Source organism: Cryptomeria japonica, chromosome 6 (assembly GCF_030272615.1).
Source record: "Cryptomeria japonica chromosome 6, Sugi_1.0, whole genome shotgun sequence".
Taxonomy (NCBI): Eukaryota; Viridiplantae; Streptophyta; class Pinopsida; order Cupressales; family Cupressaceae; genus Cryptomeria; species Cryptomeria japonica.
The window spans coordinates 602,139,771-602,283,949 of NC_081410.1; positions in this window are offsets into that span (position 1 = coordinate 602,139,771).

The following is a 144,179-nucleotide window of genomic DNA, read 5'->3' on the forward strand; positions in this document are numbered from 1 at the left end:
TGTTGCCTTTATCATTCACACCAGAAACAGAGATAGTATTATTATCAATCAAATCTTGAATTTTACCCTTTAAAGCAAAACATTTTTCAGTATCATGCCCAGGATGACGATGAAATTGACAAAAAGATTTGTTATCAAAATAGGGTGAGTTAATCTTTGCAAGATCTATTTGCCTTATAGGAGGAAGAGTAAGCACATTTTGTTCCAATAACTTATTCATAATACTATGCAATGATTCATTCAAAGGAGTAAACTTTCTTTCTTTCTTGAAAAACTTAGAAATAGGAGGCACACCTGATGCCGCATTCACATTGTTGTTGATGATGATTTCATTGAATTTAATGGACTCTCTGTTCGGTTTAAACTTCCCAAATGGTTTTTGACTACTATCACCCTTATCACTCGGAGCCATAGGATTTGCTTGTTCCATTTGACTCACAGTCAGTTGATAATTGTGAAGAGTTGCACACAACTGTTGGAAAGAAGTAAACTCAGAAAATAGAAGTTTTTCTCTAATATCTTTTTGTAAATTAGAAATAAAGATTCTTTGAATATCGTTGTCAGGCACTGGAAAAGAAATTTGAGCATACAAATGCTTATATCTACCAATGAAATCAGTCACTTTTTCTTTATCACCTTGTTTACAATGCATTAAATCAATCAAAGTAACTTTAGGACTTATATTGTTTTGAAATTGTTGAATAAAAGCATTTGCAAGTTGTTCGAAAGAAGTAATAGAATAAGAAGGCAACGAGCAGTACCATTGTAGGGCTTTATCTCTTAATGTTCTAGTAAACGGTTTTGCAAGCAACCTTTGGTCATAAGAAAAATCAGTACATATTGTTTGAAAGGTCTTAACATGTGTTAGAGGATCACCCTTACCATTATAAAGCTCCAAATGCGGAATTTCAACATGTTTAGGGGGGATAGCTTGAACAATGTCAAGAGAAAGTGGGCTCGCAACATCAAATGTGGGCACACTAAACTTAGATTGATTCATAGAGGCAATTTGTTGCTGTAAAGAAGAGACAGTTTGTGCAAGATTGTTAATGGTTGCTTCAGTCGAAGAGTTCATATTAGACGTGTTAGATTGTGATGGAGGTGTTATGTTATTGAAAGAAGGTAGAGAGTAAGGTGGTGGGACACTATGATAGTTAGTCATAGGAGATGATTGGAAAGGAGGAACACTACAAGGAGGAATGGAAGGGTTAAATGAATTGCCCCCTTGCGTCATGTTCATTTGTGGAGATATAAGAGGAACACTCATTGAAGGAATGAATGAAGAAGTCGGATTGAATGAAGGAAGAGGGTTGATTGAAGAAGAAGGATTGCTCCCATGACTAGTGGTCATAGGAGGAATGTCTTGTATTGAAGTAGTCATTATGTTTGATGTAAAAGTAGGCATACTAGCAATAGGAGTTGTCAAAGGAATAGAATGATTAACTTGAGTAGGAGGTTGTGTATAACCTAAGGTTTCGGCACAACTTTTCATCGGCATCACATTCGAATCCAGAATGTGTGCAATACCACACAAAATATCAATTCCATTCTTATCACTTTGAACCATACGCTTTAGAACCTTAATTAATGAAAGAGCTTGACTATCGGGGTATTCTTGAGACATCCATTGTCGAAAATCATCAAATTGGTTATCCAATTTTGAAAGTTGTTCTACAAAAACCTCATGGAGAGCTTCTTCATCATTAAGAGGATTAGAGGAATTACCCATGTCCTCATTAAAAAGGCCATTCAAATTAGGTTCCATCTCCTTGGTAATTACACTTTGGAAAGACTTAATTCTAAAGCTTCGTCTAACGGGAATAGTGTAAGTAGGACTTATTGTTGTAAAACTCATGCACTAAAGAGAGAGAGAGAGATTTTGAATTTTAGAGGTAGCAAATTTCAATAAAATCTGCCAATCTCCTAGATTTAAGCTATTAAATACAATCAAAACAATCTCCTGAAATTTCGAAAAAAATGTTCGGGACCGTGGCGAACGGAGTGCACATGGTCCTCGTAACTTTTTTCAAAATTTTCAGGGATGAAAGTTATGATGATTTTAAAGCTACTCTGAAAAAATTGAGTGATTTTACGATCTGTAGATAGGCCAAATTAAAGTTGCAATCTCAAAATTGAACCCTACCGAGATTGTTGAAAAATGTAAAATTTGAATTTTGAAAAAGAGGGGGAAACTGAAATTTTGAATTTTATGATTTTAGAGGGAATACTGAAAGCAATGCAAGTTTTGAAATTTAAAAGTTACTCGATTTCATGCAAAATTCGGATTTGAAAGTGGAAATCAAAGTTGTTGCAATTAAACACTTAATTTCAAAAGTCACAAACTGCAAAAATTTGAATAAAGCACTGAAATTTCGAATGAATGCCAACACACTTTTCAGATTTAGGACTGTAAGAAACACAATTTTGATATGAATTTTAATTTCAACAATTTTTGAATGATTATAAGCCTTTATCCTAGCAATCACTAGACCAACTTTGACTTTAATTTTGAAAGTGTTAAAATTGATAAAATCAGCCAAAATTCTGAATTTTAGCAGAAAAATACAGTAAGTTCTAGCTCCCGAAATTTCAGAAAAAATGTCAGGGACGATGGCACTCGGGGTGCACACAGTCCTCGCAACTTTTTTCCAAATTTTCAGGGATGAAAGATATTTTGATTTTATTGCGGAATCCAAAGTTACAGCTGATTTGGAGGTGTTTTGATTAGTGAAATTATCAGTCAAAGGTTGAATCAAGAAGGTCTTAAAAATTAGGGTTTTGACATTTAACCACTTAATTTTCAGAATTAAAGCACAAATATGAATTGACAATTTGCAATGGAAGGGTAGATCTGAAACAAGCATTAACAATTAAACATTTCACAAGTTCAATTACTAAAAAGAAAATTTTAGGGTTTTTATGCAATCAACCTCTAAAATTTGCAAAACATCAAACATGGAAATTTAGGAAGGCAAAATTTTCAGATCTAATCATGAATAATCAGAATGAAGATGTTCATGTCGGGTTCACCAAAATGTAAAGCGGAAAAATCGAACCCTAGTTGTTCTCCCCTGCCCAACTCCAAGGAGAGAGAAGGGAGAGTCACTAGGGTTGATGGTTTTCACTTAGGGGAGACTTTACATTCAAAAGAGGGGTTGAAACCCACAAGATCCAATCCCACACAATGCAAGATTGGATTCTAAATGAGTTTCAAGGGTTAAGACATCAAGGATACCCTCTTTTGTAAAGAATGTAGATAGAAAGATTGAACTAGGAATGCATGTAAAGTAGGAAAGATTCACTTATAAACAGAGATAGGGATATGGGATGAAGCTGCGGACCTAGAATTAGCAATAAAATGTCGAGATGGTGCTGTTCTGCAAATTTGAGCGAAAGTTGATGGGACGATGGCACCCGACGTGCACATGGTCCTCCGAAAAATCCACGAAACAAAGGGGGATCTGTTTGTCTTTGCACAAGGATTCCAGATCTTCAATTATAGCCGCGTACCTACAACCTACACACAGAAAAGAGAGGACAATTGGGGGGTTAGGGATGAGGGGTTTGCCTTTAGGTCAAACCCCGGTTTTGGAATTAACCAAGAAATGAGAATGCTGTAAATGTAAATGTTTGTAATGTAAACAAGTGCTGATACCTTATTGTAAGAATGTTTGTATTCTTACATGCGAAGGTGTAATGTATGTAGTATGTTGTATGTTGTATGTGATCTCCTCTTCAATGGTTGAATCCTTGTCTTGAATGCAACACTTAGCCTTGAATGGAGACTTAGAATGCTCAATTGCTTGAAGGAATGCTTGAATGCTTGAATGTTTGAATGTTTGAATATCGCTTTCGCCTCTTGCTCTTGCTTATTTCCTTTTTTTTACCTCCTCAAATGGGAGAGGAAATGTAGTTTATATGCTTGTCAATTAGGGTTGATAGACTGATTTTCTCGACCTTAGGCCGACCAGGAAACATTATTTTCCAATTTGCAAACTTAAAGACTCGAAGCCCCATAAGAGACCGGGCCCAAAATAGGGCCAGGGACCAGGGCGCTAGGCGCCATGGTCCCACCTCCCGGGATAGCAGGGTGCAAGGAGGATCAGGCCAGGGTGTTGAAAAATGCAGTTTTTGATGTCATGAACAAGTTTCGGGGTCTCCATTCAGGTTCCATGGTGCATCGCCATTGTGAAGACCCAAATGCAGTTGAAATTGCAAGTGTCGCAATTTTAGGATGCTACAGTACCGTATCAAAAGATGAAGACTAAGACAAAACACAAGATGAGAGAAGAGGAGAAGAAAGAAGAGAAACAAGTTTGTATAGAGAAGGAGAAGAACAAGAGAGAGTCAAGCTTGATTGTGCAAACTACTCTACATGTTGAAAGGAAGAATTTATGGGTAGTTGATAGTGGCTGCTCAAAACACATGATCGGAGATAAGAAAAAGTTTATCAAGCTTGATGATTGGAATGGTGGTTCTGTCTATTTTGGTGAGAACTCCTCCATCAATATTAAAGGTCGTGGTACATTAAATATTGATGGCAATATTAAAGCTCATGATGTGTACTGCGTGGAAGGACTGAAGCATAATATGCTAAGTGTAAGTCAGATGTGTGACAAAGGGTACAAGTTCACATTTCACTCTACCGGTTGTCAAATAAGAAAGAAGAGTAATGGTCAGGTTGTGGCAGAAGGAAAGAGAACATATGGTAATGTATACAATCTGAAGGAATTCTATGAGTCCCAATGCATTATGGGATAGGTTGATGAAATCTAGTTGTGGCACCAAAGATTAGGTCATGTGAACTTTGACAATCTTGTGAAGATAAGCAAGAACCGGTATGTAAGAAATATTCCATAAATAACAAAATCGGCAAGTACTTTTTGTGATGAATGTATCAAAGGAAAGGAAATCAAATTATGTTACAAAATAAAAGAGTACAATACCTGAAGACCTCTAGAATTAGTGCATACATATTTGTGTGGTCCATCAAGGACAAGGGGTCTGACCGGTGAGAGATACTTCATCGTGTTCATTGATGACTACTCAAGGATGACTGGCAGATGAGAATGTCATAGGTACTAATTGGGTCTACCAGAATAAGATGAATGAAGAAGGACAGATAATCCGACATAAAGAAAGATTAGTTTGCAAAGGGTATGCTCAAGTGAAAGGTATTGACTTCAAAGAAACCTTTGCATGAGTTGCTAGGTTAGAGGTGATAAGAATATTTTTATCTTTCTTTGCCTATAAAGGCTACAAAGTCTACCAAATGGATGTCAAATCTACCTTTTTGAATGGTAACCTTGAAGAAGAGGTCATATGGAACAACTGAAGGGTTATGTTTTAAATGATGATGAGAGTTTTGTATGCCAGTTGAAGAAAGATTTGTATGGTTTGAAGTAGGCCCCTAGTGCACGGTATTCCCAGCTGGATAAATACTTGAAGGAGCAAGGCTTCCACAAAGGGAATACAGATAGTAATTTGTATGTCAAGGTAAATGGAGATCACATGATTATAGTGGTTGTATATGTGGATGATATTATCTTTGGTGGAGACAAGGACATCATGTGCAAAGAATTTGCAGATCAGATGAAGACAAAATTTGAGATGTCCATGCTGGGTGAGTTGTCCTATTTTCTTGGTTTGTAGATCTCACAGTAAGAGAAAGGAATTTTCATCTCCCAAACCAAGTATGAGAAAGACATGCTAAAGAAATTTGAAATGGAGGACAACTAATTGATAAGTACTCCCATGGTTATCGGTTGTAAGTTGAGAAAAATAGATGAGTCACTGGAAGTTGAGAAAACACTATATAGGTCTATGATTGGTAGTCTGTTATATTTAACAACATCTATACTGGATATTGTGCAAGTTGTTTGCATGGTATAAATATTCCAAGATGCTCCTAAACATTCACACCTAAATTCACTCAAAAGAATCTTCAGATATCTGCACGGAACTATCAGTGATGGTCTATGGTATCCAAAGAAAGGAGACTTCTCTTTACAGGCTTATACTAATGCAGATTGGGTAGGAAGTATTGATGACCAAAAAAGTACAAGTGGAGGTTCTTTCTACTTAGGTGACCACTTAGTATCATGGCACAGTAAGAAGCAAGACTCGATGTCATTATCCACTGCTGAGGACAAATATATAGTTGTTTCTACATGTTGCTCACAAGTGCTATGGATGAAGCAGACATTTAAGGACATATAGGTGGAGATACTAAATCCTATTCCAATATGGTGTGATAACTCAAGTGCAATCAACATCTCCAAGAATCCAGTAATGCACTCGAGAACAAAACACATTGAAATCAAGTATCACTTCTTGAGGGAGAAGGTAGCTAACAAGCAGGTCTTTGTTGAATATGTTCCCACTAGTGAGCAGATTGATGACATATTTACCAAGCCAATTCCTTTGGGCCCATTTGAGTACTTATGACAAAATATGGGAGTAGTCCCACCATCCGACAATAGTTAAATGTGTAGGAGGATGTATGGTTCAGGGGGAGTCAACAACTGTTACTATCTTATGACTCTTGAATCATGAAGCATGGGCATAGGGGGAGTATGTGTCCTAACCGGATGTAGACAAGGGAGAGATTATTGGTGTTAGACTAAGATTCCCTTTACCATTGTTGTCAAAGGGGGAGAGAAACCAGAACAAATATTGTTGACATCAATGCCAAAGGGGGAGATTGTTGGTATTGAGTTGTCATTGATGTCAACTGGTATTGTAGGATGATACCGGTAGGGTTTGTCAACCCAGTATGAAGAAGATTGAACTTACATAAGGAATATTGACATGAAGGATTGTCACCTGATATGGTGGAAGACAAGTAGGTATTGGGACTGTCAGTAACATCATCGATAAAAGGTGATATGAAGTTGTGTGTTAGCATGACCAGTTGTACCCGGTATAAAGGCTAGTTGTTTGCTTGTGATAATGTTTGTGATAAAGAGGTAGAATGAAAAGAGATCACAAACCACCAGAGGTGAAGCTCTACTACTGGTGTAGTGTGCACTACTAATTAGTAGAAGGAGAAGGTCTCACCGATAAGGGCTTGTGTGGGTATGATTTTGTTGTATGTTTGAGTTTAAACCAACCTTTTCTCAGTGAGATGAGTGTATACTGATGTGATGCCACATGGATTTGTTGTGGCAAGTATGTAGAATTTGGTGAAGTGTCTATCAATATGGTTGTTAGAGTGGTTAGTCGACATTAAATAAAATAGCCACAAATCATAGGTTGATAACAGATCAATGCGGCTCAAGGAAGAAGGAACAATAGAGAAAGGTTAGGGAGTTGTTGGTGCCTAGATCAAAGCAAGGAAATTGGATTGCAAGAGGACCTCAAGAAGGAAACAACTGGGTCATAAATGAGTCAACAAATTTGAAGGCCAGAAATCATGGTCGGGTTTGCTATTTTTGGTAAACACACTTTGGACAAGATGGAAAATGTGTGATGGCTTATTCCTCCAATGCAGGTGTGCGATCCAAGGCGGATCAGATCAGATTGGATGTAGATTTGGTTGGTAGAAGGAAACCCTAGCCACCCTCTGTTAGAATTGGTTTTTGGTGGGAACTCTTGAGTTTAAATATTGCGACCTAAGACAGATAGTGTTTCTATTGAAGAGTGAAGGAGAGTAAGAAATTGTTGTTTGAGAGCCGAAGAGATAAACACTTCAAGTGTTTATGAGTGAAGATTGTATTGGTAAGGAGAAGCAGGGTAAATCGGTGTAAGGATTAAATCGACAAAGTGAGCATAGAATGCAGAGGTGAAAAACTGAAGGAAGCAATATCTGATAGAGAGTAACCAAGTATGATTTCAATTTAGCAGAATAGAGGGAGGGAAGATTAAGCAGAGTTAGAACCAACAAAAAGGCTAAGTTGTAGTGTGTATTGAGGTGATACAAATTGATAAGTTGAAACCAGTAGTGCACAACTTTGAAGGGTTGCAAAACTTCATTTGCAGCAAGGATCTCATTTGTATATATGAGTTTTCATATTATTTAACTGAGTAGGTTCCTAGTGCAGGGTTTGTAGGTCCTTTAGGTTGTAGCCTATAAATTGTGTAGGGGTTCGTGCTCCTTTGAGTTGGTGCTCATAAATCAGGGGTTGGTGCTCCTTGGGTTGGTGACCTAAAATTTATAATCAGGTCTTTTCATTGTGAGGCTGGATTGGAATAGAAGATATCCAGTAGCTATTCTCACTGAGGTTTTTCCCACATTGGGGTTTCCTCGTACATATGGTTTTATGTGTTCCATATTTATGTGTGTGATATACTAATCCTTTAACTATTTCTCCTACACATGTTGTTTACATTGCTTTGGTAACCGGTATGCATCTTATGTATCTCACATTGAACTAGTATAGCTCTGATTAAGTAAAAACTGTTTAAATCACTTATTCACCCCCCTCTCAATGATCCATTGTGTCCAACATATATATATGTATACTTATATAAATATATATACATATATATATACATACACACACACATATATATATACATATACATACATATACACACATATATATATGTATGTATATATACATACATACATACCTATATACATACATATATATACATATATATACATACATATATACATATATATATACATATACATATGTATACATATCTATATGTATACATATGTATATGTATATATATGTATGTATATATATATGTGTGTCATATATATATATATGTATATACATATATATATATGTATATACATATATATATATGTATATACATACATATATATGTGTATATATATACATATATACATGCATGCATGCATGCATACATACATACATATGTATGTTTGTATGTATGTATGCATGTATGTATGTATGTATGCATGCGTATGTATATGTATGTGTATGTGTATGTTTATGTATACATACATATATATACATATATATATGTATATATATGTATGTATACATATACATACATACGTACACATACACATACACATACACATACACATACATATACATATATATACATGTATACACACCTATACATATGTGTGTATATATACATATACATTAGTTATATCTAATGTGTGATATAGTATATGGTATACTAGTTTTTTTGTTTATGTTTCATTTTGATAACTTGTCCATTCATAGTATATGATAACTCCTTATTCCACTTGTACTATTGAATTTGGGGATAAATACAATACATATAAATTACTTAGTTCTTAGTACTTAAGAAGGTGTTTCCCCTTTTTATTTTAAAAAATTATTTCATTTTTGACCTTGGTTAGGCAATTTAAAGGAGAATAAGGAGTAAGTCTAATTTTTTATCCAAATAGGAGAACTAGAGAAAAAGATGAAATTTTTACAATAAATTGTTAAATTATCTCTTGGATTTTAGCCTCATGAATTAGGATATGCATAAAGGGGGTGGATAAAGGAAAGGGGGGATCTTTGAAAGGAATCCTTTAAAAGATGTGGCACATAAGAGGAAGTTACAAAGTAGCTACCATTGGATAAGATAAAAGAGTAATGTAAAACCTACCCAAAAGAACCCATGGAAAAATTAGAAAATAATAAATCAGGATATTATAGAAGAAACTAAAGTGGTAAATAGTCTTTACATGACAAGGCCATATGACAAAAAAAAGGTAGAATATTAAAAGAGATTGACATTGCAGAAGATTAGAGAATGCAAAATAGACAAGGAATGAGCATGTGATGGGTGCTACCAAAAAAGAAAAAGGAAAGAAATAAGAAAGGAAACGTGGAAAATTTGAGAATAATTGAATTCACACTCATAGAAGGAATGTGAAATTTTAACAACATTGGATAAGAGAATGTTCAAGAATATGGAGATTCAAAAAAGAAATTTATAAAGGACTATAGAAGAAAGAAGCCTCCAACCATACAAAATACCTTTAAAATCCTAGTAATCAGGCCAAATCTATCAACATTAAAATGAAGTTGAATGATAGGTGTAGACACCTAAAATTATCCTAACCTAATTAAATAAATATTTTATTTATTTAATTAATTTATCCTAAGATTTCTATTAATTGAATAGTTATTTATTTATTTAATTATTTTGTTATCTTTTTTCCTCCATGACACTTGTCATTCATCTCTTAATTCACCTTTAACCACCTCCCTAATATTTTCTTATTTTCTTATACCTACCCTCTAATCCGAGCTAGCCATTTATCTCTCCACCTCTTAATCCTAGCCCTCCATTTTTAAGGTTTCCCCATAAAAGAGGAACATTTCCTTGTCCCTCCATAATGCTATCTCAATCATTCAAATGAAACAACTACATTCTAGCGAATTGTAGCCACAATCCATTTTGTATTGAGCTTTTTTCCAAAATATAAAATTTGAGAGCAATGATAATGAATATCAAGAAATATTAATGGAGATATAAAATAATGGAGATCAAAACCTATGATCATGTGAAGGTATAATCATTTCATATTTTAATATTTACATGTTTTTAGGTTCTTCATTGGTGTATGGTGGATTTCATTGTAGAACTAGGGTTTTATGTGATTGAATCTTATTTGGTTATACAATAATTGAGTTTCCAATTCTATCATATACATTTTGGCACACCTTGTGGGAATTGGATTTCTATTAGATCTATATTTTGGTATGTTTTTCTAACCCTAGAGTGCTATTTTGTGCAAAAACATTGGAGACTAACCTTGTGCAACTAGGGTTTTGGACACAAGATTAGGGTTTTGGAAAGAATTGATCATATTTCACAAGAATATATGAATTCTTGCACAAAATATTTTCTGCAAGTTGGAAATGGTATCAAGAGCTTTTAGTTCAAAAATCAAATTTTTCGGATTAGTTTCGAATTATTTATAATCTTGTTATTAATTTTCATAAAAAAATAAATTCTGGGCATAAATCAACGAATTTTTGGATTTTCTTATATGTATGGAAATATCTCAAAATTATAAAGGGGGTCTATTCTTTTTTCTTTTAGTTTTGATGAAAAATAATCTGTGAAGAATCAAATCTTTAAAAATTAAGGTTTTGTAATGATTTGATAATATCTCAAAAATGACTATGAATTTGTGTACAAAAATTGTTCTATAGGTTTGGTAGTTTGTCAGGTGATTTTAAAATGAAAAACCAATTCTTTTGAGCATTTTTGAATTTTTTATGAATTGTTTATGATTTTTAATAAAAAATAATTTGGGATGTAAATCAATGAATTTATCAATTTTCTTATGTTTCTTGAAAGATCTCAAAATTATAGAGGGGGTATGTTCTTTGTGCTTTTAGTTTTGATAAAAAATAATTCATGAAAAATTAGAGCTTTTCAATAAATATGCTTTCTAGGGCTCAAATCAAGGTATTTTTCTAAAAAATTTAGATTTTCAGAAATCTCTCATAATTTTAGTAGGGGTTTGTTCTTTGAATTATTTTTTTGGTTAAAAATCATTGCAAAAAAAACAAATCTTGTTGACTAGGTCAAAAAGCAATTTTTTTAAAATTTATGTTCTAATCCTTTTGATTGAAGGTTGGGGTAATTTAGGAGAGTGCTTATTTTAATTAGATTAAAAAATAAACTTCCACTGATGCTTTAAAAAGAAAAAATTATTTGAAGTGTTTGAAGCACTTGCCCAATCTATTGTAGAACCCTAGGTTTTTAATGAAAGTATCATCTCCCCTCACCTTCATAGATCTTCGGCGTAAGAGAAATCATTGGGCATCTCTTTTTTTTAGAAGGTCCACCTCTTAATGCATTACACCTATGAGAGGGAATGACCTAAGTAGTACTTTTCTCCGGCCCACTATATAAAAAACGGTGAGATGAAAGTCATAACCCAACTAGTATTAGCTTTTGTCATACTCTTCAATCTAAAAGGGGTTTATACTCTAAGTAAGGCTGATTTGGATGCTCGTAGGATGTCGGTGACCCTGGATTGTGACTAGAAACCTTAGTAGTTTCCCACTCTATTTTTGATCAAACATCGTGGTAATTTCAGTGCAAGGGGATAATGGGTTTTTCCCCAAAGATACTTACCATAAGGCTCCCTTGAGATAAGACAAAAATCCTTGCCTTAACATAAGCTACTTGTACCTTTCCAAGGAGAGGGTGATTGGATTGTCCTTCAAGTCTTGGGGGCCCCTACCCCTCTTTTCTCAAAAAGACAAAATAGTGTGCACACCCATTAAGGTGTCCCTACATTTGAGTTGACAAATATTCCCAGATGTGGGCTAAAGTTATTAGCATGAGACCTTGATCTTAGGGATAGGAAGTGTTTATAGGTTTATTCATTTGTGTTAAAGGCCCATGAAAATTGGGTTGTTTTAGGCTATAGAACATACACACTGTGCTCATATTTTGATAGAAACACTTTTAGACATCATGTCTTGTTTGTTGTGTCTTCTTAGCATAAAACACTCACATTTATATATGGTCACATATTGAAACATTGGAAAACTTGGATAGAATTGAGAAAAAAACTATTTTTTCCATAAACACATTTGTAAATTCATACCGCATCTGTGGTTTTGAGACTCAAAGAGCTTTTAAGGCTAATTCCATAGGATTCCATTTAGTCAACCGTTATGTATTCATGGCTTTTCATTCATTTTTAGACATAATCATTAAAACTCTCACCTATACGTTCCAACTAGAATAAAAAGGTTGTTTAGTAGTCCTTATATTATCTTGCAAACACATCATTAACTTCTCTAAGTGGTTCTCACATCAAATTTATCATCTTGGGAGCCATTTGGACATCTTGAGTCAAGGTCAACTTACCCATAGGAATTTGTAATCTCCTATGAAGCCACAACTTGCATAGATCATCATATCAACTTAGGAAAAACATTTTGGGACTGTACACTGGAAATTGAGTATAAAATTCATAACCCATGAGTTAGCTAACCACAAAAACTAACAAGTTATGAAAATAAATCCCAATACATTCAATAGAGGAAGGAAAGACACAATTTCAAAACAAAAAAACAAACCACATGTAGAAATCTCCTTCCTTGGCCTTCATTGTTATCCTTTCTCCTCCAATTTATGTGGGTGTCACCTACAAATGCAAAAGATTAGCAAGCAAGATGATTGCAAGTGGTGGATTTGAAAGCAACAACATGAGGGTACTAGAATTGTGGCTAAAAAATCAATGATGAGAGAGACCAATTTATAGACAAATTGAAGGAAGGATGAAATTAGCATGATTGATTTGAAAAAGGAAAATTGATTTGAACATGACATAATTGAATGACAAAATTTATTGACAATTTGATTGATAAATTATGACAAATTGCTATGCAAATTGAGAGAAAGTCATGTTCATCAATTATGCACAAAATTTGGTCCATGACATATGAAAAATTGGCCTAAAAACTCGCTCATTGATTTATGACAAAATGAGATCAAAAAGGGGGCTAATTGGGAGGAGAAATTACTGAGAAAAGTTAGGAGGGAAAATTAGAAGAAATTTGAAATTAAAAATTAGCAAATTAGGTGGAAGAGAGGAATTAGAAAATTAAAAAAATAGAAATGAATAAATTAGGAAATTAGGTGACATAAATTAATAAATTATCATTTATTAATTAATGCACAAAGACTAATTAGCCAATTAAATGAAATACTTAATTATGACAAGGGGGACCTAGGATAAATAAATAAATTTATTAAACCTAGAGGGAAAGGTTAATAGGATTAGATAATTATCATAAAAACCTAGAAGAAAAATTAGAAGTGAAAGGATGCCAATTAGGTAATGAAAAAACTAAAGAAACTGATATAGGGTAAATCATGACTAAATGATACAGACTTGATGATTGATAAAGAGTCAATATTGATTAACAAAGATCAATGACAAATTGATCATTAATTGACAAGGGGAACCAAATTGATAAGGATCAATGACTAATCTATCCAAAATTGATGACAAATGATGATTGATTGAGAGTGATGACAAATAGATCAAAGATTGATAAAAGGTCAACTTGATGAAGGTTGAATGACAAAAGACCAGTGAAAAACTGGTCGCAAATTGATAAGAGATCAACAATTGACAATTGAAAGTGATGAATAATGATGAATAACTAATACCTTGATTGGTACTGAGAGGGGGTTGAATCAGTACAAACAAATAGTTTCTCAACACTTTATCATATTAAAACAATGCTAACTATTGTCTTCACCACTGAACTTAACCATGGGTATACCGGTTAAACATGGAAATACTTCAGACAACATTTGACAGATCTTAAATCTTGATGACTACTTCATGATATAATCAAGCATGAGTTGTATCAACAATACCACAATCATTTAGCACTGCATGCACAACTAGCTTAATCAACAACTACTCAATCATCACATCAAAACTTACAACCCATAACACACAGATTTTTCACGTGGAAACCCAAATGGGAAAATCCACGATGGGGATGAATACCCACAAGATCGTTTTGAACTCTTTTGAAGTCCTCTTTGTTAGGAGCCTAGTCTGGTTAAAGAATTTACAATAAGGTTCTGTTAGGAACTGATCTTGTTAGGGATCACCTAGTTAGGGGATGGCTATAAATGCTGTTAAAGGTTACCTCACTAGAGGATTTAAAGAACTCAATTAACTTGAGTCACCTGGTTAGAGGATTTGCATCAAGCTTGTTAAAGCTACTTGGTCAAGGGATTTTCCTTCTGTTGAAAGGTTAGAAGTCATAGGTAAAGCTCTAATCTGATAACAACACTACTTGCTAATATAGATCCTTTTCAGCTCCTCTCCTCTACAATCACACTCTGCAAGTTCCACACTCTGGTTTGGCAAGTATCTCAACACACAAACACATCATTTGCCAACACTAATAATAACAGACATCATCGACCTTATAGACAACAATCAGGTCAGTAGCATAAACCCTAAACAATTTAGGTTTACAATTACAAGCGGTCCAATCCTGACCGTTAGATTCATTACATATAATGAAGTGATCTAAAAGAGATCTCAAGTCATTTTGCATCATTAGATCTTCACTACATCAAGAAATTAGTAACCCATCATGTGCACTTCATACACCACTTAGAACATCGCGTATTCCCAAGGTAGACATTCAATGCATTCAATCTTCATGCGTAAGATCCTCAAAGAAATCCTTCATATGCCCATAACTAACATGGCACCATGATCTCATCCTTATCTCTTAACTAACTCATCACAAAATGTCATCGGTTGCACCACAAAAGCCAAATCAGAAACCCGAGAGCTAAACAGAGACTTCTAACTGGTAGTCACACTTAATGAAGCCTGACACCGGTCCACTTCATCCCGGTTGACTATAACCACTTCCAATCTTCATACCAATTCATACCGATTCACCAATTGAAATCAATGACAACATACATTGTCACTGCTTCATCATATGCCAACAATCTCCCCCTTTGGCATTGATGGCAATACTCAGTGTGTCATTGCTCAATATCTGCACCATGCTCAATAACATATACCAGTTCAAAGATCACAACCATCACCATCTGGACTGGTCAGTGTGTACTCTCTCATATATCTTCATCATCAGATATCTTCTCCCCCGTATATCAGATATCTTCTCCCCCTTTGACAACAATGCCAAAGTGGAGGCACAAGCTTCCAAGCTCCACTATGCTACTCCCCCTATGGAGTAGCATCCTTCAACACATCAACCTTGTAAGATTTCTCACTGTAGTACCTGACTGATTTGGAGCACACGTTTTTAATTCACTTCATGAAGGGGTAGAACCCCTAATTCACCTCTCAAATAGATAAATGTAGTCTTGGGTAAGGGCTTAATGAATATGTCTGCTAACTACTCCTTACTAGAAACATGTTCTAATACAACCTCTTTATTCTGAACCTTTTCTCTCAAGAAATGATACTTGAGTTCAATGTGCTTTGTCCTAGCATGCAATACTAGATTTTTTGAAATATTTATTGCACTAGTAATATCACAGAAAATAGTCACCGATTTAGATATAGGCACTTTGAATCCATTCAGTACATGCTTCATCCAGATTTCCTGAGTGCAGTTCATAAATGCTGCCACATACTCTGCTTTAGCTATAGACTAGGAAATACAACTCTGCTTCTTGCTTGTCCATGAGACTAGTCTTCCACCAAGGAAGAATGCTCCACTGGTTGTGCTCTTCTGGTCATCCACATTACCTGCCCAATCTACATCGGTAAACACTTTGACACCAAAGTCGCCATTGTATGGATACAAAAATCCATAATCAATTATCCCTTTCTGGTATCTAAGAGTCCTCTTTACCGCTACCAAGTAGGGTTCTCTTGGACTCTTCTGAAAATGAGATACTATGCCCACTACATGAGCAATATCTAGCTTGTTGTGCACCACATAGTGCAACTTACTGATCATCGACTGGTACTCCATCTCATCCACCAATGTTGTATCATCTGCCTTTGTCAGTTTGCAGCTGGTCACCATCGGTGATCCAACCAGTTTCCTCTCCTCCATGCCAAAAGTCTTCAATACCTCTTTGATATACTTGGACTAGGTAATGAAGATACCCTCCTTCATCCACTACATTTGTAGACCAATGGAGAACTTTATCTCTCCAATCAGAGACATCTCAAACTCTTTCTTCATTTCATCTACGAATGCATGGCTCATTTCATCATCTCCTCCAAATATTATGTCATCTACAAATACTTCACAGATTAGAATCTGATCACCTTCAAATTTTAGGTAGATGTTGATGTCCTCACTTGTTCTCTAAAATCCCATCTTCACAAGATGAGAGTGTAACCATTTATACCATTCCCTTAGTGCTTGTTTCAATCCATACAAGGCCTTGTGTAATCTACACACCATATTACTATCTTCTAACAAAGCAAACCAATCTGATTGCTCAATATACACTTCTTCTTTTAGGATTCCATTCAGGAATGCAGAGTTTACATCCATTATGTATACTTTGAATCCCTTGAATGCTGCAAATGTAAGTAGCATTCGAACACCTTCCATTCTAGTTACTGGGGCAAAGGTTTCTCCATAGTATTCTCCCTCTTCCTAAGCATATCCCTTGCATACAAGTCTTGCCTTGTTCCTTACTACTGTGCCTTCTTCATTCAGCTTATTCCTAAAGATCCATTTGGTACCAATTACATCCTTGCGTTCTGGTTTGGGTACTAAGGACCATGTTGTATTCTTTTCTATCTGGTCCAACTCCTCTTCCATTTCCTTTATCTAGTCTTCATCGGTAAGTGCCTCTCTAGTGGTCTTAGGCTCAAATTCTTAAATCATGCAAGATTTCTCTTTCACCTTTCTCCTTGTGAGTATCTCTGCATCTTTGTCTCCTATGATCTACTTCAGATCATGATGTAGTTACACATACCTAGGAATGACCCTAGCTAGTTTTGTTTTCTTTTCCTCTTCTTCTTCCACTTCATTTTCTTTTTCACCTATTGGCGCAACTTCTACCGGTATAGGAACACTAAGGTCTTTCTGGTGTCTAAAACTTGTTTCCTTCTTAACTAGTTCCCAGAAGGCTACACTCGGTTCATCTTCTACTTGCTTGCTATAGGTTTCCTCAGGATCCTTAGGGGATTCATCAACCCTAACATTGATACTCTCAACAATTTTCTGGTTCCTGTTGTTGTAGCATTTGAGAGCTTTTCTTTTAGTGGAATACCCCAAAAATATTCCTTCATCACATTTATAAAAAAACTTACTTAGATGCTCACCTCTCTTGATATAGTACTTACTACCAAATACTTTAAAATAACTCACATTAGGAGTTCTCCCATTCCAGTACTCATAGAGGATTGTGTCTTTACCTTTCTTGATAAGTACCCAGTTCATAGTATAGACTGTAGTGCTCACCACTTCTCTGCAAAAATTTTGAGCAACCTTTCCTTGGATCAGCATAGTTTCGGCTGCTTCAACTACATTCTTGTTATTCCTTTCTACTATACCATTCTATTGTGGTATCCTTGCGGTAGACAACTACCTCTTGATGTTGTTCTCTTCACAGTACTTGTTGAATTCATCAAAAGTGAATTCACCTCCCCGATCAGTTCCTAGGCATTTTATTCTTCTTCCACTCTCCTTCTCCACCAATTCTCTAAAGGCTTTGAACTTTCCAAACACCTTAGACTTGTCTTTCAAAAATGTGACCCACATCACTCTTGAGCAATCATTGATAAGAATCATGAAATATTGATCTCCTTGAATACTTCTTGTTTTCATCAAACCACATAGATTGGTGTGCACAAGATCAAGTAAGTTCTTTGCTAAAAAAGACTTACCTTTCAATGTTGAGGAAGACATCTTCCCAAGTTGACATTCTCTACATAAAGCATTCTCTGGTTTGTTCAGCAAAGGCAATCCTCTTACTACCTTGATCTTACTCACCTTTACAATATTATCAAAATTCATATGACCAAGTCTCCTATGCCATATCCAACTTTCATCAAACTTCACCATAAAGCACTTGCTAATCTTGGCATTTAGCTAAAACAGGTTTCCTCTAGTCTACTTACTAGAGGCAATAAGTTCACCACTCTTTCCAATTATTCTGCAGACTCCACCTTTGAACTCCAGAATGAGTCCTTTGTCATTTAGCTAAGCAACACTCAAAAGGTTGTGCTTAAGGCCTTCCACCCACAAGACATCATCCGCACTTCTCTTTCCATTTAGTGAGATGGATCCTTTTACTTTTACCATGTAGAGTGCATCATTTCCAAACCTGACAACACCTCCATCATATTCTTCTAGAGATAAAAACTTTCTCCGGTCATCGATCATGTGGTGGGAACACACGCTATCAATGATCCACTCATTAGAGTTGTAAATGTGAGAGACAAGGGCTTTCTAATCAAACACCTCTTCCTTTACATCTACAAAAACTATGTCCTCATTCTCTTCATCCTTAGATTCTTCATCGGTACACCTTCATCCACTGCAACAAGACAATTTCTCCTACCTCCTCCTTTATACTTTCTAAACCTTTTTGGTTTATCCTTATTGTCATTGTTAGGATAGTTAACAGCTATATGTCCTATCTTATTGTAGGAAAAACATTTTAGAGGAAGCTTACCTCTATACTTTCCGGTGCCTTTTGGATGTCTCTTGGAAAGAAGAGCTTCAAACTCCACCAGAATCTCCTCATCATCCATGTCTTTGCTTGGCCTAGATTCATAAATATTGCTGACTTCTTTTCCTTTCCTAGTTGGTGAGGAGGAAAGAGATGCTCTAAAGGTTGACTCTATCTTCTAAACACTACCATCATAGCTATTCAGTTCATATGTAGTCAACTTTACAATGATAGAGTCTAGAGATACCTTTGTCTTGTCGATAGACCTTAACTCTTGAATAGTAGCAACCTTGATTGCACAAACTGGTAACAATGATATCAGAACTTTAGTGACAATGGTGGCATCATCAATTGTTCCACTAGTGCTCTTGATATCTCCAACCACAGTCTTGATCCTTATGCTATATTGCTGAATGGTCTCATCTTCAACCATCCTCATGTCTTCAAATTTTCCTCTAAGGATTTCTTCCTTGGCCTTCTTGACCTACTCATCACCACCATAAATGGTTTCCAGTGTGTCCCATACATCCTTAGTATTGTCCTTATCTTGCACATCAATGAACTCAATATTTGACAGGCTGCTAATAAGGGCTTCCATGACTTGCCCATTTTCTTGAATCTCTCTTTTTTGATCATCCGTTAGAGTGCCAGTGGGGATTGCATAGACATTATCAACATAGCTCCAGTGTTGAGCACCCAAATTCTTGATATAAATCTTTATTCTATCCTTCCATATTTTTAAGTTATCCCTATTGAACTTAGGACCTTCCCTCTTCATCTTTGAAGAAGGATCTTTTTCCTCAAGCGATTAAGCTTATATCATCAAGGACCTGGAGTTGCTCTGATACCAATTGATGAATAATGATGAACAACTAATACCCTAACTAATACTAAGAGGGGGGTGAATCAGTACAGACAAATACTTTCTCAACACTTTATCATATTAAAATAATGCTGACCGGTTGTCTTCACCACTAAACTTAACCATGGGTATACCAGTTAAACATAGAAATGCTTCAGACAATATTTGATAGATCTTAAATCTTGATAACTAATTATTGATATAATCAAGCATGAGTTGTATCAACAATACCACAATCATTTAGCACTACATGCATAACTATCTTAATCAACAACTACTCAATCATCACATGAAAACAACTCTTTTTAATTCCGCTTTGTTAGGATCTTAGTCCAGTTAAATAGTTTACAATATGGTTTTGTTAGGAATCGATCTTGTTAGGGATCACCCAGCTAAGGGATGGCTATAAACCCTGTTAAAGGTTACCTGACTAGAGGATTTAAAGAACTCAATGAACTTGAGTCACCTGTTTAGAGGATTTGAAACAAGCTTGTTAAAGCTACTCGATCAAGGGATTTTCCTTCTGTTGAAATGGTTAGAAGTCAACAGGTAAAGCTTTAATATGATAATAGCACTACTTGCTAAGGCAGATCCTTTTCAGCTCCTCTCCTATGCAATCACACTCTTCAGGTTCCACACTTTGGTTTGGCAAGTATCTCAACACACAAACACATCATTTTCCAACACTAACAATAACAAACATCATCAACCTTATAGACAACAATCAGGTTGGTAGCATAAAACCTAAACCCTAAACAATTTGGGTTTACATTTAAAGATGGTCCAATCCTGACCATTAGATCCATTACATAGAATGAAGTGATCTAAAAGAGATCACAAGTCATTTTGCATCGTTTGATCTTCACGACATCTAGAAATCAGTAACCCATCACGCACACTTCGTACATCACTTAGAACATCGCGCATTCCCGAGTTAGACATTCAATGCATTCGATCTTCATGGGTAAGATCCTCAAAGAAGTCCTTCATATGCCCATAACTAACATCGCACCATGATCTCATCCTTATCTCTTAACTAACTCATCATAGAATATCATCGGTTACACCACATATGCCAAACTGGAAACCCTAGAGCTGAACAGAGACTACCAACCGGTAGTCACACGTAGTGAAGCCCGACACCGGTCCACTTCATCCTGGTTGACTATAACCACTTCCAATCTTCATACCAGTTCATACTGATTCACCTATTGACATTAATGATAACATACATTGTCATCACTTCATCATATGCCAACAGAAAGTGATGGGCATTTGGAGGTATTGATTATGTGTTGCATTGATGTTTTATCATTGATGTCAACACTAGTTGTTTTGGATGGTTTACCGGCACCCTTCTAGTCCCGGTAGGATGTTTGTTTTCTAGTTAGATTGGATGCGACATGATCCAGTATGCTCCGATATATTTGGGTTATGGAATTGGCTTATTCATGCTCATATCCAGTGATTGGATGTTATCCTACTTTCTAGCAATCTTGGTTTGTGGTTCCGACGAGGGTTTCACTGACAGAGCCTTGATGAAGATCCTTGATGATATGCATAAGTGGTGTTGATGTGGCTTCTGGTGGAGATTCAAGATGCTGATGGTGATTATGTTTGAGATTTGGTAGATTGAGATCATTGCTTTAGCGTGTGGACCTAAATTGGGTCTCGGTGTATCTAGGTTATGGACCGGCTTAGTGTAACATGTGTATTGGACCTCTCGATGGGTTTTTGGGATGTCTTATGGGTTGCATATTATTTTTTTGGTCTTAGGCTGACATGTTTTGTAATTATGTAATTGGTTTATTGTCTGGTAGCCGACCTGATTGTTTATGGTCAAGGGTTTGTATATATATGATGTAATATCTCATTTTAGATCATATCAAGATATGGGAATGGGATATGTAATGACTGAATAATGTAATAATCATTCAGGTAGAGGATTTGGTCGATCATTGGAGATTGATTTGGGTTTATGTAAGAGGATTTAGTCATCCGATATTGAGCTTAAGTAGAACTATATTTAGGTATAGGAGATGCTATATTTGCAATTCATTCATTCTTTTGAATTGTGCTTTGGATTTCTATGTAATCAATGAGACTCCTTTTATAATGAGCAGTGCACTCTAGGCTGTTGGTCTTCCTACAAGTGTAGGCCCCTCAATTGTAATTCACATACTTACTACAGAAGTATTATCTGACTGTGGGTAGGCTTCCCACCGTGGTTTTTCCCTTTATTGGGTTTTCCATGTATAAATCTTGGTTCTATGTGGATGGTATTTATTCTTTGATTATTGTTTATACTTAATTGGTTCTTCTTCTATTCTGGTATTTGGTTTATGCATTCCAGTATTGATCTTTTGGGTTCTAGTATTAAAGTTTTAATTGCTTAAGGTTTCAGTAATCTATGACAACTGATTCACCCCACCTCTTAGTTGTCTTTTGTTTATTTGAATTGTCTAACAATTGGTATTAGAGCATTGGTCCTCTCTACAAAAAGCTTTATTGCTTGAGGTAGATCCTATGGTGACTAATAGTTCTAGTTCATCTGGAGCTATATTTCGGAGAGATATTCCTAGGCTTGATGGAACAAATTATAGAGTATGGAAGATTCAGATGGAGACTCATCTGAGATGTCTTGGCAAGGAGATTTGGGAGTTCATAGAGAATGGTGCTACACCTCATAATTTGGCATCTATAAACCCTCCTCAAACAAACTTGGATAAGGAGATTGAGAATGATTGTAGAGAAAGAGAATCCCTCTTGTGGGCACTTATTGATCAACAAATAATGTGATTAACTGACAAATCATCTACAAAGGCTATATAGGATATGTTGGAGACTCTTAATGAAGGTGACCCTATTGTGAAGATTGCTAAACTTGATGGTTACTGAGTGAGATATGAAAACTTTAAGATGGAAGAACATGAAAGGATTATTGCATTCATGGAAAGGGTAAATGAGATTGTTATGGTGGAACTCTGAGTGAAGATGAAATAGTATCTAAAGTTCTACAAGCTTTACCACCGGCTTACAAGATGAAGGCGACTACAATTAATGAATTGAGAACAATGGCTAATACTTCTATCAATAGAGATACCTTGGTTGGGAAATTATCTTCTTTTGAGCTTGAAGAATTTGGACCTTTTGGAGCTATGAAGTCTGAACCTTCTTTTCATGCATCTGCATCATCAATCAGTAAAAAAGATTGGAAAGCTTTATATGCAAGGGAATTGGATGATATGAAGAGAGAAGACAAAGAATTTGAGCAACTTGAAGCACTATTTTCTATAAGAGTACCTAAAGGACTTGTAGGAAGTGAGTATCAATGAAAAACACCTTTTAAATGTTTTGCACGTAATAAGATAGGTCATTTTACATCTAGATGTCCTAAAAGGAACTCAAGATTTTAAGAGAGAGATAGAAGATATTTTAAGCCTAACCTTGGATATCAGAACAAGTATAAGCATAGGAAAAATAGAGATAAATTATGCTACAAAAGATGAGGAAGGTGTGACTGATTCTGATGATGAATCAACAAAAGACTCTACTAGTGGTTCCGGCAATGGAAAGGAATGGGTGTTCCTGGCTATCAAGGAATATGTTCCGACACTAGAAGAGACTATACCTAAAGAGAGGGCACTTGCTACTAAAATTGAAGACAAGGATGAATGGGTAATTGACAATGGATGTTCACATAATATGACTGGAAATAAAAGGAAGTTTCTATCTTTACAAGAATTTGATGGTGGTCTAGTTAGATTTGGAGATTACAAAGCATGTATGATCAAAGAAAAAGGAACTGTAGCATTGGATGGTAAGAGGAATACTAATAATGTTTATTTTAAGTGTAGCACAATTGGTGGATAAGGTATTTCAATTACAGTACAAGGATGGAAAATGCAAAATCATTAATAGATCTAGTTTGGAAATTTCAACCAATACACAAACAAAAGGCAACATATTTCATTTGAATTCTGGTGAGAAGACATGTTTTATTGCATAGATTGATGAGAGTTGGCCATGGCATAAACGGCTATGTCATGTGAATTTTGATTACATTGTTAATATCAGTATAACTAAGGTAGTTAGAGATATACCTAAGCTTGTGAAGCCCTATAATCCAGTATGTAAAAAATGTCAAATGGGAAAATAGGTTAGAACCTCTTTTAAGAGTATACAAGATAAATCTAATGATGCTCTTAATCTTATTCATACTAATTTGTGTGGCCTTGCTAGAGTTAAAAGTATTCAAGGTGATAGATATTTTATGCTAATCATTAATGATTATTCTAGAATGGTGTGGCTTACTTTTTTAAAGGAGAAATCTAAGGCTTTTGAAAAGTTTAAAATATTTAACACTAAAGTGGAAACTAAGATAGGATTGAAGATTAAATGTTTAAGGTCAGATCATGGTGGAGAATTCACATCCGGTGAGTTTAATAACTTTTGTGAGAAGCTTATAAGGAGACAATTTTCTACTCCCTTAACACCTAAGCAAAATGGAGTTGTGGAAAGGAAGAACATAATTATCTTGGATGCTTCTAGAAAAATGATGATGAAAGATAGTCTACCTCATATCTACTAGAGAGAAGAAGTGAGCAAAATGGTGTATACATTCAACAGAGTACATATCAAAGAAGAAACTAATAAGACACCTTATGAATTATGGTTTGGCAATACACCTATAGTTAAGTATTTCAGAATCTTTGGTAGTAAATGTTATATCAGGAGAGATGATATCATCCGAAAATTTGTTCCTAGATGTGATGAAGGAATTTTTTTTTTTATTGTTATGAAAGAAAGGCATATAGATGTTATAACAAGAGATTACAGAGAATAGTGGAGAGTGCTAATGTCAAGGTGGATGAGCTAAATAAATGTCAAATCAGAGTTTATGAGCAAGAACCAGTAGTGGAAATAATCATAAATGAACTGGTAACACTTATACTAGAACAAAATGTTGAGCCAGTTACTCTGGCAATATCAAAAAATTCAATAGTAACTGAAGAATCAAGAAGAGGAATAGAGAGTCAGAAGACTCCTAGGTATTTGAGATTGAATCATTCAGAAGATCAAATCATTGGGTGTAAGAACAATGGAGTGATGACAAGAAGAAGACATGCATCTAATGAGGTATGTTTAATTTCTCAAGTTTAACCAGTATTAGTAGTTGAAGCATCTAAAGATGAATGTTGGTTGAAAGCAATGGAAGAAGAATTAGATCAGATTGAGAAGAATAACACATGGAATTTAGTTCCCCGACCTAAAAATAAGAATATTATTGGAACTAAATAGGGTTTTAGGAATAAATTGAATGAGGTGTTGGCATTACGGATGAATTGATTATGTGTTGCATTAATGTTATGTCATTGATTTCAACACTAGTTGTTATGGTTGGTTACCGACAGACAAGTTTTGGATACTGGTAGAAGTTCTAGTGTTACCGGTAGAAGAGACTATCTATTGGACACTTTCAGCATGATTGGATCAGTAAAGATGCTCTACAAGCATGTTTTGGTCAGTTGGTATTGGCTTGGTAATTGGATGCTATCATCCACTCTAGTAAAACCTTACTAGCACTGGTTAAAGGCTTTACTGATAGAGCTTTCATTGAGGAATTGTGATAAGATGCATAATTGGTGTTGGTGCAACTTCTTCATGGATTTCAGGATGTTGAAGATGTTCTTTGATCATGCTTCAACTTCTTGAAGACATTGCTTTAGCATGGTGGACCTAGAATAGGTCTGGTACCTATCTAGGTTATGGACCGGTATCATGCTAACATGTACTCTACATGTTATTGGGATGTCTCGAGATGATTTATGGATTTGTTATTACTGTTTTGGTCTTAAGCTGACATGGCATATCATTGTAAATAAAATTATGTAGTGATATTATTGTAATATCTTTAGGTGGCTGACCTAATCGGTTTAGGCCATAGGGTTTGTATAAATAAGAGGTAGAAACTCTTTTGTAAATTATCATGGTTATTGGAAAGGTCATGGTCAAGGAATGTAATGTGTGAATATTGTAATATATGTTGGCATATGTGTAGAGTTTGATGACATGATGGTGTATGTTGTCATTGATGTCAATATGCTGAAGTGAACCAGTATATTGAAGTAAGCAAACTAGAAAGAGAACTGGTATGATGGTATGAAGTGAACCGGTATGATGGTATGAATTGGTATATGCAAAAAGGTGAACCAGTATGTGCAAAGTTTGTATCGAGGTTTCTGGTTGATGCATTCCAAGTCTATGTGATTTGACAGACGACATCTTGTGATGAGTTAGAATTGAAATGAAGATCAGATCACATTGCCACGTCAGCCTTGTGCATGTGAAGAATCTTCTTGAGGATCTTGCATGAAGAAGATGGATTCTATCCACCTTGAGAATGTGCAAAATCTTAGTAACTGGTGGAGAGTGCGTGATGGGTTATCAGCTTCCAGAAGTGGTGAAGAACAAATGATGGAGAACGTCTTGAGATTTATTCAAGATTGTTTTACTCTATGCAATGTGATTAAATGGTTAGGATTGGACCAACTATATTGATAACCTAGATGCTTAGGGTTTTAGGTTTTGGCTACCGACCTAATTGTTGTCTACAAGGTTGATGATGGTTTTCATTTGAAGTTGATGGCCAATGTTATGTGTGTATCCAAGTGAAGAGATACTTGATTCTTGCCAAACCAGAGAAGTGAGTAGAGATCTGTAGAGTGTGATTGCAGATGTAAAGGAACTGAAGTGGATCTACCTTGGCATTAAGTGTTGTTATCAGATTAGTGCATTACCTCTTGACTTCTAATCATTTCAATAGTTGGAAAATCCCTTTACTGGGTACCTTTAATAGGAGTTTTGTAAATCCTTTAACAGGGTGACTCAAAATCATTGAGTTCTTCAAATCCTCTTGTGAGGTTACCTTTAATAGGGTTTTAACCTTTAACTGGGTATTTAGCCTTCCGTTAACTGCGTGATCCATAGCAGGATCGGTTCCTAGCAGAACCTATTGCAAAGTCTTTAACCAGACTAGGATCCTAACATAGCGAACTTTAGAAGAGTTCAGGAACAACTTGTAGGTATTCATCCCCATCGTGTTTTTTCCCCATTGGGTTTCCACATGAAAAATAAGTGTCTCATGTGTGATTCTTTTTCATGTGATGTTTTAGTGTTTTCTGTTAAGCGGTAATGCATGTTGATCTAGTGGTCATTATATTTCTGATGTATTACTTGTAAGCATATGGGTGAAGTGGAAATGAGATATTAATTTTTAAGCATATGGGTGAAGTGGAAATGAGATATCAGGTTTTGTGAAGATCTAAGTGTTACTGGTTTATGACTTTTACAGTCATTGTAATTTACTAGTATTTTCTTGAGTTAGATCGGTGATGTTGTTTACCAGTTAGTGCAGTCTTTGTAGTTTAGGTTGTCAGGAAAGTTTTTGTCTATACTAATTCACCCCTCCTATTAGTATCTGTTGAGTATTTACTATTCATCATTATTCATCAATTGGTATCAAAGTGGTCCTCTAGGTCCTCTGTGTTATAAGCTTAACTGCTTGAGGAAAAGATCCTATTCTAATGATGAAGAGGGGAGGTCCTAAGTTAAACAGAGATAACTTTAAGATATGGAAGGTCAAAATGAAGATATACATTAAAAGCATGGGTGCTCAACACTGGAACTATGTTGTCCCTACCGGTACTCTCACCAATGATCAAAGAAGAGAAATTCAAGAGAATGGGCAAGTCATGTAAGCTCTTATCACCAGTCTATCTGATATTGAGTTTATAGATTTTTCAGGATAAAGACAATCCCAAAGATGTATGGGATACTCTGGAGTCTATCTATGGTGGTGATGAGAATGTGAAGCAAGCTAAGGAAGAAAGCCTTAGGGGAAAATTTGAAGACATGCGGATGGTTGAAGTAGAGACTATTCAACAATATGGTATAAAAATTAAAACTGTTGTTGGAGACATCAAGAGTGCAGGAGGTATAATGGATGATTCCACCATTGTTAGCAAATTTTTGAGAACCTTATTACCAGTCTATGCAATAAGGGTTGCCACTATTCAGGAATTGAGATCTATTGACAAGACAAAGGTATCCCTTGATTCTATTATTGCTAAGTTGACCGCATATGACCTAAACAATTATGATGGTAGTGTTTAGAAGATTGATTCAGCCTTTAGAGCATCTGTTGCACTATCTAGAAAGGGAAAAGAAGCTAGTACCAGCTATGAACCTAGACAAAGTAGGGATATGGATGATGAGTAGATGCTGATGGAATTTGAAGATCTTCTTGCCAAGAGACTTCCTAAGGGAATTGGAAAATACAGAGGTAAGCTCCCTTTGAAATTTTTTTCTTGTAATAGGATAGGGCACATTGCTGTAAATTGTCCCAATAGTGATAATAAGGACAAACCAGAGAAGTTCAAAAAGTTCAAAGGAGGAAATAGTAGAAACTCTCTTGTTGCAGTTGATGAAGCTGTCACTGATGATGAATTAGAATATGAAGAAAGTGCAGACATAGTGTTTGTAGCCACTAAGGAAGATGTGTAAGACAAGAAGGCTCTTGTCTCATGCTTTGATAATTCTAATGAGTGCATTATTGTTAGTGGTTGTTCTCACCACATGACTGGGGACCGAAGAAAGTTTCTGTCTCTGGAAGAGTATGATGGAGGTGTAGTCCGATTTGGTAATGATGCACCATGTACGGTAAAAGGCAAAGGGTCCATCTCTCTAAATGGAAAAAGAAGTGTTGATAATGTGTATTGAGTAGAAGGTCTCAGGCATAACCTTCTGAGTGTTGCCCAGCTGAATGATAAACGACTCACTCTAGAATTCAAAGATGGAGTGTGCAAAATAAAAGGAAAGAGTGGTGAACTGATGGCCACCGGTATGCAGACCAAAGGTAACTTATTTCAGTTAAATATAAATATCAGTCAATGTCTAATGGCTAAGTTTGATGACAGTTGGATATTCCATAGGAGACTTTGCCATGTAAATTTTGATAATATTTTGAAGGCTAGTAAGATCAAGGCAGTTAGAGGATTTTCCGTGCTGAAAAAATTGGAGAATTCTTTATGCAGAGAATGTCAACTGGGGAAAATGTCTTCCTCAACCTTCAAAGGTAAATCTTTCATAGCAGATAATTTACTTAATCTTGTGCATACTGATTTGTGTTGTCCTATGAAAACTAGGAGTGTTCAGGGAGATAGGTACTTTATGATTCTTACTGATGACTTCTCATGAATGATGTGGGTCACATTCTTGAAAGACAAATCTGAAGCTTTTGGAAAGTTTAAAGCCTTCAAAGCACTAGTTGAAATGGAAAGCGGTAAGAGGATTAAATGCCCTAGAACCAACCAAGGAGGAGAGTTCACTTCTGGAGAATTCAATAAGTATTGTGAAGAGAACGACATCAAGAGGAAACTATCTGCCCCCCGGACTCCACAATAGGGTGGCCTAGCAGAAAGGAACAACCAGACTGTAGTTGAAGCTGCTAGAATGATGTTGATTCAAGGGAAGGTTTCTCACACTTTTTGGAGAGAAACGGTGAGCACCGTAGTTTACACTATGAACTGGGTACTCATCAAGAGAGGTAAGGATAAAACTCCTTATGAGTATTGGACTGGTAAGACTCCTATAGTAAGCTAATTTAGAGTGTTTGGTAGCAAGTGTTATATCAAGAGAAGTGAATACCATGGCAAGTTTGATGTAAAATGTGATGAGGGAATATTCCTAGGGTATTCGACCAAGAGAAAATCTCTCAAGTGTTTTAATAATAGGACTCAAAGAATTGTTGAAAGTATCAATGTTAGAGTCGATGAAACCTCTGAGAAACCTAAGGAAATCAGTCATGAGCGAGTGGTAGATGAACCAGTTGCAAAATAACCAAGTACAAGTAACAATGCTCCTACACTAGTAGATGTTGATGTAGATGAAGATGAAGATGAGGATGAAGAGGAAAAGCAAGAGGAATCAACCAAGATAATTCCTAGGTATGTAAAGTTGCATCATGATCCAAAGCAAATCATAGGAGATAAGGATGAAGGAATTCTTACAAGAAGAAAGGTCAGAGAAAATTCTTGCATGATTTCTGAATTTGAGCCCAAACCATTTAAAGAGGCACACAAAGATGAAGATTGGATTAAGGCTATGGAAGAGGAACTTGACCAGATAGAAAAGAATGGTACATGGTATTTGGTACCCAGACCTAAGCACAAATATGTTATTGGCACCAAATAGGTTTTTAGAAACAAGCTGAATGAAGATGGCACAGTGGTAAGAAACAAAGCAAGACTGGTATGTAAGGGATATGCTCAAGAAGAAGGAGAAGACTATGGAGAAACATTTACTCCAGTAGCTAGATTGGAAGGAGTTTGAATTCTTCTTGCATATGCATCCTTCAAGGGATTCAAAGTGTATTAGATGGATGTAAAATCTGTATTCTTGAATGGAATACTTGAAGAGGAAGTGTATATAGAGCAACCAGATGGGTTTTCCCTATCAGAAGACAGTGATATGGTATGTAGGCTACATAAAGCCTTGTATGGATTGAAACAAGCACCTAGATCATGGTATGAACATTTACGCTCCCATATTGTGAAGATTGGATTTAAAAGAACAAGTGAAGACAAAAATATCCATCTGAAGTCAAAAGGAGATCAGATTTTGATATGTGAAGTATTTGTTGATGACATAATTTTTGGTGGAAATGACAAGATGAGCCATGCATTTGCAGATGAGATGAAGAAGGAATTTGAGATGTCACTACAGAGAGATTAAGTTCTTCATTGGAATACAGATTCAATAAATGAAAGATGGTATCTTTATCACTTAGTCCAAGTATGTCAAAGAGGTGTTGATGACCTTTGGCATGGAAGACAGTAAACTAGTTGGTACATCAATGATGACCAGTTGTAAATTGTCAAAAGAAGATGACTCAGCTTTGGTGAATGAGAAGGAATACTAGTCAATGATTGGTAAGTTGCACTATGTAGTACACAACAGACTAGACATTGCACATGCAATGGGCATTGTTGCACATTTTCATAAAAGTCTAAGAGAATCCCACTTGGTAGAAGTCAAGAAGATTCTTAGATATCTGAAGGGAACTATAGATTATGGATTGTGGTATCCATACAGTAATGATTTCAATCTCTAAGTGTTTACTGATGCTGATTGGGCCAGTAATGTGGATGACTGGAAGAGCACAATAGGTGGTGCATTCTTTCTTGGTGGTAAACTAGTCTCATGGATGAGTAAGAAGCAGAGTTGTATCTCTTAGTCCACAACAGAAGCAGAATATGTAGCAGCATTTATGAACTGCACTAAGACAATTTGGATGAAGCATGTATTAAGTGGTTTCAAAGTCCCTAAATCTGAACCAGTGAGTATATTTTGTGACAACACAAGTGCAATTAATATTTCCAAGAATCTAGTATTGCATGCTAGAACCAAGCACTTCGAGCTCAAGTATCATTTCTTAAGGGAGAAAGTTCAGAACAAAGAGGTTATATTGGAACATGTTTCTAGTAAAGAGCAGTTAGCAGACATATTCACTAAGCCAATACCGAAGGTTACATTTACCTATTTAAGAGGTGAACTAAAGGTATGTGCTCCACATAAGTCACGTATTGCATTGTCAAATCTTTTCAGGATTGATGTGTTGAAGGATGCTACTCCTTAGGGGGAGCAGCATAGTAGATCATGGATGTTTATACCTCCACTTTGGCATTGTTGTCAAAGGGGGAGAAGATGTGATGCAGAAAAGATATCTGTTGTATTGAAGACATATAGTATGGAAGATATTGGGGAGCAGATGCAAAGATGTAGAGATATCTTTGTATATTGCCATCAATGCCAAAGGGGGAGATTGTTGGCATATGTGCAAAGTTTGATGACATGATGGTGCATGTTGTCACTGATGTCAATATGCTGAAGTGAACTAGTATATTGAAGTAAGAAAACTGGCAAGAGAACCAATATGATGGTATGAAGTGAATGGGTATGATGGTATGTACCGGTATATGCAAAAAAGTGAACCGGTATGTTGGAATGTGAACCGGTATATGCAAAGTTTGTATCAGGGCTTTTGGTTGATGCATTCCAAGTCTGTGTGGTTTGACCGATGACATATTGTGATGAGTTAGCATTGAAATGAAGATGAGATCATGTTGCCACATCAGCCTTGTGTGTGTGAAGAATCTTCTTGAGGATCTTGCATGAAGAAGATTTATTGTATCCACCTCAGGAATGTGCAAAAACTCAGTAAATGGTGGAGAGCGCATGATGGGTTATCAACTTCTAGAAGTGGTGAAGAATGAATGATGGAGAACGTCTTGAGATTTGTTCAAGATTGTTTTACTCTATGCAATATGATTAAACAGTTAGGATTGGACTAACTATATTGATCACCTAGATGCTTAGGGTTTTAGGTTTTGGCTACCAACCTAATTGTTGTCTATAAGGTCGATGATGGTTTTCATTTGAAGTTGTTGGCAAATGTTATGTGTGTATCAAAGTGAAGAGATACTTGATTCTTGCCAGACCAGAGAAGTGAGTAGAGATCTGTATAGTGTGATTATAGATGTAAAGGAACTGAAGTGGATCTACCTTGGCATTAAGTGTTGTTATCATATCAATGTATTACTTGTTGACTTCTAATCAATTCAACAGTTGAAAAATCCCTTTACCGGGTAGCTTTAACAGGCTTTTTGTAAATCCTTTAACAGGGTGACTCAAAATCATTGAGTTCTTCAAATCCTCTTGTGAGGTAACCTTTAACATGGTTTTAACCTTTAACTGGGTATTTAGCCATCCCTTAACCAGGTGATCCCTAGTAGGATCGGTTCCTAGCAGAACCTGTTGTAAAGTCTTTAATCAGACTAGGCTCCTAACAAAGTGAACTTTAGACGAGTTCAAGAACAACTTGTGGGTATTCATCCCCATCGTGGTTTTTCCCAATTGGGTTTCCACATGAAAAATAAGTGTGTCATGTGTGATCCTTTTTCATGTGATGTTTTAGTGTTTTCTGTTAAGTGGTAATACATGCTAATCTAGTGGTCATTATATTTCTGATGTATTACTTGTTTAAGAATATGGGTGAAGTGGAAATGAGATATTAGGTTTTGTGAAGATCTAGGTGTTACTGGTTTATGACTTTATAGTCACTATGTTTTATTGGTATTGTCTTGATTTAGATCGGTGATGTTGTTTACCAGTTAGTGCAGTCTTTGAGTTTAAGTTGTCGAGAAAGTTTTTGTCTATACCAATTCACCCCCCCCTTCTCAGTATGTGTTGAGTATCTACTGCTCATCATTATTCATCAATATCATGTAGGCAGAGGAGTTGGTCGATCATTGGTGATCAAATTGGATTCATATGAGGATTTAGTCCTTTGACACTGAGCTTAACCAGGACTATAATCAGGCATGGTTGATGTTATTTCTAGCAGTTCACTCTATTGGATTGTTTTCCATTTATCTTGAGATGGTTGTAGTCTCTCTGTAGTGAGTGAGACTCTTTTGTAATGAGAAGTGTGTTCTAGGTAGTGTGCCTTCCTGCAAGTGCAGACCTCTCTTATAACACATACTTTCTATAGAAGTATCATCTGACTGTGGGTAGGCTTCCCACTGTGTTTTTTTCCTTTTCGTCTTTTCCACATACAAATCATGGTGTTATGTGGTATGGTTTCTTTTCATTGATTACCTGCTTAATTGTTAAGCTATATTGTTTGTTGGTATATGTTCCTACAGGCATCTGTATATGTTTTACTAGTAATTGATTTGTTTAAGGTTGTATTGTGGATTAAAAGTTATAATCTATTAACAACTGATTCACCCCCCCCTCTCAATTGTTCACCAGTTATCCTAATAATTGGTACCAGAGCTTTGGTCCTCTTTTGCAGAAGCTTAACCATTTGAGGTAGATCCTATGGCAACTAACACTTCTAATCCACCGACAACTATTTCTAGAAGAGAAATCCCTAAGCTTGATGGAAAAAAATATGGGATATGAAAAATTTGAATGGAGACACATCTTAGCTATCTTGGTAAGGATATTTGGGAGATCATTGAGAAAGAATACACACCTTATGATCCAACACCTGACAATCCTTCTCCTGCATACGTGGATAAGAATATTGAAAATTATTGTAGACCTAGAGAACCCCACTTGTGTGCACTTACTAATCAATAGATTATGGGATTGACTGACAAATCATCGGTTAAGGTTATGTGGAACAAATTGCAAACTCTAAATGAAGGTGATCCTACTGTCAAAATTGCTAAACTTGTTGGTTACTGAGTAAGCTATGAAAACTTTAAAATGGAAGATAATGAAAGAATTGTTGTGTTTATGGAAAGAGTAAATGAGATTGTTATGGGAATTCAATATTGTGGAGGATTTCTAAGTGAAGATGAAATAGTTTCCAAAGTGTTGAGATCCCTTCCACTGACTTACAAGATGAAGGCAACTATTGTTAATGAGGTAATAACAATGGAAAACACCTCAGTTAATAGAGACATTCTGATTGGGAAATTATCTGCTTTTGAGCTTGAAGAATTTGGATCTTTTGGAGCTGTAAAATCTAACCTTGCTTTTCATGCATCATCATCAACATCTACCGACAAAAGTGACTGGAAAGCCCTATATGCAAAATAACTGGAAGACATGAGGAAAGAAGATGAATAATTTGAGAAACTTGAAGCCCTATTTGCTAGAAGAGTACCTAAAGGACCAACTGGAAGTAAGTATGAAGGAAAAAAACCTTTTAAATGTTTTTCATGTAATAAGATTGGTCATTTTGCATCTAGATATCTTGAAAGGAATAAAAGGTTTGATGGAAGAGTTAAGAAATATTTTAAGCCTAACCCAAATAGATATAGATTAAAGAAAAGTAAACAATGCTACATAGCAAATGAGGAAGGAGTAATTGATGACTCTGGAGATGAACCAGTAGAAGACTCTGCTAGTGGATCTAGAAATGGAAAGGAATGGGTGTTCTATTCTTTGAAGGAAGATGAACCAGAACTGGCTATCAAGAATGAAGAAAAGGCCCTGGTAGCAAAAGTTGAAGATAAGGATGAATGGGTAATTGATAGTGGATACTCACATCATATCACTGGAGATAAAGGGAAATTTTGGTCCCTGCAAGAATACAATGGTGGTCAAGTCATACTAGGAGATGACAAGGCATGTATGATCAAAGGTAGAGGTATTATTTCTTTGGATGGCAAGCATAACGCTGATAATGTATATTATGTAGAAGGTTGAAGGCATAATCTTTTGAGTGTTGGTCAATTAGTCGATAAGGGTTTTCAACTTCAGTTTAAAGATAGAAAATGCAAAATCATTAACAAGACTGGTTTGGAGATTGGAACTGGTATTCAGACTTGAAGTAATATCTTTCACTTGAACACTGGTAATAAGACATGTTTGATTTCTCATATTGATGAGAGTTGGCTATGGCATAAGAGGTTGTGTCATGTTAATTTTGATTGTATTGTTAAGATCAATTCAACTAAGGTAGTTAGAGATATACCTAAGATTATGAAGCCTCATAATTCGGTATGTAAGGAATGTCAATTGGGTAAGCAAGTCATAAATTCTTTTAAGAGCATATATGATAAATATGATGATGTGCTTGATTTGATTTACACTGACTTATGTGGTCTAACAAGGACTAGAAGCTTTCAAGGTGATAGGTATTTAATGTTGATTAGTGATGACTATTCTAGAATGATGTAGGTGACTTTTCTGAAGCTTTTGAGAAATTGAAGATCTTTAAAGAAAAGGTTGAAACAAAAATTAGATTGAAAATTAAATGTCTAAGATCAGATCATGGTAGTGAATCCACTTCTCATGAATTTAACAGTTATTGTGAGACAAATGGATTCAAAAGACAACTATCTACACCTAGGACTCCTCAGCAAAATTGAGTAGTTGAAAGAAAGAACATAACCATTTTGGATGCAACTAGATCTATATTGATGGAAGCTAAATTTCCTCATATCTATTGGAGAGAAGTAGTGAGTACAATAGTCTACACATTTAACAGAGTTCACATCAAAGGTGAAACCAGTAAGACCCCTTATGAACTATGGTTTGGACATACACCTACTGTTAAGTATTTCAGAATTTTTGGAAGTAAATGCTATATCAGAAGAGATGATTCAATTGGAAAGTTTGATCCTAGATGTGATGAAGGGATATTTCTTGGTTATTCAATTCAAAGCAAAGCATATTAATGTTATAACAAAAGATTGCAAAAAATTGTGGAGAGCGCTAATGTGAAAGTGGATGAACAGTACATAAATCATTCTATATCATATGACAGGGAACCGATAGTGGAAATAATCATAACTGAACTAGCAATTCCTCAACTGGTACATGAAGCTGAGACACTTACAACGGTACAATCAGAAAATTCAACTGTGACTGATGATCAGAGTAGTGAACCTGAAGTTCAAAAGACACCAAGGTATGTAAGATTAAATCATTCTGAAGATAAAATTATTGGAGATAGAAACAAAGGAGTTATGACAAGAAGAAAAATAGCAAATGAAGAGGTATGTCTTATTTCTCAAATTGAACCAAAAACTGTTATTGAAGCTTGTAAGGATAAACATTGGTTAAAGGCTATGGAAGATGAATTAGATCAAATAGAGAAGAATGAAACTTGGTCTTTAGTTTCTCAACCTAAAAATAAGAATGTTATTGAAACTAAATGGGTTTTTAGAAATAAAATGAATGAGGATGGTCATGCAAGGCTAGATTGGTTTGTAAAGGATATTCTCAAATGGAAGGAATTGATTATGGTGAGACATTTGCACCTGTAGCTATAATTGAAGTTGTTAGACTATTTCTTGCCTATGTAGCTTATAAGAACTATAAGGTTTATCAAATGGATGTCAAATGTGCATTTTTGAATGGTGAGCTTGAGGAAGAAGTTTGCATTGAGAAATCTGATAAATTTTCACTGACAGATGACAAAGATATGGTTTGCAGATTGAAGAAAGCTTTATATGGATTGAAACAGACTCCTAGAGCTTGGTATGCAAGGTTGGATAAATATCTTTTGAAGCTTGGTTTTACTAAAGGCAGTGTTGATAGTAATATATATTAGAAGATTACTGATAATGATATTCTAATTATTGAAGTTTTTGTTGATGATATCATTTTTGGAGGAGAAGATAAATTATGCATGGAATTTACTAACAACATGAAGAACGAATTTGAAATGTCCATGATTGGTGACATGAAACTTTTCTTAGGTTTGCACTCAAACTGACAAAGGCATTTTTATCTATCAAACAAAGTATCTGAGGGAATTGTTGAAAAAGTTTGGTATGGAAAATTCCAAACTGGTAAGTACTCCTATGGCTACAAGTGAGTAATTATCTATCAAGGATACTTCTACACCGGTAAATCCGACAAGGTATAAGTCTATGATTGGTGGTCTGTTATATCTAACTCAGACTAGACCTGATATTATGAATATAGTAAGTATTATTTAAAGATATCAAATTAATCCCAAAGAAAATCATGAATGTGCAGTAAAGAGGATATTCTGGTATTTGCAAGGAACAACAAAATATGGTTTATGGTATTCCACAAATGATGAATTCACCTCATGTGCATATAGTGACTCAAACTAGGCAAGTGACACTAATGACAGGAAAAGCACTTCTGATGGAGCATTCCTTCTTGTGAAGAAACTGGTTTCATGGATCAACAAAAAATAGTCATGCATTTCTTTATCTACTGTAGAAGCTGAGTATGTTGTAGCAGCAACTAATTGCACTCAAGTCTTGTGGATGAAGAAAATGTTGAAGGATATCAAGGTAAATTGTAGTGAACTAATAGTTATATACTGTGATAACTCTATAGCTATTGACATGTCTAAAAATCCAGTATTTCACTCTAAGACTAAGAATATTTCAATAAAGTATAACTTTCGAAAGGATAAGGTTGAAGCAAAGGAAGTCAAATTGGTTTATGTGAACACTAAAGAACAGATTGCAGACATATTCACTAAATTATTGTCTAAGGAATCATTTGAGTTTTTGATAGATAGGTTAGGGGTTTCTACACCTCTGATAGAGACTTGATTAATGAAGGTTGTCATCAGTCCAACATGTATTATCAGAGATTATTCATTCCGACACTGATGAGTGGTGATACTACTCAGGGGGAGTAGTCAGCTTTGAGATTCAGAGATTTACATCATTTACTTGATATTTTTATCATATTTCTAGCATTGATGTCAAAGGGGGAGTGATAGTAATGTGAAAAATTATTCAGTACCTTACAGAGATATCATTCATAGGGGGAGAGCTATTGGTTGCTGGTTGTCTTCCATAGGGGGGGACTTGGTTGGCATTTCTTGGTACTTAGATGTTTTTCACATCTAGTGTTGCCATCAATACCAAAGGGGGAGATTGTTGGCATTATGGATGAATTAATTATGTGTTGCATTAATATTTTGTCATTGATGTCAACACTAGCTATTATGGTTGGTTACCGGTAGACAAGTTTTGGTTACCAGTAGAAGTTCTAGTGTTACTAGCAGAAGAGACTATCTGTTGGACACTTCTGGCATGATTGGATTTGTAAAGATGCTCTATGAGCATTTTTTGGTCAGTTGGTATTGGCTTGGTAATTGGATGCTATCATACACTCTGGTAAACCCTTACCAACATTGGTTTAAGGCTTTATCAGTAGAGATTTCATTGAGGAATTGTGACAAGATGCATAATTGGTGTTGGTGTAGCTTTTTCATGGATTTCAAGATGTTGAAGATGCTCTTTGATCATGCTTCAACTGCTTGAAGACATTGCTTGGTGGATCTAGAATAGGTCTAGTACCTATCTAGGTTATGGACTAGTATCATGATAATGTGTACTCCACACGTTAACAGGATGTCTTGAGATGATTTATGGATTTGTTATTATTGTTTTGGTCTTAAGCCAACATGACATATCATTGTAAATGGAATTATGTAATGATATTATTGTAATATCTTTAGGTGGCTGACCTAATCGGTTTAGGCCTTAGGGTTTGTATAAATAAGAGGTAGAAACTCTTTGTAAAATATCATGGTTATTGGAAAGGTCATGATCAAGTAATTTAATGTGCGAATATTGTAATATCATTTAGACAGAGGAGTTGATCGATCATTGGTGATCGAATTGGATTCAAACGAGGATTTAGTCCTTCGACACTGAGCTTAACCGAGACTATAATCAAGCATGGTATATGTTATTTCTAGCAATTCACTCTATTGGATTGTTGTCCATTTATCTTGAGATGGTTGTAGCCTCTTTGTAGTCAGCGAGAATATTTTGTAATGAGCAGTATGCCATAGGCAGTGTGCCTTCCTATAAGTGCAGGCCCCTCTTGTGACACATACTTTCTGTAGAAGTACCATCTGACTATGGGTAGGCTTCCCACCATGGTTTTTCCCTTTCCAAGTTTTCTAGGTACAAATCATGGTGTTATTTGGTAAGGTTGCTTTGCATTGATTATCTGGTTAATTGTTAGTTTGTATTGTTTACCGGTATATGTTTTATCGATACTTGATTTGTTTAAGGTTGTATTGTGGATTAAAAGTTATAATCTGTTAACAATTGATTCACCCCCCTGTCTTAGTTGTTCACCGGTTATTCTAACATGAGGATGGTCAAGTGATAGGGAATAGAGCTAGATTGGTTTGTAAAGGATATTCTCAGAAGGAAGGATTTGATTATGGAGAGACTTTTGCACCTGTAGCTAGGATTGAAGCTGTAAGATTATTTCTTGCCTATGTTGCCCATAAGAACTACAAGGTTTATCAGATGGATGTTAAGTGTGCATTTTTTGAATGGGGATCTTGATGAAGAAGTTTATATTGAGCAACCTGATGGTTTTTCACTTTTAGATGATAAAAACATGGTTCGGGGGTTAAGGAAAGATTTATATGGATTGAAACATGCACCTAGAGCTTGGTATGCAAGGTTGGATAAATATCTTTTGAAGCTTGGTTTTACTAAGGTTAATGTTGATAGTAATCTATATTGTAAGGTCATTGATGATGATATACTGATTATTGAAGTATTTATTGATGACATTATTTTTGGAGGTGAAAATAAGTTATGCATGGAGTTTTCTTAGAATATAGAGAAATAATTTGAAATGTCTATGATTGGGGAACTGAAATTTTTCTTAGGTTTTCAGATTACTCAGACTGATAAAGGTATTTTCATTTGTCAAACTAAGTATGCTAGGGAATTGTTGAAGAAATTTGGTATGCGAGATTTAACTCAGTAAGTACTCCTATGGTTACAAGTGAGAAATTGACAAGGAAAGATGTTTCTGCACCAGTAAATCCTACAAGATACAAATCTATGATTGGAGGTCTACTTTATTTGACTAAGACTAGGCCTGACATAATGAATGTTTATTGTATTGCATCTAGATATCAGAGTGATCCTAGAGAAAATCATGAGAGTGCGGTGAAAATAATTTTCAGATACTTGCAAGGTACATCTGAATATGGTTTGTGGTACCCTAAGGATGATGACTTTAATTTATGTGCATATATAGATGTTGATTGGGTTGGAGATGTTGATGACCAAAAAAGTACTTCTGGTGGAGCTTTCTTTCTTGGAAAGAATTTGGTTTCATAGATCGGCAAGAAACAATCATGCACTTCTTTATCTACTATTGAAGCTGAGTATGTTTCTGCTACTACTAATTGTACACAGGTTCTATGGATGAAGCAAGTGTTGAAGGATATTAAAGTGCATTTCATTTGACTGATAGTTATTCACTATGATAACTCTGTTGCTATTGACATATTAAAGAATCTGGTATTTCACTCTAAAACAAAGCACATATCTATCAAGTATAAATTTTTGAAGGAAAAGGTGGAAGAAAATAAATTTAGAATGGTTTGTGTGTGCTAACATTTGCATGAAGATTGCATTAATGATATGTTATATTGTCATTGAAGTCAATTAACAGATAATGATATTGTTGATATTATTGTATTATTGTTTTGTAACCCGTAGGATGAACAAGTGAAGGAAACTGTAACTAGTATAGAAGAATTTATGGAGTGAACTAGTAACGAGTGTAAATCCTATCTATTGATGTAACTGGTGTAAACCCTACCTGTTGTTTTCTATAAACCCTAACTGATTAAGTTAAGTGAATTTGTTATATTGGTTTTGTTGATTTTTTGGGCTGTGCTTGTTCACCATAGGAAAACATCAGATTATTGCCTTCCCAACCATAGACGATAAGGTCTTATTGTCACCCCCAAGCACAAGTTCATTTACTATGAATTGTATATCTTCATTATGTTTGAAATATTACAAGACAATTGAATATATATGAGGTAAGGCTACCTACAAGACCTCAGGCCAAGAATAGGGCCAGACCTATTTAATTTCAAGTTACTTATTTAGGGCCAGACCAATACCTTTATATTAAACATATAAGTTGTGCATTTTATGGATAATTTCTAAGGCCAAAAGGCCAATAAGCAATTCCAAGACTAGGTCGGCCCTTGCTAGGTATCCGACCTAGCTACATGTCAACACTCCCTCTTAGCTAAGGAGGATACTTCCAAATAAGCAAGTCACATCATGGTTGCTCCCATGAAAAATAAATGACATTCTATGATATTCATCAAGCATACTTGAATCAGAAAAATAATTCATGGACTTCTTCCATGCTATCCATCTTGCATTGTCCGTAGAGGATGGATCCAAAATCTTACTATGCACACATGGAAAAGTGAGTACACATATAAGTATATAAATACATGTCATGGATGATATCCATCTTGCATTGCCTATAGAGGATGGATCCACCTTGCATTGCCCGCAGATGATAGATCCACCTTGCATTTCCCACAGGGTGGAAGAGGATTTTCACCTCAATATTCTCTTTAGAGAAAAATACAACACCACCTTGCATTGCCCTCCGAGGGTGGAAGATACAACTAAATGTATCACTGGGGTTGATACTCCCTCTCAACCAATTTAGACATCATTATTACTATGTACATGAATTGAATATTTGAAAGTAATATATTAACTTAATTCAAGTTGTAATACAAAATGCTAATTATTTGTAAACATTAATAAGTCATTAGAAACATGCCAATCTTATTATCACTCCAGTCTGAGAGAAGATACAAGTTGAAGACAGGTTGTTTTTACACCAAACTCAATGGCCTCCCTCAAGTTGTCGGATCCAAGACCTTAATCCTTTCTTGGGCTCTTCCCACAAGGTGCTCAGGGTCGCTGATCCCTACACTTTCTTGGGACAGCCCATTGGATGGATTTACATAGGCCTTTCCCTAATCACACCCCTTCTCTTCTCCTCAGAATTGATAATAATAAGGTTGGTGTATATTTATATATAAATTTTATTATACAAATAGTCTGTTCATAGTGTTGTTTAAAGTTAAGAAGGTATTATTCACATACCAAGTCTGACTTTTGTTCTATGTCTTCCTTTCACAATACCTCTATGGGTGTATGACTAAAGTGTTTCAGTAGATTGCTGGGATTAATAATCCTTGAATATAAATCTCTGATTATTCCTGTAGATATTCTCACGACTATATTTCCTTGGGTAAATTCGCCAAGTTTACTAATTATATTCGCACACCAAGAGGCAGATGAATTTTGCTAAGAGAATCAATGAATGATTGTTTTTAAACTTGCCAAATAGCCTTTATTTATATGGTGCATATACCCTTTTAAGTTGGTTTATTTAAATATATATTTTGGCACCAATGTGATTTACATCTTTATGTGTGAGGCATGTTCATTATAGAGTTGGCCCTATTTAGGAACATGATATCTTCTTTGGCATGAAGGGTCTATCTCTACATGTTACCCTTTGGAAAAAGGGCACAACCCTTTAGGGATTCAGATGTTGCCTTAGGTAATCTGAATCTGCCCTTTTCTTAGCCTAGTTACAAACAACACTCCCTCTTAGCTAGGGAAGAAAATGAATATATAAACAGAACCTTTAGAGTTCCATCTAGCACACAAGCATATGATGGTTCTAGAACACAAGAATAGAAAGTGTAATACACAAGTGGGTCTTTACATAATTACAATTTTCCATCTAGCACACAAGCATAGAATGGAACCTTCCATTCTTGCACACAAACGAATAATGGACAAACCCTACAATACAAAATTAGAGTTTGTAGCAAACATACTCAACCTTTCAAGCTAGTTTCCATAGGAGTGGACATAGGTTTGCAATCCATTATTCTAAATCTTTTCAAAACATTAGTTAGATCTTTGTCATACTTCTAATCCTAGAAGGAAATGCATTAGTTCCTTCATTTCAAATTCTCATGCTAATTCTTACAAAATCCTAAGCTTACCGAATATTGCCAATTCTTCCATCTAGAATTCACTGCGGATTGTAGGGAATGTAGGAATCCCTCTTAATCCTTGATATGAGATACATAATATAAGAATCCTATTAAGAAAAACAATCATAGGATTTTCATAAATCAGAAGAATGCTAAATTTCCTTTTCCTTTACTTTTACTTTTTAATAAGCGATCCATAGCACAATGACATATCATCAGTCATCTCTTTAAGGAAATGAGCTAAAAACTTGTATAGGTTCTCATGCCTATTCAAATCTCCCTCTGAAGCATAATAGTTTATTGACATCAATATTAGAATCAAACATGATTAATAATAGCATGAATATGATACAATCATATATTAAACTTTTATCTTTTACCCACATCCTTAAGTTATTTCATGAATCTCTAGTGGTTGAGTGGCCTTTGGCTCTTGCCATCTAACTTCAACTTAGTGACGATGCTCAGAATGTTGGCATAACAACCAAGGTTGTTGATTGTCAAACAATGTGAATGATGGTGAACTTTCTGAATAGCCTACACCCCATGACCCTTAGAATTACCTCAAAACATGAAGCTGAAATGCCAATACTGAAATCATACATGATTTAATGACAACAAAAATTTTTCAACTATATGAATACTTATCTCTTTCTAGGTTGGTCTTCTACCAACATTCTGGCTCAATATCAGAGCTTCCATCCATACTAAAGTATCTAGCGAAGATGGTTGTGTGGCCTTCGACCCTTGTTATTGCTCATCGTCTATCTCCATCTTGGTGGCGACAACCTACCAAGCCACCAAACGCTTTCACTGTAATCGACAAATGATCAAGAATTTCAACCACACACTATGATCATATTCTGCAATTGCCAATTTCTTATATTGAGATCCATTCAAATGCAAATATAATGAACTCCTTTCAAGGCTCTTGCACATACAAACACTGAATATTTCTCTGGGCGAGCACTACAGCAGCAACCATCTTTCCAATTCTGAATGACTATGATGAGGCAAATGCAGTATACGTACCCCTATGATCATACATGGATACACCCTACAATCAATGAGATTACCCACAAATGCTCTCTTTGATGGTCATAGGTAATGCGAATAAGAATGCCTCATGCCACAGCATGACCAATCAATTTGTGAAGATGATATGATTAAGCCAATGACATGCCAACACCCAAGGACACAATGCAATGCAAATGAGACCATAGTCAGTAACCTATGATCACCACCTTCTGCAATCTCCATGTATCGAGATGAGTCTCCATACGCCCCTTGATGCACTGATCATGTTCGTGAATACCTCCCTGTTGCACGACTATAACCATCCATGGCTCACACTATGAGCACAACACCCTACGAATATCTTGAGCATCATGATTGTGCAAAACAAGGCAAATATACCAAGCGATGAGGGATAGCGGCTTCCTCCCTGCATTTACGCCTCTAGGTGAAAATTGTGACTGCAATGTCTGGCAGTCACCTTGTGAATGTGACTGTCAATGGTCACAAATAATGCATACACTTCTGCAATTCATTTTGAACATGACGAATACAAAACTTGAAATGCAATCATGATTATTTGATTATGTGAATACACCATGAACATCACTAGCACAGTCACTTAACAAAATTACCCAAAGTCTTAGTTGAACCCCATGAAGAAGTAAAGACATCATGAATCCTAGCAGAGTGTAGGGCTTTCTTAGGCACACGAGCAGCCACGATTCCACCCCTTGGGGGGCAGGAACCATCTTGACAGTAATGGATCCACACTTGCCCATGACCTTACATGACATAGTGTGCACCTTCCTGATATTGTTCCCCTAGTAACCACGCCTCATAGGGATGACTGAAAGCTTGGCATATGTGCATACTATGAGGCTATTATCAATTCTTTGTTTGATGCAGAGTATGTAGATGTTCATGGTATTGAGACTACATATGAGGTATGGAAAAAACTTGAAGATATTTATAGTGGTGATGAACATGTTAAGATTGCTATGTTGGCATATGTGCAGAGCATGATGACATGATGATATTGTATGTTGTCATTGATGTCAATATGTTGAAGTATGAAGTGGTATATTGTAGAAAGCAAACTGGCAAGAGAACCGATATGATGATGTAAACTAGTATATGTGAAAAAGTGAAGAGGTATGTTTGTTCAAGGTGAACCAGTATGTTGGTATGAGAACTGGTAAATGAAAGTTTTGTATTGAGGTTTCATTTGGCATGACTACCGGTTGGTAGTCTCAGCTTCAGGGTTTTCGGTTGATGCATTCCAAGCTTGTGTGATTCAAACGATGACATCTTGTGATGAGTTAGCATTGTAATGAAGACTAGATAATATCCCCACATCAGCCTTGTGCATGTGAAGGATTTCCTTGAGGATCTTGCATGGAGATTGATCCTATCTACCTTGGGAATTTGCAAAGTCTCTATAAACAGTGGAGAACTCACGATGGGTTATCAACTTCCTGAAGCGACAAAGAATGAATGTTGGAGAATGTCTTGGGATTTGTTCAAGACTATTGTATTTGATGCAGTGTGATTAATGATCAGGATTGAACCGACTAGATTGTTAAACCTAAATGTTTAGGGTTTAGGGTTTATGCTACTGACCTATCTGTCTCCTATAAGGTTGTTGGAAAAAGTTTTGTGTGTACCCCAATGAGTGATACTTGATTCTTGCTAGACTGAAGAAGTGTGTTGATACCTGTAGAGTGTGATTGCAGAAGAAAAGGAGCTAAAGTGGATCTGCCTTGGCATTGAGTGTTGTTATCAGATCAATGTATTACCTTTTGACTTCTAACCATTTCAGCGGTTGGAAAATCCCTTAATCGAGTAGCTTTAATAGGGTGACTCAATTCAATGAGTTCTTCAAATCCTCTTGCGAGGTAACCTTTAACAGGATTCTAACCTTTAACCAGGTATTTAGCCATCCCTTAATCGGGTGATCCCTAGCAAGATCGGTTCCTAGCAGAACCTATTTTAATAATATTTAACTGGACTAGGCTCCTAACAGAGTGGACTTGAAAAGAGTTCAAAGAGAAGCTTGTGGGTATTCATCCCCAACGTGGTTTTTCCTAGCTGGGTTTCCACGTGAAAAAAATCAGTGTGTCATGTGTGATGCCCTTCATGTGATGGTTTAGTGTTTTATGTCAAACTGGTAAAATATGTTGAACTAGCAGTTATTATATTTTTGATGATAGATTACTTGTTTATGCATTAGGGTGAATTGGAAATGAGGTATTAGATTGTATGGAAATATAAGGGTTACCATTTTATGTCTTTCACATTCTCACTGTGTTTTACCAATAGTAAACTGATTTAGACCGGTGTTATTGCTTTCCAGTCAAAGTTCAGTGTGTGCAGTAAAACCAGTTTAGGGAAAGTGTTTTTGTCTATATTGATTCACCCCCCCCTCTTAGTACCGGTTTGGTACTAACTGTTCATCATTTAATCATCAATTGGTATCAGAGCATCCTCCACATCCTCTATGTTCTAAGCTTAACCGATTGAGGAAAAGATCCTACTCTAATGATGAAGAGGGAAGGTCCAAAGTTCAACAACAGAATGAAAATATACATCAGAAGCATGGGTGCTCAACACTGGAGCTATGTTGAGAATGCTTACATTATCCCTACCGGTACTCTCACTGATGATCAAAAGAGAGAGATTCAGGAGAATGGGCAAGTCATGGAAGCCCTAATTAGCAGTTTATCTGACATTGAGTTTATTGATGTTCAGGATAAAGACAATCCCAAAGAAGTATGGGATACTCTTGACAATATCTATGGTGGTGATGAGCATGTGAAACAAGCTAAGGAAGAGAGCCTTAGGGGAAAGTTTGAAGACATGTGAATGGTTGAAGGAGAGACCATTCAACAATATGGAATAAGAATCAAAACTGTTGTTGGAGACATCAAGAGTGCAGGAGGTAAAATAGATGATTCCACTATTAGAAAAGTATGGAGATCCTTATTATTGGTCTATGCAATAAGGGTTTCTACTATTCAGGAGTTGAGGTATATAGACAAGACAAAGGTATCCTTAGACTCCATTATTGCAAAGTTGACTGCATATGAGCTTGTAGACACCTAAAAATGGTCAACGCTTGCGGAGTCATACTTTAACATTTGCGCATTGCCTCATCTTAGGTTTTTGCATCGCATTAACATTTTCTCCTATGTCACACACTTGGTCTTTATCATTTGTGAGCATCGAGTCTTTCTTCTACATTCTTCATTTGTCTCGCTTTCGAATTTGGTCTTGCTGATAACAATCTTTAATCATGATTTTGGTCGATCTTGTCAATCTCTTATCAACTTGTCAATCTCATCATTTTACGATCGATTTGTCATCGATCCTTGTCCTCTTCAGTCATGTCAATTTGGATCAATTTGTCATTGTTCCTCGGTGCATTTATCAATCAAATCATTTATCAATTCAAAATCATGATCGAATCGATATCAATTATCTTTTGTCAAGACCTAATTATCGTCTTTGCATTTCTAATTCATCTTCCAAGGTTTTATGATTTATTCATTTAATCTTGTTTGGCATTTTCCCTCTAGGTTAAATAATTTATTTATTTATCCTAAGTCTTCTTGTCACAATTAAATGTTTATTTAATTGGCTAATTAATTCCTCCTATTTTTGTAAATTAATTAATGAATGAGAAATTACTAATTAATTTACCTAATTTGCATCAATTCCTAATTTCCAAGTCATCATTTCTAACCTAATTTTCTAATTTCTCCTAAATTCCTAAATGTCTATTTCTATTTCAAATTCATGTCATAAATCCTTACATAGCAATTTGTCATAAATTGTCATAAATTGTCATAAAATCCTTGCATAGCAATTTGTCATACACATGTCATAATTTTGCTATTCTTGATTTGAATTTCCATTCAAATCATTATCATGCTAATTTGATCATTTCTCCAATTTATCTATAAATTGGATGAATTTCTTCACTCAAACCCTTAATTCTTGACCTTTAATCAGATTATCGAATTTCTAATCACTTTGTCAAATCATGCTTCTAGTATTCTTGTGTCAATGTCAATCTTGCTTTCTCAATTAGGTTTATGCACTTGAAGGTGAGATCTACAACAAAACTATTTGGAGAAGAAAGAAGAACAATGGAGCCGCATGAAGGAGCATTCAAATCATACCTTTGGTTTGCTTAATTTTTAGTTTTGAATGCTTTACTTTTTCATGTCTTTATTGAGTGTGTTAGGATTGATCATTGCAATTTGCTTTTGTGATTGAGCTATTATTGATATTTGCTTTGATGATTTCTGATTTCCTAATGTACAGAGATAAATAATTATGATGGCAATATTCAGAAGACTGAATCAACCTTTAGAATATTTGTTGCACCATCTAGAAAGGGAAAAGAAGCAAGTACCAGTTGTGAACCAAGACAAAATAGAGAAATGGATGATGAGGAGATCTTGATGGAATTTGAAGCTCTTCTTGCCAAGAGACTTCCTAAGGGAACTGGTAAATACAGAGGTAAGCTCCCTTTGAAATGCTTTTCTTGCAATAGGATAGGACACATTTTTGTAAACTATCCTAATGGTGATAATAAGGACAAACCAAAGAAGTTCAAGAAGTTCAAAGGAGGAAACATGAGAAACTATTTTGTAGTAGTTGATGGAGGTGTCACTGATGAGGAATCAGAAGATGAAGAAAGTGAAGACATTATGTTTGTAGCAGTTAAGGAAGATGTGTCAGATAAGAAGGCTCTTGTCTCCCACTTTGATAATTCCAATGAGTCGATTATTGATAGTGGTTGTTCTCACCACATGACTGGTGACTAGAGTAAGTTCCTGTCTATGGAAGAGTATGATGGTGGTGTGTTCCGATTTGGTAATGATGCACCATGTATGGTAAAAGCCAGAGGGTCCATCTCTCTGAATGGAAAAAGAAATGCTGATAATGTGTATTGGGTAGAAGGTTTTAGACACAACCTTTTAAGTGTTGCCCAGCTAAATCACAATGGACTCAATCTAGAATTCAAAGATGGAGTGTGCAAAATAAAAGGAAAGTGTGGCAAACTGATGGCCACCGGTATACAGACTACAAGTAACCTATTTCAGCTGACTACAAATATTAGTACATGTCTAATGGCTAAGTTTGATGATAGCTAGATATGGCATAGGAGACTCTACCATGTAAACTTTGAAAATATTGTGAAGGCCAGTAAGATCAAGGCAGTTAGAGGATTGCCTACGTTGAGAAAACCAGAGAATCCTTTGTGCAGAGAGTGTCAACTAGAGAAAATGTCTTCCTCAACTTTCAAAGGTAAATCTTTCACTGCAGACAGTTTACTTGATCTTGTGCATACTAATTTGTGTGGTCCTATGAAAACTAGGAGTGTGTAGGGAGATAGGTATTTTATGATTCTTACTGATGATTTCTCAAGAATGATGTGGGTCACATTATTGAAAGACAAGTCTAAAGCTTTTGGAAAATTCAAAGCCTTCAGAGAACTGGTTGAAAAAGAAAGTGGTAAGAGGATTAAGTGCCTAAGAACTGATCAAGGAGGAGAATTCACTTTTGGTGAGTTCAACAAGTAATGTGAAGAGAACAACATCAATAGGCAATTGTCTACCCCCCAGACTCTACAACAAAATGGCCTAGCAGAGAGGAACAACTAGACTGTAGTTGAAGCAACTAGAACTATGTTGATCCAAGGGAAGGTTGCTCACACTTTCTGGAGAAGTGGAGAGCACTACAGCCTACACAATGACCCAGGTACTCACTAGAAAGGTAAGGATAAAACTCCTTATGAGTATTGGACCAGTAAAACACTAGTGGTAAGCTACTTTAGAGTATTTGGTAGCAAATTTTATATCAAGAGGAGTGAACATCAGAGCAAGTTTGATGCAAAATGTGATGAAGGAATATTCTTAGGATATTCCACCAAGAGTAAAGCTCTTAAATTTTTCAACAATAGGACTCAGAGAATTGTTGAAAGTATCAATGTTAGATTTGATGAAACCTCTGAGAAATTTGAGGAAACCGGTAGTGAGCAAGTGGTAGATGAACCAGTAGTAACCTTCTGGGAACAGGTTGTAAAACAACCTAGTACCAGTAACAGTGCTCCTACACTGGTAGATGTTGATGCTGATGAAGAAGAAAAGAAAGAGGAAATAGATAAGATCATTCCTGGGTATGTAAAGCTGAATCATGATCCAAAACAAATCATAGGAGACAAGGATGCAAGAATTCTTACAAGAAGAAAGGTCAGAGAAAATTCTTGCATGTTGTCTAAATTTGAGCCTAAAACATTTAAAGAGGCACATAAAGATGAAGACTAGATCAAGGAAATGGAAGAGGAACTTGACCAAATAGAAAAGAATAGTACATGGTCTTTGGTACCTAGACCTGAGCATAAAAATTTCATAGGCACCAAATGGGTTTTTAGTAATAAGCTGAATGAAGATGGCTCAGTGCTTAGAAACAAAGCCAAACTGGTGTGTAAAGGATATGCTCAAGAAGAAGGAGAAGACTATGGAGAAACCTTTGCTCTAGTAGCCAGATTGGAAGGAGTTCATATGCTTCTTGCATATGCTCTTTCAAGGGATTCAAAGTATATCAAATGGATGTTAAATCTATATTCCTAAATGGAATTCTAAAAGAGGAGGTGTATATAGAGCAACTAGATGGGTTTGCCCTATCAGAAGATAATGACATGGTGTGTAGGCTACATAAAGCCTGGTATGGACTAAAGCTGGCACCAAGAGCATGGTATGAATGCTTGAACTCCCATCTTGTGAAGATTGGATTTGAAAGAATGAGTGAAGATAGAAATATCTACTTGAAATCAGAAGGAGATCAGATTTTGACCTGTGAAGTATTTGTTGATGACATAATTTTTGGTGGAGATGGCAAGATGAGTCATGATTTTGTATATGAGATGAAAAAGGAATTTGAGATGTCACTTATAAGGGATATTAAGTTCTTCATTGGACTACAGATTCAACAAATAAAAGATGGAATATTTATCACTCAATCCAAGTATGTCAAAGAGGTGTTGAAGACCTTTGGCATGGAAGACAGCAAATCGGTTGGTACACTGATGGTGACCGGTTGTAAACTATCAAAGGAAGATGACTCAACATTGGTGAATGAGAAGGAATATTGATCAATGATTGGTAAGTTGCACTATGTAGTACATAGAAAAATGAACATTGCACATGCAGTAGGCATTACTGCATGGTTCCAAAATAGTCCAAGAGAATCCCACTTGGTAGCAGTCAAGCAGATTCTTAGATATTTGAAGGGAACTGTTGACTATGGATTATGGTATCCACACAATAATGATTTCAACCTAAAAGTGTTTACAGATGCTGATTGGGCTAGTAATGTGGATGACCGGAAAAGCACAACCGGTGGTGCATTCTTTCTTGGTGGTAGACTGGTCTCATGGATGAGTAAGAAGCAAAGTTGTTTCTCTCAGTCTATAGCAGAAGCGGAATATGTTGCAGCATTTATGAACTACACCCAGACAATCTGGATGAAGCATGTATTAAGTGGCTTCAAAGTTCTTGTATCTGACCCAGTAAGTATATTTTGTGACAACACAAGTGCAATTAACATGTCCAAGAATCCGGTTTTACATGCTAGAACCAAGCACTTCAAGCTCAAGTATCATTTCTTAAGGGAGAAGGTCCAAAACAAAGAGGTTGTACTGGAACATGTTTCTAGTAAGGAGAAGTTAGCAGACATATTCACCAAGCCTCTATCAAAGGCTACATTTACCTATTTAAGAGGTGAATTAGGGGTGCTTCCCCTGCAAGAGGTGAACTAAAGGTGTGTGCTCCACATCACTCAGGTATTGCAATTGATAAATCTTTTTCAGGATTGGTGTGTTGAAGGATGCTACTCCTTAGGGGGAGCAACATAGTGGAACATAGTTGTTTGTGCCTCCACTTTGGCATTGTTGTCAAAGGGGGAGAAGATATGAAGTGAAGAAGATATCAGCAGTATTGGGAAGAAGATGTGAAGTAGAAGTAGAAAGGCAGAAATATATCTTTTTGTATATTGCCATCAATGCCAAAGGGGGAGATTGTTGGCATATGTGTAGAGCATGATGGCATGATGATATTGTATGTTGTCATTGATGTCAATATGCTGAAGTATGAATCGATATATTGTAGAAAGCAAATTGGCAAGAGAACCGGTATGATCATGTAAAAAGGTATATGTGAAAAAATGAAGTGGTATGTTGGTATGAGAACTGGTAAATGAAAGTTTTGTATCAAGGTTTCATTTGGCATGACTACCGGTTGGTAGTCTCAGCTTTAGGGTTTTCGATTGATGTGTTCCAAGCTTGTGTGATTCAACTGATGACATCTTGTGATGAGTTAGCATTGTAATGAAGACTAGATAGTGTTTCCACATCAGCCTTGTGCGCGTGAAGGATTTCCTTGAGGATCTTGCATGGATATTGACCCTATCTACCTTGAGAATGTGTGAAGTCTCTATAAATGGTGGAGAATGCATGATGGGTTATCATCTTCCTGAAGCGGAAAAGAATGAACATTGGAGAACATCTTGAGATCTGTTCAAGACTATTGTATTTGATGCAGTATGATTAACGGTCAGGATTCAACCAACTGGATTGTTAAACCTAAATGTTTAGGGTTTAGGGTTTATTCTACCGACCTATCTGTTTCCTATAAGGTCAATGGTGTTTTTCATTTTGAGGTTGTTGGCAAAATTTATGTGTGTATCCCAATGAGTGATATTTGATTCTTGCCAGACCAGAGAAGTGTGTTGATACCCGCAGAGTGTGATTGCAGAAGAAAAGGAGCTAAAGTGGATCTACCTTGGCATTGAGTGCTATTATCAGATCAGTGTATTACTTGTTGACTTCTAACCATTTTAACAATTGGGAATCCCTTAACCGGGTACCTTTAATAGGCTTTTGTGTAAATCCTTTAATAGGGTGACTCAATTCAATGAGTTCTTCAAATCCTGTTGCGAGGTAACCTTTAACCGAGTATTTAGCCATCCCTTAATCGGGTGATCCCTAGTAGGATCAGTTCCTAGCAGAACCTATTGTAATAGTCTTTAACTAGACTAGGCTCCTAAGAGAGTGGACTTCAAGAAAGTTCAAAGAGCAGCTTGTGGGTATTCATCCCCACCGTAGTTTTTATGATAGATTACTTATTTATGCATAAGGGTGAAGTGGAAATGAGGTATTAGATTGTATGGAAAGCTAAGAGTTACCGGTTTATGTCTTTCACATTCTCACTATTTTTTATCGGTAGTAATCTGATTTAGACTGGTGTTATTACTTGCCAGCTAAAGTTCAGTGTGTGCAGTCAAACCGGATCAGGGAAAGTGTTTTTGCCTATACTGATTCACCCCCCCCCTATCAGTACCAGTTTGGTACTAATAGTTCATCATTTATTCATCATGCTAAAGAAGAGAGTCTAAGAGGAAATTTTGATGACATGTGGATGGCTGAAGGTGAGAATATCTAGCAGTATGGTCAAAGGATAAAGGAGATAGTTGGGGAAAATTATTGGCATATGCACACTCCAATGAGACATTGTATGTGATTGAAGGTTTTGTCATTGATGGCAACCTTGCAATCCTATGGCACCAACATCAGTAGATCACACTCTACACCAGCACTCAGGACACCGACACTGGCACCAACACAAAGAAAGGAAGTATACCAGCACAGAGGCCGACAAGATTTTGTTATATTATATTTTGTTTATTATTGTTAAAACTTTGTAAGCTGACTTGGAAAATTGTAAAATGACTCTTATATATAAAAGAGATCATTGTAGACATTTGAAAAGGGATATGAAAGAAATAAGGAAAAATATTACGCAGACCTATTATGCGAAATATAGGCTAAAGGGTTTATGTAAGAAGCAGAGCAGCAACCAGTACTGGATCAGGCATTCTAGATGCTATTATAAAGAAGTACAAGATATTGGATTTTTATAATCCTCAATGTAAGTCAGTGAGACTTCCCATTGAGCAGTGAGCTCTAGGCAGTTGGCCTTCCTGCATGTGTAGGCCCCTATTGTAAGTAATATTCTCTTATTGGCTAGTGAGTGAATATTGTGGGTCACAAATCCCACTGAGGTTTTTCCCACATCGGGTTTCCTCATTAAAACCTTGTGTTATTGTGTGCTTTTCATGTGGATGTTCTTAATTTTGTTTGTTGCATTATTTTTTGCATACCGTTACACTGTTATAATATGTTCTGCATATTTTAAGTCAAGAAATTCTAGTCATCGGTTAGATACTAATTCACCCCCCCCCTCTCAGTATCTGTGGGATTCCTAACAATTGGTATCAGAGCTTGGTCCTCTATTTATAGAAGCCTAATAGCTTGAGGAAGATCTTGACACCGGTAAAGATGGAAAATCTGATGAAGCAACTGGAAGGAGGTCTTTCAGACTATGATGTAGAGAAATTGAAAAATATCAAACTAGAAGATGATTTAAGAGCAGCTTAGGATATCATTCATGCACTTCTAGAGAATCTTACTATTGCAAGAAATAAGAGGAGAACTTTGTGAAAAATTACAAAATGAGAATGATGAAAAGGAATCAATTAATGATATGATAAGCAAGTTGAAACAAGAGAACATGACAACAAAGAATGAGATGCAAGAAATGACTATGAGATTTTGCAAAGAGATTGAGGATAGGAAGAAGAATGAAGAAGAATTGACCAGAAGACCAAGTGATGCAGCAAATGAGAACACAAGACTTAGCTATACAAATGGCATGTTGAAGACAGATCTTATGCATACTCAGAATGACTCAAATGAACTGATGAGACAAAAAGAAGTCTTAGAAAGAGAACTAGAAACTGCAAATCAACATAAAGAAAAATTCAAGAAAATCTCAGAGGAACTTGGTACCTTGCTGAAGAATCAAAAACCTAAATGTGACACTTCTCGAATTGGCTTTGAAGTTGGTGAAAGCTCTGGTACTGCAAATACTCAAGATCACAGCAAACTGGTAAGACAACCTAATGCTTATAAACTCAATGGAAAATGCTTTAACTGTAATAAGTATGGTCATAGAGCAAATGAATGTAGATCTAGAAATTATCAGAATATCAACACACCCACCGGTCAATGTTCAAAATGCAACAAAGTTGGTCACAACTCTGAAAACTGCAGAATGAATGTGAGATGTTATGTTTGTGGAAGATTTGGACATTTATCTAATCAATGTAGAACACAAACTTGCGTAGGTTATGGGAAAGCTATTCAAAAAAATAATGTAACTTGTTATGCATGTAACAAGATTGGGCATATTGCTAAATTCTGTAGAAGTAAAGGAACACCGGTAGACAACAAAATTTCTAGCTTGAAAGGTAAAGAAAAAGTTGAAGAGGTTAAGCAAGAATTCTCAAAACAATGGATTATAAAAGTTGATCTAAATATTGGGAATACTCCTCCACCGGCAGAACAAATCAATGTTTCACTGGCAGGGCAAAGCAGTGCTCCATCGGCAGGAAGTTCTTCATCTAATTGAAGAAAGTTTCCTTGAGGGTTTGGCAATCTAATGACACATGTGCTATTATTCGCTCGGTTACAGATAAGAAGTTGGAAATTACTTTTTACCAACAGACAATGTTAAGTGAATACTTAACCGACATGCATTTAATGTGGTAGATGGCAAAAAGACACTATAAAATTGAGGTTTTGGCTCCATTCCATTTCACCAAGATTTCAAACTTACGAAGAGCATAAATATTCTGAGCTAAGGCATTTCGAGCAAGAGGCAAGAACACTCCAAGCAATCATCCATCCTAAAGACAGTAAAAGGTATTTTATCATGGCATCCACCTTTGCAATTGAATATATAGCAAACCCTACTGTTGTTGAAGTTATAAAAAGACCTAGGCCCATATTTCTGTTAGTTCCCGAGGTAGCAAAGAAAGATGATACCTTAGGTGCTTTTTCTCAAATTCCTAAGGGAGTTGTTTATGTTGAAGACCCTAGAATTTACATCCACTGCAACATTGAGGAACTAGGAGATGAAGAGATTAAACCATGTTTAAAACTATGATATGTGATGAATCCAGCAATATAACAGATGAACACAAGATCATTGAGACCCTAGGATTTACAGAGATCATTAGCATTCCTGAATTCCCCAAGGATGTGATTAGGATAGTCTTAAGTAGGGTACATGGTGAATTTTTTGTGGTTAGATGCAATCCACAAAATCACTAAGGAAGTTGTGAAAGTTGTCACAAGGTTACTGACCAGCAGTAAAAGGTCAGATAAAACTAAGAAGGTATCTAATGACCTAGTTACAAACCTAACTGGTGCAACATTCGACAAAAGGTCCCTAAGAGTTAATGATGTAACAAACATTAATGTGAGATTTATCAGCATGATATTAGGATATAAAGCTACTCATGCAAATAGACTCAATTCAGTTTCAAGTTTATGCATTAAGAGTGCTTATGATATGGTCAAAGATAATGCAAAGATTGATATATGTGAGTGGTTAAAGGATGAATTAATTCACAACCTTGGAAAAATTAAGAAGGACAAGAAAGGAACTTTCAGGTTTGGAAATCTATTAGTATGTCTGATGCTACATATAACCAAACAGGTTCCCGGTATAGGCTACAAAGAACTTGGATATGATATACCGGTAGGTAAACAGTTAACAGAACTATTCAATAACATGGGAGAAGACAAGGAAAACAATATTCATGATTTCTTTCAAGCACTAAAGGCCAAAATGAAGAAAAGAATCAGGTTATCATGAAAGATTGTCGACAAATACAAAGATGAAATATGCTTTCTAATCAAGAAGGATGAAATATGGATGGAAGTAGTCATCCCTAGGACAGTTTGGGTAACCAAGATGGGCTATGAAATAGATGATCATATAATTGAAACATATGCTAAAGCACTTCTGGAAGCCCCCAGAGAACCTAAGAAAGAAATATTTGGTAAAGCAGAAACTATTGAAATCCAATACAATCAAAGAAAATAGTGAAAAAGGTTGAGGCAGTTGTAAGGAAAGGTTCCAGACAAGGAAAGGCCATCAAAGAAGATGTGTTGAAGAAAACTGGTATAACAGAGGATGAGTTTGTAGCTCCACAACCTGAAACTCACCTATCACCGATAGGTATCTCTTCAGAGAGTGATATGCCTGCAAATTTCAAAAGAGTTGTAAGGAAAAGAGATCCCTCACCGACAACCACACCCTCACCTAGGAGGACAAGACAAAAACAACAAGTAGTGAGATCTCCGGTAAGAAAGGCTACACCAAAGAAGAAGAAACTGACACCCAAAAAGAAGAAGAAGACAAACAAAGACTTGGCCCCTCTTGATATACTACTCAATGAAATTACAAAGGAAGGTAAATTGAAGAATATAGAGAAAATATATAACACTTTAACAGCTGATGAAAAAGAACAAGTTGAAAATAGTGTTATATTGCATATGGATATGTATAAGAATTTTTTGATGGAAGTAGTAAATGAAATTCCAGATGAACTATTTAAGAGACTGGAAGCAAGAAGACAAGCAGTAATAGAACTAGAGAAGAAAATAAAGATTGAAAAGCTACTTGTTGTATATCCGGTAAATTCACCCAAAGAAATTGATGACCTAATTGCTCAAGCCAACCAGTCAGTATTTTCTACTGCACACTGGCACATTGCTTTAATGGTTGGAAGAGTTAATGAGGTGACTGAGGAGACAGAAAATGGATGGGATATATTCCTAGTTGAAAAAGAAAAGAAAGAAGAATATAGGAACCGCAAACCTATAAAAGTTTATTAGAAAGATAGAGACAAGGGTAAAGGTAAAGTTGGTGGACCACCTAGTATCAAGGTTAAAGACATCTTACCCCCACCTCCTTTGATTACTCCACTAGTAAAAACAACAGCTACAAAAGATCAAGCGATAGCTAAGAGTATGGATATAGAGGATGGTAATCCTAATCCTAAAGTCTTATATATTGTGGATGTTGATACTCAAAAGATCAACATTGTGGTAGACAAAGATATAGCTGATAAAAATGAAAACACACAGGAGAAACCGGTAGATAACAAAGAGCAAAAGGTAGAGACTCAAACTTAGACTGAGACAATGCAACAAATAGAAAAACAAATAGAGCAAAAGGCTCCGAAATAGGAACAACAACAACAGAAACAAGAACCACAACAACAACAGGAATAGGAACATAAGGAAACAATGCCACCGACAACTGGAGAAGTAGAAAAACCATTGCTTAAGGAAATGCAAACACAAACAGACCTACCAAAGGTCAATACAAGCTTGGTTACTTCCACAAGCGGTACTTAGAATGTTGGTTCATCATCAGGCTATGAATCAACTAATGTGACTGAGGTACTATTAAATTCAATCAAAAAGATAACAGACTGCAGCTCAAAAGCTTATAATGCAATTGGTGATACCATACCAATTTTGAAGGTAATTGCTCCTAACTGTAATATAGACAATAAAGATTCTTTAGGACAACTTGATATACTATGTAAATATATCACATAAAACATTGAGAAAATAAAGGAAGAGACATTGAAGGATAAAATAGAAATTGAAAAGTAGAAATTCTTTGATGAGAAAATAAAGAAGTGTAATAGAGATTTTGACACACTTCTACCGAAATTGTGTAATTTATTGAAAGAGTACAAAACTCTGTACAAAGACACCTGGAAGACAAACTTTTTGATTGTAGATATAGACAAGAAGATGAGAAAGGTACATAATGAGATCAATAAACTTGCAGATAATTTTGTTAACTCACCTGATACACTATTAGTTTTTGAGGAGAAGATAACAAATTTTGAAGAAGATTTACTTAAATTGGAAAGAGAGAAAGAAAGAATAGTGAATAAAGCAAAGAATTTGAGATTAAAACTAAGTCCAAGATTGGACTATCTAGCATCACTATGAAAGGAAGTATCTGAGGCACTAATACAAGGACAGAAAACACCGGCAGAGCATTTGCAGCATCTCACCGGTACACTTAAGAGAATAGAGACAATAGTAAGAGATAGTAAAAAGTTTATGGAGAGTATAAACTTTATTTTGCCGGATCTATTTCAAATTGTAACTTACCAGTTACAAGGTTGAAACTACAAACTCTACTAACATCTTGACAACCTTTGTCATTGATGCCAAAGGGGGAGTAGTGGGATGAGAAAATTCAATATCACAGGAATCATATGCTCAGGGGGAGCACGCACATTTTTGGTAACTTTCTTTTGGACTTCACATTTTTGATATTTTTTAAATTTCTCATGAGTGTTTCCATCAAAGCCAAAGGGGGAGATTGTTGGCATATGCACACTCCAATGAGATATTGTATGTGATTGAAGGTTTTGTCATTGATGGCAACCTTGCAATCCTATGGCACCAGCATTAGCAAATCACACTCTACACCGGCACTCGGGACACCGACATTGACACCGGCACAAAGAAAGGAAGTATACCGACACAGAGGCCGACATGATTTTGTTATATTATATTTTGTTTATTATTGTTAAAACATTGTAAGCTGACTTGGTAAATTGTAAAATGACTCTTATATATAAAAGAGATCATTGTAGACATTTGAAAAGGGATATGAAAGAAATAAGGAAAAATATTAGGAAGACCTATTATGCAAAATATAGGCTAAAGGGTTTATGTAAGAAGCAGAGCAGCAACCGGTACTGGATCAGGCATTCTAGATGCTATTGTAAAGTAGTACAAGATATTGGATTTGTATAATCCTCATTGTAAGACAGTGAGACTTCCCATTGAGCAGTGAGCTCTAGGTAGTTGGCCTTCCTGCATGTGCAAGCCCCTATTGTAAGTAATATTCTCTTATTCGCTAGTGAGTGAATATTGTGGGTCACAAATCCCACTGAGGTTTTTCCCACACCGGGTTTCCTCATTAAAACCCTGTGTTATGATGTGCTTTTCATGTGGATGTTCTTAATTTTGTTTATTGCATTATTTTTTGCATACCGGTACACTATTAAAATATGTTCTGCATGTTTTAAGTCAAGAAATTCTAATCACCGGTTGGATACTGATTCACCTCCCCCTCTTAGTATCTATGGGATTCCTAACAAAATTAAGAGTGCAGGAGGTAAACTGGAAGATTTTGTAGTGATCAGTAAGGTACTTAGAACCCTACTACCAGTCTACGCTATCCGAGTTGCAGCTATTTAGGAGCTAAAGTCCATTGACAAAACTATGGTAACTCTTGACTCCATCATTGGCAAACTTACTGCTTTTGAATTAAATGGTTATGATGGTAGTGTATAGAAATCTGAGTCTGCATTTAGAGCTTGTGTTTCTAACCCATCTATGAGGAAAAGTAGACATGCTAGTCACATTTATGAATCCATCTCCAATAGAGAAGATGATGATGAAGACAATTTAGTTGAGCTTGAAGCATTGTTTGCCAAGTGGTTGCCTAGAGGTACAGGTAAATATAGAGGTAAATTAACTTTGAAATTTTTTGCATGCAACAAGATTGGACACATTGTTGCTAACTGTCCTAATGGTGATAATGAGTAGAAATGAGAGAAATTAAAGAAGTACAAGGGTAAAGGAAAAAGAGATTGTCTTATTATTATTGATGATGGTATCACTGATGAGGAATCTGATGGTGATGCTAATGAAGACATTGTGTTCATAGCTATTAAAGAAGAGATACCAAACCAGAAGGCATTAGTATCTAGGATGGATAACTCTGATGATTGGATCATTGATAGTGGTTGTTCACCTCACATTACCGATAATCAGAGAAAATTTCCTTCTATTGTTCTCAAAATATGATTCCCCTTCAAACTTATTATAATAAAAGAATAACTATGTGTGTGAGAGAGAAGACAAGGAGAAGGAAATTCTAGAACAACATATGACAAGGTTTGATTAACCTTATACACTTCGAACTTGTCCAAAGTTTAGGTGGGTATACCTTTTGTGAACTGAGTTCACACTTTTAAAAGACAAATCCATAGTAAACCAGTCTGAAAACCAGTGGATTTTATCACCTTAAAACCAACTGAAACAAAGAAATAAAACTTGTACTCATGTTCAGTATTGACCTACAAGATGTGAAAAAGGACAACCCCAATAGATACTATAGCTAGGAAATCAAAAATCATCAAAGCAAATAGGAAATTGGTCTAGTTCAATCATGAAAACTCAATTGCAATGATAAAAATCCTAATTACACTCAATAAAGACATGAAAACAAGACATCAATTCAAATGCAAACCTTTGCAAACTTGAATGTCTCCTTCATGTGGCTACATTGTCCTTCTTTCTCCTTCAAATAGATTTGTTGTGGATCTCACCTACTAGTGCATGAGCATGATGTGAAAGCAAGTAGACAAGATAGTAGTGCAAGAATACTCGAAGTGTGATTGATTCGACCAGGGATCAGGGATCAGGGATAACAATTGATTCGACCAGGGATCAGGGGTCAGGGGCCTTGATTGAAGAAATTCATCCAATTTATAGACAAATTGGAGAAAAGACAAGATTTGCATGAATTTGATTCAAATGGAAATTGCAAATTAAAAATGACAATTATGACAAATTATGACAAATTTGCACTTTCTATGCAAAATTGATTGATTGATCATTATGACAAAATTATGACAAATTTCTATGTCAAAATTGATTGATTTTCAATTATGACAAATTATGACAAATTGAAATGTCATTCCCATGAAATTAGGAGAAATATAGGAGAAATTTGAAATTAGATGAATTAGAAATTAGGAAATTAGAAAATTGATGAAATTAGGAATTAAGTGAATTAATTAACAATTTTTCATTTATTAATTAATTCACAAAGAGGGATGAATTAGTTAGCCAATTAAATAAACATTTAATTATGACAAGAAGACTTAGGATAAATAAATAAATTATTTAACCTAGAGGGAGAAATGACAAACAAGGTTAAATGAATAAATCATGAAACCCTAGAAAATGAATTAGAAATGCAAGGATGACAATTAGGTCTTGATTGAAGGATCGATTTGATCATGATTCTGACTTGATAAAAGACCAATATTGACAAATGATTTGGTTGATAAAAGCACCAATTGATGAGGAACATTGACTAATTGATCCAAATTGACATGATTGAGAAAAATGATGATTGATGACAAATCGTTCGCAAAATGACAAAATTGACAAGAAGACAAGGATCGATGACAAAATAGATTGCAAAACGACAAGATTGAAAATGCCCACGATCGATGACAAATCAATCACAAGATAACAAGATGAAAAATGAAAATGATCGATGTCAAGTCAATCGCAAGATGACAAGATTGAAAATGACAAGGATCGATGTCAAATCAATCGCAAGATGACAAGATTGAAAACGACAACGATCGATGTCAAATAGATCGCAAGATGACAAGATCGAAAACGAAAACGATCGATGTCAAATTGATTGCAAGATGACAAGATTGGTAAGAGGACAAAACCCTAATTAGGATTGATGATGTCCAAAATGAAATCGAATTGACGATGTCAAAATATGACAAATGAGAACGCACATTGATGCGACAGGATAAGATCGACCAAAATCATGACAAATATTGTTATTGACAAGACCAAATTCGAAAGCGAGACATATGAAGAAAGCAGAAGAAAGACTTGATGCTCACAAATGATAAAGACCAAGTGCGTGACATAGGAGAAATGTTAATGCGACGCAAAAACTCTAAAATGAGGCAATGCGCAAATGTTAAAGTACGATTCCGCAAGCGTTGACCATTTTTAGACGTCTACATTTTGCCCCTCTTTGAGACAATGCGATATTAAGCATTGTTTCAAAGAACAATAATGAAAATGCCCCAGACAATAATAATGACATATGCATGCCCCCTCAAGGAATTGGTCGGAAACATCCAGAAAAGAGGCCAATTGATCGATAAGAATGATAAAACATGATAGGAGCAAACAAACTGAAAATCGGCGATCGGATATACGAATGACAAGCAATTGAAGGTGCAAAAGACCGTGACCAACATGAGATGGAGAGAGTGCACGTTCATCTATGCACTGACAAAGATCTATAAATGAGACAAAGAGAGTGAAAATTGCTCATTTGCACTAGCCCAAGAAGAGGATTTGTTGCTCTGGAAAAGGACACTTGCAGAGAGATGGAAAACATTCCAATGGAAGATCACCTCGGAGAATGTGTACACACCTACAGATGACTGGATGATGCAGGAGCAGCGGTATGTATCTCAAAAACCCATATTGTCAATTTGATGAATTTTGAGCACTTGCAGGACATTGCAGGGCCCACAGGGAATGCAAAAACTGACTTTTGCACCTGTTTGAGCGCATCCTACGCTTGTGTAGGGTACACAGGCGTAGGTTATGCTACATAGGCACAAGACTTATCACACAGGCACAGTTGTGCATTGGGAAGTCAATTTTGGTAAAAAAAGCATGCGAACAATCCCGAAAAGGGGGATAAGAATAAGATAGGTCAAAATAGATTGGAAACACCCTAATTTGGACATGAAACAAGGAAATGCAACTCATAGGAGAAAACCCTAAAACTGACAAAATGTGCCTCAATTGTGATGCAGAGTCGATAGTATCCATTGATCACGCGAGAGAACTGACCAGACTACTTCATGTTATGACATAGACTCAGGAGCATGGACAAAGATACATTAGCAAGACTTGGAATATACTATATCACATTCATGCCCAAGATTAAGGCAAACATAGGACTACTGACCGCATTGGCAGAGCAATGGCATTCAGAGACCTCCTCATTCCATCAGGCGACTAGAGAGGCGACTGTGACACTAGAGGATGTATGGTGTATCCTCCGCATTCCGATTCATGGAGAGATGATAGAGTATGACCTAGTGATAGGGAGAGACATGTTGTACAGATTATTTGAGTGTGATGTAGATGATTTGGATATCGTAGAGAGGGAGATTGGCTGGGAGACCATGGCATCAGAGTATGATCGACGATATGTGGTGATATCCGTGGTTATAGCATGCCTACTAGCAGGAGATAGACGAGGACATGGATTCCCTATTGGATGGGGAAGAGTGCTAGAGCAGATGGAGACAGAGGGGACTGTGTACACATGGGGACCATGCATGCTCGCGATGCTATATTTTCAGTTGCATCAGATAGCATATCAGGGAGTTCAGACCTTGAGTTGTGGAGTCACACTATTACAGGTATGGGCATTTGAGCACATAGCCATATGTTGACCGATTGTAGAGAGATAGGTATTACCACACCGACCATATGTGTACTGCTATGGGGGAGCACTGAGACAGGGTCCTTTTGGATACATATTGTATTGGTGACATGAGCTAGATAGATTGAGAGAGTTCACATGGAGGCCATATCTTGATTGCCCTGGATGGTCAGATGATAGTGATAAGATACCGTATTGTAGATAGGAGAGATACCTAATTGGGTGACCAGTGAGTCACCAGAGAGTGATTGAGATGTACCTACCAAAGAGAGTCAGACGATAGTTTGGAGAGTTGCAGGATGTACCTAGAGGGACTACACACTTTGCCTGATCTCACAGAGAGACGAGTCAGTGGGGGAGAATGATTTAGCCACACATAGCATATGCTGACTTCACACAGCTACAACAGAGATAGTGGGATTGGAGATCTGATGAGGTGGACGTCAGGATGACAGAGGAGTATGAGTGATGGTTTGCATGACGATGGCCAGTGCCATTGACAGATCCTGATATTCCAGTACCGAGGAGACAGGAGGACTTCCCACTCACTGGAGAGGAGGGAGATGATGAGGATGAGGGTGGGGATGAGGATGAGGGGGATGACAAGGATAGAGGGGATGATGGGGATGACGATTATGAGCTAGATTCAGTCGATTAGGAGTCATTACAGGATATACCCATAGAGCCGGAGACAGATAGGATAGAGGAGATGGAGATGTGCAGGGCTACCATAGCGAGTCAACATGATCACATTACAACATTAGAGAGACAGAATGCCATCTTGAGGATAGAGTAGGATTAGTTCAGAGAAGAGATAGCCAGACTTATAGTGGCTCAAGATACAACAATAGCTCAGGCACAACGAGAAGAATAGAGAGTCACTAAGTATATTGGGTCGATCAGGGATGCCAGTGCACATGAGATGGCACAGATGTTGGTAGAGACCAGAGAGGAGATATGCCATTAGAGGACACTATATGAGAGTGCAGTCCCACCAGAGCAAAGAGCAGCTTCATATTAGGCATGATCGAGGACAGAGAGCAGGGCACACTCTCAGAGGTCAATGAGCAGCATGGGGGTGAGTGGACCTATGAGACCACCATAGCCAGGACCAGGAGGGATATCATCCATGAGACATGGCAGGGATGAGGAGGACAGAGGGAGCACCCAGTGATAGAGGCACATGCTCCTTAGGACAGAGACAAATGTAGTTTGACATTATGTAGTCAGCCTGGGGGCCATACTTAGGATAGACAGTCCAATTTTGTACTCCGATATTATGTGGATATATGATATGATATGCATCGATATGATGGGATGCAATGTGTTATGACTTATGTTATTTTCCATGTATGGATGGCTTATGTACTATTTAAGTACCATTGTGGAACATGTATGGATAAATTTTGATGTGTTTTTGATGCATTTGAAATGGATAAAAATGCTTGACGTGATGCTTGATGTAATGCAAATGTACTAACCAAATGGATGCAAGATGCAGCATATCTTTTTGGAGATCAGAGAACTAGACTGAACTGACTATCCAAACTGACAGAAGAAACGTTAGTAAGAAGAAATGAAACAGAGGATAGTTAGAGATGAAGAAAAACTTGCTTTTAGTAATGCACTTTGTAGGTGAGAACCTTTATTTTAATGTAGCAAAACGGATGCAGAGCATCATGGCATTGAAGGCCAGAGCCGAAATGCAACCCTTTTTGCAAAAGGTAGACACATCGCAGACAAACAACAATCACAACAAAAAAGAAAGGGACCATGAACCATCCCAGTCACTCTAAATCACTCAGTGAAATCATCGAGCAACATAGGAACATGATCGGAAATAAATCAATAAATGATAAGACTCGCTAATTCCAACAAGTCAAACAAACATCTTGATCTTCATTGTCAAAAGTTGAAAGTGTTGATAGGACGATCATGTTGTCTGGTTTCAGGGAATGTGGCACCCCATCTAAGATAGGACACAGTCTGGTTTTGAGTATACCACACCCTGTATAAGACTCATGATAATGTGCCAAGGACAAATGATAGTGATGCTGATGTTTGATTGATATGACAATTGTGATTAGTTTGAATGTGTGGTTTGATTGAAAAAGTTTATCTATTAAGGCATGATTCCATTAAAGCACAGTGTGTGATTGCATGTCATTGGATGTATACTCAGTGATCTATCTATGCACAAAGGGGATATTATGTTGTTTTGTTTTTCAAGTTTTTACAATTTTTTTTGTGTTCATTTTTTCAAGACTTTATTTGACTTTTTAGGGATTTGTCAGGACATTATTTGATTTTTTTTTGGATTATTTCAAGGCATTTTTCAATTTTTATGATTTTTTTTCAGGACATTTTTCAATTTTTATGATTTTTTTCAAGACATTTTTCAATTTTTATGATTTTTTTAGGACATTTTTCAATTTTTATGATTTTTTTCAGGACATTATTTGATTTTTATGATTTTTCCCCCAGTGTCTAGCAAGGCAAGGAATATGATAGGTGAATAAATAGGCTTTTTGAAATGTTGGTGGATAGAGGGAAGACAAAGGCCTTTTAGTATGGAGACAATACGGATGCAATTTTCAAGGGCCATTGCGTGATGGGACAAGAGACTGGATATGACAATGTAAAGTAGTGACACGGCATGAGGGACATGTCAAGAGGTTTTTGAAACCATGTTTAAATTTTGCGTCCTTATGTCAGATCAAGATCAAGGAATGAAAAAGAGTGTATGGATAGTGATAAGATATGGATAGGATAAGCAAGACCAAGAATGGATAAGGGACATGGACTGAAGGTCAGGGTAGGCTAAGGGATAGTGGCAGAAAGTTGAAATAAGCTAGGGAATATGGATGAAAGTTTGTAATAAGCAAATGGATAAATGACCAAAAGCTATGATAGACTAAAAGCTGCAAACAAGATGCATGATGCTCATGATGCTCGTTAGCCTTGTCAAGATCAAAGGTGGAAAGAGAAACTAGACATGAGGGACAATAGGATATGAAGGGGTATGACATGGTATGATAGGATAATGAAGGGCAATAGGATATGAAGGAGGAAACCTGCCCCCAAGTGTGGTATGCAATAAGTTCATAGATTACGCATGATGCCTATTTGCCAAGTTTTCATCATGGTACTTTCCCAAGGTGCCTGTTTTCTAGGTTTTCACCAGTGGACAAATCATTTTTGCTTTACTTTTTTTCTCTTTTTCTTTTTCTTTTTTTTCACTTTTTTGTTTTTTTTGTATTTTGATTTTTTAAAGAGAAGATGGACACATGATAGGGGATGGAAGAAGGACTCAAGCATCTTTTTGTTTGGATAGTAGCCTTGAAAAAAATGGACCATGACCTTTAAAAGTATGCTCAAAGACGTTTGTAGGATAAGGACATGGAAAATAAGATGAAACTAAGGCAAGGATTTATGTAAAGGATTGGATCAAAGGGATGGAAGGATGAAAAATATGCATTGGATAATGAATAGGGTATTGGAAGAATTGGGATTCAGTGGATGGAAATGTTGGCAAGATCAACATTGGCACACACCTTGAGGGGTGATGGACTGATGGAGAAAAAATGTATTTTGGATATTGAGATTTTGAGGAAGGAAAGGCTATGGATTTTGGGACATAAGGGCCCAAAATGGATGAAGAAGGTGATGGAGGAATAGATTTGAGAGGTTTGGATGGAGGAATAGCAATTTTGGATGCCAAGTTGGATGTTTCTTTAGGCTTTTGTGCTTCAAGGAACTGCTTAGGGATCCACATGGTTTTTAATTTTTCATGCTTTTGTGGTTCCTTGGAGTGCATTGCTTGCACAAGGGATTTAGGAACCCATATAGATTTTGACTTTCCTTTATTTTTCTCAATGGGCCTTTGTGGCCTTTTGGATATTTCTTTTTCTTTATAGATCAATTTGTTCTTTGTTTTGACATGTCGATTATATTGAACATGTTGATCCTTGAATACATGTGGATTGCTAGACTTATGATGTTTATACTTGGCATCCAAATTGTTTGGAGGGGGAAAGGAATGCATGGATGGATATGAATGAAATGGACTTCTTTTGGATGGATGAAATTTACTCAAGGATGTGTGCCTTTGCTGACCTTGCATAGAGGAGGAAGGAATATAAGGACCTAAGATGGATGGAAAGTATGATGGGGAAGGTGTATGTTTTGATTTTGATGGAGGGATACCAACGTCTTGAGAGTGAGTTGTGTAGACAAGACCCTTAATATTTTTTTTAACATGAAGGGATTCTTGCTTATGAAGATCTACTCCTTTGCCTTTATGAATATCTTGACTTTTAGGATACTCTTTTCTTTGGGAAGAAGACGTGAGTCCATTATGAGGTGGATATGATATGAGAGAAATAATGAGATCTTGAAGTGGATCGGATTTCACCAAAGTGGAAGAACCCATTGTTAATGTCAAAGGTTCATGAACATCTTGCACTGACACATTAGAATCATGAGGGGATTAGGATCATGAGGGGATCTAAGATTAAGTAGTGGACATGGTTCAATGATAGGCTCTTCAAGAGATGGAATGGGAGAAATAATGGGATCATCAAAAGAAATGCGATCTTGGAGTGGATATGCTGGATTAGGACATGGAGATGGAGGAACAAGTGGATCTTGTCGAGGATTTAAAGGAATAATTTGATCTTGACAAGGAGGAATATCATTGGAATCCTCTTTAAATGTGCTTTGCTCTTGACTTTCAATGGGATCATCGGAAAGGATGGAAAGGATATCTTGATCTTTCTTAGGAAGTGGAATGCCAATGGGATTTGAAAGGACATTTTTTTTATGAAATGGAAGGGGATCGTTTGGGATTGGATGGACTCGGATATCTTGATCTTTCTCAGGGAATGGAGTGTCAATAGGACTTTGGATAGGATGGACAAGAATAGGGGAATCATCATGCATGTCTGGGAACATGGAGTCCTGGTCAACAATTGGATGGGATGATAAGGTTTCAAGATCTTGATCTTGATATGTTTTAAGACATGTTTCTTCATGCTCTAAATTATCCTCTTGACATGAGGTTGGACTTTGGATATGCATGGGGGATTCTGGCAAGGAATCAATGTTTTGGCATGAAGGAAATGCACTTTGAACATTTGTGATGGATTCTAGCAAGGAATCAATGCTTGAACATGAGGAAGATGGACTTTGAATGGGGTCCTCTAAAATAGGTAATGGCAATAAAGTGCATGGTGGCATTGGGTCTAGCATTTTTGAAACATGACAAGGATGTGCATCATGAATTGGATTATCTTGGCGATCAATTATGGATAACCCTTGGATAATTTCATCCTTGGGTGTATTGTTTGATGAGGACAATATGGAAGGTTCTTGTGAAACTTCTAATGGTATAGGGATAGATGCCACTGGAGAGTCCATTTGCTTGTGGGGGGATGAGGCATTGCTAGACATAGTTGTATTATATTGATCTTCCTCAAAGAACTCACTTGGTAGGTTCCTTAAGAGCCTTGCAATAAAGCCACCTTTCTTTCGAGGTTTTGACATAGTTGTAACTAGAATTTGAACTTGTTTGGCAAGGAGTTTGTTCTGATCTGATGTCATGTTTTGATATTGGACTTGGTTCAATTATTGTGACATGTTTGAAACTTGGGTTGGTGTGTGCTGCAACCTTTGTTTTTGAATGTTTGGTTGTAGTTGTTGACATTGATATTCCACCATTGGTTGAACTATTTGTGGACATTGTATAGTTGGTTGGACATATTGTTGAAATTGAACCATTGGTTGTATTGGTTGAAAATCTGATTGATAGTAAACACCTTCTTGTTCTTGTTGTGGAGGCACATAATGTTGAAATTGATGTTGTCTCTTTTCTTGAAATTGTTTCATCATCTCTATTTGGGAGAGGAGAGCTGGTATGTCTGATCGTTCAAGAAGAGATCTTACATCAATTGGCTCAATCTTTGGATTTCGACTTGGAAATTTTTGAAACATTTTGGACATTTGTGATCTATTCTTCTCAATGTTTTTCACTCTTTGTTCCAAAATCTCATTTTCTTGAGTTAGTTTCTCCTCTAGTTTTTGTATTTGGACATTTACATCATCATGATAACTTTGATCCAAGTTCTGAGACATGTAGAGATTGGATTGACATGATTGATTGCTCAATTGTGATGACATGGCTTTGTAAGAAGGTTGAGACCTCATTTCAACAAACATGTCACTATGCAATGCAACTAATGGGATTGACAAATGAAACCTAATGGATGACAATGCAACTTAATGTTTTTGTTGTTTTTCAAGATTTTGACAAAATCATGAATGCAATTCTAAAAATGAGACCCTTAGGAAATTGAAATGATGTCTAGACCTCAAAGGACAAAAGGACCAAGTGATAATAGGACATATTGACAATGTCTCACCTATATGCTTGGATACTAAGCTAGGTTTGACCAAATGACATTGATGACAAAAAGACAAAAGTTTGATAAGGTCTAGACTTCCTAACAATGACTTTAGGGTTTATCAAAGATTTGCATTACTCAAGTATGACAAAACCTAGTTTTGACACTATATGCAAAGGGACAATTACTATGCAAATGACCTTAATATGATATGATAATGACCTAAGCTTACTGAAGAGACCTAGGGTATGAAAATGTGACCTAATGTTATGAGGACAAGGATGCAAATGCAAATGTATGACAATGTCAACCTAAGACAAAACCTAAGGTTGAATTATGAAATGGTATTACTCTAATGCAAGAAGACACATGCAAATGGATGACCCTTATTGATATGCGAAAGGAGTATGAATTAGGTGAAAACCTAACCTTGGTACTTGACAATGACTTTGCAAAATGCAAACCTAGGATGAACCTAAATCTAAGTGACATGAATGTTGAGACAAGATTTTGAAAAATGTTTGACAACCATGTTTGAAGGTGTTTGGACTTTGTTGAATGAAATATTCTTGTGTTTAACCTTGTTTTGAATCAATTTGTCTTGGTTTTGAAATGAGACACAACTCAACTTTTGACAAGTAAAGAAGACAAGATATTTTAACTTAGACTCAAGACAATCATGCTCATTCACACATTTCTTATGGATGGCAAGGGCAGTAGGTACTTGAGAGGTAGAATCATTATGAGATTCAAGGAGAATACATAGATGCTTGACCCCACGGGCTCCCCTCCATGGCACTCACTTCTTAGGGCAGCCAAGCATCAGTCCCCATGGAAATCTCCCCATGGCAAACTTAGTATCTCTTCCAAGTATCCAAACTTGTCCTTCTCAAGCAACTAGAAGGATTTTTGGCCTCTAAATACAAGGTGTTTAGTAAGGATTTCTGTTAAGTGTTACTCCTTGGTGTCACGCAAGCACGATTGAGACATTAAGCCCACCAAGATACCAAACAAATGTAGTCATGCGAGCATGATTTAGACCATGAGGCCCTACTTAGATGTTGATATGAGAAAGAGTTCAAGGGTCATCACTTCCCAAGTAACTACAATTCCCATGTAACCCTTCCTTCAAAGCTTTCACTCATCAGGTATTTATTTATAGTGAGTTAGAATGCCAAGGTATTCTAGCCATACTCACTTTGGGTCATTCCCTTCTCATGATTGTCACTTGCTTGCAAAAGAAAGCAAATGATTGGGAAGGCAGGCCCTCTAAAGGTAACAAACAATTCGAGCCATGAGAATGGTATCGAAGATCTAGATTTCTAATCACCCTAAGAAGGATGAGAGCATACTCTCCTACTCCAATGTCAAACTCGACAATCAAAGAAAACACACATTCATTCCATCCTACTTAGCAATAATACTAGGTGCCTAAATATGAATTACAAACACAAAGTTTAGTTGTAATCCAAGGCAACCTGCAAAACCACCAAGTGAGAAGTTTGATTTTCTTAGTCTTTGACTAGCGAACCTGCATACAATGTGTTAGTAGTTTCATTTGTTGTCTTTGTCATGCATATGCCAAGGTGCTGCACAAAGAATCAGTACCAAAAAACTAAAAAGCAGAAACAGAATGCAAAACAAATCAATTTGCAAGTAAAAAACACTTCTTTTTTACCTCTGTTTATGGCCTTACATAGGCGCAGAAGTCTTGACATAGGAGCAGAATGATGCAACACAGGCAAAAAATGATGCAACACAGGCACAGATCCCTTTGACACAGGTGCAAAAGTCTTTGACACAGGCACAAAATTCTTGACACAGGCGCAGATTGCTCCTACACAGGCGCAAAAGTGCCCAGAAAGGCCTGCATTACCCTATTTCTTAACATTTTCACTTGCAAATCATCTCAAAAGAACTCAAAAGCATGGTTAGGGGGTTAGTTCATGTCGGGTTCACCAATTAATGAGGCTAGGAAATCAGAAATCATCAAAGAAAATAGGAAATTGGTCTAGTTCAATCACGAAAACTCAATTGCAATGATAACAATCCTAATTACACTCAATAAAAACATGAAAACAAGACATCAATTCAAACACAAACCATTGCAAACTTGAATGTCTCCTTCATGTGGCTCCATTTTCCTTCTTTCTCCTTCAAATAGCTTTGTTGTGGATCTCACCTACTAGTGCATGAGCATGATGTGAAAGCAAGTAGACAAGATAGTAGCGCAAGAATACTCAAAGCATGATTGATTTGACCAGGGATCAGGGACCAGGGATCAAGGATTAGGGATCAGGGATAACAATTGATTCAACCAAGGATCAGGGGTCAGGGGCCTTGATTGAAGAAATTCATCCAATTTATAGACAAATTGGAGAAAAGACAAGATTAGCATGAATTTGATTTGAATGGAACTTGCAAATCAAAAATGACAATTATGACAAATTATGACAAATTTGCACTTTCTATGCAAAATTGATTGATTGATCATTATGACAAAATTATGACAAATTTCTATGTCAAAATTGATTGATTGTCAATTATGACAAATTATGACAAATTGAAATGTCATTCCCATGAAATTAGGAGAAATATAGGAGAAAATTGAAATTAGATGAATTAGAATTTAGGAAATTAGAAAATTGATGAAATTAGGAATTAAGTGAATTAATTAACAATTTTTCATTTATTAATTAATTCACAAAGAGGGATGAATTAGTTAGCCAATTAAATAAACATTTAATTATGACAAGAAGACTTAGGATAAATAAATAAATTATTTAACCTAGAGGGAGAAATGACAAACAAGGTTAAATGAATAAATCATGAAACCCTAGAAAATGAATTAGAAATGCAAGGATGACAATTAGGTCTTGATTGAAGGATCGATTTGATCATGATTCTGACTCGATAAAAGACCAATGCTGACAAATGATTTGGTTGATAAAAGTGCCAATTGACAAGGAACAATGACTAATTGATCCAAATTGACATGATTGAGAAAAACGATGATCGATGACAAATCGATCACAAAATGACAAAATTGACAAGAAGACAAGGATCGATGACAAAATAGATTGCAAAACGACAAGATTGAAAATGACCACGATCGATGACAAATCAATCACAAGACAACAAGATGAAAAATGACAATGATTGATGTCAAATTGATCGCAAGATGACAAGATTGAAAACGACAACGATTGATGTCAAATTGATCGCAAGATGACAAGATTGAAAATGACAACGATCGATGTCAAATCGATCGCAAGATGACAAGATCAAAAATGACAATGATCGATGTCAAATCGATCACAAGATGACAAGATTGATAAGAGGACAAAACCCTAATTAGGATTGGCGATGTCCAAAATGAAATCGAATCGGCGATGTCAAAATATGACAAATGAGCATGCACATTGATGCGACACAATAAGATCGACCAAAATCATGACAAATATTGTTATTGACAAGACCAAATTCAAAAGCGAGACAAATGAAGAAAGAAGAAGAAAGACTCGATGCTCACAAATGATAAAGACCAAGTACGTGACATAGGAGAAATGTTAATGCGACGCAAAAACTCTAAAATGAGGCAATGCGCAAATGTTAAAGTACGATTCCGCAAGCATTGACCATTTTTAGACGTCTACAGATACCAGTACCTTATCCAAGCCATAGAGTCATCTAAGTTTAAACAATACTCCCATAATCAAATATCTCCACACATCCTATCAACTTGGCTTCTATAGATCCCCACATATGCCTGACATACATAAGAATTTTACTCGTACCAAATTAAACTGCATTTATCAAATTCAAAGTATCCCACAAAGAATTTACTGATAGAAATTATTCCCACATATTTAATTCCCCTCCTGAAGAGAAAAGCTAAGAAGCACATCTACTTGAAGTTGCCTTACAACCCATATTCAAAAGGAATAACCCTAGATTACTCAGAATGAAACAGTAAATATTTGCAAACATACTTGAAGACAACACAAAGTCTAAGCTCAAAACCGATGGTCTGTGTATTGATATTATTTCAAAAAGTATTACAAAAACATTTGAATGTTCTCCATTAAGACTTAGAAAAAAGCTCAGATAAATTTCTACAGTGTTTCCTTACAATTCCTTGCGATCCTGTTTTTACTAGTCCTGGTATACATTTATAATAACAGATGCATACATAGCTTTGGAATTCCCTAGGGAAATTGTTACAATCATTAATTCTCTCAAGAAGTAGTTACAAACCTTTTCCAAATGCGGTTACAAGTCCTTTTCAACATCTGTGGCTTCTTCTACTTGTTTTTCTGTTGCAACCTCTTTTAACTACTCTACATCTAGTACTACATATTTTCTTGTCCACTCCTAGTATACATCATCAGTAGGCCATGAGAAGTTAATCACTTTTCCCTTTGTCTTGGCTAATCTTTTCCAAGAATTCCTCATTTTGTTACCCTCTAAATTTAGAAAACCATAATGAGATTTGATTTTCTCAATCTCCTCAATTATTTTGATAAATATGGAGGCATCCTCTGAAATAATAATTCCTTTTATTCTTAATGACAATTTGGCTTCTAATTCCTTAAGCCATATTTATTTGTCCTTTAATTGAGTTGGACTGGCAAAACCCCCTGGGAGTAATTCAAAATCTTGATCAGTGTACTCTTTCTTATACAAGTTGATCTTTATATCTGCATTATCTACTCCTTTTGCTAACTTTACTAAATCCTTTGTCATATTATAAGTAGATTTAATAATGGGGTCAGCCCTTACCTCATCATAGGATACACAAATAAGTTCTATATCCTGTTCTCTGGGTTTCCACTTGTCAAAAATAGGCATTAGAACAACCTTGTCTCCATTTAGCTCATTCCACATGTCCAAAATCTTACTCATGTTGTTGTACATTAGTGAGGACCCTATGGTGTCAGCAAAACTCAAAATTGTAGCCCTTACTCTCTTCATATTTCTTTGCATACAGGGCCTTAGCCTATTTTAGCTTCTCCAATTCATGGGGAGTGATCTCAATCAACTAGGAACTAGAAGGTGCTGAAGATGGTGTGAATTCAATAATGGGGCTGGTAGGTGGAGGCCTTGTAGGAGAAGAGGAGATCATCAATGTTGAGGACTCACCTTGATGGTATTGTCTTGCCAACTGGCTTTGTAGCTTGGCAATGATGCTATCTTTACCCCTTACCTCCTCCTTGGTACTGTTATAAGATTTTAAAACTATCTCCAACTTAGCTTGGAGATCTTCTTTTTCCTTTGCCTCTCTTTTTGCTACTGCAACACTAAACTTTGCAGTCTCTAGAATAGTGCTAGCAGCTTCCACCACCCCAGTGCTTTGTACTCTTTTCACTATCATACCTCCAAGGTAACTTGACCTTGGAGTATCCCTTTTCTTTTTATTCTCATCTCTTTTCAGGGACCACATGACCAAAGCGGCATCATCCTTACATGGGCTTAGTCTCTTTCCTTACTGCCTCTAAAACCAAGGCATTTGCTATGTCCCATTCAGGGAGAATAAGTACACCAGCCTTTGCTACCATGTCTCTTCCTTGCTCAGGAGTGATGGTCTTGAACTCAATAATCATCTCTTGCTTTATTTCTTCCTCCACCATAGCCAGATCCTTGTGGGTCTGCTCACTCTTCCTCTTCTCACATCTAGCATTGAAATGATTAATATTCTACTTCCACATGAATTGCATGAAAGCTCCTGATTTGACAAAGTTGCTATCAGCCAAGAAATCTTCACTGGTTTGTTTAACATTAGGATCCATCTCCTAGCCTTTGAACTCATTAATAGTTATATTCATTTCAGCATTAAGGGGCTCTTCTGGCATTCCCTGTTCTACTTCATCATAGGTGTAGGCTATCTCCCCAAGGCTACCTAATTGTAGCAGTTGTTCAGCTGTTGCTTGTTCATCTCCTATATGAATAGGGGATTGAGATGGTGAATATAAGGGATGATCAGATTGCACTTCCTTTCCCACCCTTTGATTCTTTGGGCTCTCCTAAATATCAATGATTTCTTGTATTTTTCTCTTACCTTTTGAAGTTGAAGGCTCCCCTATTGTTGGTACTAACACACTGTATTTGGACCTTTTATGTAACACATAATCACTTGGAGGGATTGTTTTGGTAGATGTAGACCTAGTTAAAACTACTTTTTCCTTCTCAATATTATTTTTAATCACATCCTCCCTTTTTTCTTTCAATGTCTGCATCACATCTTCAAAACAAAGAATTAAGAATTTTTCCTTTTCTTCAAAGGGGTGGAAACTGGACAAAGGATCATAGCTAGTGTCAAATTGGTGCACAAAATCTAAGGCCTTCTTATAGGCCACCCATTTCTCTTTCCTCAACTCTTTCTCATCCAAATCGAACTCATTCCTGATTAGGTCCTCAAGGAATTGAAATTGATGAGGTTAGCCTCTGCATACTGCCCTTTTCTTGAACATGTCATTGAAGAAATCTTTAGGGTCAGCACACCTTGATACTGCAGTTGATAAATGATAGGGTTGAAGGAAATCTTCAAAACACATCCAACCCCCTTTAGTTATCACAAACTTATGTGCTATAGTTATTGTAGGGAAAATGGTCCCTTTACCTCTACCTGTTAGCTCTACCTCTTGCACACTTCCAATATGCCTGAGGACTTCTATAATTCCTATTTTTAATGGGACCTGGTAGGGCAACAAAAATGGAGTACCTCTGAAACCATACACTCTAAAAACTATGGAATCAGGGTACAAGTACATATCACCCCAATTATGGACAACTTTTATATCCTCAGCAAATTCCTTTGGCCTAAGGAATTCTAAAAGAGCTTTAGGGACTCTTGGATTTCCTAAGCATAAAAGAGTCCTAATCTTGGATGCAAAGCACTTATCAAACCTTAAGTAGCTAGCATCTTCTCTGTCCCATGATAGCACTGTGCTCCATAACTGAACTAACATCTTCTCTCCATCCTTTTCTTTTACTAGATCCATTCCATTTGCAAAGTAATCTCCACCCTTAAATAAAAATAGGTGCATGAGGAGGGAGTACCATCCAAAAGGCCTGTCCACTTTTCCATTTTTTATCCCTATCAAACCTTCATGGATGGCATCAGTGATATAGGGTGCATAATCAAATGTCACTACTAGAGAAGGATTTAAAATTTGAGCAATCATTAGAATCTAATGAGTTGGCATGTTTGCTTTAGCATCCTCTCCAAAAATTTGGTAGAGTGACCAGTATAATCCCTTGGCTCTTAGAGTGAATAGATTTAAGGAGAAAGGCTCCATAGTATTGGGTCCTACAATAGATAATCCACCTGTAGACATCTAAAAATGGTCAATGCTTGCGGAGTCATACTTTAACATTTATGCATTGCCATATTTTAGGGTTTTTGGATCGCATTAACATTTCTTCTATGATGCGTACTTGGTCTTTATCATTTGCGAGCATCGAGTCCTTCTTCTGCATTCTTCATTTGTCTCACTTTCGAATTTGGTCTTGTCGATAACAATCTTCAATCATGATTCTGATCGATCTTATCCTGTCACATCAATGTGCGTGTTCATTTGTCATCATTTTGGACATCGTCAATCCTAATTAGGGTTTTGTCCTCTTTTCAATCTTGTCATCGATCCTTGTCCTCTGGTCAATCTTGTCATTTTGTGATCAATTTGTCATCAATCATAGTCCTTCTCAATCATGTCAATTTGGATCAATTATTCATTGTTCCTCGTCAATTGGCACATTTATCAATCAAATCACTTATCAGCATTGGTCCTTTGTCAGTCAGAATCATGATCAAATCGAATCGATATCAATTATCTTTTGTCAAGACCTAATTGTCGTCCTTGCATTTTCTAGGGTTTCATGATTTATTCATTTAACCTTGTTTGTCATTTCTCCCTCTAGGTTAAATAGTTTATTTATCCTAAGTCTTCTTGTCACAATTAAATGTTTATTTAATTGGCTAACTAATTCCTCCCTCTTTGTGAATTAATTAATTAATGAAAAATTATTAATTAATTTACCTAATTTTCCAATTTACTTATTTCTCCTAATTCCTAATTTTCTAATTTTCATCAATTTTCTAATTTCTAATTCATCTAATTTTCTATTTTCTCTAATATTTCTCCTAATTCAATGGGAATGACATAGCAAATTTGCCATAATTTGTCATAATTGTCAATCAATCAATTTTGACATAGCAATTTCTCATAATTTGTCATAATTATCAATCAATCAATTTCACATAGAAAGTGTCAATTTGTCATAATTTGTCATATTTGTCATTCTTCATTTGAAATTTCCATTTGAATCAAATTCATGCTAATCTTGTCTTTTCTCCAATTTGTCTATAAATTGGATGAATTTCTTCAATCAAAAGGTCGAATCAATCACGCTTCTAGTATCCTTATGTTGTCGTCTTGTCTTGTCAATCTTGCTTTCACATTATACTTATGCACTTGAAGGTGAGATCCACAGAACAAAGCTATTTGAAGGAGAAAGAAGGAAAATGGAGAATCATGGAGGAGACATTCACATTTGTGATGGTTTACATTTCGTTCGAATGCTTTATTTCCCTATCTCTATTGAGTGTTTTTAGGATTCTTGTCACTGCATTTTAGTTTTCGTGATGAGCTAGACCAATTTCCTATTTGCTTTGATGATTTCTAGATTCCTATCTACACCACCTATTTAACAAAGAATTCTTTAAGAGGCCCATTCCTAAGGTGATTCCTTTGTGCATTGTAAACATGAGCCAATGATTTGAAATTGATGGGTTCCAAATAGCTAGACACTTCACTAAGCCCGAATGCATTTCTAAACTCCTCATCATTAATATTAATGAGGGTTTTTCCATTTATGTCCCTAATACTCTTTGTAATTGGGTCATAATTGTGTGCAACCTGAGTTAGAAGGTCCACATCCATGAACACTCCACGAACTACCAATTTGCCTACATCCAACTCCCAAATTCTATTCATTGGGGCTGAGGAGTGTCTCATACCAAATCCAACTTTAAACAAACCCAACCCAGACAACCCTATCTATGGGTCTCTCAGCCAATTTCCTTTGTCATACAATCCATCTCCTATTCTTAAATGAGGAGCTTTTGGCACCAACTCTTTAGTCTTGGCTACCATGTTAGTTGACATGGTTAACTGCTCCAGCAAATCGTCACAAATAGCCCTCTCATGGTAATTGAATTTCCCTGAGAACTCCCTTTTAGGTGCCATCTCAATAATACTATGCAAGTAGATTAATTACTAGCCACAATAGTTCTATAATAGATCAAAACCCCAATTCAAACAAACTGTCAAGTAATTGCTAAGAAAAAGTATGAGAGAACCTGTTCTTGGCTTGAAGAAATCTACTCTGCACCCACTTCTTTGCAACAACTCTTTGAAATGATGCCTACATTCAATTGATGTGAGACCATATATGGCAATCAGGCTCTTAACTACAACATTGATACCGCATGCTTCAGCCATCCTTTTAGAATTGAATTCATAGAAGAATTCAAAAAAAATTCTCCAATGGGTCATAACACACCTATGTATTTTCTTTTTCGCTCTTTCACTATTTCATAGAGCATAACATCCTTGCACATTCATCTAGCAAAACTATGCTAGCCACTAGATCATATCAAACTTGCACTGCCTTTGCCCTTTTACCTTTCCTCATTCGGCAACGAGCTAAATTTCCTTTCGCTACTTCGTAGACAATAGCCAATGTGCACTTTAACCCAGCAAAGCCACACCAGCTGTCCGATCAGATGGAACTTGATCGGTCTTTATCTCCGTTTGACCTCTTTACCTTAATGCCGAGCCCTACCTTCTTTTTACCACTTCCTAGGCCTTAACCCTCGATGATTTTCCTTTCATGAAGCCATGCTAATCATTAGATGGAACTCTAATCACTCGGCCTTTAACTCTGACCGGGACCCTCAACCTTTTTAACTAACCACGTCTCATCTTGACAGCTAACGATTTTTGCTATTTTGTAGAGGTTAATCCACTTCCATCTTTGGGCCATGAAACAACAAGAAGCATTGGATCAATCTTGAGATGAATGCCTTTTAAGTGGGCCCTTTATTCAAGTACTACTTACCCCACTTGTTCACCGGTTAACAAATGCCATGTGGCACTCGGCCATTAGCCTTGGAAGCCCCTTTGGGTTTAGTTCTGAGTCAACCATGTGTCTTACTTTACTATTCCCATATAACCGTCGGTTACACATAGGTGGGCCCTTAGTCACCTTTTAAAACCATGTGTCACTCGACACATCATTATCGAGCCCCACAAAAAGTAGCAACTGTCATGCCATGTCATGCCTTCATGTGACTTGCACCTATCTTTCATGACTTCATGAACATTAATCTCTGGTTGGTTTGCAGCCACAAAGTCACGAGAACTATTGGATCAAAATAGAGTTGATCGGCCTTTACCTTTATGCCTTGCCTATATTGTGGGGCCACCAGCCTTTAATCCTCAAATTTAACTCGCTGAACACTTTGATTTTCGGCCACATGTCACTTTCTTACTTGCCACTTAAACCAGCTGGACTACTCACTTGGAATGCCATGTCATTTTTGCCACTTTGCGAAAGCTATTTTCCGAGCATCTTCATCTTGCGAAACTACACTGGCCATTAGATCTTGGGGACTTGTGCATCTGTTACGCCTCTTATAAACCTCCTTGCCTGGTGATGTAGAGATCTTGTGCCTAGCTCTCCAATTCACCCTTACTCACCCCAACTCCTCAACTCACCCTTCTACTCAAACTCCTCCAAGGTAACTTGTTAGGGTAAACTCCTTAGACCTACAAGGCCTAAAATCTATTGGCTTGCCTCCTAGGTATAGCCTCTTGAGGTTTCTTGTTGGTTTTGACCCAAATCTCTGATTTTGAGATGGTCTCCTACTAGTTTCCCAAAACTCCAGCTAGGCTCTAACATAGGAAACCCTTGGCAAATGAATTGAATGCAAACCAAAAGTTGATTAACATCATATTGGAGATGTTTATAAGGTTTTATACACAATTTCAAGTTGGTTTCAACCAACTTCCAATTCCATTTCCTTCATGGACAACTTTTGCCTAAAAATGCAAAAGTTGTCATGACAATTTTGACAACTTTTACCTATGAGTGCAAAAACACACTCCAAGGCTCTCAAGGCCTTAAAAATCACTCAAATGGCATCATACAATGGATTTAAACCATTTCCAAACATTCTAGCAAGTTTCCAGGAGTCTACCTGTTACAAACCAAAAATTGACATTTTGATAATATTTCAGGATAATGACAATTTTGGGTCCTGAGCACAACATAAGTGTGGACAACCAAACTATGGCTTCAAAAAGCATCATAGGACTTATTCCACCTTATTTCAACATAAAATAACTTGAAATCACACTAAAACTCTAAAATGCAAGAAAAGACAACTTGAGCTAGGTGCCCTGCACCATACTCCCCTAGGGAAAGGAACTCAAGTCCCTTGAGTTATCAGGTCTGCTAGTTGCACTCCATGATAAATTATGTCAGCTTCTGACATCCACGTAGCCTCTGAATTAGGTAGACCTGCCCACTTCACACGGTAATGTTTGTAGATGCCCTTTCTTGTCTTCTTGATCACCTTGGTATCCAAGATGCTTTCCAACTCAACTGGTTGACTAACTAGTAAATCCTTCACCCAATCCTCTTCAGATTGCAATGTGGCATCCACCTAAGAGGTCTAAGATTCTCCTTTATAGGGATACAAGTGACAAACATTGAAAATAGGAGATATGGCCAAACAAGGAGGTAGTTCAACTTCATAGGCATTTTAGCCAAACTTATGCACAATCTTGAGTGGCCCAATCTTCTTTATCATCAACTTGGTTGCCTATCCTTTTGGAAGTCTTTCCTTTTTGAGATAAGCCAAAACTAAGTCTCCAACCTTAAATTGCAAGTTCCTCCTTGATTGATCAACTTGTTCCTTATATTTTTCTAATTTTTATTGTAAGGACTGCCGTACTTTGTCATGAATTTCCTTAATACCTTCAGCAAAACTCTCTCCTTGAGAACTCTTGTAGGTCATTGTACTGATATCACTAAGTTCTAAGACACCTCTAGGATGCATTCCATAAACAATTTCAAAAGGACTTCTACCTGTGCTTCGGTTGACTGAATCATTGTATGCATACTCTGCTTGGCTGATCACCAAGTCCCAAGTCTGACCATGCTGCTTAGTGAGACACCTTAGGAGAGTACCCAAGGACCTATTGACCACCTCAATCTAACCATTTGATTATGGATGTTAGGTAGATGAAAATGAGAGTCTAGTACCCAACTTCTTCCATAAGGTTCTCCAGAAGTGACTCAAAAACTTAACATCCCTATCACTCACAATGCTAACTGGAAGTCCATGGATTCTTACTATTTCTTTGAAGAAAAGACTTGTAATATAGGTGGCATCATTGGTACTCTTACAACGGATGAAGTGAGCCATTTTGCTGAACCTTCTACCACCACATAAACACTATCAAATCCTCTTGGTGTTCTTGGTAAACCCAACACAAAATCCATGCTCAAACATTCCCAAGGCCTTTGGGGTATGACTAAGGGCTGATATAAATTTGCATTACTTGCTGATCCTTTTGCTCTCTAAAATATGGCACATTGTTCAACAAATATCCTTACTTCTGATTGCAACTTGGGCCAATAGTATAACTGACTAACCTGCTCCATTGTTTTATCATTGCCAAAATGACCTCCTAGATGCCCTTGATGTTTCTCTTGAATGATGTTTTGTCTCATAGAGCATTGGGGTATACAAAGGAGATGTCCTTTAAACAAAAAACCTTCCTATATCATAAAATTTGAGTAGGAAACATGAGAAGTGTTAGAAAAATTAGAACATGTAGCATATATATCAGCAAAATCTTTGTCTTCTTTGTAGAGGTCTCTCAACTCCTCCAACCCCACACTGTGCAATTTAATCTCTTGTATGGTCATGAATCTCCTACTGAGTGTATTAGAAACTTTATTTGAGGTGCCCTTCTTATGCTTGATAGTGAATGTGTAAGATTGTAGGTATTCTACCCACTTGAGGTGCTTCTGATTCAACTTCTCTTGTCCATTGAGAAAACTAAGGGCATGGTTGTTGGTGCAGGAGCACCTAGGCCTCATTTTCAACACAGGTTTGAGAGTAAGTTTGATTTTCATTAAATTTGAGTGGGAATGGTTGTTTAAGTTTTTTTTGTGTTTCTTTAAGTTGTTTGGATGAGTTTTGAACTCATTATGTGGTTTTGATTTCCTGTTTTCATTTTTTGCTCAAAATTGCCAGTTTTGGAGTTGCCTAGCAAAATGTTGTAAAAGTGAGTTTTTAATGTGTTTTTGTTTTGAAAAGGTCTAGGCATGTTTTGTGTTTTGTTTGTAGGTGTGAGAAGTTTTCTTAGGTGTTTTGTGGGTTTTGAGATCAACCCTACACCTTCTAGGCATTAAAAGTTGTCATTTAGGCATCCAAAATGTCAAATTTAGTGTTCTTGGACATGTACTTGTCTATACAGGAGGTTAACCAACTTGTAATGGTATTTATTCAATTGTTGGAACTATTGTAAGGGTTGTTCAATCTGAGTTATCAATCATTTTGAAAGTTTGCACTCATTTTACCTTGTTTTTCCCTAGTTTCTAACTTGATGTGAGCAGCAGTTCGTACATCTGTTGTACTTTTCCGTATTGTTCTTGAATTTTTAGTTTCCACTATGTTTTCTTAAACTTCTCCCTTTGGTGGCATTAAATTTGATTAAGTTTTGAGGTTATAGCAAAATTGGTTTGATTTGACAGTTTCACTGCCTTGTCTAGGAATTTGGGCAAGGATGCTTGACCAACTTGGCTTCTTGAAGTCCTAAAATGTTCATGGCTTCTCAAGAACCAGTTGGTCAATTTGTAATTTATGTAAATATGTGTTTTGGTTTCAAGAGTGCAGGTGCAAGGAGTTTTGTGGCCATGGAGCCCTAGGCAAGTATGCCATTTGGCTAGGGTCTTGCATAAGTTTGATGCTTTGCTCTCCCATAGCAATTGCATTCTTTTGGTGAACAGACTTGTTTTGATGACCAAGTGTTATATGCAAGCAAAGAGGCTGCCTAAGCCTAGAAAAGGAGGGTTATATGTTTCAGTTTGGTGAATTGTAAACCAAAATAGTGAGTCACTGTTTGGTAGTAGTTTTCCTTCCTTGTTTGCTCTCCACCATTCATTGGTGTGTGAAAACCTTTTTCAATACTTTGTTTGTTTGAAGACAAGAACAAAGAGAAGTGTAAGCCATGCCCATGGGTATTGTAAATGCCAAGATCAAACAATGATCTCTTCAGGCAAAATGAAAAACACCCAGCAGGCTGTCACAGTCATCTAGGACTGATTCTTACAATGTTTTGAAGATTGTACATGTAATCTCCCTTCTAAATTTGTAGGTATGAAGGATATTAATCATAAAGGGGTAGAGTAATGTCGATAAATCCCAAAGTAGTCCTTTGAAAAGGAGTTTTAACAGTGTGAAATGCAGGTCCAATGTGAAAAAGGCAGTGAGAGGGCAAAATGTAGTCCTATTTAGCTTGAAAGTGAACTATTTGTTATTTTGTAATTGCCTAATGCGTTTTGTGTAGGGAATATTGGATTCCTTCTTGTCTCTAATGTTGGCCATGTTCATATGCTTCAATTTGTAATTGGAATTCTTGCAAAGTTGTGTTTGTAGAAGGCAAAAAGTGAAAAGTTGTCAAATGTTGCATTTCCCTTTTGTGCATTTTATGAAAATCTTTTTCTTCACTTTGTGAGGTTTAAACCTTCTTGTTTATGGCCTAGTTAGTCAACAGTAAGGTAGAATTACGTGTCCTTGAGTCATTTGGAGGATCTCAAGTTTGAAATTTGGTTTTTGCCAACAAGCCCTACCAAAACCCTCTTTTTATGCCCATTTTTGGGACAGTCACAGAGAAGGCTTTAGGGACCCCTAAACTTGGTAAATCTTCAATAACCCCCAAAAGGGTATCCAAATATGTGATTCTTTTAGTCAGGAAGTCTATTGCTTGAGCAGGGTGAGCACAAAACCCCAAAAGGAGGGCTAATTGCTTGTAGCCTTTTTAGGCCTCAAAATTGAGTTTTTATCAAATTGGGTACACAAATGGTGGATGTAAAACACAAAAGTCATCAATTCCAGTTGAAACAAGTTGTCTTCACCTGATTTTAACACTTTTTGTGTGGTAGACTCCAAAAACTTAGTTTTAGCACTTGAGGAGGACTTCTACATCTCAAAACGTAGAAGGCAAAAGACACCATTGGGAGTAAAACTTGGTATCAATGTGTAAACCAATAAAAGGAGACCTTTTCTAGTCAGGGAGAAGGTCAGGGATAAAGAAATGAAAGCCAAGAGGGTGAATAAGGAGTTAGTTTACCAAGCCAGAGTGATTATGGGGTTGAAGCTCTTGAGCAACCAAAAAGTCTTGTGTTAGGTAGGTGGAACAAGAGGAAGTTACAAGTTGTCTATGAACCTTTTTGCACTTTGATTACGGCAACAATACCTTGAAATTAGTAAGGATCTATACTTAGTGAACATACAAGTCACTTGAGCATTCCACTTGCACTACCTCCCTATCAGTTGTCAGTATAGACCACAAACTCTTTGGGCAGCAAGTAATGATGCCACTTCTTCAAGGCTTGCACCATGGCATACAACTCCAAGTCATACACAAAGTTCTTTTGTTTTGCTTCATTCAACTTTTCAGAGAAAAAGGCTATGTGAAGACCCTCTTGACTCAAAACAACCCCTATTTTCCTTTGACTAGCATCACACTCAACTATAAATAATTGATTGAAATCAGGTAACCTAAGGGTCAGTAACTCAGCGATCTTCTTTTTCAACAACTCAAATCCCTTTTGCGCATCCTCTATCCACCTAAACTAACACTTGACTCCCCCTTTGATAGTATTGAGCACAGGAGCACACACATGACTAAATTTTCTTACAAACTTCCTATAAAAGGATGCTTACCCATGAAAACTCCTAACATCACTGATATTCTTAGGTGTAGGCCAACTAAGGATTGCCTCAACCTTACTAGGATCCATTTTTAGACAACTTTGTGAAATGACAAAACCAAGATATACAAGTTCAGTCTTGAGAAACTCACACTTTTCAAGGTTGATTTTGAGTTGTGCCTTTTCCAGCTTCTTCAAGACCATTTCCACATCCTTTAGATGTTCTTTTTTGGACCTGCTAAATACTAGAAAATCATCAAGATATACAATCACAAATTTACCTATGAACTCAGCCAAAACTTTATTCATGAGCCTTGAAAGGTGCTAGGTGCATTGGTAAGGCCAAATGGCATGACCAACCACTCATAGAGGCCAGCATTAGTCCTAAAGGATGTCTTCCATTCATCCCCTGGTCTGATTCTTATTTGATGATAACCTAATTTTAAATCCACCTTTGTGAAGTAGCTTGCACCCCCAAGATTGTCCAATAGGTCTTCTATCCTTGGCATAGGGAACTGGTACCTTATAGTGATCTTATTGATTGCTCTGGAATCTATACACATTCTCCACTTTCCCCCTTTCTTGGGTGCTAAGATAGTAGGGACAACACATGGACTCAAACTCTTTTTGATGAATCCTTTGCCCAAGAGCTCCTGCACTTGTTTGGCAATTTCTTCATTTTGACTAGGTGTCATTTTGTAGGCAAACTTGCCCCTGGAATCAGATCTATTTGGTTATTTACGTTCCTCATTGGTGGTAAATAATTAGGTAGATCTTCTCCTATTACTTCTGCATATTGTTTGAGTAGACCCTTCACCTCTTATGGCACTTCTTTCATTGGATCTGCCTTACCTTCTTCACTAGGTTTGAGCACAATAGCATATCCTTGATCTCCTTCTTGTTTCATCACCTTAAGAAACTCTTTCCCACTCATCATCATCACACTTGATCCCAATTTTGTTTCCTCTTTTGGATTAGGTAATGGATCCATTTGATACCTCTTACCATTCTTGATAATGATATAGCTATTATTTTCTCCATCATGTTGAGCCTTTACATCAAATTGCCATGGACGTCCCAATAGAAAATGGCAAGCATCCATAGGCAATATATCACATAAAATCTTGTCCTTATACTTACCAATCTCATAGTCTACCCATGCTTGGTCATCAACTAAGACATGTTGGCCCCGGTTGAGCCATGACACCTTGTAGGGAGTGAGATGTGGCAGCCTCTTTAACTTGAGTTTATCCACCATTTCAGTTGAAACTATATTCTCAGTTGAACCTGAGTCTACAATCAATTTGCAAATCTTGTCAAATCTTGCCTTGAGACTTACAAGTTGTTCTAAACAAACTCTTCCTTTGTGGTGGCTCTTGAGCTTGAGGAATCTTCAACAAAGACCTTCTTAGCATTAAACTTTCACCATCTGTCACTGGGCCTACCTTGCTGAGAGGGGAAGACACACTTTGATTGTCTTCTTCCTACACTAATTGTGTTCTTCTCTCACCCATGTACAAGTGTGAAGAGTTGGTTTCTTTCTCTAGACACCTTCCCATTTTGTGGCCAACTTGATTACAATTGTAACATCTACCAGTGAAAATTGAATTTCCTCTTCCCGAGCTTCCAAATCTGCCCCTAGAATTGTTTCTTCCTCTAAAGGATCCTCTAAATGGTCCCCTTGAAGAGTCTCCACCACCTCCTTGCCTTGAGTTTTCTTCATTCCTTGATGTTTTCTATCCTCTATTAAAAGTGCCCCTTCCTCTAAAGGATCTGCCACCTCTAAACTTTTGATTTTGTTCACTCCTCCTCTTGATTTTGTCTTCTGCCCTTAATGCTAACTTAAAAAACTTATGAACAATATCAGGAGTAAGGATACTGATTTCATATTGTATATTTTGTCTCAATCCATTCATGTATCTAGCCAATTTCTCCACCTCATTCTCATGCTTCTTAGGTCTAAGGCTTAGTTTATGGAATTCCTCTGTGTAAGCATTGACATCTAGCTCCCTTTGTTTCAGATTTTGTAGTCTCTTATGAATTTGAACCTCATAATCTCCTAGAAGGAATTGTGCCTTAAGTCTGATCTTCATACGCTCCCATGAAGTTATCTTCTTTTTTGCCTTCTTGTATCCTTTCTTCTTGCATCATATTCCACCAAACCAATGCTGATCCTCTCATTCTTGATTTGGCTACATTAACTCTTTTCTCTTTTGCTACCTCTTTGTAATCAAAGTGATTATTGAGAGCTTCTATCCAATCTATCAACTCTTCTCCATTGAAGTTTCCTCCATATGTGGGTAATCCATCCATATTGTCCTTAGAAATAGATTTGACTACATCTAGGAATAATTTTTGGTCTTGAGGCATAGCTACTGTTGTTGGTTCCTCTCCATCTTCCACTTCTTTATCAGTCTCATCACCCCATTCTCTCTTAACCTTTCCCTTCTCCTTCTTTGCCTCTCTGGTTCCTTTGCTTCCTTCTGTATCCTTCAATCCTTCTATCATCTCTGCCACCATCTGTCGGATGGCTTCTGGAGTCATTTCCTTTGGAGGCATTGAACTTGCTTCTAATTCTTTACAATCTGACATACACCAAATCTTTCAAAGAATGTCTCTAATACCACTCTGATGCATAGATCTTGTGCCTAGCTCTCCAATTCACCCTTACTCACCCCAACTCCTCAACTCACCCTTCTACTCAAGCTCCTCCAAGGTAACTTGTTAGGGTACACTCCTTAGACCTCCAAGGCCTAAAATCTATTGTCTTGCCTCCTAGGTATATCCTCTTGAGGTTTCTTGTTGGTTTTGACCCAAATCTTTGATTTTGAGATGGTCTCCTACCAATTTCCCAAAACTCTAGCTAGGCTCCAGCTAGGCTCCAAAGACCTCTGCCAAGGATCTTCACTCTAACCATTTTTAAAGTTTGTGGTTATGTTTTTTAGGTATTTTCAAGCTCATTTTATTCATCATAAAGGTCTTCCCCTTCCTCCCAATCCATAGGCTTTCAACTTGCTTCTACCGGCTGCTATTAGGCCTAAATGACTAGCCCTTCTAGGACTGTTTTTTGGTCTTTTCCCCAAAAATTAACTAACAACCCCTAGATACTCTTAAATATTCAGATACCCATTTGGAAGTTAAACAAGATCACAAATTTTCCCATCTGGGTTTGTTGTCCAACTAGGGTAACTCAAAACAAGCTAATTTTAAGGGGTTTAGGGCTTCCAAGCAGTTTTGGAAGATGTTCTCCAAACTCTTCACCAGTCAAAATCTACAACTAGAAAAATCTTGGATTATTTTAGTACACCCATAGAAATTTCCAAAACACTATGGGTTTCTGGGGTATCACTTCTCCATGGCACTGAAAATGAGCAATCTCTGTTGCCCCTACACACTAGCTACAAGCTTGTGTGTTATTCATCTCACCCATTCTCCTCCTTGTGGCCTGCAAAAACACAAAATGCCTACTCTAAAACTATTTAAAGATCCTACCCAAGCCATCCAATGGATTTCAACTTGTGCCATTCATGGATGCTTAGGTAAAATACATTTTTACAATCAAAACCCCAAATTTCAAGGGTTTGTGAGCAACTTTCACAAAAATAGTGATAACTTTTGATTCAAAGCACTTCAGACCTTCATATTATACTTATTGGAAAGGTAAAAAAAATTTCTAGCTTCCTATGCTACTATGAGCACCGTACCAAACCATACAAGTTGTACAAAATCAGAAATTCAAAGCAAAAACTGTCCAAATGTGAGAAAAAGCATAGGAAACCCTTGGCAAATGAATTGAATGCAAACCAAAAGTTGATTAACCTTGTATTGGAGATGTTTAGAAGTTTTTATATACAATTTCAAGTTGGTTCCAACCAACTTGCAATGCCATTTCCTTCATGGACAACTTTTGCCTAAAAATGCAAAAGTTGTCATGACAATTTTGACAACTTTTACCTATGAGTGCAAAAACACACTCCAAGGCTCTCAAGGCCTTACAAATAACTCAAATGGCATCATAAAATGGATTTAAACCATTTCCAAACATTCTAGCAAGTTTCCAAGCATCCACCTAGTACAAACAAAAAATTGACATTTTAACAATATTTCAGGATAATGACAATTTTGGGTCCTGAGCACAACAAAAGTGTGGACAACCAAACTATGGCTTCAAAAAGCATCATAGGACTTATTCCACCTTATTACAACATAAAATAACTTGAAATGACACAAAAACTCTAAAATGCAAGAAAAGACAACTTGAGCTAGGTGCCCTGCACCACTTAGGCCCATCAATCTTTCTCCATTTCGCGAAGAGTAAACTACAAGCATCTCTCGGTCGTGAAACAACGCGAGCCATTGATCTCTTCAAAACTGACCACCTTTTAGACAAAGGAGAAGTCTTCACCACTGGGTCTTGCCAAACCTTTTCACCATTTTGTGAAAGGTAACTTACTTGCTTATTTCGGCCGCGAATCAACGCGAGCCGTTGGATTCAAAATGAGATGGAGTCTCGTTAAGCTGGCCGCCAATGCACGCGGTCAAGCCTTCTATTGCCTTTCGCTATTTCACATAGCTTAACACACCAACAACTTTTCCTAACGAAACAATGAAGTCATAGATTTATCTGAGAGTTGCACGATACTTATGGGACCTGACAACATTCAGGAAAAGGCATATGATATAGGTGCAAATTTTTACAATTATTTAATGACCACCTAGACAAGTAACAAGGGGGGGACACTTTACACAACGTAAAGACCCATTACTTAAGTGAATAAAGTAATGTAGAAATAGAAGCCAGAGGGTTTTTTATCAAACATTTGAGCGATTAAAAACTAAACCCTTAACTCTTAAAGACCTAGAATAGATTTGAAGCAACTAATAGCATACCTGACTCAAAATTTTCAAAACTAAGCCAATCATGGTAAAAGAAAACCCATTTCTTAAACAATGATAACACTTTCTTTGAAAGAATTTGATGGCAGAGTTGTAAGATTTGGTAATGACTCACCCTATATGGTTAAAGGTAAGGAAACTATTTCTCTTAATGGAAAGAGTAGTGTAGATGATGTCTACTAGGTTGAAGGTCTAAAGCACATTTTGAGTGTGGCACAACTCAATGATAGAGGATACCCATTGGATTTTAAAGATGGTATGTGCAAAATCTATGATAGTAAAGGTGAAATGATTGCAACCGAGAAGCAAACTAAAGGTAACTTGTTTCACCTTAATCCTAAAGTCAGCAACTGTTAAATTACAAAGATAGATAATAGTTGGATTTGGCATAGGATATTTTGTCATATAAACTTTGATAACATTGTTAAAGTGAGCAAGTCCAAGACAGTGAGAGGTTTGCCTCAGTTGGACAAACTAGTTAATGCTCTATGCAAAGAATGCCAGTTGGGAAAGATGACATCCTCAACTTTCAAGGGCAAATCTTTTTCAACAGAAACATTTGTTAGATACAGATCTTTGTGGACCAATAAAGACAAAAAGTATTCAAGGTGACAAATATTTTATGATCTTTATTGATGATTTCTCAAGGATGATGTGGGTCACATTCTTGAAGGATAAGACTGAATATTTTGGTAAGTTCAAGGCATTCAGGGCCTTAGCTGAGAAGGAGAGCGGCAATAAGATAAAGTGTTTGAGGACAGATGAAGGCAATGAATTTACTTCTAAGGAATTCACTAGGTATTGTGAAGAAAATGGTATGAAACAAAAGCTTTCTGCATCGAGGACACCTCAACAAAATGGTATTGCAGAGAGAAACAACCGGTTAGTTGTTGAAGCTTCTAGGACGATGTTGATACAAGGAGGTGTAGAAAAAAAATTTGGAGAGAAGTTGTCAGCACAACTGTCTACACTATGAACCGGATTTTGGTAAAGAGAGGTAAGGACAAGACTCCTTATGAATATTGGTATGGTAGACCACCTAATGTTAGTTATTTCAAAATATTTGGAAGCAAATTTTTTATTAAGAGAGGTGACTATATTAGCAAATTTGAGGCTAAAAGTGATGAAGGTATATTTCTTGGCTATTCCACCAAGAGTAAGGGATACAAATGTTTTAACAACCGAACACAAAGAATTATTGAGAGTGCTAATGTTCGAGTGGATGAATATTCTAAAGTCTCAGAGGAAAAAAATTTGGAGAAAAAGGATTAAGATCCTTGCATTTTGTTTTTGGAACCAGAGACTGTGAAATCTAAAACCGTCAAACAAAATATTGATGTACCAATTCAACTGGATCAGATAAATTCAAAACAAGAAGATGATAATGAAGAAGCTGAACCTGAAGATAATGATCATATTATTCCAAGATATGTGAGACTGAATCACAACCCTGAATAGATTATTGGGGATAAGGATGCTGGAGTACTAACTAGAAGAAGAATCAGAGAGAATTTTGCATGATCTCCACTATTGAACCAAGAACTGCTAAGGAAGCATTTGGTGATGATCATTGGGTTAAAGCTATGGAGGAGGAATTAAATCAAATTGAGAAGAACAACACATGGACCCTAGTACCTAGACTAGTAAATAAAAATGTGATAGGTACTAAGTGGGTATTCAGGAACAAGTTAAATGAAGATGGTGTTGTAGTTCACAACAAAGCTAGGTTGTTTTGCAAAGGTTATGTATAAGAGGAAGGAGAATACTATGGTGATAATTTTGCACTAGTGGCAAGACTGGAAGGTGTCAGAAATTTACTTGCATTTGTAGCACATAAGAAATTCAAGGTATACTAGATGGATGTTAAGTCAACATTTTTGAATGTGATACTAGAAGAAGTATACATTGAGCAACCAGATGGTTATGATTTGACTAATAAGAAAGAAATGGTATGCAGATTGCATAAGGCTTTATATGGATTAAAGAAGGCACCAAGAGCATGGTATGAAAGGCTTCATTCACATCTGATGAAGATAGGATTTCTGAGAACCAGTGATGATAGTAACATATATCTCAAATTTGAAGGAGATAAAATACTAGTCCGAGAAGTATTTGTTGATGATATCATATTTGGAGGTAATGATGACATGAGCAACAATTTTGTAGATGAAATAAAAAATGAGTTTGAAATGTCTATAGTGGTAGAAATAAAATTTTTCATAGGCTTGCAGATACAACAAATGAAGAATGTTATTTTCATCACACAGTCTAAGTATGTGAAAGAGGTCTTGAAGACATTTGGCATGTGTGACTGTAAACCAGTTGGGACACCAATGGTTACAGGTTGTAAGTTGTCTAAGGAAGATGAGTTCAAATCTGTTGATGAGAAGGAATACAAGTCAATGATTGGAAAATCGCACCATGTTGTTCACAACAGACCGGACATAGCTCATGTAGTTAGCATAGTTTCTAGATTCCAGAAGAATCCTAAGGAAACACATCTGATAGCAACCAAAAGAATTATTAGATATCTGAAAGGTACTATTGATTATGGATTATGGTATCCATATGGAGGAAATTTTGACTTGAAGGTGTACACAGATGCAGATTGGGTAGGAAATGTTGATGACCAAAAAATCACAACCGGTGGAGCATTGTTTCTTGGAGGAAGACTTGTTTCATGGAGTAGTAAAAAGCAAAGTTGCACTTCACAATCTACTACTGAAGCTGAGTATGTTGTAGCTTACATGAATTGTACTCAGGCTATATGGATGAGGCACATTTTGGAAGGTTTTAAGATAAAGATTTCAGAACCTATTAAGATTTTATGTGATAATACAAGTGCCATAAATATTTACAAGAACCCTTTTTTGCACGCACAAACCAAACATATTAAATTAAAGTATCATTTCTTGATGGAAAAAGTATAGAGTAAAGATGTGATCTTAGAGCATGTTTCTACCAAGGAGCAGCTTGTAGATATTTTTACTAAACCTCTTCCTAAGACTACTTTTGAGTATCTTAGAAGTCAGCTAGGGGTTGTCCCTCTTCGTGAAGTCAGTTAAGTATGATGTAGATTATATCAATTCTAGAGCTACTTGTAGAATTTTACACAAGGATTGGTGTAGAAGTGGATTTATTCCATAGGGGGAGCTTCAAGTTGCAGATTGTTGATGATGCATAGTGAAATTTGACATTACATGTTTTACTTTCAATTTGGCATTATTGTCAAAGTGGAGAAGAATTATGTGATTATGGTAAGAAGAACTAGCGACAAGATGAAGACATGGAGAGCATGTCAATACTTGGTAATGTAAATCAAGATTCCTATTCACAATCACTGCAACAATCAATGGTATTGATATTTGTATTGCCATCAATGCCAAAGTGGAAGATTGTTGACATTTGCATGAAGATTGCATTAATGATATGTTATGTTGTCATTGATGTCAATTAACCGATAATGATATTGTTGATATTGTTGTATTATTGTTTTGTAACCGATAGGATGAACAAGTGAAGGAAACTGTAACTGGTATAAGAAAGATTTGTGGAGTGAGCCGGTAACTGGTGTAAACCCTATCTATTGATGTAACCAGTGTAAACCCTACCTGTTGTTTTTGATAAACCATAACCGATTAAGTTTGGTGAATTGGTTATATTGGTTTATGATCTGATGATGAGCGGTAATGATTATGACATGTATGATTCTTGTATGAAGACAATTTCAAGATATTTTGGCAAGTTGTTGTATAAGTTTTTGTCTAGGGAATGAGCAAATGTATTGCATCGAATGTGAAGCATGTGATGAGTCACTAAGTTCGATGAAGTGGTGATCAAGGAGCGTTCAAGGTTTTCTTGATTGATGTGTAGAGATTGCTATGTAATCCAACAGTCATACTTGAACCAATTTGTTTGTAATCTCTATGAGAATTATCTTTTTGTTGTGTTACCAACCTAATTGATTTGTGATAAGGTCGATGAAGTTGTTTAGTCTAATTCATTGGCAAAGTGTTAGCACAGATCAGTTGAGTGTGTGGTTGTCGAATTGGATGATGTATCTGCAGTTTGAGTAAAGGCATATATGAGCATAAAATGGATCTGATCAAGAAAGTGTAGTGCTATTCAAACAGAACAACAAACTCCTATTGTTTTCTAACAATTAAAACAGAATTGAAATCCCCTAACTGGGTAAGCTCTAACAAGCTTGGTGTTATTCAAATCCTCTAACAAGGTGATCCATTAGCTTGGATTTTCAAATCCTCTACTGAGGTTACTCCTTACAGTTGGTATTGCTTCTAACAAGGCATTGTAGTCAATCCCTTAATCGGGTGATTCCTAATAGGATCAGTTCTTAACATGACTTTTGTAAAGCTTTAACAGGCTAGGCTCCTAACAGGGTGAACTTTAGAAGAGTTCAGATAGATATCTTGTGATTCTCATCTCACTGTGGTTTTTACCTATTTGGGTTTCCATGTCAAAAATGTTTGTGTCAAGTGGTGAATTATTTTGTTTATGTTTTTATGGTTGATTTACTTAATAGCTTAACTACTTTGATAAGTCGTGATAACTGGAAGTATTGTGAAATGAAGAAGTTGTTTACTGTTAATTTGTTGTAATAGTCAACCAATTTATCTTATGATTTTTTATCTTGATAGTGGTATTACATTGATAGTTCTAAGTTTACTTTGAGAGATTGTTTTTTGAGATTAGTGAACTTATTATCATTTTTTCTATCTAGTGATTTCCGCCCCCCTCTCACTAGTTGACCGGATGCTTATTCTTTCATCATACCATCAATGTGAACACTAAAGAGAATATTTTAGACATTTTCACTAAAGCTTTTTCTAAAGAATCAATTGAGTACCTGAGAGACAAGTTAGGGGTTTCTGCCCCTCCTCCAGAGCACTGATTGATGTGATTTGGCATTAGTATGATATGCATTATCAGAGATATTATTCCTTCTGACACTAATGTGGGGATGCTACTACTTGGGGGAAGTAGTTAGCCTTGTGATTCAGTGGTTTTTGTTTTTTCTTTGATATTTTTGTCAGATTTCTGGCATTGATGTCAAAGGGAGGAGGATATATGTGAAAAAGAGACTTTTACAGAGATATCTGTCACAAGGGGAAATTGGTCTTTGTTTTAGAACTTCATTGCTATATCTTTTATGTGGGAGATTGTTGGTTGTCTTCCATTAGGGGAGACTTGTTTGGTATTTCTTGGTACTTAGATGTTTTTCACATCTAGTATTGCCATCAATGCCAAAGGGGGAGATTGTTGGCCATTTGGAGGAATTGATTATGTGTTGCATTGATGTTTTGTCATTGATGTCAACACTAGCTATTTTGGATTCTTTACTGACACCCTTCTGGTCTCGGTAGGATTTTTGGTTTCTGGTTGGATTAGATCCAGCATGATCTGGTATGCTCCAGTATATTTGGGTTATGGAATTGGCTTATTCATGTTCATATTCAGTTGGTTGGTTTTGATCTGGTGATCAGATGTTATCATTCTTTCTAGAAAGCTTGGTTTGTGGTTCCGGAGAGGTTTTCACTAGTAGAGCCTTGATGATATACATAAGTGGTGTTGATGCAGCTTCTGGTGGAGATTCAATATTTTGATGGTGATCATGTTCGAGGCTTGGCAGATTGAGATCATTGCTTTATCTTGTGGACCTAAATTGGGTCCCAGTGTATCTAGGCTATGGACCGACTTAATGTAATGTGTTGATTGGACCTCTCGATGTGTTTCTGGGATGTCTTATGGGTTGGATATTATTTGTTTGGTTTTAGGCCGACATGTTTTATAATTATGTAATTGGTTTATTATTTTGTGTCCGACTGGATTGTTTATGCTCAAGGGTTTGTATATATATGATGTAAGATTTAATTGTATATCATATCAGGATATGGGAATGGGATATGTAATGACCGAATAATGTAATAATCATTTAGGCAGAGGATTTGGTTGATAATTGGAGATCAAGTTGTGTTTATGTAAGAGGATTTAGTCCTCCGATATTGAGCTAAATCAGAACTGTATTTAGGCATAGGAGATGTTATCTTTGCAGTTCATTCATTCTTCTGGATTCTAGTCTGGATTTCTATATAATCAGTGAGAATACTTTTGTGATGAGTAGTGTGCTCTAGGATATTGGCCTTCCTACAAGTGTAGGCCCCTCAATTGTAATTCACATACTTACTGCAAATGTATTATATGATCTTGGTGTCATGTGGATGGTATTTATTCTCTGATTATTATTTATTCTTAATTGGTTTATTTTCTATTTTGGTATTTGGTTTATGCATTTCGGTATTGATATTTTGGGTTCTAGTATTAAAGTTTTAAATGCTTAAGGTTCTGATAATTTGTGACAACTAATTCACCCCCTGCTCTCAGTTGTCTTCCAATTATTTGAACTGTCTAACGGAAAGAGATCCAAAATGATGATAATTAATCAAAGATGATTGAAAATGATAAATATCAAGGACAAAAAGACCTAATTTGACATCAATTAGGATTCACAATGTCCAATTGATATGATAAGATGATTACGACAAAAGATTGGAATTTGAACATGATATTGACAAGACCTAATTGCAAATGCAAAAAAACACAATAGAAGGGGAAAAAAGTGCAGAAGAGTGACAAGATGTCGACAAATGATAAATATCAAGTGTGAAACATAGAAGAAGTGTTAATAAGGTAACAAAGACATGTGAAAGTACGACATCACAAGCATCAACCATGTTTAGATGCCTACATTTTGCCCCTCTTTGAGACAATGTGATTTTGAGCATTGTTTCAAAGAACAATCATAAAATATTCCCCAAACAACATATAGGATATATGTATTCCCCTTGAGGAATTGGCCGAAAAAATCTAGAAAAGAGGCCAATTTATCGACAACGACGACAGGAAACCAATGGTTCAAACGGACTAAAAATCAAAGATAGGATGTAGAAGATACAAGCATTACAAGGCACAAAAGACTGCGACCAATATAATATGGGAAAGGGGCACACCCATCTAAATAGTCAAAAAGGATATAAAAGGAGAGGGGAGGGGTGGAAATGGATCATTTTCACTCTCTAATGAGGCAAATTTGAGCTCTAGACTAAGAAGATTGTAGAAGGATACAAGCATGACATAACCAAGGATAGAAAGGGTTGCACCCTCAAGACATGACAGTGTTAGACAACTCAGATAACTGGTGAACAACTAAGAGGGGGTGGGATGAATCAGTTGTTAATAGATTATATAAGTTGAAGCATTAAAACCTCATTGCTGGAATACATAAACCAAATATTGGAAAACCACAAAACAGTTAAGCACAAATATAATCCACAAAACATTTACCAACCATCCACAAAAGATAACACCAATATTTGTATGTGGAAAACCCGGTAAAGGGAAAAACCATGGCGGGAAGCCTAGCCACAGTTAGATAATACTTCTATAGTAAGTATGTGATTACATAAAGAGGGGCCTACACATGCAGGAAGGCTAACAACCTAGAGTGAACTTCTCATCAAAAAGGAGCCTCACTGACTACAAAATAAATCCAGACTACCATCCAAAAAAGAAGAGTGAACTGCAAGAATAACATCTCCTATGCCTGAATATAGTTACTATTAAGCTCAGTACTAGAGGTCTTAAACCTCTTTCACCAACCCAATTCGATCACCTATGATCAACCAAAACCTTTGCATATGATTACAACCTTATTCACACACAGATAAACCTATATCTCAAAAACCCACAATCTACAAAGAGATCTTACATCATATTTATACCAATCCGGAACCTAAACATTTAGGTCAGCCACCTAAAAGATAATACAATAAATTCATAACATAAATCCACAATCCAATGATCACCCAAGTTGGCCTAAGACCGAAATAACATAATCCAATCAATAGATCCAACCGGAAATGCATTAGGATCATCCACCAACATGTTACATAAATAAATCCATAACCTAACCGAATAAGATAGCATTAGGTCCGAACCCAAATCCAACACCACCAATCAACAAGGACATGAACATGATAACCACCAGGATCTTGAAAGCCATCTAGAAGCCATGCCAATACCACTTATCACATGCATCAAAAGATCTTCAACAAAGCTCTGTCGGTAGAACCCTTACCGATGACCAAAAGGCTTACTAGAACAAATGATAGCTCCTGAGTCATCAAATCCCAAACTAACTAATTTTGATATACATCTTAATAGCATGAATGATAGATCCAAACAAATTCCACAAATAAAAGCATACCGAAGCATACCAAATCAATATCATAATTCAACCGCTCTACCAAAACCTACCAGAAACCGGTAAACAACTAAAATAGTGGGTGTTTCCATCAATGACAAAACATCAATGCAACACATAATCAATTCCTCTAATTTGCCAGCAATCTCCCCCTTTGGTATTGACAACAACACTAGATGTGAAAAATATCCAAGGGCCAAGAAATGCCAAACAAGTCTCCCCCAAAGGAATATAGCCAACAATCTCCCATTAGATGATATTATAGTGAAGTTAACAAACTTCCCCTGTGAATCATATCCATGTTAAGTTCTATTTTTCACACATATCTATCCCCCTTTGACATCAATACCAAAAATCTGACATGAACATCAAAGAAAAATCATAAATCCACTGAACCACACATGTGACTACTCCCCCTGAGCAGTAGCACCAACACATCAATCCAAAATGAATAGTAGCTCTGTAAATGCATACCATATCGATGTCAATCAGCATCAATTAGGCCTTTGGGGAGGGGCAGAAACCTCCAATCTATCTCTGAAGTACTCAAATGATTCCTTAGGCAAAGGTTTAGTGAATATATCTGCAATCTACTCTTTAGTGTTCACATAAATTAGTCTAACTTCATTTTCTTCCACCTTCTCCTTCAAAAAGTTGTACTTGATAGATATGTTCTTCGTCTTAGAATTAAATACTGGATTCTTTGATGTCAATAGAAGCAGAGTTATCATAGTGAATAACTACCGGTTTGTTACAGTCCACCCTTATATCCTTCAACATTTTTTTTATCCATAAAACTTGTGTACAATTAGTAGCAGTAGCAGCATACTCATCTAAAATAGTAGATAAAGAGGTACATGACTACTTCTTGTTGATCCATGAAACAAATTTCTTTCCAAGAAAGAAAGCTCCACCAGATGTTCTCTTCCGGTCATCAACTGCTGGCTTGATGATGATTATAATGAATTCAACATATGTTGTCATTGATGAAACACATACACACACATATGTTTATACTATCTACCAGTATAAATTCAAGTTGTTTATACTATAGCCGGTATGCTAGAGGTTATACTAAGAGGTTTATCTCTAACTAGTACTTTGTGTCAACCAGTATGTGCATAGAAGACAACTAGTGGATACACATTAGTTAGCATCAAGATGAAGATCAAGCGGAGATTATATTAGGAGATTCAAGGATAGCGATTCATATATTTAACTCCAACCAGTATTCGTTGATTGTGTGATGGGTTATCCCACCGACAATTTTTGGTGGTATTTTTGTGATGAGTTATGATCACTTGACCAGATACACTGCACCTATGTAATTGTGTTATGATTTCTTTGGACCGACATGAAATCTAAATGTCTATATATTGACATCACAATGAATTATTTTATATGAGTGAAAGTGATATGTTGTGTACGAAAGACAAAAGAGTTAAGTTGCAGAGTATGCAAAAGAGCAGTGTTGAATATGTTTAGAAGGATCTGATCAAGCAAGTATTGTGCTACTCACATAGATCAAACCAATCTTGTTGTTTTCTAACAATCACAGTAGAATTCAAATCCCCTAACTGAGTAATCTCTAGCAAGCTTCAATGTTCAAATCCTCTAACAAGGTGATCCATTAGTTTGGATTCAGAAATCCTCCACTGAGGTTACTCCTAACAAGGTACTACCTTTCATAGTGTATAAGTTTCTAATCAAGCTTTGGGATCTCTAACAAGATTTGCTCCTAGCAGAGCACTTTGTAGACCCTAATTGATCAGTTATCTATTACTGCAGATAGTTAACTTGTGAGTTCCATCTCACCATGGTTTTTACCTATTTGGGTTTTCCACATATAAATATTGTGTTATGGTGGATGTTGCTATATCATTTTGGATTACATACATTGTGTTTAAAATTCTTCTTAAGTTCATCTACTAGTTAGTGTTTGAAGTAGTTTTATTTTTGGTGTCACTGATTCACCCCCCCCTCTCAGTGCTTTTTAAGTCCATCAATTGGTATCAAAGCCTAACTTCTTTAAATCTTGATCACTTAGAAGGGAGCCTTGAAACCACCATGGGGACATGAGCTACTTTGATATGGCTAGAGAGCTAGAAGCTATCAAAAATGAGCTTGAAACCCTTAGGGTCAAACTAAAAGCTTCACAAGTCAAAATAAGAGAGCTTACTGAACAACTGTTGGAGATATCTGACAATAGTTCTTCAGAAGAGACCAATATTGATGCTTTAGCTAAGGAAGTGGAAAAGTTAAATGGTGAAAAGCTAAATCTGAGGAGAGGGATGGAAGGTCTTACTATCTGCATGAGTTAGGAACTGGAAGCAAGAAGAGCTGCTGAAGATCTCATCAAGGAAAGATATCATGAGATTGCCAAGATAAAGCGTGAAAATTCTACCTTTCATGAGCATTTGAATGTTGAAAGAGAAGAGAAGGAGAACTTACAGCTACATCTTGAATTAACATCATCTCTAAGAGAGAACCTATCAAAGCATAATGAAGATCTCACCAAATAGCTTACTGAAGCTAATGAGAAACTAGAAAAGTTCAACAATAGTTCTACCTTGCTTGAAGAATAAATTTAATCATAAAGGATGAAAGGTGATACCTTTGGACTTGGTTTTCACACATCTGAGAAAGGTGAGTCCTCTAGTACCAAGAGAAACACTCTTAAGAATAAATCTGCTCCTAAGATCAAGAAGCCTACTGGTAAGAAGGTCTTTAAACCTGTTTGTTTTGTTTGCCATAAACTTGGTCACACTACAAATGTTTGTAAAGACAAACCTAACATAAATGCAAGCTCCAATACTAATGCTAGGTATGTGTCTAAGAAATTTGAAGGTCATTGCTTCATATGCAAAATATATGGACATAGATCTGCTGAGTGGAGATATGGAGCAAATAATCCTATACCACATATGCATCCAAGACCAAATGGCAACTGGATGAGGAATTTTGACAACCGGGTCAACATGAACTAGCAAAGACCCTATGTCAACTGGTTTAGTCCATTTGAGATGGAAAAGGTAACAAATGTCATTTGCACTATCTATAATAACTTTGGTCATGTGGCTATGAAATGTAGAAGAAGAACTGGGAGAGGAAATGCAAGACCTTGGAAATCATCTGGTATGGCCTGCTATCACTGTAACAAACTAGGGCACTTAGCAAAATTCTATAGATCTAGAAATAGCAAACTGCTCAATTCTTCTAAGGATCAGAAAGGAAAGTGTGAGGCGCTACCTCGACCCATCCTAGCATTTCAGTGATTTTCATGTTGGAACTATTATGGATGCTTTATTTTTATGCATTATGGATATAGAACTTTATATGATCCCAGGAATTGGATAACATTGATATATTGATGCTTCATTTCTATGCATTGTGGATATAGAATTTTATATGATTCTAGAATAGGATAACATTGAGATGGTGTAGGTCATTATTTGATTTGCAGGACTTTATTATGATGCTAGAGACATGATGCATATCTTATGAATGGATTAAGTTTATGAGGATTATGATAATTGCTTATTTGGATTTTCTTTGATATATGGTAAATTGATTTGTATGATGTCAATTGTATGCAGAGTGATTGATTTGTATTCTTATTATGTGTTTATTATTATATGAGGCTATTGGAAAGTACTAATGTGTAATTGAGATGCGCAAGAAAGTTATCCATGTGACCCTAGAAACATTATGGAGAATCAAGCCTAGGCCTATGTCCGTTCAAAAAACTAGGGGTTGTCTATTTGGAGAGACAACACCCCATAAGTATTGTATTTTATTTGTAAACGTAAATGTTTACATGTGTGTAAATAGTATTTATTAAATTGTTTAAATCATTCAAGAGACAATTTCCATGTGTGTATTTGTGATGTGAAATTATTTTGTAGTGTCATTTGACACATATGTTATATGTTGTGTTGGCAATTGTCATGTCAGCTTTTTGAGAGATTTATTTTTTGTTTAATTGATATATTTCCAAATTACCCTTGAAGGTTCCAAGAAATCTAGGATAGTGAGCCATAAGGAGGGTCAACTTAGAGTTGACCCGTAGGCTAACTTTAAGTGGACTTTCAAAGAGTTAAACCAACTCCTAGAGTCAGTTTTGGAGCATTTTTATTGGGCCTCATGGGGTACCTATGGGTGTAGGCCAAATTTGGCCATGTGTCTTTCCCCTGGGACTTATTTAACCACCCAAAAAAGTGGGTTTTCCTATATGTCCGAATTTCATCTTTAGGAGTGCCATCCTTGGTTAGATAACCTTCTTGATATGTGTCATTCATTTTCCACATTACATTCCTCTTCTTGAGGTGCCTTAGTTAGGGAGTGTGTAAGACCTAGGGAAGACCAACCTATGAGAGCTTCTCACTTTATCGAAGAGGTTGGAAAGAGTGGGAGAAACCTTCTTAGGCAAGAGATTGAGACTTAGTGAGGTAATCACCCACTCTCCATCTTTGGAGATCTTGCATTTTTGAAAGAAAACTAGTTTTGGAATAGAAATTTGGGCGAAGTGTTGCAGAAAAGATTTGTGGAATTGGGCTGCTCTTCTCCAAGCTATCCCTAGAATACCCTTGGCAGATTCAAGGCTGGTGTATTTTCTTACTTTTATGTTGGAAATCTATTTGTAGAATTGCTTGAATGTAAATGTTGTTTCCTTGATTTTTCCTTTGTGAAAATATTATGTGATCTTCCTCTTATTTCTATTTATGCATTTTCTTGTGTTTTGGGAGTATCCAAGGCCTTCTTACCCTTGGGAGGGTAGAATGGTCTTGGGGGTGGAAGGATTTTGACAACCTTAGAGTGAGAGGCTCTCATTATGATAGTGATCTCAAGGGTTTGTTTATGTGACCCTTGCTACATAGTTTTGTTTATGCATTCGACGATCATAAGGGGAGAAAATATGGTATGTATGCCTTGGGAGTCATAAAGATGTTGGGGTTAAGATGATTTTTGTTGTGTTCTTGGTTGCCATGAGTTGGCTATGATCTACTGTCTTGGAGTTCTCCTCAAAGGTATTTGGTCCACTTCCACCCTTGTAAGCATCACATTATGTGATGAAGTTTCAGCCTTAGGAAGGGAATGTGTTTGCTTGAGTTTATCCCTTTCTTGTTTGTGTTTGCTTGAGTGTAACCCATCTAGGACTTGGTTCTCCAAGCTCGGGGGTGGCTTCTAGTAAGCCTAGGCTGGGAGGTGAGAACTCCATGGTCACAACCTTAAGATTTGTATGCAGGTTGCTTGGAAAAGAAGAAAAAAAAAAGAAAGCTAGGAGTTGTTGATTTCAGTTTAGTTGCAAAAAAAGAATAGGAAACGTAATATTATATTTTAGTTGCAAAAATGTAAATGAGGAGCTTTATGGTGTATTTATTTTTGTATAAAGAAATGTATTATTTTATTTAAGTCCTCATTATTAGGAATGAGAGACCAGTTGGGGTATTTCACCCATTGTAAAAGTTGACTATTGTATTTAGATTACTCTTGTAAAAATTGCATCCTTTTAAAGTTGATATTGCAAAAAAAAAAAAGTTATTAAATGGACATTAAAGGAAAGTTAGTTCTGCATTCTTCCCTTTTAAAATTTCTAAGTATTTCCTAGTCTGTACTATTCTGCTATCATTTATCTAAATCTGTCATTTATCTGAAAATTGTATTTTATTTAAATCTGTCTTTAACTAAATTCTCTCATCTATTACCTCTGTAATTTGTATAAAGAAAAAAAATAGAGATGTAGAAAGAGAAATGAGAATGTTTTAAGTGTTTTTTTTCTATAATATTTAAATGTTGTTGTTATTGTATTTATTACTATCATTTTTCTACTTCAAAAAAAATGCAGAAAGCTAAAGTAGACCAATGTAAATTTACTTTTCTCTATAGATATCTATTAGAAGTTAAAAAGAAAAGAAATGTTGTAGATACACCTGTTAGTTTAAGAAGTCATTTGTTATGTGTTTGTTTAAAAAAAAAATAGGAAAATGGATGCATACACAAACTTAGAAAACCAAAAATCTGCAAATAGATTTATGACTATTTTATCAAAATGATGAAACTAACAGACATAATACTGTTAGAGCTGCATAATAAATCATTCAAAAAAAAAGAGAAAACTAACCTAATATCCTTAGCTTTAAATAAATAAATATATATATATATATATAAATATACTTATATATATATATATATATATATATATATATATATATATATATATATATATATATATATATTATATTTTAATCGTTTAAATTAAAAAAAAAAAGAAAAAAAAATATTTAATAAAATAAAATAAAATATTCTTGGGTACCTTCGGCCTCTGTGGGTAACCCCCACAGGGCAGTCGACCCCCTTTATGGGCGGCACCCCATAGTGGCGGCGATAGTCGCGACTCATAGTTGCAACCAAGGTCACTTTTGTGGGCCATGACCCACAGGCACGACTGCGGTCATCCCTATGGGGAGCCTTCCCCCCCCTCACGTGGTGTTAGAACCATCATGGTTTCCCTTCGGGTGGCTTCGCCTTCAAACCCCACCCTGCCTCCATTCGGCCACTGCCGCCTTATGGCCACTGAACCTTGCATCACACACAAAATTCACACACACTCACAAAATATATATATATATAATAAAACCCTAACCCAATTTCAGGTTAGAGTAAAAGCTATAGAGAAAAGAAAAGAATTTTAGTTGGTAAAAATGCAACCCTAACCTAATTTTGGTTTAGAGTTAGTATTTAAATAATAGAAGTATATTAGAAATGCAACCCTAACCCATATTCGGGTTAGGGTTAGCATATAAGAATAAAGAGAAATTAGAATTATAGTTTTAATTATAACTTTTAAATTTAGGGTTTTTGGTGTAAGATGTAATATTATAATTAGTTGGTATAGCTGGATTACTTAATTTAACACCATATATATATATATATATATATATATATATATATATATATATATATATATATATATATATATATATATATTTTATATAAGAGATTAAGTTGAAACCAATTTTATTTTATTTTATTAATAAATATTAATGAACGTTTAAGTAATATTTAGACCCCTTTCACTTTTAGCTGAAATTAAATTGGGGGATTAATTTTATATAATTCTAATATCGCAAATATTGACGTAATTTTATCAAGGATTATTAATAAGGATATTTCATAGACAATTTTTGTATTTAATTAAATGTGGACGTCAAGTTAAATTTAATTTGGGGAAGATTTGTAAATGAATATTATTAATTATTTTATACAAATTTTTAGCCTATGAGGCCAATATTGGCCAAATTATTTAATAATCGGAATTTGAAGGTTTAGGGGAAATTAAACTTGACTATAGTGTAAATTATATTTTTTTGACGATTAACATTATCGAATTTGTAACTTTATTGGTTAAATTTAGATAGTGAATTTGCATGCGCCCAATTAATTAATTTTAAATTTAAGATAGCATTATCATTATTTTGGTCTGGAATGTTTTAAATGCAATTGAGGTATTTAAATATCCCTCAACTTTAATTAGCGGCAAATTAATTAGGTTGATTAAATTAACTAATTAAATTGCGATGACCGTCTTAGGGAATAATTAGTCTTCATTAAATATTATCACTTCATTGATGGAGTTAATCATTCCACCTTTAGTAAACACTTCTATTTACACCTTAGTTAAGACAAAACTTAATTGATTTCAAATTGAATGTAGATATTTAATGAGTTTATGTTGTTCAAAAAAAAAAATTGTTTCGTTTTTACCCAAAAGTTTGGGCACGACATAAAACAGAAAGTTAATGTTGAAGAAACCAGAGAGGAAATGAATTGGATATGGAAGAAGAAAAGTGATGACTCACCTGGAGAAGAAACTGTTCCTTCACCCAATGAAGAGAACCCTACACTGATGAATTAAGCCTTTTAAATATGGCTAAGGGGAGATTAACGATAAATCCACCTTCGGACCGCTTGAGATAAATAAGTAGTAAGAGAATTTAGAAGCATAAAATTTTGATAACGTTTTGTCAATATGTTATGAACCAGTTTTCTCCTTGAGCGGTGAAATTAGGGTTTGTAACCCTAACAGGCGAGCATTTAATGCAGTAGGTAAAAAGGATAAAAGCAAATTTTTACTTTGTTATTTTTACCCTAATGCATTCGAGAAAAAAATTTGGAGTGCTTGCTGAGCTAAGAAAGATTGTTGGCTAATAATTGTCGAAGTTACATTATTATTTGTAATCAAGTTGATTTGAAGATTGCAAAAGATCGATCTGGTGTGCATTTTGGTCTCAAAAAGGAGAAACCCAAGTTCACTTGCAATCTATCTATGAGATAGCCAATCTCAAACAATGAAAAGCTTCAGGACTTGGACAACATTAACATACGATCCTAATGACCCTCCTACACTTCAGGTTCTGCCAGACCTAGGGGGTGTTGTTCACCAAAAGTGATAACCCAAGACACCTATAAATCTATCTATGAGATAGCCAATCTCAATCAATGAAACACCTCAGAGCTTGGACAACATAACATAGGATCCTAATGATCCTCCTGCACTTCAGGTTCTGCTAGACCTAGGGGGGACACCCTTTTGATGCATTAAATACAACAATTACAGACACATAACTGCATCAACACTAAACAGATAAATCATTTCACAAGCTCAACAGGTTAAGAAACATTACAAATTGGCTAGATCTGTACAAAAAATAGGATGAAACAGAGCTTGGAAAGAATGGAACACAAACACCCTTAAACATGAAGGGAAATTAGATTTGTCATTTAAAATATATATCTGAAAACATCCCCAAACTTGCAAGACCAGTGCCTTGTTCATTGGGCAACAGAGTCACAGACAGAACTACAAATATGAATCATAGATGCAAACTTATTTTCCTTAAACAAAATATTCATGCACCAATACCTTATATTAATGCACTATTTGATTCATTCACAAATTTATCAGATCTGGATACACATTTCATCATTCATGACTAACTACATAATTTAAAACCTTCCTTGAAGGATACCTATAAACAGTCACACAATTTCCTTAAAATTGACAAATCTTCATCCTCCTTGAGGATTCAATTTATGATAATGAAATGCATACTTAGAGACAATACTGTGAGGAATTTACTCATGCCTGACACAAGCAAGACCTGCAACTAAAATCACATTTACAACAATGCACTACAATCTTTGTGCCTTGAAACCAAACAGAAGCAATCACAAATCTGGGTCATGATATTTAGAAAGTGGAAGCCATCAAATTTGGAGCATTTTCCAAATTTCTGGAACCCTTACAACTGAGAAGAATTCAGAATAAAAAGAGGAGGGAAGAAAATCAAATCTACAATTGAATTGCCAAGTGTCTCCCCTCTAATTGAATTTTGTTCCCATGAAAACTGCCTCCAAAATATCTCACATTTGTCAAAATTAACCTCATAATCAGATTCCTGACTCTGAGAGCTTTTCGGCGATATATAATACTTTATATTTTGGTCAAAATTTAGACCCTGGGCGAATTAATTCCCATTTGTGCTCAGTCATTTAAATATTTCAAAATTTAATATAGTCAGAACTATATCATTTATTCATTTTAATTTTGATTTTTGCCTCCATTTGGTCCTGACGCTTTTGCCACATGGCGGCCTCCGATTGGTCGATGGGGTTGACCGGATGCCACCTGGGATGACACCTATCATCGCCACATCATCTGCTTCGTCACTGCCACTTGGCTGCCATGTCATCGCCACTAGACTGCCACCTGTGCGCCAATGGTGTGCCACCTCACTGGGACCCACCTACTGCACTACCACCTATCATGACACATGGACGACTCTCATTCACTTTCGCTATTTCGCTAGTTTAACTCGCGTGCATCTTCCCTTCGCGAAATAGCGTGCACCGTCGATCCATCTCGAACTTGCTCACTCATTAACCCGACCTTTCTCTGCAAAATTTTGCCTGTCTGCCTCGAGAAGCATGTTTATGTGGGGTCCACCTAGTCGCCATTTAGTCAACTCCTCTGTTGCCTTGGGAAGCGTGCTCATGCGTAGGCCCACCTTGGGCACCCATAGGCACCTTCTGTCAAAAGCCTTTATGGCTTAGACATTATACATGCGTGGAGCTTTGGTTATAAATATTTAAAAATAACACTCCCCACCCAATGTGGGATTAAAACATTAAGCCTGGGACTGTGTATTTTGAAGATTTCTGAGATTTTAATGGCGTTTTTGGACATTTGCATGAGGTTCTATGGTCTTTCCAACCACGCCACGCTACAAGGGAGGATGCTAGAGGTTTCATTGGCATTTCCATTTGCCAATTCCATGTCAATCTGGAGTTTTGAAAACTTGTTTGCTGCACTTTACATTTGAAATAAAAAAAAATTGAATACTGCTCAAAAACCACACAGTAGAGGAGATTGCAAAGCCTTCGATGTCTCTCCTCCCAACCACCATGCAGGGGGCATTTCTCCACTTGTCAAAGCCACGTAGGAGACGAAGGACTGCTGCCAAAAGCATTTGGTTGAAAACCTTTTGAAATGCCTCTTCCACCATTTCCCATGTCATGCCATCTCATTTGCTTGAGTTTTTATGCTTTTACAATGCCATGTGAGAGGGAGGAGTTACTGCTGGTTACTTTGTTTGCATTAATTTGAAAACATAAAACCCACATACCACAGCAAGGAAGATATTTGGTCTGCACCTCATCTTGCATTTGTTTTAGTTTTTAAACTTCACTCCCCAAATGCCATATGAAGAGGGATCATGGAGCTAGTTTAACATTTGCTTGAAGTGTTAATGCCTTCTCACATGCTCTATTAAATTGCGCATTTCAAATGCCCATTGCTAGAGTTTTTATGCCTTGCAATGTTTCACATGAAGAGGCTGCTGGAGAATTCATAGAATTTACTTTAAGCTGCCAAGGCATTTGTATTAAGAGGTTTTAAATGCCTTTTCATCATGCTGACTATTGCCAATTTATTTGGAGGGCTCTTTAAAACCTTTTCTTTCCATTCAAAGCATTTAATCTGAATGCCATCGTAGCCCTTGTTCTCTTGAAAAAACATATTCAGTGCATTCGCTTGAATTAGGAAGGCACCATCTGTTTCAACATTTCGTGTGTGGGATGATAGGCATCCTGGAACATACAATATTCTTCATTCCTCATGAGCTCCTTAATACTTAAATCATATAACATATGATTTAAAAAAAACTATTTAAACCTTGCCTGAAAAGATGCATGAAGTGACAAGCCAGGTTGGGCCCCAAAGTGGGTCCGACTAAAAAATTTTTCGATTTCAAGCAACTGGCATTTGAAATGCTTCATAGACCTCAAACATACCTCTGGAAACGATCGGCATCGTTTTCGGATCATTAATCCGCATTTTACAACCTTCAGACAATTACGCCACAATTTTCACATTTAATCGCGAAGACGTAATTTTCAACGTGGTCAAAACACCTTTCTGGAGCTCGCCATCTGACAGGCGTGTACTTTGATATACAAGGATGACTTCTTCCAAACGGTTTCTCAAGACGAGTCCCGAGCGAAGAGATATTAATTTCCGAAAAACGGCCAACTGGCTTTGTCGACACTGCGGACCTGATGAAGTCAATGTTTTGGCAACACATGATGCCTTTCTCAAAAATATCAAATGACCTCCATAGGTCCGCAAATTTGGAACATAGGTACCTTAAAGTACATATTAAATCTTTGAATTCTTAGTTTGATCACCCGACTGACAGGATGCAAATGGCGCGCTCACCAAAACGACTACATTAACTGATATAACACTGGAGGTGCGGATAACTGAAAATGATAGCTAAATGAATCCTTTTGAAAACCGATCAAATGAATTGATAGAGGCTTGAAATTTGAAACGTAGCTCATCATTTATACTGACATTAGCCCAGAACAAACATTATGGCATGACGCTCACCAGGACATTTTTACACTTGTGCAAACATCACAAACTACAAACGGATTGAGCTTTGAAAACTGAGCAAACGGATTAGTAGAGCCTTGAAATTTGAAACGTAGCTCACCATTTATACCAAAATTAGCCCGGAACAAACATTCTGACATGACGCTCACCAGGACATTTTTACACTTGTGCAAACATCACAAACTACAAATGGATTCGGTTTTGAAAACTGAGCAAATGGATTCGTCAAGACTTGAAATTTTGCAGGGAGACTCACATTAATGCATACAATTGAATCCATTTTGAATTTTTCATGACGATCAACAGGGAAAAAGATGTAATCATTCAAAGAAGGCTACTCCATAAAATTTGCATTTGTGCCTAAATGCACTTTCAGCTCACCCCTCGAAATGGGTACCTAGTAAACTTATCCAAACTGAATTCTAAAAGTTGCACATCACTGCATAGGCCAAATGAAAGGTGTGGGACATGAATATTGAGCCTTACCCTCTGAAAATCAACTGGCTCCATTTTACACCCTTGCTAACTAGGCCATTCAAACTGACTTATTTTAATCATTCGAAAATGTCGGGAAAATTTTGAAATGGGCCTATAAACTTGACTCAGTTTTAAATACTCCCAACAGTGGCTCTGACTGGGGATGGTTGATTGGAAGATCAACACAAGAATCCAGATATCTTTGGTTAAGCAGACCACCCAAAAATGGATCACTCTTCTCTCAGATCTTCTCTTCTCAAAACAGGGCTTCCTTATTCTACCCAAACAGCAGGCACTTTATTTAAAACCACACAACTGAAGCAAAGTGACTATACAATAGATACAAACATGCTCACAACTGATTATAACTGCTCCACTTACAAACATTTACCTCTGTCAAAAATCTGATTTTCATCTCTTGATATCATGATCCACACAAAGGCACCTTCCAATAACAACTGAGCATAATCATTATAATCAGACCTTACCATCATACTGCTGAAACAACTGGTGTGCATGCCATTTATCTGATTTTGAGCTTTGTAACCATACATTACTTTAACAAAAATAAAATCATGAAACAAAGCACAATAGGGGCTTTTCCACAAGCTGCCATACACTTCACTATCCCAATCAATTCTATCCTTTGCAAGAGCATCATCATGCTGAACATGAAAAATAAAATACTCATTCTCAACATTGCAATTTCTATCAGCACATGCCTTATTACCATTTAAATTTATAGAATGAGGGGCATTACTAACCAGCTAATGCAAACAAGGAACATGAACATTACCATCCGGATGTGATGCTTGACTATGCTGATCACACCTCATACTATCCTTGCTTATCAAACTGAAAATCTCTGCATTCCCAACATCCCATTCATGGAAAAGAATGCATACCTCTGGCTGAAGCAAATCCTCAGCTAACTCTTTCTCTCTCAGGTTTACATCCACCTGAAACATTTTCATTTGTGGTTTTGAATGATCATCACATAACCCATGCCTCTTACCTTCATCATGAAATAATTTTTTACAACCCATGCTATTGTTGTTTGGAATTCCATCAGTATTATGAACTGGTTCATCATCCACAATTCCTTTATGAGCATTATGGCATTGAAGTGATTGGTCTGTATCTATATCAGCATTGAATAAAGCATTAGTAAAATGGCTAAAGACACCATCCATTCGATCCTCATAATCATCTTCATCAGACAAAGAAGAAAATGAAACTTGGCTGGAACAATCCTCAGTGTTCCATGTTTCACATTCATGAGACTTTATTCTATGACCATCATTCTGAAAATCAAGATAATCAAACTTATCTTGCCACAATTGATCTTCTTCACCAATTGAACACTCATCATCAGCCAAAGAATGAACATGAACATCGCTGCCATTTACTTCATCAGATAAGTTTTTAGCATGTTCACTAAAATCTTCTATCATAAAACCATCTGTTAGGTCAGCATGTTCATTAAAGGTACAAACATTCAATTCATAGTTCTTTTCTGAAGAATCCTCTTCACTATATTGCAGAAGGTCTTCATCAATAGTTCGAAGGCTCTCCAACATTTGAACCTTCTTATCCACAACCTCAAGAGCTTTCTTAAGTTCTGCAATCTTTTGGACTTGCATTGCACTTTGCTGTTCCATGTGAGATTCCGTAAACTTTTGTCCATCCATGTGTGCTATATCTTCATCGCAATCATGTGTACCATTACAATTTTCTGAATTAACATTGTGCATATCTTTCAAAAAAGAAAGATTATCAACATGATTATAAGAAATGAAGTCTGAAGTGAAATTTGAAAAAACATTTACTTCATCCTCAACACAATTGACATCATCAATGTTCAAAAGAGGATCAGCTATTGTTCGCACCAAACAATTCTGATTTTCATCATATGGCACATTTTCACTTGCACAAACAGCAACACTTAGTAATCCCTCTGTATTTGGTATTTCAACATCAAATACATCAGCAGCATGTAAAGATTGATGGTCATCACCATCATTATTTTCATTAATATTATCCTGAAGAGATGCATGACTCACTTGGTAGTTGGCAGCCACATAATCAGCATAACCGGCATATAAATCAAATGGTACATATCCCTTGTATATATCAATCTCCATATCAGCATTATCACAACATTGCACACTAATCATTCCATCATTACTATGAGAGGCAAATGGCATTAACAACAGAGGCTCTTGACTCTCATTTAAATCTGATACACAAGCATCACCCAAACCATTCGGAACTGCAGAGCTTGATGCACTTGGACACGGAATGAATTGCTGAGTCTCACATGGTATTTCACCATCGAAGGCATTTTGATAAGGAACAATAGCAGACATGAATCTCTTCGAGATTCCAAACTTCAAGTTATTTTCCATATCCCTAGCTATGTTAAAGGCTTCATACAAGGTTTTGGGTTCTTTGTTTCTCAATAGGAAACCGATCTTCTCATCAAATGCACTCATATAAACATCCAGACATACTTTATCATCAAGTTTATACTTTCTAGAAATTTTGGACAAAGCTTGTGAAAATCTGATGTTAAATGTGGGTACCAATTCATCTTCCTTGATTTGTATATAAGTGAACTCTTTCAACAAGTTGGAATCACTTACCTTCTCATCGAATTGATCCATGAAATTCGAAACCAATTCTTCTCATGAGGTAATAGAATTCACTGGCAAAAAAGAGAACCAATCTCTTGCATCCTCTTTCAATGACTAAATAAACAATTTCATGCATACATCTTCTTAACAAATTTCAAACTCTCCTATCAAATCTGAAAATCTTTTCAAATGTTGACATGCTGATTTTGATTTCTTCCCACTGAATATGGGCAAATAATTTCTGATTTCTGTGGGTATGAGATTTGGGTAACCTAGAATATCTCTGAAATTTAGAGCAGGATAATGGTTCATGACGAAACTTCTCCTATTATACGGTTGTGACACTTCACCAGGCATGGCTCTATGTCGAAATACGCAAGGTTGAAAATCTTTACTATTCATTTTTCTTACTTCCACAAATGATTACAAAATCTTGGATAGAAAACTTCAAGCAAGTACCCTTATACTGATCTATTCATAACATTACTTGACATAAAGTTCTTCCACATTTTCATACTACGGAGGATAACATACACTGAATATTTTAGCAGCATAGATATGCAAATCAATTTTGAGATTCTCTCTTTCCCTCTAGACTAGTGTTGTTCACTAAATGGGAAAACGACATTACACATTCTAATTTTCAGAACAAACATCTTTGCATTTGAAACCTCTGAAAATACCTGGAGATTTGCAGCTGTAAACTCTTGTAGATCTGGAGATTTACTTCCACTTTCAGCACTGTCTTTTATCACAGAGTCGCCACCTCTTGCACAGAGGATATTTTGAACAGCAGAACGCCACTCAACACTTATTCAATTCTTTGTTACTCCTTTGATCTCGCTGCAATAAACACTCTTCCAGGCTGTTTAATACTGGTATGAACCATAGAGTCACCACCCAATAAGGAATTGGGAAAAAAATTCACACACAGCTGAGAGAACTTCTTACAACTTTCAACCATGCATTCACTGTTACTCTTTCATAAACTATGACATGATACACATATCATTATGTAGATCCAGAACAAAGAGCATTTTCTAACTCATAAATTCACTTTCTCACTCTGTGCATACACAATGGACAGACTAACTAGATGAATTTAGGCAATTTCCATTTTCATTTCCCCAGCAAAGTCGCCATTTTTGTTGTGGTGACTCGGATGGGATAATCTCAACCTTATATGAATTAAATCTTTCTTAACCAGAGGCTCTTGACAGTTCATTTCTTCCCCAGCAGAGTCGCCATTTTTGTTGTTCACCAAAAATGATAACCCAAGACACCTATAAATCTATCTATGAGATAGCCAATCTCAATCAATGAAACACATCAGGGCTTGGACAACATAACATAGGATCCTAATGATCCTCCTGCACTTTAGGTTCTGCTAGACCTAGTGGGGGATACCCTTTTGATGCATTAAATACAACAATTACAGACACATAACTGCATCAACACTAAACAGATAAATCATTTCACAAGCTCAACAGGTTAAGAAACATTACAAATTGGCTAGATCTGTACAAACAATAGGATGAAACAGAGCTTGGAAAGAATGGAACACAAACACCCCTAAACATGACGGGAAATTAGATTTGTCATTAAAAATATATATCTGAAAACATCCCCAAACTTGCAAGACCAGTGCCTTGTTCATTGGGCAACAGAGTCATAGACAAAACTACAAATATGAATCATAGATGCAAACTTATTTTCCTTAAACAAAATATTGATGCACCAATACCTTATATTAATGCACTATTTGATTCATTCACAAATTTATCAGATTTGGATACACATTTCATCATTCATGACTGACTAAAGAATTTAAAACCTTCCTTGAAGGATACCTATAAACAGTCACACAATTTCCTTAAAATTGACAAATCTTCGTCCTCCTTGAGGATTCAATTTATGATAATGAAATGCATACTTAGAGACAATACTGTGAGGAATTTACTCATGCCTGACACAAGCAAGACCTGCAACTAAAATCACATTTACAACAATGCACTGCAATCTCTGTGCCCTGAAACCAAATAGAAGCAATCACAAATCTGGGTCATGATATTTAGAAAGTGGAAGCCATCAAATCTGGAGCATTTTCCAAATTTTTGGAACCCTTACAACTGAGAAGAATTTGGAATAAAAAGAGGAGGGAAGAAAATCAAATCTGCAACTGAATTGCCAAGTGTCTCCCCTCTAACTGAATTTTTTTCCCGTGCAAACTACATCCAAAATATCCCACATTTGTCAAAATTAACCTCATAATCAGATTGCTCACTCCGAGAGCTTTCTAGCGATATATAATACTTTATATTTTGGCCAAAATTTAGACCCTGGGCGAATTAATTCCCATTTGTGCTCAGTCATTTAAATATTTCAAAATTTAATATAGTCAGAACTATATCATTTATTCATTTTAATTTTGATTTTTGCCTCCATTTGGTCCTAACGCTTTTGCCACGTGGCGGCCTCCGATTGATCGATGGGGTTGACCAGATGCCACCTGGGATGACACCTCATCATCGCCACGTCATCTGCTTCGTCACTGCCACTTGGCCACCACGTCATCACCACTGGACTGCCACCTGTGTGCCAACGGTGTGCCACCTCACTGGGACCCGCTTGCTGGACTGCCACCTATCACGACACGTGGATGGCTCTCGTTCACTTTCGCTATTTCACTGGTTTAACTCGCGTGCATCTTCCCTTCGCGAAATAGCACGCACCGTCGATCCATCTCGAACTTCCTCACTCGTTAACCTGACCTTTCTCTGCAAAATTTCACCTGTCTGCCTCGAAAAGCATGCCTACGTGGGGTCCACCTAGTCGCCATCTAGTCAACTCCTCTGTCGCCTCAGTAAGCGTGCTCACGCATGGGCCTACCTTGGGCGACCATAGGCACCTTGTGTCAAAAGCCTTTATGGCTTAGACATTATACATGCGTGGAGCTTTGGTTATAAATATTTAAAAAAAACACTCCCCACCCAATGTGGGATTAAAACATTAAGCCTGGGACTGTGTATTTTGAAGATTTCTAAGACTTTAATGGCATTTTTGGACATTTGCATGAGGTTCGATGGTCTTTCCAACCAGGCCACGCTGCAAGGGAGGATGCTAGAGGTTTCATTGGCATTTCCATTTGCCAATTCCATGTCTTGGAGTTTTGAAAACTTGTTTGCTGCACTTTACATTTGAAATTAAAAAAAATTGAATGCTGCTCAAAAACCACACAGTAGAGGAGATTGCAAAGCCTTCGATGTCTCTCCTCCCAAACACCACGCAGGGGGCATTTCTCCACTTGTCAAAGCCACGTAGGAGACGGAGGACTGCTGCCAAAAGCATTTGGTTGAAAACCTTTTGAAATGCCTCTTCCACCATTTCCCATGTCATGCCATCTCATTTGCTTGAGTTTTTATGCTTTTACAATGCCATGTGAGAGGGAGGAGTTACTGCTGGTTACTTTGTTTGCATTAATTTGAAAACATAAAACCCACATACCACAGCAAGGAAGATATTTGGTTTGCACCTCATCTTGCATTTGTTTTAGTTTTTTGACTTCACTCCCCAAATGCCATATGAAGAGGGATCATGGAGCTAGTTTAACATTTGCTTGAAGTGTTAATGCCTTCTCACATGCTCTATTAAATTGGGCATTTCAAATGCCCATTGCTGGAGTTTTTATGCCTTGCAATGTTTCACATGAAGAGGCTGCTGGAGAATTCATAGAATTTACTTTAAGCTGCCAAGGCATTTGTATTAGGAGGTTTTAAACGCCTTTTCATCATGCTGCCTATTGCCAATTTATTTGGAGGGCTCTTTAAAACCTTTTCTTTCGATTCAAAGCATTTAATCCAAATGCCATTGTAGCCCTTGTTCTCTTGAAAAAACATATTCAGTGCATTCGCTTGAATTAGGAAGGCACCATCTGTTTCAACATTTCGTGTGTGGGATGATAGGCATCCTGGAACATACAATATTCTTCATTCCTCATGAGCTCCTTAATACTTAAATCATATAACATATGATTTAAAAAAAACTATTTAAACCTTGCTTGAAAAGATGCATGAAGTGGCAAGCCAGGTTGGGCCCCAAAGTGGGTCCGACTAAAAAAATTTTCGATTTCAAGCAACTAGCGTTTGAAATGCTTCATAGACCTCAAACATACCTCTGAAAATGATCGACATCATTTTCAGATCATTAATCCGCATTTTACAACCTTCAGGCATTTACGCCACAATTTTCACATTTAATCGCGAAGACGTAATTTTCAATGTGGTCAAAACACCTTTCTAGAGCTCGCCATCTAACAGGCATGTACTTTGATATACAAGTATGACTTCTACCAAATGGTTTCTCAAGACGAGTCCCGAGTGAAGAGATATTAATTTCCGAAAACGGCCAACTGGCTTTGTCGACACTGTGGACCTGATGAAGTCAATGTTCTGGCAACACATGATGCCTTTCTCAAAAATATCAAACGACCTCCGTAGGTCCTCAAATTTGCAACATAGGTACCTTAAGGTACATATTAAATCTTTGAATTCTCAGTTTGATCACCCAATTGACAGGATGCAAACGGCGTGCTCACCAAAACGACTACATTAACTGATATAACACTGGAGGTGCGGGTAACTGAAAATGATAGCTAAATCAATCCTTTTGAAAACCGATCAAACGGATTGATAGAGGCTTGAAATTTGAAACGTAGCTCATCATTTATACTGACATTAGCCCAAAACAAACATTATGGCATGACGCTCACCAGGACATTTTTACACTTGTGCAAACATCACAAACTACAAACGGATTGAGCTTTGAAAACTGAGCAAACGGATTAGTAGAGCCTTGAAATTTGAAACGTAGCTCACCATTTATACCAACATTAGCCCAGAACAAACATTCTGACATGACGCTCACCAGGACATTTTTACACTTGTGCAAACATCACAAACTACAAATGGATTCAGTTTTGAAAACTAAGCAAATGGATTCGTCAAGACCTGAAATTTTGCAGGGTGACTCACATTAATGCATACAATTGAATCCATTTTGAATTTTTTCATGATGATCAATAGGGCAAAATATGTAATCGTTCAAAGAAGGCTACTCCATAAAATTTGCATTTGTGCCTAAAATGCACTTTCAACTCACCCCTCGAAATGGGTACCTAGTAAACTTATCCAAACTGAATTCTGAAAGTTGCACATCACTGCATAGGCCAAATGAAAGGTGTGGGACATGAATCTCGAGCCTTACCCTCTGAAAATAAACTGGCTCCATTTTACCCCCTTGCTAACTAGGCCATTCAAACTGACTTATTTTAATCATTCGGAAATGTCAGGCAAATTTTGAAATGGGCCTATAAACTTGACTCAGTTTTAAATACTCCCAACAGGGGGGACACCCTTTGATGCATAAAATACAACAAATGACAGACATATGGCATCAACAAAAGCAGATAAATCTCACAAGGCTCAACAAAAAGGAGGTTACTGCAAATAGGCTAGATCTACATTGACATCTCAACAAGATTGGAGCATGAGATAGATGGAACATCTAAAAATACAAACATAAAAGCAAATGGATATTTTATATTTTAAAATCTCTGAGAATCCCCAAAATATTCAAGACCAGTGCATTATCCAAGGGCATGGAGTCATACATCAAACTGAAAATGAAAACCTCTATTACAAATCCAATTTGTTAAGAGAGATATCCCTATATCAATGTCTGACATTAATACATTCTAAACTCAAATGGAAGATCATACATATCCAGACTTTATCTTGAATCCAAAATGATTATACATAACACTATATATCGGGCAAAAAATAATCCTTCAATCATCAATCCCTCTATAGGTCAGTTTTCTACCTTTTCACCAGTCAAAAATTATATTTTAAACCTCTGAATTTTGTCGTGCACATCTCTGCCATACATTTATGTCATGTGGCATCTTCTAGTTCTTTTCGAGGCCCTTATCCTGCCACCTCAACACCACCTAGGCTCACCGTCGGAATGAAGCTCTTTGTTTCTTCTTTGTCGCTGATCCGCGATGGATATCCATCGTGCATCTCCGCATAGCAGATGAGCAACCACCGTTGGATCCTTTCCGACTTGCTCATTATTTAATTCCTCCAGACTAGTTTCCTTTTCCATTGGGCCCTACCACTTGGTCACCAAGTCGCAGCTTTTAGCCATTTCACATTTTTTTGTTGTGACTTGGTGATAGCCATAGATCTGCCTTGCATCACCATTCATCTGCCTTAACTTGACCATCCTTTACCTTTCTTGAGCGGCTCCCTTTATCACTTTCTCTTCTGGCGGGCCCGACACATGGCACATCCTAATTTGCCTTTGGATCCATTTACCCACCACCTTGGACTTTCCACTGGACTTGGGCTCACCCTGATTCTTCTTATACTCTCTCTACATGGCACGTCCTCACTTGCCCCATGCCTACCTAGACTGCCACCTCAACCGCCACCTAGTCAGTCGCTATGTCACAGGTGATAACCATCAGGCATCTTCACATGGCGGTATAGCGACGGCCGTAGATATTCCTTCAAACTGCTCGATCCTTAATGCCTGGGCTGCCTTCCTTTTAATGCACGTGCTTAGTCGCCAAGTTGTATGGGATACCTGGCGAGCACTTTCACATCGCGACATGGCGACAACCATTGGATCATCTTGCCCAGCCATTAGATCCCTCTTGACTTGCCCGACCTTTAGCTTCTCTGAATGGCTCTTGCCTATGCCATGATATCACCACTTGGGATCTCTAGATTTGCTCTAAGATCTTCCTGGACTCCACCTGTCCATTTAGGCCTGCCACTTGTCAACCTTTGGTTCGCCACCTAACCCACCTAGACTACCAAGTCATCTCCACCGGACCCACCACCTCCTTTGGTTTGTTCGATATCATGTTGCACCTCATGATTTTCTCTTGAGATCCACCTAAGCACGGCCCCATCTACCACCTCAGCAGTACTAAACCGACCACCCTTTCGGCTAGCCATTTTCATATTTTATCGAAACCTTAGTTTCATCGACACCTTTCATGTCGATGAAACTAATGCCTTCAGTGAGTCCTTTCAATGATCCATCAAAACCAAGGTCTTCTCGATATACACCTTGATGATATGCCACCTATCTGCCATGTGGCACCCTTTGATTGGTTTTGGAGTTTACAACTGGGCACCACCTATCACGAGGGTATTCATTCTGGGCTCTCCACTCTAACATCTTAGCATGACCTCCACTAACTACCAGAATGAACCGCCTACCTTAACCACTTGCATTAACTATCGGCCATGATTCTGTAGCGTCATAAATTGTACGCACTTGCTAGGGTGGTACAATTTCACACCTAGTTTAGCACCCGCCTTGGCGCATTTTGCATTTTGCATTACATTTCCCCTTTAGCACTTAATTAATCAAATTAATTAGGTCTAAGGTTCTATTTTATCATCTCCCACATCATAAAGTTGGGCCCTTTCATTAAAGTGTGCCCTTTCCATTTTATTCCTCCTATACATCATTTAATCAAAAACCCTAATTAGGTCCTATTTTGAACTTGGGGGCTTGATTTCGGGGGTCAAAACATCTCGAAATCACCTGTAACTTCGGGATTCTCTCTAAAATCATCATATCCGACGGCCCTGAAAATTTGGTGAAAAGTTGCCGGGACCGTGGCGCCCGGTGCACATGGTCCCGGACATTTTTCCCGAAATTTTAGGAGCGCGATCCAATCATAAAATAAAGCTTAACCCCAAGAAATTGGCGGGATATTCAATCTCTAGGTCGGCTAAAAGTCGAAATTACGACCTAGGGTTTCATATATAAGAGCTCTCTTTCTTCATTAGAAGGGATCCGATTTTTTGCTTTCAAGGACCTTCTATGCAACGAAAGAGCAGATCTTTGAAGACTTCAACAACATTCAACATCCTTCTATCAAGCATTTATCAATTTCATTCATCCATTTAGGGCTTGGAAGACATTGAAGAACAATAGGAGATTACCGACTGAAGATTGGCTTGTACTCCTCCCTTGAGGGTTGGGTATGATTTCATGTTGTTTTCATGTCTTTGCATAAGCTTCAATATATCCTTTATTCATGCTTTAGATCACTTTGCATCTTGATTTAGAGCATTTACATTATCATTTACAAGCAATTAGGGTTTACTTTCTAGGTTGCTCTAGTTTGCTTTCTTGCATTTAAGGACCTTGCACACACACTAGGTCTGCACACACAATACATTTTACAATACAACTTGGCTATTTGTGGAGGTGGAAATCACCGAAGCGGGGGTTTGACTAAGGCAAAACCCTATATAGCTGCCCAAACACCTTTTCAGATATAAGTGCAGGTTTCGGGACTCGGACGACGCCGCAGGTTGCAGATCCGGGAGAAGCAGACTGAGACCGACCTTCCCACCAAATTTCAGAGAAAAAGACCAGGACAGGGGCGTGGGGCGCCCTGGTCCTGCCAGGATAGGAGTGCTGGGCGCCCTGGTCCCTGGGACAGGTGCGCTGGGCACCCTGGTCCTCCTGACAGACAGCAGTTTTCAGCATTTTTGACAGCTTTCCAGGTTGCAAAACAGCAGTTTCCAGAGCAGTTTCAGGGGCAGAATCAGGACAGTGGCACCCGCGCCCCCGTCCCGAACATTTTCAATCAGATTTTAACTCTAGGTACACATTTGCATTCTTGTCTTGTCCTTGTGTTTACAGCTTTTCATTATTTAAGTTCAATTCTGCAATCTTGTCATTAGTTCATACTTGCACATTGGGGTTAGGGATTGAACTTGCATCGTTTCATCTTTCAATTACAACAAAGGAATAGAAATCCTAATAGGTAGCCCATGGCTCTCTCTTCCACAAGAAGAAGTAGCCAATTGTGTGATACCTCTAGGCTCTTTCGTATTCCACAAGTGTGTGGTTGAAAGTGAGATTAGGGCATGCTTGCTTAGTGTCACTTTTTCTCCCACACATTTTGGTGAACCCGACGTGAACTCCAATCTTCTCTAATTCTGATTTATGTTTTCAAATTTGAGTGTTTATGCTATTTCAAATTCAAATTTGTATTTACAAGTTTTAATTTCTTGCAAGATTCAAAAAAAAAAAATTAGAGGAAATTTTTGCTAAAACCCTAATTTTTTTCAATTCAAAGTTGAACTTGTGGATAGCTCAATTGGGATCAATAATTTCAAATCTGATTTAGGAACTCATTTGAATCATAAATTTCATTTTCTAAATCTACATTCTAAGTGCTTGCATTGGTTAAAATTAAACATTTCCTTCTTTTTTGCATGTGTTATCATTTGAAAGAGGAAAATTGTTGTCATGATGCATTCATTTCATAGATGTGATAATGGGTTAGCTTCCCTTGTTTCAATTTTTCCTTCTTCTAAAGATCCTCCCCCCATCTATAACAAAATTTTAGTGCCTAAAAGAGTTTCTACCAATCCCTTTGAGACTCTCCCATGCTCTAAGGATGAAGTCTTTAAGAGTGATCTTGATAATTCTCCTAAAATGTGCCCTTCCTATTTAGCTATCCTAGAGGAAGAGAATGATATCATAAACACCTTTCTTAATGTTACTTCATATTCCCTACATGATGCCTCTCTAAGTGAAAAGGTATTGATGGACATTGACTTATTTTCTCCTAAAGTTGGTCCTTCCAATGGGGGCATGTTAGTGCAACAAGAGGTTATGAACACTTCTTTCAAAGATCTCCTTCCTAAGCATGAATCCTTGGAGAAATATGTTCATGTTCCTCCTAAAAAACACTCCCTTCATGAGGATCCTTTTGTGCAAGAAGATGACATGATCCCTACATTTCCTAGTGATGGTATTTCCTTTTTCAACAAAATTCCCACTAGAGATGATGAATTAATGATAAATGCTTACCCTTCTCCTAAAGTTTGTCTTACCCATAAGCATCCCTTAGAGAAAGAAGATGAAATAATAAGCAATTTCCTTAATTCTCTCTCCCCTAAAGATCATATTGAACATATTTTGAGGAAAGAGGATGATTTTAACACATCTATTGATGCTCTCCCTCCTAAGGATGAGGAATTAATAAACAATGTTATCTCCTCTCCCGAAATTGACAATACTTCAAACATTCCTTTCAACAACCTCACTATTTGGGATGAACCATTAGAAGAAGGTGTAGATTATTCTCTCTCCCTTGATAATTTCTCACCTTCCTTGAATCTCAATTATTCTCCCTCTAAAAATAAAGCATCTCCCTCTCCTCAACTTGGTTCTACTCATAAGGAAACCCTAGTTCAAAGCAAGATGGTTAACATCTCTTTCAAAGATCTCCCTCTCAAAAGTGAGACTTTAGAGAGTAATGTTGATCCTTCTCCTAGAGAGTTTATTCCCCATGTAGATCCTTTGATGATAGAGGATGATATGACCTTTCCTAGTATTACTCTCCCTACTAGAACATCAATGCCTATTCCTTGTCTCTCTCCTAAAATTGATTTAATCCATGATAAGATTTTAGTGCAAGAGAAGACTATCAATAATTCTTCCAACACTTTTGTTCATTCCTCTAAACCATCCTCAATCAATTTGATACATGTGAATGAGACACCTAACAAACCTCTCTTCACTGTCCAAGGTGCTTGTCCTTCTCAAAATTCTCAACCTTTAAATAAGCCTATCTTAGTGGTTCAAGGTGGTTATGCTAATGATTCTTTTTGCACTCCTAAGAAACCTGTTATTACTGTGCAAGGAGGTTATTCCTCTAAGAGCCCTTATGAGTATGCTAAGCAACTGACTAGAGAGAGTTATCATGCGGTTGCTCATACCTATAACACAAGAAACAATAGGCAACCTAATCCTCCTCCAGTTAGCCCAACTTCACTTCCTCCTTCTCAACCAATTCTTCCGCAAGCTCCACATATTTCACAAGTTCTTGGTAAGGAATATGATCTCATAGAACAACTTAAAGCTACCCCTGCTAAGATATCCCTTTGGGATTTGATTCAAACTTCTTCCACTCATCATGGAATGTTACAAGATGCCTTGAAAGATTTGAATGTTCCTCCACCTAATACATCTAGTAATATAGTATCTTTGGTTAACTCTGTGATGAATCCTAAAGCTCAAATTGTGTTTACCCAAGATGAGTTGCCTACTAGTGAAATTCAACAACAATATGATCCCTTGATGATTGTGGTTATCATAAATGACACTGCTATAAGATGAACACTGGTAGATAATGGCTCTGGCCTTAATGTGTGTAGCATTAATCTATTGCATAAGATGAATGTGGATACATCCCTTATTGAGCCTGACTCTCGTCCCATTCGAGGCTTTGATAATGTGGCTAAGTCTTCATTAGGTATTATCACCTTACCCATCACAGTAGGACCTGTTACTTTGCCTACTCCTATCCATGTTATGTCGGGAAATCTATCATACAACTTGTTATTAGGGAGACCTTGGATTCACAGTATGCAAGTTGTCCCCTCTACATTGCATAGACAAGTTAAATTTATTTATGACAATAAGACATATACCTTGATAGGTGATACTAATTTTCAAGCTTATTTGCAAACATCTACTTCCAAAGGGAGTTCTTCTAAGCCTTCCTCTTCTAGTGATGACTTGTTAAACAAGATACCTATGGATGAATCATCACCCTCTAATAATCAAAATTCTTTGGATGAGTCTAAAGCTCCTGAAGAAGATCCTTCTCGACTTGAGTTTACACATGAAAAGGCTTTTGATCCTGAGAAGGTTCTCGCAGAAGACGATTGGGGATCCCTTGACTTTAATCCCACCTTTGTAGGTGAGTATAGGGTTCCTCCTAGAGATCTTAAAGGCAAAAAGAAGGAAGAAACTAGAGATCAATCAGTCTTACCTGAACCTATGAGCAATAATTTTGTGGCCACCTCTCAAACTTCTTCTCCTCACACCTCTAATTATGAAGAGTTTGATTCTTTGTCTTATGAAAAACCACCCTCTCTTCCTGAAATGGCTGATCATTATGGTCGTGGTTTTCGCATTTTTTCTAAGCATGGGTATCATGGAAATGGTTGTGGTGCTCATGAACAAGGGATAAAGGTTCCTCTAGAGACTAATTTTCAGAATTATGCCTTTGGACTCGGCTATAATCCCTGCAAACGTACCAAAGCATCTAAAAGACCATCTCTCAATGTGAATGCTATATTTAGTAGTGATGATGATCTCACTTCAACTAAATCATCTTCTACTTCTATCAACTCTCATTCCCCTCATAAGGAAATCTTGGCGATGAACAAATCTCTTTATGATTCCCCTCAAATTTCTAAATCCACTTGTGAATCTTTATTTCCTATTCATCATAAAGTCCTTTCCTCCAAGGATAAGGCTCTAATAAATTACACTCATCCCTCTCCTAAGATTTCTTGTGACTTTTCTTGTTCAATTTTTATCATTTTACACATGTTTTTGATCTCACTTATAGTTGAGCATTTAGCCTGTCATATTCAAATTCCTCATTCAAACTATCATGTCTTTAAATAACATTAATGGCTATTATATTGCTCATCATTATGTGACATTGGTAGCTCATTTACTAGGGGCTCATTGTCATTCATGATGGTACAATTTCAAGTGCAATCATATATTTTTTGAAGCAACATAATAGCCTAATTTTCTCATTCCTATGGGGACAAGAGTGATTTCATACATCTCTTCTTTTTCTTATGTCCAAATCTCTCCCTAGAAGATTGTGTAAGTCCTTCTCATTGTCCTTATCCTTGGGAGGCAATGATCTTTCCTTATTTTTATCTAAGGATCCACTTTTTTCCTATTTCGTGGATGGTGTGAACTTTATTACTTGATGTTATTCCTTGTATGCATTTGTTGTTGTTTGTTCAAGGATTCTCTCTTACAAGAGGTGTAAGTCCTTGACTACAACCTCTTTTGCACTTGGTAAAATACATCCACAATGAATTCACTCTCCCAATGGGGTTAAAAAGAACGTCATCCTTCATTAAGAATCACTTTCACCTCGCAAAAGAAGGAAGTATTGCATTCTTATTCTCTTCTTTGTCTTATTCTAGAAGATGTTATATTTGTCTAAGACAGTTCCTCTCGGGGATAGGTGTCTTTTATACAAAGATCTCCTCTCCTTTAAGGATCTCCTTTACACATACTACAAGATGTCCCTTTTCAACTATCTTATCCTTGCTTAAGGAGTGCAAAACTCTCTTGCTTGGATCTATGACATTGTTGCATTTTTGGGGTATCTTCTTTTGTGATGAAGGTAGGTATCCTTGTTCTAATTTTCTTATGACATAAACATTACACTTTTTGAGCAGGTGATTATTCTTGGAACCAGAGCACAGACTCTTAGAGCGAGATGTCACGCTTTTGTACTATACATATACAGGTTGTAGCATACTCGGGCATAGACTCCTATGAGGTGCTTCTAACCTCCCTTACACACACATGCACGAGGTTGAGTGGAACTAGCGGCATAAGGCTAGACTTTCTCACTCTCCTCCCTTACATGGATCACCTAGACAGACTCTAGGGGCTAGTTTTCCATGTCCTTTTTCACATGGATCACCTAGACAAGATCTAGGGGCGAGAAGTCCGTGTTTTTCTCTCTCACTGTTCTTCTCATGGATCACCAATGTGTGTATTCATTCTTTTTTCCTTTCTTTTCTTCTCTTTGCATTTTGTTTCCATTTACATCCTTCATCTTGTGTTAGAGAACTCTCAAATCCTCACACTCTTTGTTGTGTTGGAATTGAGATTTAGTCCTCTTTCTTACCAAATGATTTTCCATTAGTTTTTGATCTCATATCAAATCTTATTGTGAGCATTTGTCATCAATTTTCTTTAACAATTCGAAGTGGTAAACATGATACCCTGTTTCAACTCACTAAAATTAGCAAGCCAAAACAGGGGGGGGCATATAGCTACCCTCGAATTTTCATCACCTTCCTTAGTAAGCATTAGGTGATTTTGTGATCTAACGTGTGTTTTGTAGGGTGCGGTTCCTAACTGTGTACTGCAGATACCGCTGGGGGCTTCGTTCGACAGACTTATGGATATATCCTTTTTCAAATAATGTTTACTTTTCTATACTTTAGCTTGCATATGCATGTAGTGTTCATATGACCGCTAAAGTGGGGGCTAAATGTAGCGTCGTAAATTGTACGCACTTGCTAGGGTGGTATAATTTCACACCTAGTTTAGCACCCGCCTTGGCGCATTTTGCATTTTGCATTACATTTCCCCTTTAGCACCTAATTAATCAAATTAATTAGGTCTAAGGTTCTATTTTATCATCTCCCACATCATAAAGTTGGGCCCTTTCATTAAAGTGTGCCCTTTTCGTTTTATTCCTCCTATACATCATTTAATCAAAAACCCTAATTAGGTCCTATTTCGAACTTGGGGGCTTGATTTCGGGGGTCAAAACATCTCGAAATCACCTGTAACTTCGGGATTCTCTCTAAAATCATCATATCCGACGGCCCTGAAAATTTGGTGAAAAGTTGCCGGGACCGTGGCGCCCGGTGCACATGGTCCCGGACATTTTTCCCGAAATTTTAGGAGCGCGATCCAATCATAAAATAAAGCTTAACCCCAAGAAATTGGTGGGATATTCAATCTCTAGGTCGGCTAAAAGTTGAAATTACGACCTAGGGTTTCATATATAAGAGCTCTCTTTCTTCATTAGAAGGGATCCGATTTTTTGCTTTCAAGGACCTTCTATGCAACGAAAGAGCAGATCTTTGAAGACTTCAACAACATTCAACATCCTTCTATCAAGCATTTATCAATTTCATTCATCCATTTAGGGCTTGGAAGACATTGAAGAACAATAGGAGATTACCGACTGAAGATTGGCTTGTACTCCTCCCTTGAGGGTTGGGTATGATTTCATGTTGTTTTCATGTCTTTGCATAAGCTTCAATATATCCTTTATTCATGCTTTAGATCACTTTGCATCTTGATTTAGAGCATTTACATTATCATTTACAAGCAATTAGGGTTTACTTTCTAGGTTGCTCTAGTTTGCTTTCTTGCATTTAAGGACCTTGCACACACACTAGGTCTGCACACACAATACATTTTACAATACAACTTGGCTATTCATGGAGGTGGAAATCACCGAAGCGGGGGTTTGACTAAGGCAAAACCCTATATAGCCGCCCAAACACCTTTTCAAATATAAGTGCAGGTTTCGGGACTCGGACGACGCCACAGGTTGCAGATCCGGGAGAAGCAGACTGAGACCGACCTTCCCACCAAATTTCAGAGCAAAACACCAGGATAGGGGCGTGGGGTGCCTTGGTCCTGCCAGGACAGGGGCACTGGGTGCCCTGGGCCCTGGGACAGGGGTGCTGGGCGCCCTGGTCCTCCTGACAGACAGTAGTTTTCAGCATTTTTGACAGCTTTCCAGGTTGCAAAACAGCAGTTTCCGGAGCAGTTTCAGGGGCAGAATCAGGACAGTGGCACCCGCGCCCCCGTCCCGAACATTTTCAGTCAGATTTTAACTCCAGGTACGCATTTGCATTCTTGTCTTTTCCTTGTGTTTACAGCTTTTCATTATTTAAGTTCAATTCTGCAATCTTGTCATTAGTTCATACTTGCACATTGGGGTTAGGGATTGAACTTGCATCATTTCATCTTTCAATTACAACAAAGGAATAGAAATCCTAATAGGTAGCCCGTGGCTCTCTCTTCCACAAGAAGAAGTAGCCAATTGTGTGATACCTCTAGGCTCTTTCGTATTCCACAAGTGTGTGGTTGAAAGTGAGATTAGGGCATGCTTGCTTAGTGTCACTTTTTCTCCCACACAGATTCATCACTAGTGGTTTGTCGCCAAGTCGTAGGTGATATCTGGTGAGCATTTTTATGTCGCAACATAGTGATAGCCCTTGGATCAATCTTCATTGTCGTTGATCTTTGTTGATCTGCTCAACCCTTAGCCCCTCTGAGTGGCTACATCCTATGTCATGGTATCACCACGTATCTGCCACTTGTCTACCACCTCATCAATGGCCAAGTCATGGCTTTTAATAGTCGAGTACCTTCATCTTGTGGTATAGCGACCACCATCTGATCTGACAAAACTTGCTCACTATTTAATTTCCCTTTTGCTGCAAAATTAGGCTGCTCTGAGATGCACGTGCACGTGGGAGACCCACCAATTTCTTGATCGGCCACTTGCCAAAACCCCATAAGCTTTGGCACTAAGGATGTGTGCGGCCAAGTATTTAAATACAACAAATTTCCTTTGCACGGCCAATGTGGGATAATTTTTTATGCCTGAAAGTTCATTTCTTTTGTAAACCTAGTTTGGTGCCCAAGTAGAAAAGCCTTACATAGGCTGATTTCATCTCCATTGAAGTTTCTTTGCTTCCTAGGTGCAATGTAGGGGATTTGGCGATACACTTGCCAAAATAATTTGCCTGTAGGTTTTAATTTTTTATGCCTTCACATTACAAAGCTGCGACCCACGCAAGAGAAGCGGTTGAACCTTGAACCTTGAACCAAAAAGGTTCAAGGGTTCAAGTTCAAAACAAGTTACGATAATGCACTTGCCTTACCATAAAACAAAGCCACGAAGAGAAATCATTAAAGCAAGGCTTCATTGGGTCACCAAATTTAGCATGGATTTTATAGGTTCCAATAGTGCACTTGGGCATTCAACTGGTAAAACGAAGCAGCATGCGTGAGAAAAGGTATTTCTCTAAAAATCCTTATTTAGTAAAAGGAGATTTGTGTTGGTATTATGGATGTGTTGTATTAGTTTTATCATTGATGTCAACACTTATCCTTCTGGAGGTCTTTGGTTATGTTGAGCTGGAACATTGTGTTCACTAGCAAGTTCAGTGACATGCATAGTCACCCTATATTGTTGATCTGCAGGTTATATTGTTCATTGGCACTGATGATGACTTGTTATCATCTGGAGATCACTTGATTATGTCAAAGACATAGTTTGGATACTTTCTTTTGGTATTTTGGTTAATGGTCTAATCAGGTTGACATATTTGTTGTTACCAACAAATTGGTCTGTTGTTCTCAAAATCTGATTCCCATCTATCCTTCCTATAAGAAATAAAATAAACTTTGTTTACATATTAAGAGGACACCAAGAGAATTAGAACTCCAGAATAACATATAACAAAGTTTCAACAAAACCTTCTACACTTCAAACTCATCCAAAGTTTAGGTGGGTATACCTTCTATGAAAACTTTCACACTTTGAAATTCAAGATCCATAGTAAACCAATGCTAAAACCTATGGACTTCGTCACCTTAACAAAAATGAAACAATAAGGAAACTTATACTCATTTTTAGTATTGATCCCCAAGAGAAATATAAAGAAAACCACAATTGATACCAGTGCATTATCTAGGCTACAGAGTCATCTAAATCAAGCAAGGATTCTAAAATAAACATCCCCATACATCTCATTACTTCAACTTTTATTAACCTTATTCATGTCTGACACATATAAGAGTTCTTTCTTGTTTAACTAAACATTGTCCATCAAATTCAAAGTTTCAAACAAATAATCTACTGATAGAGATGTTTCATGCATATATAATTCCTCTCCTGAAGAGAAAAGCTAAGAACATATCCATAAAGATTGCATTACAATCCATGTTCAGTTGAATAACCCTAGACTATTCAAATGAAACCAGTAAATTACTGAAGGCACACCAAAAGACAACATAGGTTTTAGGCTCGAAAGGTTATGATCTGTATATTGATATTCATTTTGAAAAATAATATTACATGACTCAAAGTATCCTCTGTAATAGCTAGAAAAACTCAGATATATTTCTACAGAGTTTCTTTACAAAAATTCTTGTGATCCCTCTTTTATTAGTCCTGGTATCTATTTATAACATTATGGATGCATACAAGCTTTGGAACTTCCAAAGAAAATTTTGTTACAAACCGCAATGTCCTCCAAGAAACAGTCACAAGTCCTTTTAAGTATCAACGGCCTCTTTAGTTTGTTGCTCCACTTTAGCATCTTCCAACTGTTCTGGGTACTCCTCCTCTTGCACCGTATATTTTTTGGTCCATTCTTCGAATACATCATCAACAGGCCATGAGTAGCCAACAATCTTTTTTTCCAACTTAACCAACCTTTTCAAAGAGTTTCTCACTTTCCTAACCTCTGATTCCAAGAAACCTTAGTGTGACTTTATATTTTCTATTTCTTCAATCGTTTTAATAAACAGAGATGTGTCATCTTTGTTGATGATTTCATTCACCCTTAAAGACAAGTTAGCTCCCAGCTCATCAAGCCATACCTATTTGTCCTTCAATTGATTTTGGTTAACAAAACCCCAGGAAATAATTCAAATTTATGCTTAGTATATTCCTTCTTGTACAAGTTAGCTCTTCCTTCTGCTAGCACATGTGGATTTAATAATGGCATCAAATCCTTCTTCATCATAGGATGCACACATAAGTTCAAAATCCATTTCCCTTGGCATCTACTTATGCAAAATCAGCTCTAAAATAGCCTTGTCCTCATTTAGCTCACACAAAGTATCCAAAATTCTTTTCATATTAGTGTGCATAGTGGGGGCCTCTACTGTATCAGCAAACCTCAAAATTGTGGCCTTTACCTTCTCTTCATATTTATTCGCAAAGATGGCTTGAGCCTGTTTCAACTTTTCCAACTCATGTTGAATGGTCTCAGTCGGTTGAAAATCAGAAGGCATAGGAGAAGGGGGAAATTCTATGATAGGAATGGAAGGTGGAGGTCTTGCTGGAGAAGATGCAATCATCAGGGTAGAGGACTCACCTCCTTGGTGTTGTCCTGCTAATTGACTCTGTAGTCTAGTAATACTACTATCCCTATTGGCTACCTCCTTTTTGGCTTCACTATAAGCCTTTAGAATTGTTTCTATTTTCACTTGGAGATCAACTCTCTCCTTTGCTTCTTTCTCAGCCATTGCTACACTAAGTTTTGTAGTTTCTAGAACTGTGCTAGCAGCTTCTACCACCTTTGTATCCTGAACTCTCTTTACTATCATACCTCCTAGGAAACTGGATTTTGAGGTATCTTTCATCCCTTTTCAAGGAACACATAACTACAGCAGCATTATCCTTGCTGAATGTCACTCCCTCCATAGGCTTGGTCTCTTTCCTGACTGCTTCAAGTATCAAGGCATCTGCTATATCCCATTCAGGGAGCAGTAGAACACCAGCCTTTGACACAATTTCCCTTCTTGCTTCAAGATTGATGGCTTGAAATTCTGCCATCATTTCTTGTTTCACTTCCTCCTCTACTGAAGTTGTATCTCTGTGAGGCTACTCACTCTTCCTCTTTTCACATCTTGCCTTGAACTACTCTATGTTTTGCTTCCAAACAAATTGGATGAAGGCCCTTGTTGTGACAAAATTAGTCAGCCAGGAACTCCTCACTGGCTTGCTTGATAGCAGACTATAGCTCTTTACCTTTGAACTCATCAGCAGTTAAGTTCATTTCAGCAATAGGTGGCTCTTTTAGCATCCCTTCTTATGTTTCCTCATATGTGTAGGCAATCTCCCCAAGACTCCGTAACTACAATAATTGTTCTGCTACTGCCTGTTCATCTCCTATATGGATAGGGGATTGAGATAGAGAGTATAGAGACTCACCTATTTGCACTTCATTCCCCACCCTTTGCCTTTTAGGAGACTCTTGGATGTCAATGGCATCTTCAATTGTTCTCTTCCCTCTTGAAGTAGAGGGCTCACCTATTACTGGCATAAACACACTATATTTGGACTTCTTATGCATTACATAATTGCCTGAAGGGATGGCCTTAGCAAAGGAAGGCTTGGCTATAACTAATTTAGCCTTATCAGGATTATCTCTTATTATAGCTTCCCTCTTTTCCTTCAAAGTTTGCATTAAATCTTCAAAATAAAGAATTAAGAATTTGATCTTTCCTCAAAGGGATTAAAGCTAGATAGAGGGTCATAACTGCTGTCAAATTGATGAATGAAATCCAAAACCTTCTTGTAGGCTACCCACTTTTCTTTCCTCAATTACTTCTCATCCAAACTAAACTCATTTCTAATTAGATCCTTAGGGAAATGAAATTTATGTGGCCTACCTTTGCATACTGCTCTTCTCTTGAACATTCCATTAAAAAAATCCTCAGGGTCAGCAAACCTTGTTACTGCAGTAGGCAACCTATATGGTTGAAATAAATCTTCAAAGTACTTCCAACCACCCTTGGTGATCACAAATTTATGGGCCACGGTAACAGTTGGGAAAATGGTCCCTTTTCCCCTATTTGTTAGCTCTACCTCTTGCACACCTCCAATTTCCCTGAAGACCTTTGCAATTCTATCTTTAATGGGACTTGATGGGGCAATAAATATGGAGTGCCTCTGAAAGTGTAAACTCAAAAAAATTGTAGAGATAGGGTACAAGTATATGTCACCCAAGTTGTGCACGATCTTGATGCTTTCAGTAAATTCCTTAGGACTAAGGAATTATAAAAGAGCTTTGGGGATCCTAGGGTTGTCTGAACATAAAAGAATCCTAATCTTGGATGCAAAGCATCTGCCAAATTTTAAGTAGTTGGCATCCTCTCTATCCTAGGACAAAATGGTGCTCCACTTCTATAGAGGCATCTCTTCATTATCTTTCACCTTAACTAAATCCATTTCACTTATAAAATAATCGGCACCTTTGAACAAAAACATGTGCATGAGAAGAGAGTACCATCCAAATGGTCTGTCTACCTTACCACTTTTTATCCCCATCAGTCCTACATGGATTGCATCTGTGAGATAAGGTGCATATTCAAATGTAACTGCTAGAGGCGGGTTTAGAATCTATGCTATCATTAGCATATAATGGGTTGGCATGGTGGTTTCAGCATCTTCCCCAAAGATTTGACACAGTGATCAATACATGCCTTTAGCTCTGACAGTAAACAAATTCGGAGAAAAAGGTTTCATGGTATTAGGGCCCACAATAGTTAGCCGTCCAATTTTAACAAAAAACTCTTTCATTGGTCCACTCCTGAGGTGATCCCTTTGTACATTGTAAACCTGTTCCAGGGTATCAAAATTTATAGGCTCTTATTAATTAGACACCTCATTGAGCTTAAAACTATTTCTAAACTCATCATCATTGATCTCAATCAAGGCTCCCCCTTTCAAATTCCTGATACATTTGGCAACTAGGTCATAATTGTGTGCAATATGGGTTAACAAATCAACATCCATGAAAACCCCAAGGACTATGAGCTTCCCTACATCCAATTCCCATATACTATTAATTGGGGCGAGGGCATGTCTCTGACTGAATCCTACTTTGAAAAGACCTAGACCTGATATCCCTATATGTGGATCTCTTAGCCAATTTCCCTTGTCATACAAACCGTCTCCAGTCCTTAGATGGGGGCTTTAGGTACCAATTCTTTAATTTTGGCTGTAACATTCATGGACACAGTCAATTGTTCCAGGAAATCATCACATATGTTTCTATCCTAATAATTTACCTTCCCTATGAAATCCCTTCTTGGTGCCATCCTAGTAATGCAATTATATCAGTTAAGACTCAAACAAAACTCTAATGAGGCAAGCACATAGTAATTCTGATTTTCAAACTGTAATTAGCAAGCAAGACACAAAAACCTGTTACACGCCTGAAGAAAATCATTCTGCACTAGCTCGTCTATAGTAAACTCATCGAAATGGTGCCAATATTCAATTTGATGTGGACCTTAATACGAAAACTTGGCATTAAATTGAGACATTAACCCGCATGCTTTGGCCATCAACTCAGAATTGAATTCTCAATTGAATTGAAAAAATGGGCTCCAACAGATCACAACCTTTTTTGAGTATTTCGCTATTTCACCATTTCATAGAGCTTAAAACCCTCACACCTTTCCTTCACGAAGCAACGATGCCCATCGGATCTTGGAAACTTGCACTTCCTTTACTTCCCCCAGTCATTCTATATTGGTAATGGGCCCCACCCTTCCTTTGCTATTTTGTGAAAGGTAAACCTAGCATACTTTAATCGTGTGAAATAATGCTGGTCATCTGATCACTGCTAGCATTTTTCGCTGCTTCGTGAAGGCTAACTACCTAGCATCTTCAGGCCACGAAAAAATGCCAATCATTGGATCAATCTCAAGATGTACAACCTTTAGCGCACTTAAACCTTTAAAGTGTGCCCTCGGCATGTAAACTTACTTCTTTGCTCTATCATTCGTAAATGAATCTTACATGTCAGTCAGCTATTCACCCAAGGACTCCATCAGGCTCCAATTTAGGACTGCCACATGTTCTATTTCACCATGGGTTTCAACACCATCACCGGTTAAATCAAAGCGGGCCCTCAAAAATCCTTTGGAGCCACGTGTATCTGACAGGCCATCTTTTACCTCAGCCAAGTGATCCACCTATCCCGCTACGTCATTCACCATGTGACTGCCATGTCATTTCTCTACTTCATGAATGGTAAACTTCATTTGATTTAAGACTGCAAATCAACACAGGCTGTCCGATCAACTACAAGTTGATTGGTCTTTAAAACCATGACTTGCCTATCCTTTGGGTCCACTAACCTTTCTCTATTTTGCAGGCCTTAAACCTCAAGCATCTTTTCCTCATGAACTAACGCAGACCGTTGGATCTTGTCTAAGATGATCATCTATTAACCCCTTCATGACCACCTTACGTGGGCCCTCCACCTTTTTGCTACTTTGCAAATGGTAAACCTCAGACCACTTCCAACTATGAATCCACATGCACCATTGGATCAACTCCAAGTTGATCGACCATTAACCAAAGAACCGCTTACCTCTGGGACCCACCTATTGTTTTGCTATTTCACAGACTTTAAAACATATGCATCTCAGGCAAGCGAATCAATGCGGGCCGTTGGATCTAAAATGAGATGCATTTTCTTTACCTTACAAACCATCCTTCTACTGGGCCCATTTTCCTTTTTGCTACTTCGCAGAAGGTAAACCACAGGCATCTTCTCCAAGCAAAACAACGTGCATTGCAGGATCAAATTTGACTTGCATGATTGTTAAGAAGCCTGAAAAAGATTAGAAACAAGACATAGGTAAAGGCATAAAAATAAAAAAGCATTTAAAAAACCCGCCTAGGGAAAACCTTAAGGGGGGACACCTTCATGATGGACTGACCCTTCCACTTAAGTGGAAAAGTAATATGAAAAAAGAATGCGGGAAAATCAAAATGGGAAAAAGGGAAAAAGTAACTTCTTAAACCTTCGGACCTAAAACTCAGAGGCAACATGAAGGGTTTAAGCATACCATTTCACACCTTAAAAAGACTAAGAACAAAATTATCCAAAAATTAGAACAGTGATAACAGCGGCTCTGATTGGGGATGGTTGATCGCAAGATCAACACAAGAATTATAGGAAACTCTGGAGAACAGACCAAACACAAGCCCAAAAACAACCAACAGAAACAAACCTAAATATATACATACTAAGACCTACTGTGCATGGACTTAAGAAAAGTAATGCTTTAGGAATTGTCCATGCAGCGGAAATTCCTATACCTCACCATTCATTTTCTGCAAAAAAATATGAATCCTTTCCATTAAGATCATAAACCATAGAGGGGCCTATCCACAATTACTCAAATTTTTTGTGTTTTCCTTTATCTTGCCCTTTCACATTCCATTGAAGGACCATGTCACTAATTTGAAACTTCCTTAACAAGGTTCTTTTATCAAACAGATATTTGGATTGGAGCTGAATTTTCAAATTTCTCTTATGGGCCAAAGTTTCGATTTCCTCCACCTCCACCATTTGAATCATTTTGTCTTCCATAGGTTCATATAACTCCATATCCTCAGCTTGGAGGAACTTGTATACAGGAAGAAGATTATTGACTGGAACCCTAGATTGCGTGCCATAAACCAGCTCAAAAGGTGACACACTAATTGCTTTCTTGACAGTAATCATGTCTGCCCATAGGGCCAACTTTAACTTCTAGTCCCAAGACCTTTTGTTCTCAAGGATTTTCTTAATAATGTTCAAAAGGCTCTTATTGATGGATTCAACTTGCCCATTACCCTGAGGATGATATGGTGAAGAGTAGGACATAATTATTCCATGACTGGTGCAAAATACAATGAACTCCTCTGATCTGAAGCTCATGGCATTATCCATTACCAGTTTCACAAGAACACCAAATTTGGTTATAACATTATCCATCAGGAAGTCAATAACAACCTTACTTGTGGCTCTTCTAGTGGCTATAGCTTCAATCCATTTAGTGAAATAATCAGTGGCCACTATGATCCACCTATGACCTCTTCCTGATTTCTCAATTATTTCTCCAATAAAATCAATGCCCCATTGGACAAAAGGGGCTTCTACTGTGATTGGGTTGAGGGGTAAGGCTCCCTCATACTTCAATTTGGATGAAATTTTTTGGCATGGGTCACATCTCCAAACATGTTCATGGGCATCTTTGAACAAAGTGGGCCAATAATAACTAACCCGGACTATCTTACTAGTTGTGGTCTTGGCAAAGTAATGACCTCCACACACTCCATCATGCATTTCAGTTAACATCCTTTTAACTTGGAATTTGTCTAAACACATCAATAATGCCCCATCTCTATTCCACTAATACAGATCACCCTAAACAAGGGCATACTTTTTAGATTTTAGTCTCAGTGTCCTTCTCTGGTTGTGGGTCATTCCTTCTCAATATGTTGCGTCCCTTAAGAAATATACTATCTTTGAATACCAAGGTTGTATCTCAATACTAGTGACCAAGATGTTCTTAATTTCAACATTATTCACCTCAACATCAAGAAGGTTTGATTTAGCCATCAGCTTAGCAAGACCTAAAAATCTTACCAATTTAGTGATTTTAATCTCCAAATCAAACTCTTGAATTCTGGTTATCCATCTACATCTTTCACCTTTTACCAATGACCTCAGACTGAGATAAAATGTCCTTGACAGATGCATGTGAGACATAAGCAATTACTTGTGCATTCAGAAGATATGGCCTAAATACTTTTATAGCCTTAACCAGAGCATACGCTTGTTTCTCCATAATTTCATACTTTAGCTCTGTAGCTTGTAGAGATTTGTTGTAAAAGGCTATAGGGTGTTCACGTCCTCCATTATCTTTTTGTAAAAGAACTGCAACCTGTTATCACTGATTAAAAATGGGCTTTTCTTTTCCCATGATTGGCTATGGTTTGTTGATTTTTTGAATAGGGTACAGTTTCAAATGCTTCAGTTTTGTTTTTGACCTCAAGGGTTTAAGGGTTTTTGATTTTAGATCCTCTTATGTTTGTTTTAAACCCTCTGGTTGCTAATCTTTCGTTACTTTATTTACTTAAGTAATGGGTCGTGGGGTCATAGGAAGTGTCCCCCCTTGTTGTTTGCCTAGGAGGTCATGTTAATTAACTGGAAAATTTATGCTTCATATATTTTTCTCCTAAAGTTGTCGGGCCCAGTAACTGGTGTGCATCTCGTGGGTGGATCCACGGCTCGCGTTATTTCACTAGGCAAAGTTGCGCGTAATTTAAAACTAGTGAAGTTGTGAAAATGACATGGCATGCCACATAGACGGTCCAGCTAGTTGATGATAGCAAGTAAAATGGTAGCACGCGGCGTAAGTTACAATAGTCAGCGGGTCAGGATTAAAGGCTAAAAGGCGGGCCCCAGAGGTGAGTCAGGTCGCAGTCAGGAGATGACCTGGCGGATATAGCTGTCAAGAGTAAATTGTAGCCTCGTGGTTTTCTATCGGCAAATGAAAAAGTGACAAGTTAGCTCCAAAGGTGACTGGACGCCAGGTGTTCATAGTGAGTCAGCGGGCCCACCCCTCCCGAAAGCCTTTTCAGATGATTAAAAGCCAATCAACTTAAGAGATGATCTGACAGCCTGTGCTATTTTGCAAGGGTAAGATGCTCATTTTTTATACCCCACAAAATAGCGAGAGTGCATGAGAGTTGTTCACGTGTCATGATGGCAGCCCTGGAGGATACAGCTGTTAAGAGTTTGTTGGGGCCCCATGGTTTTCTCTCGGCAAATGAAAAAGTGACAAGTCAGCTCCGAAGGTGACTGGATGCCAGGTGTTCACGGTGAGTCAGCGGGCCCACCCCTCCTGAAAGCCTTTTCAGATGATTAAAAGCTGATCAACTTAAGAGATGATCCAATGGCTCATGCTATTTCACAAGGGTAAGATGCTCACTCTTTATACCTTGCGAAATAGTGAGAGCGCATGAGATCCATCCACGTGTCCGGCAACACGTGGTCTAAGAAGAAAGTGTGGGCCCACCAAGGTGGAACCAGTGGCATAAAGGAAAGACACGCGGCCAGCGTCAAGTTGAATGTGAAGGAAATTTCAAGGCCAATGGTTGGGCGCCATGTGGTATCATATAGCCAATAGAGAAGTGAGACCCGGCGCAGAGCCAAAGTTGTTAGTTAATCTAACGCTCGATCAAGTTTCTTTTGAATGGATGGTCGACGCTATTTCACAGGACTAAGTTGCCCGATAGTTATGCTTTGTGAAGTTGCAAAAGAGAAAAATGAAATACTTGCAGGAACGTTGTGACCCGTTGGAGCGAAAAATACGAATTCTCATATGAATTCAATTTTGAAGGGACGGCCGAAGCATGCGGAATCAATGTTGTAGTTAAGGCCCTGAGTACAATATTTGATTTCCTATCAACTGGGTGAAGATATCTTTTAAAGAATTTTGCAGAAGAGTGGATGCAGAGTTATTTTCTTCAGGTACAGAGCAAGTCAGTTCAATTGCAGAGCAAATTCCTTTAAGCGAAGAACAGGTTCTCTCGTATTCTTCTGTACCAATTCCTGTGTAGTGTTTTAGATAAGATAATTGATTCGTCATAGAATTGTTTAAGAGTGGTATTCATTTCTTACGTTTTCAAAATGGCTCCTAAAAGAGAATTTTCAGGCAAAATTAACTATTCAGAACGGAGTGTCTGTGATGATTTTTTACGACAGTTGACGTTGTCAACTAATCAAGCATCAAAGACAAAAGAATTAGTGCCCAAGGCTCCCCATTTAAAGATAGGAGAAGGATTATATGACAAGGGTAACTGGTTGAGAGACCCACAGGTTGGATTGTCTGGGTTGGGGTTGTTTAAAGTTGGATTCGGAATGAGAAATTTTCCTGCCCCGCAAAATAGTATCTAGGAATTAGATGCCAAGAAATTAGTAGTCCCAAAGGTATTTATGGAGATAGATCTGTTGACCCAAATTGCACTCAACTATGATCCAGTCACAAGAAGCATTCAGGATATAAATGGGAAAACCCTTGTAGAGATTAATGCTGAAGAATTCAAGAAAGCTTTTGGGCTTAATGAGTTCACCAATTTTCTAGAACCTATAAATTTCACATCATTAGCCCAAATTTACGGTGCACAGAGGAGTCATCTCAGGAACGAGCCTCTCAAGGAGTTTTTTGTGAAGATAGGAGGGTTAACAGTTGTAGGACCCAACACACAAGAGCCCTTTTCATTAAGTATGTTCACCTTGAGGGCTAAAGGAATGTATTGGGCACTTTGCCAAGTTTTGGGAGAAGATGCTGAAGCAAATATGCCAAATCATTGCCTGTTAATGATTGCTCAGATTTTGAATCCTTCTCTCGCAATTACATTTGATTATGACTCTTTCATTGTTGATGCTATTCGTGGAGAGTTAATAGGAATCAAGAATGGAAAGGTGGATAGGCCTTTCAGATGGTACTCACTCCTAATGCATCTTTTTCTCTTCAAAGGTGGTGATTACTTCGCCAGTGGATTGGACATTGTTAAGGAGAAAGAAGGAGAAAAAATGTTGATACAATTATGGAGTACTGTCTTGTCATGGGATAGAGAGGATGCCAGTTTTTTGAATTTTTGATAAATATTTTGCATCCAAGATAAGGACTCTCCTCTGCTCTGAGAGCCCAAGAATCCCCAAAGTTCTTCTGGAATTCATAAGACCAAAAGAATTCACACAGAACATAAAAATTGTCCATAACTGGGGTGACATTTACTTGTATCCAGTCTCCATAGTTTTTCAGAGTGTTTGGTTTCAGAGGCAACCCATTTTTGCTACCTTACCAGGTCCCTCTCAAAGTGGGAATCACAGAGATCCTTCGACAAATTGGTGGCTTACAAGAGGCAGAGTTAACAGGTAGGGGTAAAGGGACTATTTTCCCTGTAGCCACCATAGCTCACCAATTTGTAATAACAAAAGGAGGCTGGAATTGCTTTGAGGATTTCCTCAAGCCTTATCATTTGTCCACTGCAGTGTCCAAGTGTGCTAATCCGGAAGACTTCTTCAACGGTATGTTTAGAAAGAAGGTAGCATGCAGAGGTAGGCCTCATCAATTCTAGTTTCCTGAAGACCTCATCATAAATGAGTTTGATCTAGATGACCAGGAGCTAAGGAAAGAGAAGTGGGTGGCTTATAAGAAAGCCTTGGATTTTGTGCATCAGTTTGATGCCAGCTATGACCCATTGTCTAGCTTTTTCCCACTGGAGGAGAAAATAAAGTTTTTGATTGTTTTCTTTGAAGATGTGATGCAGACACTAAAGGAGAAGAGGGAAGTTGTAATCAAGAGCAACCCTAAGAAGGCAATAATGATCCTAAGTAGGTCAGCTTCCAGCAAAGCAATCCCTCCTGGTGCTTATACACTTCTGTGTGGGGGAAAAAGTGAGACTAGGCCAACATGCCCTAATCTCACTTTCAATCACACACTTGTGGAATACGAAAGAGCTTAGAGGTATCACACAATTGGCTACTTTTTTTTGTGGAAGAGAGAGCCACGGGCTACCTATTAGGATTTATATTCCTTTGTTGCAAATGATGGATAAAATGATGCAAGTTCAACTACTAGCCCTAGAGTGCAAGTATGAACTAATAACAAGATTGTA